General features: G+C 55.7%; 1 protein-coding gene across 2 annotated transcripts; it reads left to right on the forward strand.

Annotated features, from left to right (window-relative positions):
• Nucleotides 1–19,990: 19,990 nt before the first annotated feature.
• On the forward strand, nucleotides 19,991–99,231 carry UNC5B (unc-5 netrin receptor B). 2 transcript variants are annotated; one of them, XM_043596557.1, is made up of 17 exons: nucleotides 19,991–20,478; nucleotides 81,673–81,897; nucleotides 85,755–85,898; nucleotides 86,358–86,461; nucleotides 87,221–87,401; nucleotides 88,050–88,217; nucleotides 89,004–89,168; nucleotides 89,421–89,453; nucleotides 91,214–91,408; nucleotides 91,618–92,007; nucleotides 92,665–92,752; nucleotides 93,625–93,793; nucleotides 93,968–94,201; nucleotides 95,587–95,736; nucleotides 96,428–96,592; nucleotides 97,354–97,535; nucleotides 98,370–99,231. In XM_043596557.1, exons 1-17 carry the CDS (start codon nucleotides 20,400–20,402, stop codon nucleotides 98,533–98,535), a joined length of 2,838 nt encoding a protein of 945 aa, XP_043452492.1. In that variant the 5' UTR covers nucleotides 19,991–20,399; the 3' UTR covers nucleotides 98,536–99,231. The 2 variants fall into 2 exon arrangements, with proteins under 2 accessions (XP_043452492.1, XP_043452493.1); XM_043596558.1 differs by lacking the exon at nucleotides 89,421–89,453.
• Nucleotides 99,232–111,089: the final 11,858 nt, after the last annotated feature.

The following is a 111,089-nucleotide window of genomic DNA, read 5'->3' on the forward strand; positions in this document are numbered from 1 at the left end:
ACTGGGTGGCATTGCTGGAGTTCTTCAGCCTCTCTGAGCCTCAGCGCCCACGTCTGCTAGTGGGGCTCCCACACCCCTTGTAGCCATTTGTGCACATCCATCCACACCCTGTGAGCACGGGTGAGGTGACCGGTGCCCAGAGCCCAGAGCAGAGCAGTGCCCAGTAGACGGGACCGTCCGCATCAGGGTGACCTGCCCAAGTTCACACAGGGAGTGAGGACACACGCCAGAACTGGACCCCCGACCTCCCAGTGCCCTGTGCACCCCAGTGAGATCCAGTCAGCTATCAGTGAAGTTTCCAGGGCACATGATGGAGGATGGAAAAAAATTAATAGGATGTTATGCAATTGACTAACATCAGAATAAGCGATTTTTAAAAAGAGGGCGGGGAGGAAAGAACCTCGGAGGACGCTCTGTCTTCACACGCTGCTGCTCTCTGCTTCCCAGCGTGTTTTTCCCTGGGGTAAGTAAGCTCAGTGCGAAACACAGTAAATTAGTGTTCAACAGGAAAAGACCATCCCAGCCCGGGGCGGGGGGCTCCTGCCTGAGCAGAACCACGAGGAAGGGAGCTTGCTTCTCTAGCAAGAATGCCTGAAGACAGTGGGAGAGTCCAGCCGGCCCTGCAGGCCTGCCGGGATGGCCTCAGGGAGGACAGCAGCCCAGGAGAGGGGTCGGCTTGCGGCACTGGCACCGGCCTGGGGCACCGCACGGAGGAAGGTGATGAGTGACCCGAGCCTGGTTCTTGACGCTCCCTTCATGAGCCGGCCGTCTTCAGGCAGGTTACCCAACTGCCATGAGCCTCAGTGTCTCCGTGCGTAAGCACTGGGCCGGCAGCACCCTCCTGTGCAAGGGGGCTGTGGGATCCCACAGGACCAGCTACTGCAGAGCCCAGGAGGGCTCCCGGAGGGTCGGGGTCTCCCCCTTTGGACAGTGAGGAGAGAGGGGGTTCCTCGCAGGTGAGAGCAGGCTGGGACCAGAGAGTGGGGGCGGAAGGAGCCGGATGCAGGGGAACCGGTAGCTGCTTGTCTGGGTGGGGCTGGGCAGAGCCAGCTTCCCAGCCCCCCCACTTAGTAGGGTGGGGGGTGGGGGCGGGGGCGGGGAAGACACTCAGATACTGAGGGAGCACAGAGCGGGGAGGGTAGGAGACTTGCACTTGGTTGTATGTAGAGGTATTAAAGCAGCACTATAAGGTGCTTGTGTTAGCTTCCTGGGTGGCTCAGTCGGTTAAGCCCCTGACTTTGGATCAGGTCATGATCTCACGGTTTGTGAGTTCAAGCCCCGCGACGGCCTCTGTGCTGACAGCTCGGAGCCTGGAGCCTGTTTCAGATTCTGTGTCTCCCTCTCTCTCTGCCCCTTCCCCCCTCACACACACACTCTCTCTCTCAAAAGTAAATAAACACTAAAAAAAAAATTTTTTTTTTAAAAAGGACATTTATTGTCCCACTGCCCTGAAGGCTGGAAGCCTGAGATCAGCGTGTCCACAAGGGCTCTCGCGGAGACTGGGGACAAACCCTCCTCGGCTCTCCCTGGCTTCTGGAGGTGGCCGGCAGACTCCCTTGGCCTGTGGCTGCCACCCTCTGTCTGTCTGTTCACAGCCTCTTCCCTCCGTGTGAGTTCGGATTTCTCCTTGCAGGACACCAGTCAGTCATGCTGGATTAGGGCCCACCCCAAACACCTCATCTTAACTTGGTTACATCTGCAAAGACCCTATTTCCAAATAGGGCACAGTGTGAGATAATGCGAGTTAGGACTTCAACATACCTGTTTTTGTTTTGTTTTGTTTTGTTTTATTTTTGAGGATGAGGGGACACAACACGACCCATAACAGTGCTTTTAGACAGACTTACCTATAAGCTGGAGAAAAAAGTGCCAATTTTCTTTACCAAGCTATATTATGTGGGGGACAGCTTGGAAGCAGAGACAGGTAGCAATTATGGGGTGGGGGGGGGGGAACTAAAGGTCCTGCAAGGTCCCTTTGCTGTTGCCAGTGCTAAGGGTTGGGACTGAGGCAGCCCCTCAGAGAGAGACAGGTACTCTGACCTCAGGTCTGGAATAATTAAGACGGAAAAGGAGTTAATGTGTGTCAAGCCCCCGACCCCTCATACCACAAAGCCCAACTCATTTCCTTCTCGCCATGACCCCACAAGGCAGGTGTTGCACCCGCTTCCTGCTTCCCGGAGAGGGAATTGAGGGTTAGCCAGACTAGAGGGCTTTTTAAGGCCACACAAGCGTCTGTCGTGACGAGCGCTGGGTGACGTTTGGAACTGTCGAATCACTATGATGTACACCTGAAACTGCTGTAACACTACATCGACTGCCCTGGACGGAAGATTAAATTAAATTAATTAAAAAAAAAAAATTGCAGGGCGCCTGGGCGGCTCAGTCGGTTAAGCGGCCGACTTCGGCTCAGGTCATGATCTCGCGGTCTGTGGATTCGAGCCCCGCGTCGGGCTCTGTGCTGACAGCTCAGAGCCTGGGGCCTGTTTCAGATTCTGTGTCTCCCTCTTTCTCTGACCCTTCCCTGTTCATGCTCTCTCTCTCTCTCTCTCTCTCTGTCTCAAAAGTAAATAAACGTTAAAAAAAATTTTTTTTAAATAAATAAATAAAAATTAAAAAATCGCATGAGTGTCAGGGAGAGGAGCTCAGATCCCAACCCAAGCAGCCTGGCTCCACCCCTCTGGGTTTCACCCCTGAGCCCACTGCCTTCCTGGAGGAGGAGCCAGGGGCCTGGTGCTTCTCCTGACACTTCCGTCTCAAGGCCTCACCAGAACTGAATCCAAAGACAAACCAGAGACCCTCTGAAACTGCAGCCAAACCCTCTCCCAGCTCAACAGCGAAATCAAAAGGCTGCTGGTTGCACTTTGGGTCGGGGATGGCGCTAATCGTAGGCAAACTCAACCTAATTAACATCAAATGAAACCCCCACCCGTCCACTCAATCTGGGAAGAGTCTGCCGCTCACCCAAGACGGAGGAGAGTATTGACACGCTCTATGAAAGATACAAGCAAAGGAAGTAACATAATATTTCAGTCCTCACATTTTGTCTGGGTAGTATTCATAAAAAATAAAAATATTTTGATACATTGAAGGGGGACCATACACAGTGGTACAGGGGAGTCAGCTGTGCTCACGAGAACCATTTGTGCACATCCATCCATAACTCTGTTCCCTGATGTTACTGTGTTACGTTGGTAACTGTAACTCAGCGGTGGTGGGACTATTGACACAACAGACATGGGCAAATGCTGCCAATCAAGGCTGCTGCTGGGACTGTTTGTTCTTTTTCTTCTTCTCCTTCTTCAGAGCGCCGGCTTTGTGCTATTGTAAATTACATTTGTAAAAATCTCGATTGGCAATTGTTCACTGCCGGTACATAGAAACACACTGATTTCGGGGCGCCTGGGTGGCTCAGTCGGTTAAGCGGCCGACTTCGGCTCAGGTCATGATCTCGCGGTCCGTGAGTTCCAGCCCCGCGTAGGGCTCTGTGCTGACAGCTCAGAGCCTGGAGCCTGCTTCAGATTCTGTGTCTCCCTCTCTCTGACCCTCCCCCGTTCATGCTCTGTCTCTCTCTGTCTCAAAAATAAATAAACGTTAAAAAAAATTAAAAAAAAAAGAAACACATTGATTTCTAAATATATTGATCTTATATCCTGCAGCCTTGCAAAATTTGCTTCTTAATTCTTGTGGCTGTCTTAGAGACTCCGTCAGATTTTTCACATAGGCCATCATGTTGCAAATAAAGACGGTGGTAGTTATTTCTCACCAATTTCCTTGCCTCTGATTTCTCTTCCTTGCCTAATTGTACCGGCTAGAACCTATATAATGTTTTCGGCTTTACTGAGATATAATTGATATATAACATTGTGCAAGTTTAAGGTGTACAACCTGTTGATTTGATACACTCATATATTGCAAAAAAACGGTATCACCTCCATCACACCACATAATGAACATTCCTTTTTTTTTATAGTGAGGACATTTAAGATCTTAGCAACTTTCGAGTCTATAATATAGTACTATGAGCTATAATCACCAGGGTGTACATTAGATCCTCAGAACTTACTCGATCTTGTAACTGGAAGTTCGTACCCTTTGACCTGAATCTCCCCATTTCCCCCTCCCGCGGCTCCTGGCCACCACCACTCTACTCTGCTTCTATAAACTTGGCCGTTTAAGATTCTCCATATAAGTGATACCATACAGTATTTGTCTTTCTCCATCTGACTTACTTCACCCAGCATAATGCCCTTAAGTTTCATCCACGGTGTTGCAAATGGCAGGATTTCCTTTCTTCTGAGCCAGTGTATATATATCTCACACGTGTATATATGTTTCAATTATATAAATGTATCTCTAAAGAGCCAATTGAGAGATGAACAAAAGACTGAAACAGGTGTTTCATCGTACCTAGTAGAATGGCTACAAGGAAAAAGATTGACCATACCAAACATTGGCAAGAATGTGGAAAGACCTCAACTCTCACCCCCTACTGGTGGGAAGGTGAACTGGTACAACCGCTTTGGAAAACAGTTTGTCAGTATCTTAGAAGTTTAAATACACACCTAGTGTACAAACCAGGGATTCCATCCCTAGATAGTTAAGAGAAATGAAAGCACGTATCCATATAAAGGCTTGCACACAGGGGCAGATGCGGCTTCAGTCAGATGAGCATCTGACTCTTGGTCTCAGGGTTTTGAGTTTGAGCCCAACTTTGGGTATAGAGAATGCTTAAAAAAAGACTTGCATGCAAATACTCGGGATAGTTTTATTTGTAATAACTGGAAACAACCCATATGTCGAGAGGCGATTGAATAATCAAATTGCGGTATATCCATATAATATGTTACTACTCAGTAATAAAGAATCGACTATGGATATGCTTAACAACATGCATGAGTCTCAAAATAAGTATGCCGAGAGAAAGAAACCAAACAAATGAAAAGTACATCTTGTGTGATTCCATGTTTAGAAAACGCAAACTAACACCCAGTGAAAGAAAGCAGACTGGTGTTTGCTTGGGAGGGTGGAGAAGATAAAGGGACAGGAGGGTGGGATTACAAAGGAGCATGAGGAAGCTTGCAGGAGCAATAGATAGGGTCACAATCTTGGGGTGGTCATGGTTCCATGGGTGGTGTCTAAACTTACAAGTTATACACGTCAAATATGTGCAGTTTATTATACGTTAACATACATTTAGGTTCCAGTAAAACTGTCCACATTGTTTAGAGTATATGTTCTGGTCCATATGTATAACAAATACACAAAGTTTATAGCAATCAATTTGATAGACTTGTTTGCCTTTTCTCTTATTGCTCAAGGCAGCTATATTTTCTGTTTAAAATATTGTACTCTAACATATAAAACACGTTTTTCTTATTACGTAGGAAAAGGTTGTTGCTATGGTAATACCAGACAAACCAGCCTTCAAAAGAAAGTGTTACTAGCAATAAAGAGACATTACACCATGATAAATGGTCAATTTATCGAGGAGACTTGACCTTCCCAAATGTCTATGTTCTAAAGTACTTCAAAGTGCTTCAAAGTACATGAAGCGAGTATTCAGACAACTAAAAGCAATAGAACACTCTAACATTATTCTTTGAGTATTTGAATAAGATTAAAAAGGAAATATGATTTGAACAAAGGAAGTAGATTTGACGAAAACTATCAGTTTGTTAGTTGTTTTCAACAAATCACCTGACATTTATAGAACATTACATTTAACAATTACAGAATATACATTATTTATATATGTACACAGAATACTTATTGTGATATTATATAGATTATGGTTATAGATATTCATCAAAAACACATTATAGTAAATTTTAAACCTTTTTAAAGTTTATTTTATTTATTTTGAGAGATAGAACACAAGCAGGGGAGGGGCAGAGAGAGGGAGGGAGAGGGAGCAAGGGAGAGAGAAAGACTCCCAAGGGGGCTCTGCACTGTCAGTGTGAACCCCAATGTGGAGCTCAAACTCACACACCACGAGATCATGACCTGAGCCGAAACCAAGAGCTGAACACTTAACCGACTGAACCACCCAGGCGCTCCACATTATAATAAATTTTAAAGGACTGAAGTCATGAAAAGTTTGTTCTGTGACCACACTTGGATAAATTAAATATCAATAACAAAAAGGTGTCTAGAAAACATCACATCTTTGCCAATTAAATAGCACACTTCTAAATAACTCATTGGTCAAAGAATAATGCTCTGGGAAGTTAGATAATATTTTGAACTAAGGGAAATTATTTTGAGATCTTTTCCTCTTTTCTGACATAAGTATTCAGGGCTATGAATTTCCCTCTCAGCACTGTTTTTGCTGCATCTCACAATTATGCTGTACATCATTATAATTCAGTTCTAAGTATTTTTTTTTAAGTGTTAGGAGATTTTCCTGTTATCATTCTATTATTAATTTCCAGTTTGATTCCCCTTGTGGTCAGACTACATGATTTCAATTCTTTTAATTTGTTGGAATCTGCTTTAAAGTCCAGGATATGGTACACTTTTGTGAATTTTGCATGAGCACCTGAAAGAATATGTATTCTACTGTTTGGGGACAGTGTTTTATAAACACCTATTAGATCTGTTTTCTGACACTATTTCTCACTTTTTCTATATCCTTATTTATTTTTTTTGTCTGGTAGAGAGAAAGGGATGTTAAGGTCTCCAACTGTAACTGCAGATAGATCTATTTCTATTTCTCTTTCCAGTTTTGTCAGTGTTTGCTTCATAGATTTTGAAGCTCTGTCGTCTGGTGCATACACTTTTAGGATTTCTATGTCTTCTTGGTGTGTTTTCTCTTTTATCAATATTTAATGTCCTTCTTTGTCCCAGGTAATTTCCTTTGTTATGAGGTCCACTTGATCTTATTAATACAGCCACTCTGCTTTTTAAAAAACTAGTGTTTGCACAGTATATTTTTTTCTCTTTTTACCTATATTGCTATATGTGAAGTGGGTGTCTTGTAGATACTATATGACTAGGTAATTTTCTATCCACTGTGCCAATCTCCATCTTTTAATTGACGTATTTAGATGATTTACGTTTAAAGTAATTATTAGATGGGTGCCTGGTTGGCTCAGTCAGTAGAGCATGTGACTCTTGATCTTGGGGTTGTAAGTCTGAGCCCCACGTTGGGTATAGAGATTACTTACAAACAAAATCTTTAAAAAAAAAATAAAGTAGGGGCACATGGGTGGCTCAGTTGGTTAAGCATCTGACTCTTGATTTCTGTTCAGGTCATGGTTCTGTTCTCATGGTTCATGCGTTCAAGCCCCACATCAGGCTCAGCACTTACAACCTGCAGCCTGCTTGGGATTCTCGCTCTCCCTCTCTCTCTTTCTGCCCCTTCCCCACTCACACTTGCAGCACACTCTCAATAAACAAACAAACAAACAAACAAACTTTTTAAAAAGATAAGGTAATAATTGATATGTTATGGCTTACATTGGCCACTTTATTATTTGTTTTGTTCGTTCATTCTGTTCCTTATTCCTTTGTCACCCCATGCCTTTTCTTCCTCCTTGTAAGTATTTGAAGAAACTAAACGAGATGGAAAAGAAAACATATCAAGATGAATGGAATGTGAATAAAGTGCTGCTAAAAAGAAAGCGTAGCTCTAACTGCTTGTACTAGACAGGAATAAAGCGAAAGATCAACGAGCCAAGAGTGCATGTTAAGAAGAAGAGCAAGTTCCATAGTAAGTAGAAAGAAATAATTAATAGAGCGGAAAACAGGGGCGCCTGGGTGGCTCAGGCGGTGAAGCGTCCAACTCTTGGTTTCAGGTCAGGTCATGATCTCACGGTTTGTGGGTTTGAGCCCCGCATCGGGCTCTGAGCTGACAGTGTGAAGCTTGCTTGGGATCCTCTCTCTCTCTCTCCCTCTCTCTCTGCCTCTCCCAAGCTCGCTCTCCCTCTCCCTCTCCCTCTCTCTCTCTCTCTCAAAATAAATAAATAAACTTAAAAAAAAATAGAGCAAAAAACAATAATATAAAAAATAGAGAGATAAAAGAAAAAGTCCTCAAAGACAAATCTGATCATTTGAAAGACTGAAAAGAGATCTTATCAAAAGACTGATAACCCCTTAACTGGACTGAAAAAGAAAGAAAGAGAACAAGAAGACACTCAAATTGCCAATACCAAAAACAAAACAGGGGATATAATTAGTTCTGTACTAAAACCGTACACAAATAAGTATGACAATTGAGATAAACTGGAGAAATTCCATCAACGTAAAGATGACCAAAACTGGCCCAAGAAGAAATAGAAAATATTGACGGGCCTGAATCCATTATAGAATTGGGTTAACAACTAAAACCTTCAACAAAGAAAACACTAGTTTCAAGTGGCTTCACTGAAAATTCTTTCAAATACGTAAGGAAGAAATAATGCCAGGGCGCCTGGGGGGCTCAGTCGGTTGAGCGACCGACTTCATCTCAGGTCATGATCTCGCGGTTTGTGAGTTCGAGCCCCACACGGGGCTCTGTGCTGACAGCTCAGAGCCTGGAACCTGCTTTGGATTCTGTGTCTCCCTCTCTCTCTGCCCCTCCCCCGCTCATGCTCTGTCTCTCTCTGTCTCTTAATAATAAATAAACGTTTAAAAAAACTTAAAAAAAAAAAGAAAGAATACCAATGCCAATCTCATACCAACTTTTTCTGAAACTAGAAAGGAGGAAATGCTCCCCTACTCACTTTATGATACCAGCCTGACTCACCACTGAAACCTCACAACACTATTACAAAAAATAAAAGTATAGACCAACATCCCTCATGAACATCAATGTAAACATGCCTTACCAAAATATGGGCAAGTTGAATTCAGAAAGATACCAAAAGGATAATATAGGATGACAAAATGTGGTTTATCCCAGTAACGAAAGGCTAGCTTCTCACCCGGAAATAAATCACTGTAATTCACCACAGGAACCAAAGAAAGAAGAAAAAAGTTATGATCATCTCAATCAATGCAGAAAAAGCATCGGACAAAATCCAATCCCCATTCATGATCTAAAAAAATTAAAATAAATAAATAAATAAATAAATAAATAAATAAATACTAAGCAAAGTGGGAATAAAATAGAAGGAAAACAGCTGTGGAAAGCTGACGGACGGCTGACGTCATACTTGATGATGAAATATGAACACTTTCCCCCTATGATCCAGACCATGTGTATAATGTCTGCCCTCATCACTTCTGTTCAACACTGCGCTGGAGATTTTAGCCAGTACAATAAGGCATGAGAAACAAATACAATTCATAACACTTAGTATGGAATGAGGAAAATGCTTTTTATTCACAGACGATATGTTTGCGCATGAACAGAACCCAGATAAAACAGCTAGTATTAATTAGTAAATTTAGTAACGCACAATATACAAGGTCATTATACAGAATCAATTGTATGCTTACACAGTCAATTAGAAAATGCCAGAAAAACCATTTTAATAGCATAAAAACCTGTAAGATACATAGGAATACGTTTAATAAAAATATACACAGTCTCTACATTGAAAATGACAGAATAAGGCCCAGAGAAGTTAAGAAAATGAAGAGATGCCTGTTTGCAGATTGGAAAACTCAATGTTAAGAAGGTCAGTTCTCCCCAAACGGATGTATACATTCGATGACATCTTATCAAAATCTTAACTTTTTTCAGGAAAATTAACAAGTTGCTTCTAAAGGTAATAAAAATGTGTGTGATCTAGAATCCAAAATAATATTGACAAAAAAAAAGAAGAAGATAAGAGAGTTAACAGGTTAACTGTAAATCTACGGTAGTGAAGATGGTGTGGTATTGGGGTAAGGATAGACAAATGGATTAATGAAACAGAACAGAGGATCAAGAAATAGATTCACACTTTCACAGTTCATTGATTTCTGATAAAGGGGGCCAAAGCGATTCAATGCGGAAGGGAAAGTCTTTTCGAAAAAATGACGCTGGAGGCAGTGAATAAAAATATGGGGGGAAAATGATCCTCGACCTCCATCTCACACTACACACTAAACATAATTAGCGACGGATAATAGACTTAAACAAAAACGCTAATGACAATAAATGTTCTGGAAGGCAACAGAAGAATAGCTCTATCACACAAAATGCAGTAATCATAAAAGAAGAAATATAAAGCATTCGATCTTTATCAACGTCGAAAACGTCGGCTCTTTAAAACACACTTGTAACAAAATGCAAAAGCAAACTATAGGTGAAAGGACTCATCTGACAAGGGATGTGTACGTGGAATGTTCAAAGAACTCCTACAAACCAATAGTAAAAGGAGAAACATCCCAAGAAAGATTGGGCAACAGGTTTGAACAGATCCATCATAAAAGAAGACACCGAGTGGCTAATAAGCATATGAAAAGGTGGCCAGCATCACAGTTAAAACCAGAATGAGATATTACTTCACACCCGCTGGTTTCGTCAAAAACACCGACAATATCAAATGCTGGTGGAGCTCTCCAGCATTGAAGGTGGGAGCACAAAGTGAAACAATCACTTTTGAAAAACTGCTGTGGCCATTTTCTCTAAAATTAAATATATTTTTCCCTGAGGAGCCAGCAATTTCACTCTTGCTTACTGCAGAAAAATGGACACCTATGTTTCCAAAAGAAAAAAACAGAAAAGAATTTGTTCCAGAATATTCATAGAGGCTTTACTCATACCAGACTAATCTGGTAAACAATCCAAATGTCCATTACAAGAGAGTGAATAAACAAATCGGGATATGTCCGAATAATTAATACTATTTAGTAATAACAAGGAACGAACTTCGTTACCACAGCAAGCTGGAGTGGATGTCAGTCATTACGGTAAACAAAAGGAGCCAGTCACAGAAGCGTCCACATTATCTGATTCCATGCATGCGGCATTCAGGAATAAGCAAAATTCATCTACGCTGTTAAAAAAACGGAACAGTGGTTGCCTCTGCAGGGTGAGGACTGACTGGGAAGGAGACCAGGGAATTTTCCCAGATGATGGAAATGTTCATATCTTGATTGGGAGCGTGGTTACTGGGTGTGTTTGCTTGTCAAAGTCATAGAACTTGACACTCAAGATCTGTGCATTTCCTTGTATGTAACTTACACCTCAGCCGAATTTTTTAAAAGACAGAAGAGGAAGCAGTGGGCAGGAACGTGGGTGTATCAGTTCTTGAACTTTCCTTTCCTTGACCTTGACCTCCTCCACCATTTGGGATCTCCTGGTTTCAGTAGGTCACCCCAACCAGAAAGCACCAGTTTAAGTACCGATTTCTGCACAGGTCCTTTTTTTTTTTTTTTTTTAATTTTGAGAGAGAGAGAGCGCACAGGCAAGAAGGGAAGAGGGGCAGAGGGGGAGAGAGAGATAGAGAGATTAAGAATCCCAAGCAGGCTCCACACTCAGTGCAGAGCCCAACACGAGGCTCGATCCCACCACCCTGGGATCACGAGCAGAGTCGAAATCAAGAGTCAGAAGCTCAACCAACTACGCCATCCAGGCACTCCCCTGCCCTGGTCCTTGAGTGATAGAATTCTGGACAGCAATCATTAGAATTTTTTACAGCTCTCTTAACTTGGAGCAGAAGTTCTCACTGGTTTAGAAATCTCTCTTCATACAACTTACCTAACTACTCGAAAGAAAAGGTAAAGCCCTTGAAAAGCTTAGCCATTTTAAGAAAGAATATGCATACCCATGCACACCCGCAGACTCGGCATCTGCTTAAAAGATACCAGCGGTGATAAAGAGTCATCAGCAACCGCAGAGTGAGAAGCAACCAATGAAAGGCTTAATAGGTCTAAATTCATAGTTCACAGTGGAATCGATTTTATGGCAAAAGAGTGGAACAAAGAGAAATCTAAATATCCAGAACCAGATGAGCTGACTGCTGATATTACAAGATGGAGCAGAGGAAGTGACAAGGGGTGCTCCCTATATGGCCCTTCGCTGTAGAGTCAGTGTGCAACAGAAAGGAAAGGTTTATACTATCCCTCTCCTCAAATACACACACACACACACACACACACACACACACACACACACACAGTCTATTCCACCACGGGGATTTTTTCCTTTCCCTCTTCTTCCAATTAAGATGTTCATTGCCCGTGCAGCCAATTCACAACTTGGGAGGCCCACCTCAAGAATACTCTCCCCAGAATAATTTCTTTGGCATTTACCCTGACAATAGTAGTGAGTTACTTTCAAAAGAACCAGCTACGGAAAACCCAGAGCCCCGCAATCCCAGAAACATGGGAATTTGGTCTCTTACAGATTAATTTTGAATTACCTCTCAGTTTCAGTTCGAGGAACTGCTAGAACTCAGTAATTATACTTTTGCCCAGATGAAAGTTTTACAGAACTGTAATGATCAAGATAGTGATTTGTAAATAAAGTCGATTTACATATTAATCTCGGCAAGTGAATTATCTTATACTCTCTGGATAGTATGAATACTGTGTTTAATTTGATTAGCAGCCCATTATTCCATGAACAATACTAGAAGCATCACATGAGCAGTTCTGAAATCAAAGGGCAAAAGGCATTTCTATACATGCCAAGTGCTGTATTATTACAGTTTTCAGACAAACATGAAGTGTCTTGATGTTTTCATTAGACAAACTAACTTGATGTTACCTGAATACATTTAAACCAGAATGTTCAGTCTTTTTAAAAAAAAAATTTAGTGTTTTTATTTATTTTTGAGATGGAGAGAGACAGAGCATGAGCAGAGGAGGGGCAGAGAGAGAGGGAGGCACAGAATCCGAAGCAGGCTCCAGGCTCTAAGCCATCAGCACGGAGCCCGACACAGGGCTTGAACTCACAGACTGTGAGATCGTGACCTGAGCTGAAGTCAGATGCCCAACCGACTGAGCCACCCAGGCACCCCAAGTCTTTTTTTTTTTTAGAGAGAGAGAGAAAGCACAGGAGTGGGGGAGGGGGGCAGAGAGAGAGGGGGAGAGAGAATCTTAAGCAGGCTTCACGCTCAGCACAGAGCCTGACGCAAGGCTTGATCCCATGACCCTGGGATCATGATCTGAGCTGAATCAACAGTCGGATGCTCAACCGCCTGAGCCACCCAGGCACCCCATAAACTACAATGTTTGAAACAGAGAATACCAAAGTTTAAAAGGTCTATCTTGCTATTTTAATAATAGCAAGTCCTTGTTAGACCATACTCTCTCCTCTTCCTCCTCCCTCTACAGAGATAATTCCCCATTCACAACTTCAGACTTCATCAGAAGAGGCTGGCAGTGTGGACCAGTCCTAAGAATGTGAGTTTAAAGTTCAGAGTCAGTACTGACTCTGACTGTCCCTTTCCTTCTCCCAGCCTCAGTTTCCATTTCAATAAGTCCAGGATCAACACTCACCTCCAAGAACAATGGAGAGGAAGAACGGGAAATCATGTGGTTACAAGAACACACGGGGAACTTACACAGGCGGTTCTGTGTGTTAGTTAGGTAGTGGTTTGGGCTCTGGAACCAGACTGCTGGGGTTTCAGTCTGGCCTCTGTCTCCCACTAACTGGGGAAAACTGAGTCACGGTTTTCTCATTTAAAATTTCCTTTATTGTTTATTTATTCTTGAGAGAGAGAGAGAGAGAGAGAGAGAGCGAGCACAAGTGGGGGGGGGGGGCAGAGAGAGGGAGACACAGAATCTGAAGCAGGCTCCAGGCTCTGAGCTGTCAGCACAGAGCCTGACACGGGGCTCGAACTCAAGAACCGCGAGATCATGACCTGAGCCGAAGTCGGACGCTCAACCAACTGAGCCCCCGAGGCACCCATCGGTTTTCTCATTTTTAAAATGGGGATAAGCATAGCATCCACTTCGCAGGTCATCGTGGAGATCGAAAGAACTAATTCATGTAGAGCTCTTGGCTTGGCATCTGGCTCGCTGTTAAGTGCTTAGTACACGTTAGCTGGCTTTTTTAGGACAGTGGCCACTCCCCTAAGCACTGGTCAGTCCTGCGTTCACACAGGTACGTTGGGGGGTCCACAGGCACCTCGAATTTACCACGCCCAGACCCCAATTCTCCACCTTCTCCCCAACCCACTCCTCCTACACCTTTCACTACTCTTGCCATTGCAATCCTGCCTTCCCTGCCCGGCTCCCCCGGCCCCCATTCTGTCCCCTAGCCCCAAGTTCCCACGCTCAGTGAGGCCCCAAAGTCCAGAGTCCCCAGGTCCCACCCCCGCTGCCCCAGGCCAGTCACACTGCCTGGGCAACAAACCCCTGGCTTCCCTGCCCTGGGCTGTCCTCCTCAGTCTGCCCCCGACACCCCAGCCTCAAATATGCTCCCACAGCTCAGTTCCCATCAGGCCTTTCTCCAGCTCAGTCAGAACCCATGACTCTCCATTTCCTACAGAATCTCTAGCACAGCAACCCTTGCCTTTGCCGGGAGCTTTCCCCTCCTGCCTTCGCTGCCCTTTTGTCCCCTGGTGGAGCCACAAGGGCCTCGCCACACCCTGACCACACCATCCACCTTCCTGACCCTGCAATCTTTCTCACACTGTCCCCTCAGCCTGGAATGCAATCTTCTTCCAGGTTTATGGCTTCCTTCCCACCCTGGGTCTTTCATCCAGCACTCCCTGTACAGAGCTCAAAGGCCCCTCAGGGCAGGACGGAGACCTGCCAGCCACAGCCTGGGGGCGCATCCCAGGCCCTGCTTTGGGGCCTTGTCTCTGTCCTGTAAGCAGGACCTTCATTTGTAGAACCCAATGCAAAATTATTTCGAAGAGGCCTCTTTGTTCCAAAGTTATTAAGAATGTTAAGATGGACAAATCCCAACTGAGGAACATTCTACAAAATACCTGACCAATAATAATCCTCAAAACTGTCAAGATCACATACACAAAGAAAAGGCTGAGAAAATTTCAAAGCCAAAAGTAGCCTCTGAGGTCAGGATCGCTATGTGTAACGTAGCATGCTGGATGGGATCCCGGAGCAGAAAAAGAATATTAAGTAAAAACTAAGAAACTATGAAGTTTAGTTCATAATAATATATCAATATCGGTTCATTAATTGTAGCAAAGATACTACATACTAACGTAAGATGTTCAAAGTAGGGGAAACTGGAGAAGAACTTTCTATACCATTTTGACAATTTTTCTGTTTATCTAAAAGTGTTTTAAAATTCAAAGTTGTTTTTTTTTAAATTAATTAACAGAAGCAAAACAAAGAATTCTGAGAAGGCAACAGCAGAGACAATGAGTAAATTGTCCAAGACAGAGCCAGGATTTAAACCGGGATCTGCCTGACCCCAAGGCTTTTGTGACTAACTGCTTCTGTTGCTTGAACCCCAGGGAGAAGGCCCTCGCCCGGGGACAAGAGAAAAGATGTGTGTCTGGGTGGGGGTGGGGGGGAGGGGGCTGTCACAGTATTTAGCGGAGGTTAAGAACCCAAGCCTGATGGTCACATAGTGTTATGCATCTGTTCATATGAAATTCCCAGAATAGGTAAGTGCACAGAAACAAGAAAGTGGATTCACGGTTGCCAGGGGCTGGGAGAGGGAAGAATGTGAAAGGGACACAGCGGAGGTAACTGCTTAATGGTGTGGGATTTCTTTTTTGGAGGGACAGGATTGCTGTTGAATTAGATAATGATGATGGCCGTACAGCATCATGAGTATACTAGGAAACACGGAATCATATTTATTTATTTATTTATTTATTTATCTATTAAGCTCAATGCCCAACATGGAGCTTGAACTCACGACCCCAAGATCACTGGGGTCTGAATTGTACACTCTTAAATGATAAGTTTCATGTGATACAAAATGGAAAAAGAAGAGTATAAGCTTGAGATCCATTCCGTCTGGATTTGAATCTCCACTGGCCCATCTGCCAGCTGTATGTGACCGTGGGCCAGTTGCCTCTCTGTGCCTCAGTTCCTTTATCTGGCAAATAAATAGGGGTAACAGTGCCTGTCTCATAAGGTTGTTGTCAGCATATAAAGGACTCAGGATAGTACCTGGCACATAGAAAGCAATCAACATTAGCTACAATAATATTACAAAGAGACGGTAGAGCTTCAAAGGCCTCAACGTTAGGTGCCTCCCCACCAGGGTCCAGGTGTTTGGGGTCCATAATGGACTGGATGGGCCGGGGGGGGGAATTACGAATTCATCCTTAAACCTCCCGCCCCATCCCAAACCCCACTCCCCAACCTCCCCACCCCCTCCTCCCTCCCTCACGCAACAAGATCCTCGAAACCGAGCAGTCTGAGAGCTCCCTTCCCCAGACCACCCCCCAGGGGCCCAAGAACCACTCCTGGGTGGCTCCCGGGTGGAAGCAAGGCTCTCTTCCTGACCCATGGCCTTCTCTCCCTTCCTTACCCGCGGCCTTAGAACGGACGTTGCAGCGGCAGGCCGCGGGAAATGAGCTGCAGCGCGCCGCCTAGTGGCAGCTGCGAGCACACGGGTCCTGGTCACAGAAGGAGGGGCCAACCCGGAGCCGCCAGCCCCGCCGGCCGAGACAACCCCGACAGCGGCTCTTAAATCAGCATTGTTACTAAATAAATAGCTTGTGTTCAGCCAGATAAGGGGCTTTGTGTGTATTCTTTTTAATTCTAGGAGATAGTGTTTCCATTTTACAATCGAGGAAACTGATGCTAGGAAAGGCTCAGCAGACAGCCCCCCCCCCTTCTCCCAGCAGGTAAGAGCTGTCCCTGGACCATCAAATCAGCTCAACTCCAGATTCCACAACTCTGGCTCCCACAGGCTCTTCTGGTTCGGGAGAAATGAGGGTAGCCCGTGGAAGCATCTGCAGCCCCCAATGAGGGTCAGAGCTGGTTCTGGAACTGATTTCAAAGCAGCTGTGTTGCAGAAAGGTGCCCCCCCCCCCACCTTCCTCCAGCCCTAGGTCCCAGGCCCCCAGGAAATGGAGGGGGAGGTGCAAGGTTCCTTCTAGGGCCCATTTGACAAGTCTGGGGACCCTTTGCTCAGTAGCCCCTCTTTTTCCAGCCTCATTGATGTTTCCACTCAACCAATATTGATTGTAGGCCTACCATGTGCAGGATGCTGTCTTACAAGCGAGATACATGATAGTGAACAGGAAAGGAGGGGCCCTGCCTCTAAGCAGCTCATCACCTCCTCCTCCTCCTCCTTAACTCACAGCAGGAACACCTTTACTGCGAGTGTGATGGCTCTGGGTTTGGGAACACCTTGGTAATTCTTAATCCAGTTACACTAATGAGTCATCCCAGGGCCTGGGCCTTGCCCATTCTTCACCCATCCCAGGGAAAGGTGTGGGCTCAGGGCCTCTGAAGGCCTTTCCCTGACCCCAGCTGAGGGCCAGCACTCACACTGTTACAGCATGGCAGGGGGGCAGGGAATTACAGAGGGATCCCCAGTGTGGTAAGTTCCCCACCCTGATGCTGGAGTCCTGGAGGGAAAACCGGGCCCAGGACCCCCACCCCCCCCCCCCCTCCATGGGGATATTTTAAGAGTTGACAGAGTTTTTAGGCTGGGGAGGAAAGTGGGACAGCCGGGAGGAGAGGGGCAAATAAATGACCACATTTATTTTGCTTGCCCTCCCATCGCCCCCTGCCCTGCAGCCAGGAATTAAACAAAGTCATGAAACCAGGCTAGAAGGGCCTACCTGGTGCAGCTACTGCCTGAACAGCAAAGTCCAGAGGACTGAAAGTTTTTGGAAAAATCTCCAATTCCCACCGGCTTTCTGATTAAGAAAGAGAGAGCACGTGTGTGCCCATCAGCCCTGTGCTCCCCGCCTGCCATGTTTCTGCTGAGGTCCCTCCCTGCCGAGTTGTCCAGCATAGTGTCCTTGACCATGTGTCTGCACCCAGACGGTGATGGTCAGTTGTGGGTCTCGGTACCTGTGTTCCTGTATGGGTTTCCTCGTGGTAGTCAGGCATCTAAGTATCTACTGCTTCCGTGTCATCTTAGGAGTATGTTTGTTCTTTTGGGGGTGTATGTCTGTGTATATGTCTGTGGCTGTGACAAGGGGTGTGCGTGTGCCTTTTTTGGTCCTGTGTCTTAGGTATGTGGTTGTCTCTGCAGCTGGGTGCCCATTCGTAGGTGTTTCTGGGAGGGTCAGTTTGCATTTGCACCTGTGGGTCTTTGGTGTGTGTTTACCTGTGTGTGCTTTTGTAGGTGTGTATCAGTGAGGTATGCCTGTAACTGTGTCCAGAGGTATGTGTACGTATGTGTGCTTATAGTTATATGGACGGGTGGAGCTGGCTTGGTGTGATCAGCTATTGACTCTCTCATCCACTACCCTTGCCTGGGCTGCCCTGGGCCAAGCTAAAAATAACCCGCCTACCTTTGCCCACAGGGACCTTTCTCGGTTGGCCAAAGTTCTTCCCAGGGAGTCCGGCACTACCTGCATCCACCCTCCTGATCCTGAGTACCCAGCCACAGAGGGCGGAAGGGGCAGACTGACTATAGGACCCTGCCCCAGAGGCTCCGGACCCCAGCCTGTGGGGCAGGGTGTGTGGAGGAGGGTATGGGCAATACTTGTTGTTCCTCTGTCCCCACCAGGTCCCCTCTGGTCCCCAAATCCTTTCTTCTTCAGCCTAGAAAGTATCCCTGGGCATACTTGGCTCTATTTCAGCCCATCCCCTACAGGCTCCTCGGCCCAGCTGGACCAATCTCAGGCTTCCTTCACCCCTTCCTGAAGCTGCCCACGGCACCTGTATTTGAGGAGCTATTCTAGATCCCAGCTCCAGAAAAATCCCAAGTAGAGAACAGATCAGAGCTAGGGAGAAGAGGCATTCCTGCTGGCTGGCAATATCCTTCTCTGCCAGGCCAGCCCCTGAGAGGTGGGGAGGCTCCCCAGCTCAGGGTTTCTTTCTAATCCCATCTTTCCTGCCCCCTTCATTCGCTCATTCTCTCCAAGCTGTGTGATCTTGAGCAAATGACTTTACATCTCTGTGCCTCTATTCCTTCATCTATAAAATGGGGATAGAGTTGTCGTGAGGACTGAGGTAATGCGTATCAAGTGCTTAACCCCATTGCTGGGGCACAAGTCTTTGCCAGTGTTAGCTGGTCCACCCCTTCTGACGTCTCTGTGTTTCAATCTTAAAACACCACCATCCCTCAAACTCCACCTAAATGGCCTTTGGCCTACCCTTGGGAGGCCAGGACTTACCCCCCAGGAATCAGCCTGGCAGGGAGGGGAGATCTTGGAAAGAGAGATTACTGACATTTCATGCAGTTTCCATACATAATTTTTTTTCATTCAATCCTATGCCCCCTTATGAAATAATTATAATTTTTTCTCTATTTTAGATGATGATGAAGGGAGCATCAGAATGGTTAAGTAACTTGCTCAGTTCAAGGTCACACAGAAGGTAAGCAACAGAGCCCAAGTTTCTCTGAGCCAAAAATGTTTGTACCCGTGCCCTCTACCCCACTGTTCCTTCGAGGACAAGTTTTTAACGCCCTAGTCCCCTAAAGTGCTACAAGAGGTTTAGAGGCAGTTCTGCCTGAGGTTATTCAGACAAGTAGACCCATCCTGGATGATCTACATCCCAGGTTCATACCCAAGTTCACATAGCTGTAAGCCCCAGCTTGATCACGGCTTCAGCGTTCAAGATTTTCTCATTTAGAGAGTCAGTTTTGGAAACATCCCAACATGTAGAAGGCATGGGACGTAATACAGACGAAGGGAGCCAAAAGTGAGACTCCTCAGTTTGATCAGATGAGAAAGCTGACACAGCCAAGCCAAAGGAGAGCTTAGATACACTTCCTTAGTTTTTGGAAAAGAAAATTGGCCAGACTCCACTTCCAGCTGATTTCCAGCGGCCGTGTTTTCCAAGTCGCCAGGCCCACCGGCTCGCGAGGACCCCCCTGAAAGGCCCCCAGCTCGGCAGAGGCCGCGCCCGGGTGGCCCTCGGTTCCCCCCCTCCGGGGCCCCCTGCCGGCCCCGCCCCTGCCCGCCCAGGCCCCGCCCCGGCCGCGCGCCGTCCCCCTCCGCTCGCGGACTCACTAGGGCGAGCGAGCGGCGGCGCTCGGCATTGTGGCAGGCGGCGGAGGCCGGCGAGGGCGCCGGAGCCGCGGGTAGCGGCGGGGCGCAGAGAGGCGCGCGCGGGGGTTCAGACGGCGCGGCGCGGGCTGCTGCGAGTGTCGCTGAGTGCACTCACCTTCTGTCTCGCAACTTCGAAGCCAGGGCGTGGGAGCGCGGGGAGCGCTCGGAGCCCCAGAGCCTGAGGAGCGCAGAGAGGGGCGCGCCGGAGCCTGGCGGGAGAGCGGGCGCCGGGCACCCACTGCGCTCCGAGCGCCCGGCAGCCCTCTGCGCAGCGTGGCTGCCGCTGCCCCCACGGAGGGCACGGGCTGGCGCGGCCGGGCGCCGGGGAGGACGGCGAGGAGGAGGCGGCGGCGGCGGAGACGGCGGCGGCGAGGCTGGGGCCAGGGAGAGAGCCCCGGGGGAGAGGCGCCCGAGCCTGGCCGCGGGAGCATGTGGGCCCGGAGCGGAGCGCGGGGCGCGCTGCTGCTGGCGCTGCTGCTCTGCTGGGACCCGAGGCTGAGCCAAGCAGGTAGGGAGCGATCGGGCGTGGGGGCGGACGTATAGGGGACATTTGCGCCCCAGTCTCCCGAAGTTGAAGTGGTCCATCACCGCGTCGGTGTGCACAGGGAAAGCGCCACGGCACCCAAGTTAGAAGGTAGATTTCTCCACCCACCAAAGTGGGCGATGGCGCAGCCACCCCTCGGGCGGCGCAGGCCAGGTGGTTCAGAGTAAGCTTCCTGCCCCCGCCTAGAAGGGATCACTTCTTTTCCTTGGAACGGGTGCCCGAGTCGAGGTCTGCTCCTTCCGGAGGACTGGCCTCCAGGGGACCCCAGGTTCCCCGCGCACGGAGACCCGGGGTGGGGGGGTGGGGGGGTGGGGAAGACTCGCCGCTTCGGTCAGGTGTGCGTTTATGTGCGGTTCGCCGGAAACTTCCTAGTCGGGGTCCGGGCTCGTCCAGGCTCCTACGCGCTGCACCCTCCGGAATCAGCAAACGGGAAGGAGGGATAGAGAGACCTGCGGAGCACTGGAAGTGCGGGTCTGCTCGGCCTGCCGGAGGAGGCAGGCTTGAAAGGCTTTGGCTATCGAAGGGGGAAGGGCCGAATACTGCTCGCACAGCTTTCCCTGCGACCGCAGGATCCGCTGGTCTGGAGGGATATTTTCTGGGGTTTGGTATGTATGTGTGTTGGGGTGGAGGGGAGTACATAGTGATCCTGCCAAGTTTCCGTCTAAATGGGTCACTGACATTCTCCCGGTCCGGGGAGCGGACGAGGTGCGCGTATCTACATTGGGCCTGTAGGATGCCTTAAGGGGGTTGGTGGGCTCCTGAAATAAAGTGCCTACCGCCACCGCCTCCAGCACCTCGCTGTGGTCGTGTACACGTCTCCCTCGTCTGTGGCTGGGCCCCGCGTCGCTGTCTGGGCTGTGTCTTCCCGGCGAGCCGGTGGACGCAGAGGAGCCAACCTTTCTTTGGTGCCGGAACCCAAGTAGGTGAGCTGGCAGCGGCGGCCGGACACCTCCGCTCCCTGGGCGGGGCGGGGCGAGGCGAGGCGAGGCGTGGCGAGGCGAGGCGAGGCGAGGCGTGGCGGGGCGGGGTGGAGTGGGATGGGTAGGGGGCGTCCCGCGCGGAGCCCTCTGAGTTGAGGCTGAGAATGGGGCTGGAAACCTGGCGCAGAAAGTAGACGAGGTGACGCAGCCCTCCCCCTCCACCTCCGCGGTGCTGTTGGCATCCGCCCCCCACGTACACCCCAATAGCCAAAGATTCCTCACTCTGGAATTAATGATTCCCACGGCCTTGGAGCGAGGGCTTGGTTTTAGCACATCCTCCACTTTTTTTTTTTTCCCCCAGCCCTGTGTTGTAAAGTTACGACACAATCATTTGATCCAGGTTAATTACGATTTGGGCAGACTCTGGTATTTAAAGCAGTGTTTTGAAGTTGGAAGGTACTGGTGGGGGAGGGGGCAGGCTGCTGAATGACCAACCTTGTTTTAAAGAGCGCAGTTTAATGCAGGAGGTGCTGGGCTGGGGTGTTGGTTTCTGGTTTGAGGGTGTTTGAGGGGAGGTGATTGAAGGGTAGGGTGAAGTCTTTGTGAACTTGGGCAGGATTGGCGCTTGGGAAACTGTTTTAGAACCAACCGGGCAATGGGATGGGAAATAAATACTGAGGTTACTGAGGGTGGGGGGAGGGTCTCCGCTGGGCAGGAAAAAGACAAGACTGGTTGGCCGAGAGTTCTCTGGAGCCAGGTTCCGCTGGGGAGGCTGGGGGTGGCCTGTCTTTCCTGCTTAACAAAGCATCCAGCCCCCACCTTTCCCAGAGGAAACCCCAGGCCCAGGGCTTTGATGGATTTGGGCACAAACGGAGCCCAGCCAGAAATGGCCTCTAATACCAGGCTTTGATTTCTCACTCGTGAGCAGAACCGGTGTTGGAATTGTGCTCATTACTTAGCACGGCAGGGGCTGCCTGCCCACCAGCCTAGAGAGGGGCCAACTGGTGGGGTTGGCCTGCAGCCTTCCCTCGGCCCAGAGTGTAAAGCCCTTAGAAATCTGCCTTCAGGAGGGAGAACCGGCGCCTTCCTCCTACACAGCTCATCTCTCTGATGCCACAGGCACAGAACTTCTTTCAGAATGTTCTTTGGGTCTGCCCATTGGATCCTTCATGAGTCCCATTTCACTGATGGGGAAAACCAAGGCCAGCGTGTTGGCTTTCCTCAAATCTTGCCTTCACTTGACCACAGGTTGCAGACGTGCGCACAGGGCTGCTCCTCTCCAATGGTCAGGCTGGTTCAGGTCACATTGGATTCCTCCTCGGAGCCCTCCTCGGGGCCCCATCCACCTCTGCCTCGAGGTTTATATCAAGCTGAGGGAGATAAGGCTGTCTCCATAGAAGGTGGGGGGGTCTTTCTGGGAGATGTGCAAGCTCCCCTCAGGTAGCAGGCGCCGCTCTTTCCTCTCACCGCCCCCCTCCCCAGGAAATATGGAGATGAGCTCCCTTTACAGCACTGACGATTTTTAAGCCATAAAGTTTGATGGTGGAGAAATCAAACCCAGAACCATAAAACCCCAGACCCTTAGAAGCGGATGTCAGCAAGTGACTGGCCAGCAGAGGCCACTTCAAAAGCCTGGGTTAGCCCTGAGGATCTCCTGTCACCCCACCCACCTGTTAGCCTTTCCTGGAGCTTTTAATGAGTCTTGCCATGGCCTCTGGCTGGGATGGTTAAGAAGGGACCACGGTGTCATGATAACATTTCCTTTTAAGATGCAATTAAAAATCTGAGTTTTCCGAGTGTCTCTGCTCTGTGTGCATGTGTGTGTGTGTGTGGGGGGGGGTGGTAGTGTAGTGTGGTGTGGTGGCCCATCCGTGTCTCTCTCTACACGATAGCAAACACCCATCTCAAAAAAATGGAAAATCTAGAGGGTCTTAATGAGATTTCTCATATAGAGAAAGTATCACAGCAGGGGAGGAATTTCGGAGGTAATTTCTCTCCTCCCCCCTCCTCCACCCCCACCCCTCCGGAATTCCGGAGGACAAAACAATTCCTCTCTTTTCCAACCCCCTTATTTATGCTGAAGCTTTGGAACAGGCCCGGACGTGCCCCCCGGGGTTACTCGGGGACTCAGGGATAGATCTGGAATCTGAACTCAGGCCTCAAACCTCAGGCTAGTTGTGGCTCCTTCATTCCACTAGCCTGCAGACTGGCCAGCGTGGATCTGGGACCGAGATGCCAAATTGAGGCCCCGCAGAAGGCCAGCGGCTAAAGATAAGGTTTGTTGGGTAGTTAGGTCAGATGGGACTTGTATAGCAGGATGGGGGAGTGGGTGAAGAGATAGAGTCAGAAACTCAGACCCCAGACGGGTGGAACAGGGCTGGACCAGACATCACAAGTAAGGTCCTGAGACTAGCGAAGTGCCCAAAGGTTGCTCCACTCCTGGTGCCTAATCTGCCCTGGGTGAGACGAATCACAGGCCAAGCTCCCGTGGGCTCTGAGACTACCTGGCTCTACATTTTAAAGCTTTGCCTTCATATAAATGGGGCAGAATATATTTTTACTTTCTATTTTCAAGCTTTGGGGGGCTCCATCTCCTCCCTACCCTGTGGCTGTTGGCTGTCGGGCCTAAGATGAGATCTGCTTCCCATCTCTCCTTCCCTCCTCATCAGTGTCTTCTAAGGAGGGCGTGGGCTGCCTAGGAATTTGGGGATGAGGCTAGAGGAAGACCCCTTCTGTTCCCAAGTGCTTAGAGTAACTTTAGGGATTCTGAATGGCCCGACCTGGAGCGCCCCCCTCCTCCCCTGCCGGCGGCTAAGCGCGTTCTTTAGACTCTCAGCTCTGGAGTTGGGCTGGAGACACCCTGTAGGAAAGGGGGTGAGGCAGGGGCCAGGGTTGGGACTGGGGCTGGGGAGTGGGGTCATCTCAACCAGGTGCCTCGGCTGGGGTAGCCTCCGGGGGGAGAAAGGAGGAAGCGGGCATCCCAGGCCACAGGCGGCGCCTCTCCTGGCCCCCTCTTCACCAGTTTCCTAAACAGCTTCCACAAATGGAGTCATTAAAGCTGTGAAGGCAGAATGAAACCAAACAAGTGCCTTCTGTGCTTTTTCTGTTTCGTTTCTTTATTTTTTTTTAAAGGGAAATTTAAAATACCGTAATGAAGATAATACGAGGAAGGGCACTTTCGGGCAGGTGGGGGGAATTCATGCACTGCCCCCTTCGATTTGCTTCGGGAGTTGCGGCTGGGGCGCCCCCCTCCCCCCCCCCCCCGTGGGCCTGCGCTCGGCGGGGGAGCCCCGGCCGCCCGGGGAATGCCTCCCGACCCTCACTTTGCGGAGCCACTTTGCGGAGCCGGGCCCCGGGCGGGCGAGTCAGATTCGCACTCGGCCCCGCTCCGTCGCGGCCAATGCGCCCCCATGGGGTGGGCAAACCGCGGGTCCCACGGCGCTCCTTTCTCTCCCAGTCTAGGCTTTTCTCTCGCTAATGGCAGCGAAAACACATGCTGAAGTGCAGGCATAAATCAACCACCTCCCTGCTCCCATACCCCTTTTGTTCCCTCTTGCTTCTTTCCGAAAGCGCCGAGGTGCTGGAAGCCCCCGAATCGACCCTTGCGGACAGCGCGGCCTGAGCCCGACCCTGACCGTGATTAGCCCCCTCCGCGGGGGTGGACTCCGTGGCGCCCGGCTGGCCTCGCGCTTACCTGGGGGCCCTGCACCTGGGCGTCCCCGCTCCCTCTTCTCTCCCGCACCCCACCGAGCTCCTCCCGCTCCTCCTCGGCAACGCCCCCCCCCCCCAACCAGCCTTCCCTTCTTCTCTCCCCTCCCCTGAGCTGTATCCGTCCACACTGCACCGCCTCTCGACCTCCCAACAGCGCGAGTGCGCCCAGCCACCCTCCTCATCTCCCTGAACGGGCTGCCCCCAGTGCCTCACAACTTTTCCTGAGCCCTGTGGCTCGGTTCTCGGAGAAGGCAAGCTGTGGGTGTGAAAATGTGTATTAGGGACGTGGGCCGAGGTGGGAGTGTGCGGTGGGAGGTGAGGATGGGTGTGGGGTGTTAGGCTGTGGAGGTGAAGGTGCAGGAGGAGGGGATGTGTAGGGGAGAGGCATGCCTTTTGTATATGGGGGTGTGATGTACGTGGCTATGTGTGTTTGGGTGTGTGCAATGTGCATATGGGCACAGCTGTGGTGTGTTTGTGTATAAATAGGTATGTGTAGTGTGGGGACAGTGAGTCACCACCAGGCATGGGAAGCTCCATCCATTGTATGCTGTTGGGAATGTCTCTTCCTGGTGGGACCCAGGCCATTTGCCCTTCAGCACTAAGGAGGCCTGATTTTGCCCTGTGCTGGTGGGGGTTGTGAGCAGGATTTGGTTCAAGTGCCAGGTTCCGGAGTTGGAAGGGCAGAGGCCAGCATCCCCCATTGAGGACAGATAGAACAGGCCTGATTGAGGGTAGGTCCTGCTGCCCCAGAAAGAGGAAGGTCAGCCATAGATAGGTCCTAAAGCCAGCCCAGGAGCTTGACTGACAGCCCCCAGGACAAGCGTCTGAGTCCTTGGGTCGCCTCCAGTTGACTTCCAGCTTACCAAGAACAGTGGCGGCACCTAGGGTTCGGAGATCTGCTCTCTGACCTGGGTCAGGCTCATGCTGCAGCCCTCTAGGGGCAGTGGGGTCTCCTCTGGAATTTGCTAGAGAAGAGGCAGACAGAGCTGGAGTGAGTGGCACCCCTGATGGAAAGCAACATAAGCAGGCATGGCTGGGGCCGGGGCTCTCAGTGGAGGCGACTGAAGGAAGACACATGTGCACCCAGACACACACAGGAGTCCTACTCCACTGTCTTACCACCTCCTTGGTCACCAAGGGTTCCCCCTGCCTTCGCGCTTTGGCCTATATTGACTGCCACCCTTAGCTGTCAGATAAGAGATGAGCCAATGTGGAGCAGGGAGACCTATAGGAAAGTCACAGCGCCACTGCTGGTGCGTATGGCTTTAGTGTTATCAACCCTCTTAGAGGTGGGACCTCACTTGGTCCTTGTGAGAACCCCACCGGACAGGAGGACGCTCACTAGGAAACTGACCTGGGACCCAGATCAGAGCCAGAGCCGCCCTGGCCCCAGCCCTCAAGGTGGTGACTATGCTGGATGCTGATGTCCACTTCAGAACCGTGAAATGCCATTCAGGGAGCCTCAGATGCCAAATGGGGGCAGTGACCGTATAGGTAGGGAGAGCACAGCAAAGTGTAAACTTTGTAAGCCCTGGGGCTTCCTGGAGGAGGTGATGGGAGCCAGACCTTGACTCTCTCTTTTTCAGGTCTTTCTAACAGCATGTCCTGAAAAGATGGGATGGGGGCTAAGCCAGCTAGCTGGGGCACCTGGGCAGGGGTGGCCGGCCCCAGGCCTCTCCCACTCTCAGAGAATTGGCTGTATCGGCATCTGCTCGGCCACCGTCTTGGGCAAGCCCTGTCCTTGGTGAGGCACCCCCTGGCCATATTTCCACTCCTGGGCCTCTCAGCCTCATCCGAAGGGGTGCACCTTGGGGACCTGACCCTCAGCTACCTCTGACTGCAGGCTGGGACCTGGGGTGGAGGCTTGAGAGGAAAAGATATCTCATTTTTCGATTCGTTCCCTGTGGCTCTCAAAGATGGAGTGAGCTCAGAAAATACTTCTTAAGCACTAGAAGGCGTGGTGTCAGGGGTGGGAGCATGGGGTGGTATGCTTCTGTGCCTTCTGCTGTGCCCCCAGGGCGGACAAGAAGGGAAGGACAGGACCCTGTGCCCAGGAACTTCTATGAGCCGGCCAGAGGGGAAGGTTCACTTGTCATTACCGCGGGCCTCAGTTTCCTCATCTGTAAAATGCGGGTAATAATACCATCCTCATGGAGCTGTTTCAAGGATCCTGCGCCCTGGTTATGATAAAGTACTTCGCACAGTGCATGGCACACAGTGGTTACTCGGGTGCCTCCTCCTCAGGAGACAGCCCTGTGACGCCAGAGACGGCTTCCTCTAGAGGCCTGGGGGGAGGAGAAAGGATGGAGGCTTATGGCCTGGAGGCCCAGCAACTCCTGGCCTGGGAATTAGGAGGTTCTGGTGTTTGCTGTTCCGCCGCTGTGGGACAAGTGCCTTTTCCTCTCTGGGTCCTGGTTGGTCTCCCCTTCTGTAAGTTTAAGGTTGGGGAAGGTGGAAGGATGACCTTTAAGGGCCTCAGGTTTTGTTTTGTTTTGTTTTTGTTTTTGTTTTTTTTTGCTTGGTTCCAGCTGAAGAGGCCCCAGCAGCCAGCAAGAGACAGAGGTAGCTGAGGCCCAGAACCACTTGTGTTTACAGAGGCCCCTCTAGAACATCAATATATCGACTGGAATGCCCTTGTGAGCATTATGTGGCCCTGGGTCTCTCTCTGAAGCCATAAATTACCCTTCAGGACCTCAGTCCCTTTTTCCTGTTCCATAAGCATCTCCTGTCTCAGAGGCAGAGAGCCCCAGATGCCAAGCAGGGCCCAGGGGGACAGAGAAGGACCCTGTGGCAGACAGCCTGAGCATTTGAGAGAAGAGGCCCTTGTTCTCCCCGACCCTTCCAGGCTCAGGGGGGCCCCGTGGAGGATGTGGGAGGAACACACTCTCAGACCTAGCCAGACCATTCATTGTTTCATTTCTCAGGGATGGAGGGTGACTGATCTCGGGGTGGGGAACGAGGGATCTGTCTCCACCTCCCCCCCTGGAATATTGGCCCAGCCCTAAAACTTGGTGCACCCTCACATTCGTTCAGAGTGAGCAGGCACTGGGCTCTGCGGTGAAAGTTGGGCAAAGCCTGGGCCTGACCCTTGAATTGGTTTGTGTCCCTTCTTGAGGCACGAGCCGTGCATCAGGTGTGCGCTGCCGGGTGCAAGAGTGAGTGAGACGGCGGAGAGGAGCTCACTCAAAGACGAGCCAGGCCACGTGTGGCCTGGGAGGGATCCAGTGCCACGCTCAGGGGGCAGGCTGTGCAGTCAGACCGCTTGGGTTCAAATCCTGGCCGGGGCACCCTCCGGCTGTGTGCCCTAGAGCAAGTTGCCCTCCCTTCCTGAGCTTTGGTTTCTTCATTGGTAAAGCGGGACTGCTAACAATGCCAGTCCTCATCAGATTGCTGTGGGGAAGAACGAGGTCACACACACAAGAACTTTGCACGTTCTCAAGTGCTCAGTAGCCTCGCTGTCCTCCTCAGCGTCATTATTACTGGTGCCACGTATCGAGTGGTACAACAGGGAGTGTTGCTCCTGTTAAGAGAAGGCTCCTGGGGGCGCCTGGGTGGCTCAGTCGGTTAAGCGGCCGACTTCGGCTCAGGTCATGATCTCGCGGTCCGTGAGTTCGAGCCCCGCGTCGGGCTCTGGGCTGATAGCTCAGAGCCTGGAGCCTGTTTCAGATTCTGTGTCTCCCTCTCTCTGACCCTCCCCCATGCATGCTCTGTCTCTCTCTGTCTCAAAAATAAATAAATGTTAAAAAAAAAAAATTAAAAAAAAAAAAAAAAGAGAGAAGGCTCCTGTGCGCCTGTGTGGCTGGTCAGGGAAGGCTTCCTGGAGGAGGAAGGGTGTCGTTTGGCCTTTGAAAGAAGAGCGGAGTTTGGGTAAGCAGAGAGGGCATTCCTACGAGGGGGTGTATTTGCGACCGGCTGGGGGTGGGGACATCTGGCATGTCCATCCAGGAAACAGATTCCAAATTCAGCCACTGATTAGTATCTGATCATCTGGTACAGTAAGAATTCTGGGGCCAGGGGTCCCTTAGTGCTGTGGAAAGAGCCACGGCTTTGGAATTGAAAGCATTCATTCACTGAGTGCCTGGGCCAGGTGGCTCAGTGTCTCTGGACCTGCACATCCCCACCTGTGAGGTGGCCCGCCCCCTTAACTGGGCCCTGGTGTGCTGTGAGATGGCATATGCCTCTCCCCTACCCTGATCTGGCTGACCCCTGCTTTTCTCCCTGTACATCTCTGGGCAGGAGAGCAAGCGGGCAGAGAGTGACAGCTTTTAGGTTGACCAGAGAGCATGGGAGAGGTGGCAGGATGAGAGAGGCTGCCTGCCTTTTCTGGTCCCCTAGGCCTGGTGGCATCACCAGGTCTGGGAGGAAGGCATCACCAAGGTCTGGGAGGAACATCTTCTACTGAGATCACCCAGGAGCCAGCAACCCCCTGAGGCCCCGAGTGGCGTCTAGAGGCATTACCGGAGTCAGGAGACAGCCGAAGGAAAGCAGCTCTGTAATGTGATCAGAGGCGCCCGCCTGCCCAGCCTGGGGCCAGAGCACCCATGGAAGATGCAGAACTTACCAGAAATTCAGTCAGAAATTCCAGGAAAGTCGTGCCTGGCTCCTTCCCCCATCCCACCTTGGAGCATTCTGTGACACACAGCAGGGCAGAGCGAGGCTCACAGAGTGGGCAGTGGCTCAGGACCAGGTGGCAAGGGTTCCATGGGACAGCCTGGCACCCTTCCCTTTCCTTGTCACTGAGCCAGGGCCCCGGGGACCTGGGTGGAGGCAGGATGGGGTTGAACAACCAGCTAATGAAAGAGCAGCTGTGACACTAGGTGACTAGGAGACTGGGTCTGAGTTCACTCCCTTGTGTGTCCCTGGCACCCAGCACAGACCCCAGCACCTAGAAGGTGCTCGATGAACACTCGTAGAACAGATGGATGCGAACTCGCGGTCAGGCCTTACTCACCCAGCTGCCGCTACGATTCAGTCCCTACCGTGTTTGGACTTGACAGTTGTCGACGTAACCAAAGAGCCAGAAGATTCTTGCTGCTTTGCTTGCAGCCTCCCCACCCCCACCCCACCCCCGCCTTTGCCTGCCTCTCTCCCTTCATCCTCTTCTGCTTCTGCCTCTGAGCACTTACTACGTACCAGTGACAAAAGTCAGAGCCCCCGGGTGTGAGAGAGTTGACTCACTAAGTCCAGTGGAGCCACAAGGAATTAACCAAGTAGTGCAGTCAAGTGCCTTTGACCGCTTTGTGTGGAGAGAGGGGACTCTAGCAGGCATTTGCCGGGCTGGTAAACGTTGTACTTCTCTGCAAGGTGGCCTTCACCAGGCGCAGCTGGCCCAGGCCCTCGCGCAATGTTTGCTTCCTGCTTGCATTCCCAGGCCCATCGATCATTCCCCTCCAGCTTGCCTTCTAGGGCTCAAGAGAACGCCTGTCGCATGCACCTGGGCTCTGGGGCCCGGGAGTAGGTGTGGGCCGAGAGGGTGTTTCTAAAGGCCCATGGGTAGGGTCTGACCGCAGCCCTCCGCCTTCCATGGCGGCTACTGCCAGCTCCTTGGCTGAAGCTGGGTTTGGTGCAGGGGAGCAGTTTTGGCTGCTGGGCGTGGCCGAGCCAGGTCGTCCCTGGCTCTGTGTTCAGTGCTAACATTCAGGGAGCCTCCCTGGGAGATTAAACACCCTGAGGCCCTTGGCTGAGGCCGAGGTAGCCCTGGCCAGTATCACGCTCCCAGCTGGGCACCCCCTGGTCCTTGCCAGGAGCCCCTGTCCCAGGCTAATCTGGAATTCCTGCCTGGCAGCCGGACAGCCAGGGCTGCTGGGCACAGTGACCCCTGCTGTACATTTGACCTGGCCCCGTGTTCTCCTGCTGGTGCGCAGCAGAAAGAGCCCGGAGCTAAGGGTTGGGAAGCCTGGATTCTAATCCTGTCTACCAGTTAATGTGCTGTGTGGCATTGAAGTGGTCCCTTTCCCTCTCTGGGCCTTCAATGCCCTCCTCTGTCCAAAGGATCTGCCCTAGAATTACAAAACGGGGTTCAAGTCCTGTCTCCGTCCTTAACTGTAATTTTCTGAGCCTACCTCTCCTCGCTATAAAAAAAGAAGCCCTGATTGGTTGTTGGGGAGATCGAATGAGATGGGGCACGGTCAGTAAAAGTTGGTTTCCTTTTCTTTCTGCCGAGGAAGAAATCAATCTCAAGTTGCTGGTTACACCCCTTGTTTCTTTCTAATAGTCCCCTCTTGACCTGGGGCACATTAGACATAAGGTACAGGGTGGCCCACAGCACGACTTGGTTGATCCACCTGGGGTTACAGCGAGGGGGAGAAGCCTGCGGGTCATTATGCATTTAGAAGGGCCCTGGACTAGACATCTGCAAGCTTCAGCTCTAAGGCCAACTCTGTGTGACAGAGAAGTCACTCACCCTCTTTGAGCCTCAGTTTACCCATCAGCAAAAGGAATAAAAGAAGCTGAATGGGGGCGCCTGGGTGGCGCAGTCGGTTAAGCGTCCGACTTCAGCCAGGTCACGATCTCGCGGTCCGTGAGTTCGAGCCCCGCGTCAGGCTCTGGGCTGATGGCTCAGAGCCTGGAGCCTGTTTCAGATTCTGTGTCTCCCTCTCTCTCTGCCCCTCCCCTGTTCATGCTCTGTCTCTCTCTGTCTCAAAAATAAATAAAACGTTGAAAAAAAAATTAAAAAAAAAAAAAGAAGCTGAATGTCAGATAGGGCCAAAGGAGAACCGCCCTCCCCCCCCCCCCCCCCCCCCCCGGAGTTAGACAAACCGTTCTCCAAACCTCCAGAGCCGATCTGCGATGGAAGGAGGCGGGCAGAGCAGGGTCTGTTGCCCCAGACACCGTGCGGTTCATCCGAGAGTTGCTTGCTATGGGGCTGGAAGGGCCCACGATTTCACTTCCCTGGCTGGAACCTCCTGCTGGTAGGTAGGCCCTGGCCTTTCCCCTAACCCGGCTGGCCATGGCTATTGAGCTAGATGACAGCGTTTGGGTCACTTCCCATCCTTCTGCGTGCTCCACACCCCAGAGCAGAGGAGGCCGGGGTGCCACGTCAGGGAAGGTTAGCGTCAGGGCCGGCTTTGATGTGTCTGAGCCAGCACACCATCTGCCATGCCCACCAGAAGTTACATAATCCCTCGGCCGGCTGCCCGTTCTTAGAAAACGGGGCAGGCAGGACCAGCGGGGAGTAGAGGACTAGGGTTTTCTTCTCTGCACTGTATTCCCTGGCAGCCCTCACCTCCCCAGCCCGGTGTTCGTTCTCTGAGTTGCTCCCACACCATCCGGTGCCCGAGACATGAATGCAGGGTCAGAGCAAGACCGAGGTTGGGTGGGGACGTGGCGGGCCTCGAGGGCTGCTTGCTGCCTGGCCTCGCAGACCTCGGGGGCCTCCGGCAGGCTGTTTGCTGACGGCACCTGGCCCGCAGCTCACCAGCCCCTTGCTCGTTCCTCTGCTGAGCTCTGATGGGGTGGGGCCAGGGGGGCAGCTCACTCTTCCAGGAAGCAAGGGCAGACCCTCCCGTAGTTGCTACAGAGACGTTCCCCTTCCCACATTTTGTCATGTAGTGAGGATTTTTAATATATCTAAGTAACAGCCACATAATGCTATCCGCTTATTTCCAAGACCCAAGATCCAGTCCTGTCTTTCTTATTTGCTAGCTGTGTGATCTCGGCCAGGTTTCTTCGACATTGTTGGTCTTTGTTTCCTCATCTGTGAAATGAGAATGATAAAGCCTGCTTCACATAGCTCTCTTGAGGACTGAATCAGATAATAAGGCATGCAGAGGACAGAGAAAGCATCCAATAAATGGTAGTTGTCATCCTTGGTTTCCATTTCCATTCTCTCTCTCTCTTTTTTTTTCCTAAGAAAATGATACAGAATGACCAACTCTGGTCCATTCTAGGAATGCAAGGTTGGTTCAAAATCCATTAATATTAATAACATATGCCAAATTAATACCATATACCATCTTTATGAATCTAAGGAAACAAAATCATATGATTAGCTCTATAAATGCTGAAAAGCGTTGGTCAGAATTCACCACCCATTCATCATATAAACACTCAAGAAACCAGCAACTTAAGGGATTCTTTTTTGCATGATAAAATATATACATACCCTAGTCCTAAAGCCAGTATCTTCTCTAATGGGAAAACACTAAAGGCATTTCCATTGAGATCACTAGTGAAGCACGGGCACCCATCATCTCTTCTATTCAACACTATGCTAGAAACATTAGCCAATGTGATTAAATGAGAAATCACCTAGAGGCATAAAAGTGGGTAAAGATGAAGTAAAACTATCCCTACTAGATGTTAAAACCATACTGGAGCACCTGCATAATTAAAGCTGTGGCACAAATGTGTGAAGTGTCAGGCCAGTCAAACATAATAGAAAAGTCCAGAATGAGACCCAGTGCGTAGAGAAATCCAGCATACGACAAAGATGGTGTGACGGCCTACTGGGACAAGACCAGACTTTGAAATAACTAGTGATGGGACAACTGGGTAGTCATTTGGAAAAAGGTAAACTTTGATCCACATTTCGTACCATAGAGAAAAACAAAACAAAACAAAACTCCAAATGGATTAGAGATCCAGATGTAAAGAGTGACACTATACAAAACAGAGGGTGAATTCCTCTTTAACACTGGGGTAGGAAAGGCATTCTCACTAGGATTCAGGATCTAGAGGCAACAAAATAAAAGAACGATCGCGTTTATCATATAAATATTAAAGAAAAAAATTTTTTGACAATAAAGCACCCAAAACTAGTCGAAAGACAAAATACGTGACCAACCAGGAGGAAATGTTTGTAACGGATACCTCAGACAAAAAAACCCTAATATCCCAGTACAGAAAGCACTCTAAAATATTGAGGAACAAAGGCCCAAAAACCTGATGAAAAGATAAAGGCGGGGGGGGGAAAAAAAAGACACGAATAGATAATCCACAAGATAAGATAATAAAACAATGACCCTTAAACACATGAAAACATTAAAACTTAGAAAAACGCAGACTAGGGGCGCCTGGGTGGCTCGGTCGGTTAAGCATCCGACTTCAGCTCAGGTCATGATCTCACAGTCTGTGAGTTCGAGCCCCGCGTCGGGCTCTGTGCTGACAGCTCGGAGCCTGGAGCCTGTTTCAGATTCTGTGTCTCCCTCTCTCTCTGCCCCTCCCCTGCTCACGCTCTGTCTCTCTCTGTCTCAAAAATAAATAAACGTTAAAAAAATTTTAAAAAAAAGAAAAGAAAAACGCAGACTGTTTTAAAACGCAACCCTGAGATCCCACTTTCCGCTTTGTAAGACTGGAAAACATTAAAAGTTATGACCACACCTTGTGTTGGAATCACATTGGCGCATGTTCCTGCCTGGAACTGCTCATTGGTGCAAGCCTTCGGGTACGTAATCTGACGATATTTAACAACCGCACATGCATCCTATATGCACCCAACCACCTTCTAGAAATCTTCCCCTTCAGGGTACCTGGACGGCTCAGTCGGTTGAGCATCTGACTCTTGATTTCGGCTCAGGTCATGATCTTGCGGTTGTGAGTTCAGACTCCACATCGGGCTCTGCACTGACTGTGGATCCTGCGTGGGATTCTCTTCCCCTCCCTCCCTTCTCTCTCTCTCTCTCTCTCTCTCTCTCTCTCTCTCAAAATAAATAAACTTAAAAAAAAAATAGAAATCTTCCCTTCAGGTACACCTTTATCAATACAAAAATACATACGCACGTTGTTTGTAATTGCAAAATATTGGAAATCACCAGAGTGCCCCGGTGGAGGCCTTGAGTCAGCTACGGGACAAGCACATGCTGGGCACCGAGGCAGCTATGAAAAATGATAGCATTCTGCGGGGACTGATAGGGTGTGACTTCCCGGACGTATGGAGAAGCAAAGGAAGCACAAGATAGTATCTATAGGATGCTACCTTTCACGTAAGAAAGAAGTGGGTGCGAGACCAGGCCAGATCCGCACCTGCCTTCTCATTGTGTTTTCACGGCCATTTGAATACTTTCCGCTTCCTCATGCGTGCTCGTAGGTCCAAGCAGTGAGCGCCGCGTCGGGGGACAGCTTCCTGTGCTGCTCCCAGGGAAGATGGAGAGGGCAGGACCCACAGGTGCTGTCCCTGCCCTGGCTTCCTGTGGTCCTGAGCGCATCCCGTCGGCCCCCTCCCTCGGACTCGATTTCCCCTTCTGTAAAATGGGGGCTAATGAATCCCACACCGCTTGCCTCGCAGAGAGGAGGTGGGGTCATCACAGTTCATGTGTGTGCAAAGGGTTCTGCACGTTATTTATTATTTACCCCCGGGGTCCGCAGGTTGATCTTTGGGCCTCAGATAAGCCTTGGATCCTCCCTTTCCAGTCCCTTGCCACACACACGCACACACACACACACACCCCTCCATTCTATGCAGAGCCGCAGAACATGCTGAGGTGGCTGCTTAGTTGGCTTTCACCTTGATTAGTGAGGGTCCCACCCGCACGCACTCCATCTGTGTGCCAGGTGTAGTGTAGGCCCTCTGCGGCCCCGGCCTCCCTCCCGCTCTGGGTCTGTTCTCTTGCCCCCATCAGCCAGTTTGCACATGCTGTCTCATTTCGTCCTTTTAATGACTCTGCGAAGAAGGCCTTAGAGGACCAAACCGGGGCTCAGGGAAGTGACATGCATGACCCACCCCAGTCTTCCAGCAATTATGTCAGAGCCTAGTCTGGGTGTTCCCCTAGTCTGGACTCCACATTCCGTGTTCCTTCCGGGAACCCACTCTGCATCCACTGCCCGGGCTGGGAGCAGGTCTTCCCCCTGTGAACGTCCCTGGATGTCCCCGTGACAGCTGGCTGTGCAGTGATGGTGTCTGGAGTGATTGCGTGGTGATGCTCGGGAGCACTGAAGCCGCTTTGCCAAAGGCAGAAGCCCCACCGGGGTGACAATGGTCTCAGTAAAGAGCTGATGTGCAGAACTGGGCTCTTCCCACCGGCCTGTCCCGGCCAGCACGCCAGCCTTGTCTCTCCAGCCTGTGCCATTTTAAGCGTTGGTCCAAGAGGGTGCATGCTCATGTGGGTACATGAGGAGGAACATTGGCAGCCCCAGGGGCACCTTGTCTGCATGCCTCGGGCCCCTGCAGGTCGGGCATAGTCTGAGGGGAAGGCGCCGAGGCAGGCCTAAGCCTCCACAGAGAGGGAGGGGGCCTCGGGCAGGCAGTGGAGGGCATAATTGCCGGAAGGTCATGCTCCGAGCCCTGAGAACTCTGCTTACCAGTCAATAAGTCGTTTATTACACCCTTGACAGCGTCCTCCTCTGCCTCCGCCCTGAGCCCTGTGCAGTTTGCAGAGGGAAGGGCCTGGCCAGCTCAGGGTCTGGCCTCTCCAGGGAGAGGGGCCGCTGAAAGCCTGAAGTAACTCCCCCACCTCTCCAGCACGGCCCACTGGACCAGAGTGCTTGCCCAAGCCCCTGGCGGTGGGGGGGAGGGGGTTGAGGAACTCTGCTGAAAAGAGCTGGCTGAACAAGTTCCCAGGAGCTTGAGCCTGTCCACCTCACTGCCCTGGACTTCATTTCCAAGGCTTCTCCTAGGGAACCCTAGTGCTTGTGGGGGAGGGCCAGCCTTCAGAGCTTCGCAGAAACCACAGCCCGGCAGACCTCGCGAAGGGGCCCGTGAGGGCCTGTTTCTGGCTCTCCCGCCCACCACATGCCAAGGTGGTGCCCATTATTGCTCACAGGCGTGGAGCACTTCGAGCAAAGAGCACCTTCGGTGGAAATCTGAGCTTCTTCACAGCCCAGGAGGTCCTCAGGGTGAGTGTTTTCACTTCCCTCTTACAGGTGGGGGAACTGAGGCAGAGAGAGAGAGAGAGGGATGGCTTGCCCGAGTTATTGGGTGTTGCTTTGTGGCTGGCTGATTTTTCACCCTTACCAGGCCCTCTCTGCCCTTGCACAGCTGAGAAAGGTTAAGAAAAGAATCATTTGAGACTATTCTAGATTGCCTTTCCAGGACACCCTGTTGTACCTGCAGGTATTACCTCCAGGGAGCTCAGCAGGAGTTGAGAGGGGCTGTTGGGGCTTTAGGTCTGACTGGTCCGAGAGGCTAAGGGTGTTTACCTGTTCAGGGCCTGGGGAAGCTGGTGGTCCCAGAATAGGCAGCGCCCCCCCACCTCCACCAGCCTCTACCCCTCCTGGCTACACCACATCCAAAGAAGGAAATCAAGCTCGAGGAAGATTGAGCCAGTGGCCGCTTTCAGCGGTCTGTGCAGAGTGACCTGGTGAGCTAGCTTGCTTCTGGGAAGAAATGTTGCAGAGACAGCCAGCCACCTTCTCTCTGCCCATTTTGCCCTCCCTGCCACATCAGGCCTCTGACTCTGGGTACCTGGGCCACCTGTCCCCTCCCCGGAATATGTCACACCCTTCCCATGGATGGTCACCACGGGTGAACAGCTGGAAACAGCTTGCGAAGGGAAATTCCGGATCCCACTAGACTCCGAATTCCATGGCCTTCTCTGGCACCATTCTGTCTGGCCTTCGATGGGCTTCCTGGTGTGGGAAGAAGCTCCCCGGGTGTGTCACGGGTCTCGGCCATGGCTGGGACACACGGGTTGCTTCTGTGAAGAGCAGCAAACAGCACCTGGGGGGAGGGGAGGACAGTAGGCTTGACCGAAGCAGGCAGGCGCGCTCCACAGTGGAGTCATTGTCCCACGTCACCCTCTTGGGAGCTGAGATGCCACATCAGAGCACGCCACTGCCTCTTGCTAAGCCTCGGTTTCCCCGTTTGTTAAGTGAGGGGTTTGAACCTGTGAACTCTGAGGCCCTTGAAAGCTTTCAGCTGCACATTTTCTAACCCCCCCCCCACCCCCACCCTTAGCCCAGCAGCCTGTAGAATTTCCTGAGGTCCCAAGAGGGCAGTTGCGACACTGACCGGCTCTTTCCCAGCACATCCTGTCTAGCCAGGACCCTGTCAACAGAGGGGCTGATGAGAGATTTGGCCCTGTAGCTGCAGGGGTGCGTGGTCCCCATGTCTGTAGGCATGCCTCCACACAGAGTGCCCCCCTCAACCCACTGAACTCGGCACGGCTGGCTCCTCCCTGTCATCCTGGTCTTAGCCCCGCTGTCCCTTCCTCAGAGAGCCCTTCCCTGATCCCCTGCCCCTTCTACTTTTCTTCTAGCACCTACTACCACCTGGGATGATCAAACGAGCACGGACTCCCACGCTAGCTGGTTTATTATCTGTACCCTCCAGCATGTAAAGTCCACGCAGGCAGGCCACATATGTCACCCTCCCCCGGTAATATACCTGTAGGCCTGGAACAGTGCCTGGCACAGAGTGGGCCCTTGGTGAACAGGGGCTCGGTGAATGAATACGCAGGGTCGTGTGTGTGAATCTCCTAGAGTTTTTTTCAAAATTCACCTGTCTGGCCTTCACCCCTGGCAGTTCGTACTCAGGGAGTCTGGGCATACGAATTTTGACGTTTCAGACGCACACCCCTTGTTGAGAAGAGACCTGCTCGGTGGTATGATGGGATCACCTCTGCCTGGGTCCCCCCCCCTCTGAGATTCAGACTTAATTGGTCTTAGGGTCTGCCCTGGGCACTGGGAATCTTAAAAGCACCCCAGGTGATCCTGTTTTGCTGCTAAGGTAGAGGACCCGGGATCCAATCCTCTCCAAGGCCTTTCTGGTCCAAAGTTCTGTCATTCTTGGAAAGCCCTGCAAGTTTAAACCACTCTGTGTCCCGCATGGCAAACCCAAACCTCCGGTGGGGGGGGAACCTCCTTGCCCTACCCTCCTGCACAGATAAAGAAAGCGATGCCCTGTTCGACCCTCACAGGCAGGCAGGCAGGGGTGTGCCCAGGGCCCCGTGGCCCTTCTCCTCCAGCGACTCCCCAGGAGCACTGGTGGCTCTGTGCACAGCCCCAGCACCTCCTTTTCCTGGCAAGAGGGCTGAGCTGTGTTGGAACCTGTCTCTTCCCCTCCCTTGGTAGCACACAGCTTTAAATAAGATCTTCATTTACCAGAAGTTCACACCACAGCTTATGTGTTATATGAGAAGCAGCAATCTTGTGCTCGTGGGGAAGTGCACTGAGACGTAGTGGGGGCGGGGGGGGGGGCGGGGAAGAGGGGGCGCTGGAGGAGAAGCGGCTGCAGGGGGCGTGCGGGAGGAAGGAGGGACCCTTGGAATCCGAGCTGGCGTCCTGCCCCGGCCCTGGTAGTGCCATGCTCCTCTGGGCTCAGCGCGTGGCGGGTGGGGGAGGTGCCCCTGCTCTGACGGCTGACCTCATGGCTGCTGGAAGGCTCGGAGCTGGGTGGGAGTGTGAGGTCACCAGCAGCTCTGCCAGCGGGGGGTGGGGGGGGGGTGGGCCCTCCACTGTGCTGCTCCGGGTCATTTACATGTTGTCAGTTGCTGTTGCTGTTGACCTGTTAGTCGCCTCCTGCCCCGCCTTGGAGGCTGTGATAAGGGAGGGATTCGGTGGCCATGGCCATGGACAGATGCGGCTTCTCCCCCACGGTGTCCTGCCTCTGTTCTTTCTTTTTGATGGCATCAACATCAATAAACCAGTTCCAGTTGTCCAGGACTCTACAGGTTCCAAGGTGTCGTCCTGCACTCCCCCCAGCAGCTCTGTGAGGTGGGTGTGATTACGTCGCTTGTGCCGAGGAAGAAACTGAGGCTCGGGAGCGCTGAGTACCTCGTGAAGGCTCCCGTGGCAGAGCGGCGACCTTGCACCGAGATTTCTCTTGGCTCCGCCTACACCTGGTGGGGGACTGGAGGGCAGGTCACCGTCACGTCTCTGTGTGCCCTGCAGTATTTTTACTCCAGCGGTATTTGTGCTGGTGACCTGAAAGCAGAGAGATCAGAGACGGAGTATCCGAGTGCCTGTGACCTTGAGCAAGGCTGCTTCCCTCTTGGGGCCTCAGTTTCCCCAAAGATAAACCAAAAGGGTTGGATTAGGTGGTCTTTCGGGAAGGTGCTACCTCTTAGCTGCCCCTTGTAGGTTTCTGAGTGCGCCCTAGCATTGAGAAGCTGGGGAGGAGGGTCTTACGGTGGCCCCGTCACGGGATCCGTGGTACAAGGCTGAAGTGCATGTAATAAATATTGAGCCGACAAATGCTAAGCCGCATCCCCAGCCTCTGAATAAATAAAAAGTTGCCCAGAATAACAGCCCGGAAAATGCTGGGGCTCCAGCCAGCGCTCACCTTCACCCCTCCCGCTGGCCATGGCTTTGTGCCTCCTCCTCGCACTGTCTCCCCTCCCCCTCCCGTCCACTGTCCATCACTCACTCCAGCCCCAGAGGCAGGCACTGTCCCAGACTGGCCTTAGTTCATGGCTCTGCGGATGACAGCTGGAGCTCACACCAGCCAGACCCTCATGCAGCTAGGGGTGGGGCTGGGGGGTGTGTGCTTTTAATCCCCAGTGCGAGCCAGAAGTCTTTCCTTCTTTGTGGGATCCTCCCTAGCATTGCCAGCCCCCTCCCTGGGAGATGAACTAGCCAACTCCAGCAAGAAGTCTTCTACTGTGATTGCTCCTGGCTGAGGCTAGCAGGAAATTAGGGCCCGGGATGCATAGGTGGCCCCAGGATGCTCCGGGATCCATTGGTCACACTTAGTGATAGTGCTTTGATGTGTATATGAGGGTGTATTTCCTGTCTCTTTGCGTTACAGCTCAGCATTTATAGGAGCAGAGACCCAACTGTCGGGTCAAACATAAAATCACAGACTGTCAGAGCTCTCTCTCTTTTCATAGACAAGGAAATTGAGGCCCCAGGTGAGCATGTGGGGGGTGAGGAACACTTTCCCAGGGTCACACAGCTACAAAGTGGCAGCGCCACTAGATTTGAATGAACATCTAGGGCCTGTGCCCTTGACCCCCACTGACAGTGCTCTCCTCCCAAGGCCTTTGTTGGAGCCCCACAGATGACCCGTCATCCTTGGGATTCAGTCTAGCCCCAGAGGAGAAGTCCAAGCCTGGGGGAACGAGGCTCCTTGGTGCTATTCTTGGTTTATGGACCACCCTGGGAAGACAATGCCCCATCAGAAAACTTTTCCGCTTCATGAAAGGGACCACTGTCACGTCATGGGGTTTCACTGAGAGTGTAGGAGCCAGTCCCAAGAAGCAGAGCCCCTCTGTGGCCTTGCAGGCCCCCAAGCTGTGTGAGAGGCGAGCGGCAGCCTCCTGGCATAGAAGGCTCTCAGCACCAGGCAGAACACAGCCCCCCTTTCCGTGGCCCTTTTTAGTCTTCACGGACCATGTCTCCATGGAGGGTTCCAGTAGTTCAGTGGTGGTTTTAGCCCCATCCTACAGGTGAGAGCACCAAAGCACAGCTAGTCAGGGAACTCGGCCCGGGTCTGAGGGCTAAGGCCACGGCCCAGCCAGCTCAGGTCTGGCTGGGAACCTGAGGGGGGAGTTCAGCTCAGCCCTCCTCTCCTGTTGTCTCCTGAAGGTCCCAGGGCCAGCCTGAACTGGCCTGGAGCCTTGGTATCTAGACACCCTCCGGGGCAGGGCCAGATTCCGTTGGTCCTCAGGCTCTGCAGGCCCAGAACAGACCACCCTATCCCCCTCCTCCCCAGCACCCAGGGCAGGTCCCCTCCTCCCCTCTGGCTGCCGCAAAGCAAATGCAGGACTCCTGCCCTGTTGCTGCTGCCTCTGACATCCCGCCCCAGAAGATAAGGATCCTGTCTGGCGCCTGAGTGCTTTTTTTCCTCCTTCTTTCCGAATCTGTTCCCTGATTATCTGCAGACAGCCCCTCACTGGGGGGCCACCAGGGAGAGGGCCCAGCTCACAGAGAAAGACAGGAGGGGGTGGTGCCCAGGAGGCCTGTAGCCACCAATAGGCCCTGCTGGCCAGACCGCCCCCCTCACCGCCTGCACGCATCTGGGGGCCTGACGGCCATTTATAAGCCCTCACTCTAGCCTGAGCCCTCAGCTTAGCAGAGAGCTGAAGGCTAATATCTCTGGGTGGACTGACCCACTTTAGTGGGAAGAGGGGTATGTGGACGGAGTGGGCCAGAGGGTGGGGTCGCTTCCGTGGTCAGCGTTCCTCAGCATTAGGCCTGGATGGTGCCCAGAGGGGATGTGGTAGTGGCTACAGCCAGCCAGACAGCCACATCCTGTGGGAGACGCTGGCCCTTCCCAGGCCAGACAGGGGCTGAGGACACTTAGGGACAGAAGAGGGAGGGTGCTCAAGGGCTCCTAGAGCCTCTCCCCCAGCTCTGGAGACTGGTCTCAGAGATGGCCAGGGCTGGCAGGGCCTCCTGGCTTCAACCAGGAAATGAGGGGTGACTCCCCATCACCTGGGCCTAGGACCTGGCTCCATGGTAGAACCCCAGCCTTAGACTGCCAGGGCCACCCCTAGAGAGTAGCGAGTCACATTCAGGCAATGTACACAGATAGGGAGACCTGTTCAGAGCAAGAAGGGATCATGCCCCTGTCGCCCGCTGGCAAGTTGGATGCTCTTCCGTTTCCCAGGGGTCAGGAGTCTGCATCACGGGTCCACTGCACTGGGAGTTGGGAGCCCTAGATTCAGGTCAGTGTGTTAACGCTAACATGCTGTGTGACCTTGGGCAAGTTCCTTTTCCTCTCTGGGCCTTACACTCTTCAGCTGTAAACTGGGGAGGCAGCCCACGTGGGATGAGGACATACGGCCTCGTGTTGGAGGTAATATTCTGGCTTGGAGTAGGTGCCCCATAAAAACGATCGTGTCCGGCCATGAGCAGGGACCTCAGGACTGGCAAAGCCCGCTGCAGGAGCCTGGGTGGCGGTCTGTCAGGAGGCTGGGGATCAGCCATTTCCCTCCATGAGTCTTTTTGCCCGTGCAGGCTTTGGAAAAGGCCCTACATCTTCCCTGCTCCCAAGCTCCGCTCGCCATCCCCTCCCCCAGCCCCCTAAAACCATTTGGGGGGAGGGAAGCCATGCAAGATCATTTTTTATGGCTTCCTGGCCCCGGAGCCAGAGGGCTGAGGATTGGGTGGTGTGGGCTGAATTCCTGAGCCTCCCCGTCCGGAGCCTTCAGCTCGTAAATATGAAGCCCGGGGCTGAGAGGATCTGGCCGTTAAGCTGTCAGCAGAGCGCCCACTTAGAAAGTCATAATGTGGTTCTCGGAGCTCCTCGGAGCTGGGCCCAGGGCTCTCCCACCCCACCCTGACGGCTGTGGGGCTCCCTCTGCCTGGGCCCCCCGCTTGAGCCACCAGTCACCCGTGCTTCCTCCTGCTGCCACCCTTAGCTGTGCCATGGTTTCTTCTATGTGCAAGGACCCTTCTCTCTTGGTCACCAAGACTGGCGCTTATGTGGACAAGCTCTGGCAGCAGAAGGGGTCAGTTGTCACCTTTCCCACTCCTTAGCCGTGTGTCCCTAGGCACGTCAGCCCACCTGACACCCCCCTTCGACCTCAGAATGGAATTAGTAGCAATCTACTCCCATAGCACCTGTTGCCGTGGAGTTGAAATGACGTTATGTTGAGAGGGGAGGTATCACTCGGTGGTTAGGGGGCTCTGGAGTTTGGGAGCCTGGATTCAAAACTCAGTTGCACCCCTCTCTGACCATAGGGGCTTGGGTGATCATTTTACCTCTGGTGGCCCCCGTTCTCCCGTCTGTAAAGCGGCGCACATACAGCATATGTCTCGGGGTCAGTGTCTCCGTCCTCAGCTTGTGGCCTCTATGGGGTCGGGAAGGGACGGCTTTATTGGGAGCAGGAATGGTCTTTATTAGGGCTCCTCTTTAAGTGTCCCTCCCCCCCCCCACCCGTCTTGAGAAATGTTTAATGCTTACCTTAAGGCAAGTAAAAACAAATGCCTGTCCATTTCCCTCATTTGTGGTGAGCTGGGTGGGTCGGGGGAGGAGGGAGGGAGGAGGGACGGTCACCTGAGCTGGGGGAGAGGGAGTGAGGTGGGAGCAGCCCCACTGGGCAGGTAATTGGGGATGGAGGGGCCTCCTCTGTCTTCCCACAGTGGGTGGGAGAGAAGGCGGCTTCTGTGTCACTTCATTAAACTCCACCACAAATAGCCCGACTGCCTAAAACTCCCTGAGGCAGAAATCGGGGGGCCATTCAGCAATGAAAGAAATAAATAAGGAGTGTGATCATTAAAAATAAGACAGACCCGGTCGCCCTGCTCCAGGTGGAAACACCGGTCTCCCAGCGATCTGGAGCCCCAGGAAGGCATTGCTGACTGCACGCAGGGGTCGACCATTCTGGAAAGTGCCTGCTGCTCCCGTAGGGGACGTGACAGCCAGGACACTGGCACACAGGCTTGGTTATGGCCCGGGGGAGGGGGGGGGAGGCCCTGTTCCTGGGCGGCTTCCCGAGAGATGTTCTTGTCTTCCCGAAGCTTCCACTGACTACAGGCTTTTCTGCTCACACTCACTCTTGTCCTCTCTCCTCCGCACTTGCCTTGACCTTGCTCCACAAGTTCTGTCCCCCTCCCATTCCATCTACAGTCTCCTGCGGGGCCTACTGGGCCCAGACTTGGAAACTGAGGCCCGATAACTCCTGGCTAACTTCCCCACCACTGAGCCGCCCTGGATGGTGGATGGTAGGGGAGAGGGTGGGTTCAGGTTTGAGTGGCCGGTCCTCCTCCGGCCACCATAAACCTGCCCTCTGTCCCCCGGGGTGGGGAGGGGCCTCTGACCCAGGAGAAGCTGGCTTCTCACCGTCTCTCACCTCACAGACACCTCATAGTCTGGGGTTTATAAGGCAGCAGATAACTTTGCGGGGAGCGGGGTGAGTTTTGGCAGCGGCCCTGGGAAGAGGCAACCTCTTCCAAACCTGAGGTCAACAGAGACCTCTCCCCATGGGGAAAGGGCTCCTGAAGCAGCAGGACAGCTCAGGCCCAAGGGGTGAGTGAGGCTGACAGTAGCCATCTCATTTGCAGGGGGGGTGGGAAAAGGGACGGCTGGGGAGCGGGCTGTGGTTCCTCGTCGTGCTGAGCAGTCGGGAGCTCCCCACGTGTGTCACTGGGCAGATCGCTTCACCTTGTGCCCCGTTTCCCCCTTCCCAGCAGCGCCTACCTCAAAGGAGGTTGGAGGAGCCCCGAGAAGTTCAGCCCAGGGCCGGGAGGCTGGAAGTACTCAGAAGTGCACCCCATGTCCCTCCCAGTGCCTGCGGGCTAGTAGTATTTGGGGCTACGCTAGACAGGGCCCAGCCAAGACAACCAACTCTGTCACCCCTCCTGCCACCCTGCCCCGTTCTCTGTTCAGCAGCACAAGAGCAGAGAGTTTCCCCAGGTGGGCAGTGGGCAGCAGGCTTCTCCTGGGCCCTGAGTGACAGCCAGTGCCGGAGGGTTCCTGGTGAGTCTGAAGCCCCGACTTCTCAGGGCAGCTACATAGGCCTCTCTCCCGCTTCTCCACATGCACCCTGTACATGTAAACCTCCGGGCCTGCCCTCGGGGAGCTCTCTGCTCCGCGGGGGAGATTGGCCTTGGCCTTGAGGGAAAATAAGCAGGTATCCTATGTGGGGTGCTGGGAGGCGGGAACAGCTGGGCTGTAGGAGCTTCAGGCTGGTGCAGGAGGGCGGCACATTGGATGTCGAGCCAGCCTCCCCTCCTCTCCCCACCCCTGTGCTGTGGTTTCTCCCCTCCACCAAAAAGCTCTGCCTCCGAAACAGCCCCAGAGATCGTAAGCCACGCTTCTCACGTGCCAACCTGCTCCACACCCCCGAGTGGCACTATTGCTCTCCTGCCATGTGGCCTGCTCCGTTTTGGGACAACTTGGGCAGCTGTCGGTCAAGCCTAAATCTGCCTCCTCTGGCTTCCACCCGGCTGGTCCTGGGCCAGCCGTTTGCCACTATGGTTCCTCTGCTGACATAACCTGCTGAGCCTTAAATTCCCCTTTCCCCGGGACCCAAATAGCCCCAGTGAGGAAGGAAGCTCCCAAGGCATGGCCAGTGGTCCCAGACATGGAGGCACTGCGTGTGGCCTGCCTCTGGTAGGCTCCAGTGTAGGCACAGGGCCAGCATGGAGGGTGTGGGTGGTGAGGCTTGGAAGGGCCAGCTTTATCCCTTGCCCTGCTTTCTGCTGCCTCTGACTCCAGCCTCCCAAGGGGCCCATGCATTGCTTCCCATTAGGCTCACGGCAAGCAGAGGCCAGCAGCAATGATTTCCTCCCTGCCCAGCAGATGCCTGCCTTCTCTCTGACCCGAGCAGATAGATACCCACCCCATTCCTGCCCTCCCATCTGCCCCCCCATTCCTCCTCCTACTACGTGGTCTCATTTCTAGGAGATCGGGGCGGAGGGGGGGCGGGTGATGGGGGCAAAGGCAAGCGGAAGGCATATTTGATATTTCTGGCCATCCTTGTCTAGCCTGAGAATGCTTGTGACTGAGAAATCAGAAGAAAGTTCCTTTGATGGCCCTTAGAAGTAAGAGGAGGCAGGTTCTTTTGGTACCAGTCAGTCCCCAAGAGCCAAAGACAACTTTGGTAGGGATTCCTGCCTGGAGGGGGATTCAGGCAGGCCTGCTAAGCTTCTTTTCATTTAACAGCCTGGGAGTCCACGATTCCCTGATTTTCTTGCTTTGGGGCTTGATATTTCTAAGTTTTTTGTTTTTTGTTTTTTTTTTAACGTGTATTTATTCTTTGAGAGAGAGAGACAGAGAGAGACAGAGAGAGAGAGAGAGAGCACAAGCAGGGGAGGGGCAGAGAGAGGGAGACACAGAATCGGAAGTAGGTCCCAGACTCCGAGCTGTCATCACAGAGCCCGACGCGGAGCTCAAACTGATGAACCGCGAGATCGTGACCCGAGCCAAAGTCAGACACTTAACTGACTGAGCCACCCGGGCGCCGGGGGAGGGGGGTTGATATTTCTGAGTTAGTCGTCACAGGAGCGAGCCTCCACGTCTGCGAGTTCCATGCGCTCTCCGTGTATCGACCCCATTCATCCCGAAAGCCTCCTTAGGCAGGAATTCTGTCCCCATCTTCCAGAGAAGCCGGGTGCCCAGCTGGGGTTTTACACTCTGCCAGCACACCTCCAGACCCCACACCATAATCCCTGCATTGCTGCCGTGCTTGCATTATGCCTGGCTGCCTTCTGTGGTGCCCAGAGCCTGTGTCTTGAGATTCGGTTCCCTGTCACGGGCTTCAGCCAGAGGAGAGGTTGCCCGAGCATCCTTGAGAAACCCCTGGTGGGCCACACGTGCCCAAAGGACCCCCTAGAGAGACCACAACTGCAGCAGGGGCCCCCTGCAGACATCCTAGACATTGCCTCGGCTTGTTGCAAAGGCCCCCTCCACCACCCCAGGTTGGTACTGCAGCTCGGCCTTCTGGAATCAGAGGCTCGCGTCAGGGAGCCTGGTGGCTGGCCATGTCCCAAGGTCAGTGCTGGCTCCAGCGGCCCTCGGTCTGTTCGAGGAATGGGCCAGAGGCCACAGCAAGCACGCGAACCCGAGGGCCAAGGGCCGCCCTTAGGAATGACCTTGCTGTCCTCCCCCACGCTGAGCGCTGTCCAGGTAGCCCTGGATTAGCTGAGTAGGGGGAAGGCGCGCAGGGGAAGGTGCTATCAGGCATACTAGCTTTTTGTCCCTGGGAGCACGGCCTGGACTTGAACAGCAACAGTAGTAACGGGCACCAAGACACGAGGCTCGCCTTCTTCTCGGCCTGGCAGTGCACCGGGAGATCCGTGTCTTTAAATCACAGGCTGTCAGAGCCGGAAGGAGCCTTCTATCCCCGTGGCCCAAGTCGAGGCCCCAAGCCTGTAAGTGCCGCCCAAGGACACGGGATCATAATGGTGCTCCTGGGCCATTCGAGTGGGTTAAGGCCAGGTTCACCTTAATAATAAACCTCCAACAATGGGGATAATAACAGCCCAGGCCCCTGCCCCGTTATCTCGCACAGCACCTCAGATGAGATTACAGCCCAGAGAGGATGCAGGGCTGGCCTGGAGCCACGGAACGAGGAGGTGAGACTTCCCCGGGAGTCCCCGGCTCCTAGTGACATGCTCACCCTTGGCCTGGTGCTCCAGGAGGCCACGCCGAGGAGCTCCCTGAAGTGACAGGCGTGTTCCCTACCCGCACTGTTCAGCCCTGGCAGCATTGGCTGCATGTGGCTGTTGAGCACTGGAAAGATGGCTATGCAACTAAGGACCTGAATTTTTCATTCTAATTAATTAAAGATTAAACAGCTAGTGGCGGCCGTGTCGGATGGCACGGCTCTGGAGGTTCTGGGAAGATGCCATCCGTTGTGCGTCTGGTACGGCATCAGCATCCGCCGGGGAGTTAGTCCCCTCTCTCCTCCCCACAGGGGCTCCTCAGACACCACTCCCCACCCCACCCGGGCAGGGCAGGGGGACCCGAGAGGCCAGGGCAGGCCAGAAGTCTGTCTGCTTGACTCAGGAAGGCCCTCTACAACACAGAGGAAAACCGCAGCTGCGGCGCTGGGGGTCGGGGACGGTGGCGGCCGCTCGCTCTTAAAATCTTAAAATCTCCCCCCTGCCTCATCCTAGTGGCAACGTATCGAGTGCTAACTGAGCAGCAGACGCCGTGCGAAGGGCCTGACGTTTCACGCTACTTCAGCTGAGCGTGGTTCTCTCCATTTTGTAGTGGAGGGTGCCGGGGCCCAGAGAGGTGGAGCAGCCAGCCAGAGGTCACACAGCTAGCGTGCAACAGCACCAGCATCCGTACCCAGGTTTGTCTGTCTCCAGAGTCCATGCCTTTTCCCAACCCCCCATGGCCCCATTTTTTTTTTTTTTTTTTTTTTACCCTCCACTATTCTTCTGTGGCCAGCCCTGGGCCGGGCATCTCTGGGGACACGGACTTGTACGGTGCCGGGTCCCTGCCCTTCAAGTCTCCTTCACGCATCACTCCCTGTACAGAAGTGGTAAGGGATGTCCCGAGCTGTGTGAGCTCCAGCCTCCACAGGGTGTGCAGGGGCTGTTGCCATCCTGGGCGGCCAAAGCCCCCAGGGAGACGGTGGCTTTCCACCCTGGGGCCACTCAGCCATTATGACTGTGCCCTAAACCTGGATGCCGAGGTTTGTATCGTAGTCTCTTAACAGGACACCCAGCACCCAGCAGTTTTCTGGCATTGCAGAAGGCTTGCAGCAAATATCTGTTGCATGAACATTCTCTAGCGTTCTGTCTTCTGTGAGCCAGGCCGTAGGATCACGTCTCATTTTTCAGGGGAGTGGACGGAGACTTAGAGGAGCCTCAGGACTCGGCCTCGGTCATGCCCTTGCTCAGGGCAAAGCAGGAGGGCTCCCTGGCTCTCCCGACGCCTCCTCCAGGTCTCTCGCGCGCACTCCCGTGGCTGCTTTTCTAGGATAACCAGGGAGCAGGTGGAAGGAAAGCTCTCTCAGCTTGCGTAGAGAGGCGAGTCATAAATATAATAACATCCAGGAGGGGGAGACGAGGGAGGAGGGGAGGCGGATGCTGAGAGCAAGGATGTCCGCTTCCGAGAACCCATGTTCTCTGGACCCACTGTGAGCAAGGATCCTGCAGGTCACTGAAACTGCTCCGAGAGGGAGAGAGACGGGGAGAGCGTATGCATGTGCGTGCACGCGTGCCCCACGTCCTGCTGGCGTGGCAGCGCGCATCTGTGGGTGATCACGGCACATAGACCGTCTCCAGCTCTCTCTGCGCCCCCCCCAACCCACTTCCCAGTTCTCCGGCAGCCAGATGTCTCCCAGATGTTTCTCACTTCCTGCCTGGCTCCGTGCAGTGCGTGTGTGTGTTTATTTTGGACAGCCCACTAAATAATAACCATTTTAAGAAAAGCTTTTCATAACCCCGTTCCCACGGCGAGTCAGAGTTCAGGAAATAATCCCAACTCTATTCACTATTGTCCCCAGGCTCTCTTCTGTCTGACCTCTGCTCCCCCCACCCTCGGGGACCACTTTTGAAAAGATTTCTTTTTATTCTACATGACGTGTCCTCTCTTTGTGACGCTGGCTCTCTGGGAAGCTGAGGTTGGGCATCTCTGAAGACTGTAGGGAAGCTGGGGCTCAGAGCACGGAGCCCCTTAGAGCTCTGCTACTCAAAGTGTGGTCCCCAGACCAGCATCACCTGAGAGCTTGTTAAGCATGTGAAGTCTCAGCCCTGCCCCAGACCTCCTGAATCACAATCTACATGGCAACAAGCTCCAAGGTGATGACCCAGGCTTGGGCTCAACTTCAGGTTAACTGGTGGCTTAAGTGGGGACAACAAGATTCCCGCCTTCGGAAGGTTGAGGAAAAATTCAGCCCCAGGCCAGGAGACCACCAGCTGTCAAAGGCTGCCCGTAGAGCAAGGACATGAATGCCTTCCTGGCCAAGATGGGGTTGCAGGGAGGGGGGCTACAGGCTTCGAGAGGTGAGATTCTCAGGGAGTGAGGATGAGGAGAGGCCCAAGCAAGGGGGAGACCCCAGGGCCAGAGGCCCCCAGAGGTTCCTTAGGGATGGGTCCGAGGGCACGAGGTGAGTCCCTCATGGGATGGGGCTCAGGATGATATTGGGGCCCTCCCTGAGGAGGTGGGACCCGGGTGAGGACCGCCCTTGCGGGCACTCTGGCTCCTTTGCCGTGGAAGGTGACCAAATCGTGTGTCAGAGTTGGTGCACATTATACATTAGCTATCAGTGGATGAGTGTCCAGGTGAGTGAGTGGATGGAGAAGGGGGGGGGCAAGTGCATGGGTGGATGGATGGATGGACGGACGGACGGACAGACAGACGGACGGATGGATGGGTGGAAGGATCGTCCTAACATTCTATACTGGTCGAAACCTCTCACACCCACCATGCCTTTGCTCCCACGCTTGCCGTCTGCGGGAGAAAAGCCATGAGTATTTCTCCACGAGACTAAGACCCAGACCCAGAGAGTTGCAGCCGACCTGCCAGCGGTCTCCCACGAAGAGCGCTTCTTTAGCACCCCTGCCTCCTAGTGCCCCGCTGCGGAGGGGGGCTGGGCACCAAGTCATCCACCCTCCCCGGCCCTTCAGGCAGTCCACAGCCTGCCTCATCATGCCCCTGCGGCTCACAGGACGTGGGCGCCAGCACGGCCAGCCCCATCCGTCCCCAGACTCCAGCACGAATCAAATGAGAAAGTCAGTGGCCCTGATTGTCCACCAGAGGCATGTCCGGGCCCAGCAGCGCTGTCCAGGAAGCTCGTCACTGAGCATGTATTGAGCACCAGCTGTTTGTCAGTGGCTCCTCAAGACAATAAAGGATAGTGAACGGTTTCTGCTGCAAAGGTGCCCACGGTGTCTGAGAACAAAGTGGTCGCGCAGAGGTAGCAAGCAGCGGCTCGGGCTGTGGTGCAGACGTCCCCAGAACATCAGGGTAGGCTTCTTGGAGCAGGTGCCGCTGGAGCTGGGCCTGAAGGGAGGGTCGGGGCCCGTGGAGAAGGCACCGTTCGATCTGGCCAGCCACTCGAGCAGGCCCCCACCACCCCGGCCCGGTAACATGCTGGAGAGGAGAGGTGAATGGGCAGGCCTGGCTTATTTCTTTTCTCTGCCACTGAACGCTCTACTCTTGGATGAGCTCCCAGACGGGGCACTGTCAGCCAGGGGCCTCCCCCTCTGAACTCCCCAGACCTGTCCCTGTGCACTGTTGATCTGAGACCGGGTCTTCCTCGCCTCTGCGCCCCCAGCCCCCCGGGCCCTGGCGAGGATAGAAGCAATGACCATACTCCTCACACTGGAACCTGCGCTTGGTTGGGAATTCTGTGCCGTATGGGTCTATGAGAAACCGGCAGTAAGTTCCAGACATCAGACAGAGTGCCTTAGGAAACACGTGCTTTCTTCGGTTTGCCCTGGTGTCTGTTGCCAGGGGGGTAAAGCTCCCCAGTGATTTGGGGTGTTACTTGTGTTCCAGGAGACCCTCTCAAGGCCTTGGAATAGGAGAGAGGACAGGGATGTCACTTCTGCCTTTGGCGAGCTGCCGAGTCCCTCCTCCTGTGTGCTTTTATCTTTCTCCTCTGTGTAACAAGGGGGGGGGGACTCGTGACCCCCACCCAGAGTCCCTCTTTTAGTGCTGCTCTGCCAGGTGTGTGATACCTCGGGGAAGGAGATGCTGGCTTCACCCTGGGGACCTGTCCGAGGGCCCCAGCCCCTGGACCAGCTCTCATCTCCTGGTGGCACAGCCTCTGAGCAGGGGACAGTCAGGGCCCCCCCCCCCCACCCTCCCGGGCAGGCAGCCTTACCTCTGGCCTCAGCAGCGCTTACCCAAGCAGGAATGCCCTGGGAGGCTGCAGCCGGAGAGGAGGGAGGAAGACAAGGAGGGAGGCAGTACAGACAGTGTGGAGAGAACAGTCCCGGAGCGGGAGAAGGCCCTCCACTGTCCGGGTTCCTCTTGGGACCTGCACATCCTCACTCTCATCCAGGAGGGGTGGGCCGCTGGGAGGCCCGCCCTCCGCTTCTTCCCCTGAGTTGGCACTTTTTTTTTTCCTCTGGGTGTTAAACTCAGCTCTTCCTTTTTCTCCCATTCCCTACTGCCTGTTAAATAATTTAAATATTTGGGCCTAAAGGGCTTCAATTATCCTTTAATTTACATTAGTAATTTATGTATTAGGCAGAATGGACACGCGGTTAGTGTAACAGCCCCCAGAAGACCAGCTAGTATCTGCTGCACTTGATGTTCTTAAGAATCTCATCATTTTCCTTTGCAGCCCAAGGTCTGTTTTAAAAGCAGTTCCTGTGCATGTACATTGACACAGCCCCATGCACGGGGTCATGTGTCCCCAGGGGAGGATGCCTGAACTCACGGTGAACACTGACGTGCACCCACTTACATGCACGTACACCGAGGCAGAGGACACGGGCGACACACACACACACACACACACACACACACACACACACTCACACAGCAAGATGTAAAGCCCACACCTCATCGGCCTACAATCTCCAACCCCACTGTCCACCCTTCCTTATTCCTACGGGCAATGGTTTGTATTTGCATATGTTTGTATTTGCATCGGCTGGCCAGGTGGTCCCAAATATAGCTCCTTCTGGCAAAGAGGTGGGTGGGCTCCAGCTGGCGTTCAGGTGGACCGTTCTGTGCCCTAGTTTTCCATCCCTCGTGCGCAGCCCCACGTGGGTGCCTGACCGAGCCCGGGGTTGAACACACACATGAGAGCAAGATCGTGGCCACGTCTCCACCCCACTCACACACCATGGGCTGGCACCAGCACCAGACTCCTACGAGTCTCTGGTAGAGACTGGGCTGCCCACCCAGTCTTGGCAACAGAGCCTTACAGCCTGGGCACGACAGACTGAAGCTAGGCTGTCCCGAAGCTAGGCTGCCAAGGGGAACCCATTAGGGATTGCCAGCTCCCTGCTGCCCCTCCAGTCCTGGCCCAGCTGCCCCAATGCCAGCTTGTAAGGGCGGGGGCTTTCCGGGGGCGAGGCGGGGGGACAGTAATGACCAAAAACAGTGTTCCTTCGGGTGAGTGTTGTATTTCCGAGCTCGTCAGCTGAGATGGGGCCCTAGCCCTGTGGGAACGTACCTTGCGGCTCTGTGCTGAGACCGTGCTTTCCAGGCAAGCCGCTTTGGATCCAGAACTGTCCTGGAGGTTGTGGCTTCCAAGCTGTCGTCCCTAGCTCTAGGAGAGCCCCCAGCATGGCCCCTCCCTCCCATCACTTCCCACTTGTCCCCTACAGCCCCCAAAGCACAAGTTGGCTAGGGGACAGGTGGCCCTCTGTGCAGTGCAGCCTCCAGTTGGTGGGAGCAAGCCCATTATACAGAGGGAAAACCAAGACTGCCTCTTAGGTCACGGGATAGCACTCAGAGAACCCCCCCAGAAAAGTGCCTCATAGGGTACTGGCCATGCATCCCAGTGCCCGTGGGGCCTTTTGGAGCCCCGATTTCTCTCTTCCTGCCCTGCTGTTGCCCTGCTACCTGGGCTGGGGTGGGGATATGGTTCTCTTCCCTGAGCACATGTCCGGGCTCAGGAGAACAGCCCATGGGAGCCAGGTGGAAAACGTGTGGGCCACAGGTGCCCATCTCCTGCCCCCTCAGGAGGCTCCCGTAGCACAAGCACTGCCCCACTCCTGAGCAGGGCAGGGGCACTGGGAGCCCGGGATACACTGGGCCTGGGTCCCCCGGCCACTGAAGTCCTCCTACTTGTGGGGGCCCCGGCTCCCAGCTCCTGTTCCCAGAATGCCTTTAATGTGGGGGCAGTGCCAGTGGGTCAGACGCCAGAGCCCCTTCGACTTGGCCCTCAGGACAATCCTGACCTTCCAGCTGCTCTATCCAAACAGGATGCTCCCCGCCTTAGGTGGTATGTTTCCCGGTCCTCCTGGGGATTCCCACCATTGCCTTTCTCCCCACCTTGGCCTCTCTCTCCCTCATCTGTCTGGTCTGGCTTGGGTGCTTGGGTACTTCCCAAGTCCCAGCTTAATTCCTGCCTCTCCAGGAAGCCTTCCCTGATAACCCCGGCCTCCCTAGTCCTGTAGCCTGTAGCTCAAAATGCAGGGCAGCAATGGCAAAAACGATTCATCTCCGGCGGCTGTTTCGAAAGCCGGAGGGTGACCGCCTGATATGTGACATTCAGAAGACTTCTAGGGCCGCATCTGGCCTCGTCTGTAAAAGTGGCCTCAGTTAGGAATGTCTGCTCTGGGCACGAGTTTGGAGTTGGTGGCGCTGAGGCCAGGAATTTGCCATCCATTCTAGGCCTCCGTCACGGTCTTGTTAACCACTGTCTCGTGGTTTCATGAAGGCTTATCCCCCTCCTGACCCCCAGCACAACAACATAGGGTGGAACTTACTTCTGCCCCTCACAGATTCTAACATAGGCCTAGATGTAGCAGAAACTGAGGAGGGGAATACTTAAGAGTATGCTAGGGGTGGAAGAAACCCCAGAGACCATCAAGTTCAAGGATGACAGATAGGCTACCTCTTGCCAGCCAACCCTGACCAAGCAGTAGTGACTTCCAAGAGTTGTGCTCAGCTGGAAAGGGGAGAGAGTGCCGTAAGCAGCTAGTGATGTCTGTTACCGGCTCCACCGTGGCAACGATACCAGGGTATTGCCGTCTGGGCTCGATTTCAGTCTTCTAAATATACTGATCTGGAGCTAGGACCCCGAGAGGGGCGCTCCGTCAGACCCCGCTGCATCGCTTGGTTGAATGATTCTAGAATCCTAGCTCCTGCTAAGATAGTCAAAGTATAGACGGCAGATTTCCCAGTCCATTCGGTTTTCACTTGTGCTTAACGGTATTCACGGTCCCACACACACGTGCTCCCAAATACATACAAACGCACACGCACACACACTCTGCCTTCTCCCCCGGTAAACCTCGTCCTTGCTCAGCTGGTCAGTGGGACATGGACAGACACCCTGGCGATATGTCTGTCTGAGTCTGCTCCCCGTAGCTGCGGTCTTCATTAGTCTCCGTGCAGCTTTTAAACTTTTACCTCTCACCCTTTTATACCGTAGGTGGTCGGTGTGACAGAAACACTCTGTAAATGGCATTTAAAGGCAAATTGGGGGCGCCTGGGTGGCTCAGTCGGTTAAGCGTCCGACTTCAGCTCAGGTCACGATCTCGCGGTCCGTGAGTTCGAGCCCCGCGTCGGGCTCTGGGCTGACGGCTCGGAGCCTGGAGCCTGCTTCCGATTCTGTGTCTCCCTCTCTCTCTGCCCCTCCCCCGTTCATGCTCTGTCTCTCTCTGTCTCAAAAATAAATAAACGTTAAAATAAATAAATAAATAAATAAAGGCAAATTGGATTTTCTTCTGGCAACTGCCCTGGACTTGGGACTCGCGGGCCACAGAACACAGCCCCCCATCTGCCAGAGCAATTTTCCATTTGCCCAACGATGGGAGATGAGACTGACTTGGGCCAGTGTGTCACGAAAGTGCCCGGCACTTTAATAAGTTTGCTTTGAAATGCCGTCTTTCGGGGCGCCTGGGTGGCGCAGTCGGTTAAGCGTCCGACTTCAGCCAGGTCACGATCTCGCGGTGCGTGAGTTCGAGCCCCGAGTCGGGCTCTGGGCTGATGGCTCAGAGCCTGGAGCCTGTTTCCGATTCTGTGTCTCCCTCTCTCTCTGCCCCTACCCCGTTCATGCTCTGTCTCTCTCTGTCCCAAAAATAAATAAACGTTGGGAAAAAAAAAATTAAAAAAAAAAAGAAATGCCGTCTCTCAAATGCTTCGCGCGTGCCTGCGGACAAGGTGATCTAAGTTGCAGAGTTGTATACGGCCCCTAAGGAGACCTTAAGCTCTGTCTCCATTGGAACCCTCTGCCACCCAGTCCTGAGCAGACGGAGGGATGAATGAACGAAGCAGGAACTCCTGTGCTGGGGGGGGCGGGGGGGTTCTTCTGTCTGCACACCCTGGGGCTCAGGCGGGGAAAAGTGAAAATGATCTTTGTTTTCCTGGAAGCGTTGTGGGTTTTTTTTTTTTTTTTCCCTCTGAAAAAAAATCCACAGGCTGGGGATGTATATTTCAAGCCTGTCATTTCATTCGCTGTCAGATTGACTGTACTTTTCTGGGACTCTGAAAGCAGCAGAGTGCCGTTTTTGTAAGTAAATGAAGGGAGATGCAGTGAGTTTTGTAAGCACGTGAAGTGAGCGCTTTCTTTCCCTCCTCGACAAAAAAAAGTGACTTGCGATCTGGGTTAAAGTAAATATCGTATGTATTACAATATTCTGCCCCGTGTCTGCCCTTTAAAAACGGGAAAAGGGGAAGCAGTGCTCTCCTCAGTGGGACCTGAATCTTGAGTTTTATCTTTCCGGGTCTGGTTCCTTCACACTTGCTCACTCGCTGTGTGCCGTGACTGTGGGCTGGTCTGTCGCCCTCTCTGGGCCTCTGTTTTTTCACCCATCAAACGGGACGACTTTGGGCTTGGGGCAGCAGAAATCGTGACGGAGCACCTGGCCACAGTATGCGGCTCCCTTTTGTGGCTCTGTGCTAGGGTGGGGCAGGCTTGACCTGTGCCTCCCAGGGGCCGGGCATCAGTCCCAGAGCACATGGCCTCATGCCCTCTGCACGTTTGCAGCATGCATTCGTATCGTATCTCCCATCTGTTTTATTTGTTTGTTTGTTTGTTTATTTAGAGCATGCAAATGGGGAAGGGACAGAGAGGGAGAATCTCAAGCAGAAACCAGTGCAGAGCCCGACGCGGGGCCCGAACTCACGAACCACGAGATCATGACCTGAACCGAAGTCAGACACTTCACCGACTGAGCCACCCGGACTCTGCTCCCCCCTCCCCACCCCGCCCCAATCTCTTTCTACTCTCAATCGCCCTGTGAAGGCAGGACTTGTATTGCATTGTACAAAAGAGGAAACCGAGGCTCTAAGAGGTTGCTAATAACAGCCACGGGCTGTTACTATTTTATCGTGTGCCAGGCTCTGTGCTGAGCTTATTTAAATCACACCCCCCCCCCCCCATTTAACTTGTTTAAATCACGCAAGAGGTTGACATCCTCTCTCCTATTTGGAGTGGAGGAAACAGGCTCAGAGAGGTGAAGTGACCTGTCCCAGTCCAGAGTCTTTCATGGGGACTTGCCTCACTAGACAGCACTTGTGAACTCTGGGGGAGAGTGAAGGCGGTAGAGGCATTAAAGTACATTCCAGAGACAACCAGAACCTAAGTCAGACCCTGGCAGTCTGTTCTCCCCAGAGGAGTAGAGGGCAAGCAGGGAAGAAGGGTAGGGGTTGGGGAGAAGAGCGGCTTTTCCTGGAGGACTTAGGGGGCGAGAAGAGATAGGGCAGAGCACGGGCTCCAGGGTGCTGAGGTCTAAGGGCTTTTCTACCCTCTCCCTCTTAGCTCTTTGCCTCTGCAGCTCAGACCCCGACTCCTCCCCTACACCCTACCCCGCATTGGCTGTGGGCTCAGGGGATCCCCAGAGGCTCAGCCCTTCCCAGCACTGAGGATCGGAGGTGCTCCACCCCCCAGCAAGGCCATACTCACCACCCCACTCGCAAGGCCAAGGCCCAGGCGCCGGAGTAGACCGTTCCCTGAGCTTTGGCCCTTCCCCTGGCACCATGCCCCAGAGATCCTGATGCAAGGAGCAGCAATGGCGCTTTCCAGAGATGAGGCTTGCTTTCCAGCAGCCCCTTTTCCATTGCCCAGGCGATACCTCGCAGGCAAGGCTTGGGGGCTACACGTCAGGAGTGGCGCTGTTTTGGTCCAGGCTAGAGTGTGTGTTGGGGGGAGTGGTACCTGTGTCTGTGAGTGTGTGTATGTACGTGTGCTGAGTCCACTCACTCCCTGGACAGCCTGGGCTTTGCCTCCCTTTCCCTCAGGCCCTGCCAGGCTCCCTGGCACCTGGTTCACAACATTTCCAGGGTGTCAGAAGCTGGGCTTCCCCAAGGGCTGCCGAGGGGAGCAGGAGCAGGAGAGCTGGTTGGGGCTGTGAACCCTCACCCGTCTGCCCTCCCTCCCAAGGGATCCCCACAGCCTGAGGGCGGGAGGGCGCCCAGAGGTTGGAGCAGCTGTCTCAGGAATGTCTCCCAAGAGGTGTTCAGGGAGCACCTGTCACAGGTGGGGTCACAGCTTGGGAGGGGCGTCCAGGGCCCCCCCTCCCTGCTCCACGTGTGTCCTTGCTCACTGTATCATTTCAGCTCACAGACCAGCAGCGCAGTCCCCGGAAATCTGTTCAAGGTCACATCGAGTTGGTGGTATTGTTAGGAGTGGACTCCAAGGTTTCTGACTTTTGGTTCAGTGCTCTTGCCACTATAGCGGGTGGTTATCAAATTAATGTAAATTGTATGCAAATGTCCATGGCTCTCTACCCCTAGCATGGTGGGGGAGGGGGGGGTGTCGCAGGGGAGCTGATGGCGATTCTTCCCTTCACAGACGATCAGATCCAATAAGGCCCATGGAGATCATCCTGCCCACCCCAAGGCTCGAGTCCCAGCGGGCTGTGGTGAAAGAGGAGGGGTGTGTGTTGACTCTGGGACTGTGGGCGCCTGGCGTCCTGCTGCGGGGATGACAACGCCAGGAAGTAGCCAGAGGAAGCCTCCAGGATGGGCCCCCAGAGTCTATAAGACGCCATGGGCCCAGCACAGGGAGGTTTTCTCACGCATCCTGGGAAGGTGACTAGCTCTCCCCAGGCCCCCTGGGTCCCCATCAATAAGCCGGCCTGAATGGAGAGGCTGGGTTGTGGAGATTTATTTCCTGGCTTTGGAACAAGCCATTCTCCCTGCCCCCCCCTCCCCCCCCCCCCCCCCGCCACCTTCCTTCTGGCCAGAGAACAATGGGACATCCCCAGAGAGGCCTTCCTGGGGCAACAGGTGCACAGAGCAGGGGGGATGGCCTCTGGCCCCCACAAGCTCCAGCCCCAAGTCTGTTATACACTCCACGAGCCTGGCTCATGTTTGCTAGGCTCTCAGAACAGCAGCCTGAGGGTTCCTTGTTACAATCTGTAAGGCTCTTTGAAAGGCCAGGCTCCAGCCCTCTCCCCACTGGGTCCAAGATGTATTTGTTTGTTTGCTTGTTTGCTTGCTTATACAGTCCAGATAATGTTGCCATCTTGCCCCAGATAATGGGGAACGAGGGTCTGAAAAAGAAGCATTCCTAATCCTCCCCACTCCCCCCCCCCCCCCCCGCCGCCCCCCAGACCTAGCCACTGATTGCATATCCGTGTATAAACTTCCAGGCTCAGGCCTCGGTTTGTTTTATGGTGAAATCAAAGCGAGCACTTCATCTCACCCCCCCGGCCTCCTCACTTAACCCGATCGCGCCAGCCTTTCCCGTGTGGTTCTCCACGCTGGGGGTATATGCTTTCATTTACTCAACCATTTCCCCCATCGTTGGGTATTTTGCCCTGGTAAATAGCACCGCAGTGCTCTACGGGAGAGCTTCCCAGAAGTGGAATTCTGAGGACGTGCCGTCCGTGACACATGCGGCCACAGAGTTCTGCGGATTTGTAGCAAGAGTTTATCCGCAGGCTGTCCTTCTTCGATGAATGCAAAACAGTATTTTGCAGACTTCACCCGCTGCCGGACCCCACCAGGTGCCCCTCCTTATGGGGCAGGGGGATGTGACTCGCCAGGGCCCTGCCTCAGAAACACTGGGGAGCCCTAGGGACCTGCTTTACCGAGCGGGTCCCTCCTCGTTGGTAATTAGCGCCATCCGTCTGCAGTGAGATCTGGAATGAGCGGAAGCCCTTTAAAGCAATTTGCTCTTTTAATCTCACCCCTGTGATCTCATTTAATTTTCGCAGCCAAACTTGGTTCGCTGAGGGTGCCAGAGGCTTCCGTGCTCCACCAGCCGGGCTGAGTCCTCACCCTTTCCAGGCAGGGTCTGACTCCCAAAACACTGCTGGCATTTGTTTCACCCCAAGCAGAAGACCTATCCCTGTCCAGCTACAAGAGGGAAGGGTATAGCGTAAGAGACGTGGCTTCATGCGTAGGCACACAGGCCACCCTCCCCTGCTACAGGGAAGGCGGGACTGTCTACTGAGGTCTACTCTTTGGCGTTCTCCGTGTGTGTGCGGGCCGCCGTGGGCCGGGGGGGACCTCGGGCGCCCTCCCATGCAGTTGGTGTATGATCACCCCATTTTAAAGACCAGGAAACTGAGGCTTTGAGTCCCAATGACTTGCCAAGGTCCCTACCACGTCCCCTTCCCTGAATGATTACCAGGTGGCACCCCACAGGGAGCCGAGGTGCTGCCACAATGTCTTACCCCGAGGTGATGGGGTAAGTGGCCGTGTGCCCACCACACCCTGCACCAGTGCCCCTCACACAGCCACTCCAGCCCTGGCCCCGGCTCCTCCGGGACAGGAGACTCAGCTGAGCCAGCAGAGCTCCTCGGCGGTCAGCAGTCAGGCTAGGAGAGAGAGCCATGGTGATTTACGGCCGCCTTGTCCCCTAGCGCCCTGCCCGGGCCCGGTGTACTTACTGACTAATGGAAGGCCCAGCGCAGAGGGAAATAATTCTGCCAGGAGTTGGCTCCGGTGACAGGGGCAACCACCCTTGCCTGGGGGTGAGGACGGGATAGGGAACAGAGGGAAGTAGAGCAGAGGCCAGAGACAGAGGCACACGGAAGGCTCTGAGAAAACAGATGGAACCCAGGCAGGGACTAAGAGGTGTAGAGGATAGCCCCGCCTGGCGGTCCAGTCCCTGGACCAGCTTCTTCAGGGCCCCGGTGGGGAGCCAAGAGGTGAGCCAGGAGCCCAAGGTCCCAGATGTCCACCGGCGCACCAGCTTGAACATTTGGTGGGGATTTTGATATTCACAGAACATCGGAACTTCTCACCGAACCCCTCGATGACAGACGAGCAAGCAGAGGCCCAGAGAGGGTCAGGGACTTGTTCAAGGTCACACAGCAGTCGACTACCGAACTGAGACAAGAGCCCAGGTCCCCTGCCTCCCTGGGCTGTCACAAGAACCCACGAGCTAGTGTGGAGCCCAGGGGGATGGCAAGGAAGGCCGTAGAAAAGGCACAGAGTAAGAGACAAAGCGGAGAGTGTGGAATGTGGGGGTGGGCCGTCCTGTCCAGGGAGAGGGAGGGACGCAGGATGAAGGAAGTATACTAAGGAGGAGCATTGGGACAGCCCCGGTAGCAGGAGGGGAAGGGGTCCAGCAGCCAGTATAGACCATCCTGGCAAGGACAGGTTAAGGGGGAGACCCTGGAAAGCTACACCTCGATGGATCCCTTCTGTTAGTTAGCAGGTGCTCCCTGAGGTCCTTTGCCAAGCACTAAGGGACAAGCCGAGCACCCCTAGATCCCGCCTTGCTCCTCTCCACTAGCAACCCCCCCCCCCCGCCCCCCGCCAGCGTGTCTGGCCTTGTGGTGAGACGAGGAGAGCCCGGGGTCAAATCTCAGCTTTGCCACCAGCCCAGCTTCTGAGCCAGGCATACCATTCAACCTCTGTGTGCCTCCATTTCCTTATCTGTTAAGTGGGACCATTCTGCCCACCCTACCAAACAGATGGTGAACTAGGAAGTTTGAGTTGAGAGGAAGCCTGAGTGAGGAGTTGCCGCCGGCCTCAAATCGGGTGTCTAAGGACCCCCGTGTCTCTCTGGGACCCCCTTTCCCCTTCAGGTCACCCAGACCAGTCACGTAGGTGGCTAGCCACCTCGGTGATGCGTCCCGTCTGTGGAATGGGCAGAATCGAGGCCGCCGCGCCGGGCTCCCGGGCTGGAAGGCATCCCGGACCGGGCAGTGAGCTCCCGCCTCCGCACGCCAGGTGCCGTGCGGAGGTGCTGTGTGGGTGTGGAAGGTGTTGCCCCTGGCTGGGGACCCAGCAGCCATCTGGGCCTGACAGCCGGAAGGAGGGAGCCAACCCGTGGCTGTTGCAGGGCAGAGGCGAGGCTCCGTTCCCTCCCTGGAGCTGGGGCAGGCTGCGGCCAGGTGTGTGGGGAGCTCTGCCAGGCCACCCAGCCTCAGCGGCTCCCGCAGACGCCCAGTGTGCCTGCCGTGCACCAGACCGGTGCCTGCCGTACGTGTGGTGTGTTCGAGGAGGGCGACGCCCTGATGCCCACTTCACAGATGCAGCACAGGGGCCCAGAGTCTTGGAGCGACATGGCCCAGGATGGCACTGCAGTGACCGGGCATGGTTGGTGAATGTCTCAGTCCAGGCACTGGCCCTTCCTCCCAGCTATCTTCCAGGCCGGGGCTCCTCACAGCTCCATTTTCCAGGTCTGGAAATCGAGGCCCGAAGAGGGAAAATCAGTTGCCTAAAATCCCACAACTGTAGCTGCCAAGATTCTCCCCCGGGGTGCTGGGGCTCTTTCCGTTGAGAGCAAGGGCCCCCACCCTCCTGGCGAGACGTGGGTGCCCTCAGCTCCAAGCGGAGCTCCCACCTCCTGGTCCGGGCTGGAGGAATCCGTGCATTGCCTCGTGCTTGTGTCTGGCCGCCTGCTGGCCAAGTGCAGGATGGGAGGTGAGGGCTTGCAGATCAGGGGGTCCCGGAGGGATGCCCTGGTGCTTCAACCACTCTTGCTTCTTGAGTGTCCAGAGGCCACCCTACGTCCCTTCAGACCCAGCCCTGGGGTCCCCAGGACACCTGGCTTGTCACTGAGCTGTGTGGAGGGGATAGCTTCCTTTGTGTCTTTCCCAGAGCCCTCTACGCCGAGCATCCGAGAGCAGCAGGACAAACCATGTCCTTGGAGAGTGTCCTTATAGAAGAAGAAGGTCCAGAGAGAGGAAGGGACTTGACCCAAGGTCACACTGCTTGGGGCCTCCCAAGGAACCTCTAGAGTTCCCTCAGAGAAAGGGCAGGAAGAACCAAGGATGGGCTTTGCCCATCTGGCTCCCACCCACCCACCTGCTCCCATGGTCACTCAGGTCACCACCCTTGTCCCCACCCTACCCCAACATTGTCTTTTCTCTTGGGGTTGATGCCCAGATGAGCAGAGGATTCACCAGTGGGCACAGACTTCCCCAGAGAACTAAACATCCTGAGCCCCTCTTCCCCCTCGCTGTCCAAGGACCCGCAGTCACCAACCTGTCCAAGAGCCAGCTGGAAAATGACAAGAGATAGGCTGAGCCTGAGAGTGGGAAGCTGGGAAATGTCCCAGCCTCCCCTCATGGGCAGGGTGAAGGGAGGGCAGGTGTAGCTGTTCATTAGAAAAAGAATCATGGCTAATCTCAGCCGTGGACAGCCCTTTACCGGTTCTAAAGCACTTTCACAGGTCTAAGGAGAACCTACCGTTCACCCCATCTGAAGATTAAGAAACTCAGGCTCAGAGAGGTGAGGTGGTTTGCCTAGGGCCACACAGCCAGTTCATGTATGAGCAGGACTGAGTTTCCTAAGCTCTCCAGCCAGACTCCGTTGTGATCACTTTTACATACGTGACTGTTTAGCTGAACAACAGGCCTGGGAGATTCACGTACACCTCCCCATTTTATAGAAAGGAACTTAGCGCACAGAGAAGACCTGTGGGCACAGTGCCTCTCAGCCACAGCCAAGTGCACCAGGTCGGTGGGCCTACGCCCCCCACCCCACTCCTGCATTTAGAGGCAGACAACCCTAGGCAGCTCCAAATCTGCCGTCGTGGACGTGGGAACACTGCTGATGCCTGGAACAGCACGGTCTGGGTCTGAGCCAGAGCCTCTAGGAGACAGACCTTCGTCATTGGCCCTTGAGGTGGAGAGAGGTGGGGGGCACACAGGGCCAGGGGTGGGAGCTCTAGGGCCCACTCCGTTTCATGGCCCAGCACAGGGGTGGCCCAGAACTGCTCCCGCCTCCTGCCCAGAGGGTGGCTTCTCTGCTTTTGCCAACTGTCTCCAGCCCTTGTGTTTCCACGCCTGAGATCTAAAACTTCAGCTCAAGAAAGCATACCTGAGACATCCAGTCTTTCTTTCCGGGGGCCCCACCCTGGGGGCAGCAAGCAGGGGTGCTCAGGGCCCCCACCTCCCTTCCTCACAATCCCAGGGAGGAGATGGCAGTAGGTGGAGGCAAAAAGAGGCAGGCTGGGCCTGGGAGTTTAGAGGCCTCTGATGGCACCGGGTGTGGCCTATAATCCCGCTGGCTGGCCGCCCTGTTCCCTAATTAAAGTGTCCTTTTGAAAATGCCCTCCGGTCCAGGCCTGGCAGGGCTGGGAGAGGCAGGCCCCTCCCAGAAACCTCAGCAGTGTTCTCACCTCCTCTGGAGGGCCTCTAGGCTCAGGGCCTTTGGTCATCTTGGTGAGGCTGGGGGAGTCCCGTGAAAGTGAGGACCTCAGGGTCGTGCCTGGCTTTTCAGGGTACTGGTGCCCCAGACCCACCTCTCCCACACCCCTTGCTGAAGGCACCAGGCTGTCCTTGTCCGGAGAGCCTGGATCAAAGGCACTATTGAAGAGGCTTGTTAGAGCGGGGGATGCCAGGGGCAGAACGGCGCTTGGGGGGAGGGGGGGAGTTGGTAACCAGAAGACTGAGTCACCACGGGCCAATTGTGGTGAGTGGGCAGCGGGTGGCTGGAGCCAGCTTTTTGGGCTGGGAAGAGAGCCCAGCCAAGAGGCCCAGGAAAGGGGTGTGCTGGCAGCCCTGTGGAGAGGTTGCCCCTGGCTCACCGGGACACCTCCACGGGTGAGCAAGCCTGGTCCTCTGCAGTCCCTTACGCAAGCCGCCTTAGGTCAGGGCAGCAGACCAGACGGCCAGGTCAGTACTGCGGGGGCGGGGGCGGGGGTGGGCTTGAGTCTCTTGAGTCTCCCCCACACTGGAAGCCCAGAGTTGGGACTGGGCTGAGGGTGCAGTGAGAGTGGCCAGTGTGCACCCATGGAGGCTGGTCACTGAGTAAGAGCCACTCCATTACTGGGACGAGTCACCCCCAACTCTCTGGGCCCTGTTTTCCCCTTGGGTTAAGTTGGGGTGAGTGGGGACAGTTCAAGCCAGAGATAGTGGAATCTGTTTTTCATCACTTGATTGGTGTGACTGGGTGTAGCCCTGTGTTGAGAAGGAGTCTGAGGCCCTGTCCAGGCAGGTGGAGATTGATGATTGATTAGTAATGTCTGCCACAGCCTCTGGATGGGCCCTGCTGCTGTGTCTTTGCACATGAACTAGGTTTTCTCTACAACCCTCGTATTCTCTACCATCCTGAGATTCCGAGGCTTGTCTGACAAGGCCTCCCACATCCTGGTGCTGCCTCTGGATCCTGAGATGCCAGTGGAAATGGGTCTCGATTTTTCTATCTCCAAAAGGGAGAGAAGGCCTTCACTGAGCCGTTCAGGCCTTGACTCTAAAACTCATCGTTCTCAGGGTCACCGAGCCCTTTCTTGTGCCCTGCTGTGTGCAAGATGGAGCGTGCCCGTGTTCCACAACCTTCTCCCTGTGTGAACCTGGCTGAGCCCTGGGAGTTTCCCTTTTACTGGCTGTGTGATTCGGGACAAGTCAGTTAAGCACTGACCCGTGTGGTTGGTAAAGTGGGGGTGATGGTGTCCGTGCCCGTGGAACACAACTGCGTGTGTAGCATGCTCAGCCCCAAGATGGGGGTGCTCGTGAAAGGCTCAGAAGAGCCAGTTTCTTTGCCCATTCTTGACCTGGGCTTTGGATGGGAATTTTGATGAGGGTGGGCGGGGGAAGTTCAAGGGCAGTTTCAAAGCATCACAGGCCCAGACTTTCGGCTCTCCGCCGCGCTCTGCGGTGCCGAAACCATAGCCCCAGCCTGAGCTGGCTTCTCCGTAAACTCCCCGGTCCCTCCCTCTAACCAGCCCCATAAAAAGGGAGCAGGGCAGGAGGGAGTCCGGCTGCAGACTTTGTAATTTGGCTTGGAGGCGGCTCCTGTTCGTTTTAACCAGGCTGTAATTAGGGCTGGCACCCGACACCCCTCATTACCGGAGCCTGGAAGGAGGACTCTAATTATAGCATGCTGGGTCCCGGCTGGAGTGGTGGGGGGCCAGGCAGAGCAGGGGGGGGGGGAGCTGCAAGGCCAGCAAACGGCTCTCCGGGGTGGGGCCGCAGTGCGTTCCCCAAGGCTCCTCATTTCTCTAGCTTCCAGAGCCATTCATGGGCAGGGTGGGGCATAGGTTGAATGGAGGCCTCTTCCCCAGGGAGAAGAGGACCCAGAGGAGCCCAGGAGGCTCATCCATTCATGCAAAAAGCATTTATTAAGCATCTACTGTGTGCCATGCTGGCGCTGGGAGTCAGCAGGAGGCACACGTGTCCCACCCAGCCAGGGATGGTGTTCAGGCAGAAAGTGCCACTAAGGACATCTTGCTGCTGAAAACATCTGAGTATGTCCACCCCGGGTGGCAAACAGCCCCTGTCTCGAGGCTTGAGGGTCCCCAGTTGCCCCATTCACTCTCCAGGGACCCTTCCCCAGCCTCACTTGGCACAGCAGGAGCTCGAGGACCCTGGCCCAGAGCCCACACAGGTGGTTAAATGCCACCGTGCATCTGGCCCCTGGGACGAGGATTGGTGGAGACCCGGGCATTGAACAAGGAAATGCACGGATGAGTATGTAACTCGAAAAGGTGATGAGGGCAATAAGGAAAAGAAATACTAGAGGAGGAGCCAGGGCCCCGGTGTAGCTGGGAAGGGCAGGCAGGGCCGGGCTCTCTGGAGAAGTGACCTTCCAGGCGAGACCTGAAGGCAGAAGGACTCAGCCAGGCGAAGACGGTGGGGTGATGATGCAGCATTCCAGGTGTCTCCACTGGAGGCCAAAAGAATGGAGGCCTGCAGGCTGGGAGCTTCTGCTCTGAGGTGTCCCCACGCCAGGGGGAAGCAGATGCGGTGGGATTTCTCCTGCGCGTGGCGCAAAGAGGGCTCGACCGTGATTGTGGATGTACAGTGCCGGCCCGGCTCTGCCAGAGTGCTGTGTGACCTGAGGCCAGTCACACCCTCTCTGGGCCTTGGCATCCTCATCTGTCCCCTGGGAAGCCCCTGCAGACTGCAAGCCCTCCTTCCCTGCCACCACCCCTGGCTATTTGAGGAGGCTGTGAGTAGCAAATCCCATTGAAATACCACATTTTGGGACGTCCTGACTGAAGCGAGGGCCCTGCAGCCGGGGTGGGGGTAGGGAGGCCCGGGAGCTCTGGCTGAGAGGCTGAGAGCTTGGGGCTGAGAACTCCAGGCTGTCCCATTCTCTTTGCTGAGTTAAGAGCCACCCGGAAGCAGACACAAAGGCAATTGTCCTGAGCTGGAGTCTGCCCCTAGCCCCCCAGCCGAGAACAATCGGGGAGGAAAAGCAAGGCCATTTGTCCAGCACGGAGTGCGGCAGTGACGGCGGCTGGGAAAATGCCGAGTATTTCTCAGCTAAAATTAGACACCTACTAAACCTTTACATCAAGGGCAACCTGAAGCCTCTATTGTTTTGAACTTGAGATCCCAGAGGACCTGGGAACAAGAGGGTCTCAGGACAAGCACGTGACCTTCTCTCTCCCAGGGGCTGGACCAGCCAATCCCAAGCCATCCCTCACACCTCGAGGGTGCCCAGTAAGGAGGAGCAGGCTAGGGGACAGAGGGACAGACGGGGAGGGAAGGGGTCTGGCTGGCCAAGGGCACCAAGTGTGGTGGCTGTCACAGCTCTGGTTCTCTACTGGAGACCTTCTGCCTTCAGTAGTGACACCGTTGTGCCCTGGGCCGAGTGGCTGGAGCGGGAGGGTTGGTGGGGGGGGGGGGGGTTGTTGAAGGAAGCAAGAAACATAAATAAGAAAACAACTCTCCATCCTTTGTGGAGGAAGTGGCCAGAGTAGGCATCTCTCTGCCTGTCGGGGACAGGTCCTACCACTGGGCTCCCAAACCTGGCTTAGAATCTCTCCTCTGCTGCCTGGGGACTTGGGCAAGTGCCTTACCCTCCCGAGTGGCTTCGGGTAAACGGTGGAGGCGGATAGGTGAAGAGTCACAGTGTTGGAAAGATGGTGACAATGGTGACAGTAAAAACAACAACGCAGCTTATACTCAATACGTCTTTGTGCTGCGTGCCAGGCGCTGCTCTGAGCGGTGTCATCACTCCCGTTTTGCCAATAACGACACTGAGGTCCGGAAGGGCTAAGTACTAAGGTCCGAGGACGCAGGTGCAGGTGACGGCTGTCATTATCCTTACTGCCACTCGCCAGAACCCGAGTCAAAGCTGAGGTAGCGGGCACCATGCTGCCATGTGATTCCTTCGGTTCCTTTCGAAAAGCGTCCAGAGGAATCATAGAAGCTCAGGGAAAGGGAGCTGACTCCATCAAGCACTGTTAGGTGGGCTAAGCGTTTGATACTTCTGTTGGGAGACACGAGAGCATAGAGGACCGGCAGCAGCCCCTGGAAACCTGTTAGAAATACACGTTTCGCTTGTTAGAAATGCCCCGCCGGCAACCCGCTGAGGGGGGGACCTGGTGGGAGAGGAGGAGGAAGGCCACGGTGCGCTGGGATTTACAAGCCCCCAGGTGACCCTGGTGCATGCGGCGGTTTGAGAACGCCTGGCATAGAGGTTAACGAGCAGGGGCTTAGAGTCGGCGAGATCCAGATTTAAGTGCCGACGACCCTGCTCTGTGACCTTGGGCAAGTGACGTAGCCTCTCTGTGCCTCAGTTTCCTGGGTACCGGGGATCGTGCTGCCTCAAAGGTTGTTGGGAGTATTCAGTTGGATGATGTATGCCAAGCGCCCTGGGCAGTGTCTGGGAACGGGCTGGCCTGTACACAGCAGGGGACCCGCTATGACTCAAGGCCATTGCAAAGGGAAAGGTGGACCTGTGTGGCCAGGGAAGCCCACGCGTCCCAGCTGGAGTGCAGCTCTCCCTCCGAAGCAGCCTAGCAGAGCTGAAGGTAACCCCACTGGCCCGGGGCTGAGGGGTCGAGGGTGGCTGACCTCCTCCCCACCGGGCTGGCTCCCTGGCTTTCAGGAGCCTTCAGTGTTCATCAAAGAGACACATGAACCGCATGAGGCCCTTTTCTCCTCCCCTTTCTCAGGGAAAGAGCAGAGGCGTCTCCAGGGAAACCAGGTTTGAGAATTAGTCTGGAGTCGGGAGATCTCCAGACCTTGGGCTCATGGGGTCAGGGCCCTCGGCTGCACGCGGGTGGCCTTGCGGTTTCCAGGAGAGTGTCCTGGTTCTTGTCCTCACCACCTGCGTGTTTTTGACGGCTCCTTGGAGGTCTCTGGGGAGCCCTGTTCCCTTTCATGCCCTTCCTCCCCAAGAGGAGGCTCCTGGGGCCGGGCCCGGCAGGGAGCACAGCCCTACCTCCAGGATCCTGGTGGGAACCCTCCCACAACTGTCCCCAGGTCCCCCGAGCCACCTACACGCTTCAGTGGCCGCAGCTCTCGCTGCGAAGTGAGCACACGCGTTCATGAGATTGTGTCCATTTTCCAGATAAGCCAAGGCCCCAGAGGGTGAGGCAGCCGGCCTAGCCGCAGGGTGAGCGGGAGGCCAGCCCGGGACTATTCTGGTTTTTCCTTCCACGGAGCCACGCTTCTCCCCTTTCTCCTTTCCCCTCTCAGACTCCCTTACCCCCTGGGAGAAATCCACCAAAGAGTGGCACATTGAGGGCCGTGGTGGAACAGGCTCAGAGCCATGGGACGTCTGCCCTGAAGTGACACGGTGGCAAAGCTGGGGTTGACCGGGTCCTACTCTTCTTCAAACTGTGTTTCAGGCCCTTTCCTCCCCTCTGCCCTCACTGGGGCCCAGCTGCCCTTCTCTGGAGGAGAGCTCCGTCACTCAGTACACCGGCCAGACACCTGCCCTCTCACCCTTCCTCTGGCTCTGGCTCAGAGGTCAAGGTGAGCAGGCCGAGCCCTGAGCCAAGGAGGCCCAGGGATTACATCAGCAGGTACAAACAAGCAGGCAGGAGCAGGGCTGGGAGTCCCGCGGGGCCGGGGGTGGAGCTCCACCCGCCCCACGCGAGTCTGTTTCATTCCCTTCTTCCAGCTTGCATCAGCCTTTTGCAGCTCCTGTCATCACCGCGTGGGCTGGGGCAGGGTGGGCAGCGAGTGGGGCGGCTGGCGGGCACCTCGAGCCCAGAGGAACAACCTAGATCTACTGGTCAAGATGTCAGCCAGTGATCCCGGCAGGCCCCGGCAAGACACGCCCACCGTTTCTTACTGCAAAACTCAACGATAAAGAATTAGCCGGAGCACTGGGCCGCCCACCTGGCAAAATAGTTTCACACTTGGGACCTTGATAGTGCCAACAACCCTGGGCGGGGGGGTGGGTGGGGGGGAAGCAAGTAAAAGTGGCCCCATTTCCCAGAAGGCAAGATTGAGGCCCAGAGGGAAGCGGCTTGCCCAGGGTTGCTTCAGAAGCCAATGACAGCGCCATGTGTTTCGGCTTGAGAAAAATATGAGGGATTATGGGTGCCTGGAGAATGAGGAATCCCTATGGCAGTCGAGGTGGGAGTAGTCAAAGCATGCTTCCTGGAGGAGGTGGGCCGGCTCCCTGACTGAGAAGGAGGGAGCTTCAGACACAGCTGTAGCTTTGTTTCTGCACTGATGGTGGGTCAGCAGGCAGAAGGGCTGTCACAGGACTGTGAGGCTAGGCTAGAGGCAGACGGAGCGGGAGCCTGAGTCAAGATTTGGGATCCTTAACCTTGAACTTTTGCTGTGAGCTTCTCCTGGGTGGGACTGAAGCTTGGCCATTGCTCTCCAAGGCCCTCCCATAGGCGTGATCAAGGGGAGGCGAGGATGTTTGATGAATGAATGAAAGAGTAGGGGTGAGTCCCTGCCCACCACCCTGTCCCCCTCGAGGTATACCCGAGCGGCCATCTGGGTCTTCCCCTTGGCTTGAGACACCTGTCTCCCCGCGTCCTAACTGCTGTTAACAACTCAGCTGTTCACCGGGCCCAGGGCCAGGGTCTTCTCCACCAGTGGAACCAGAGGGAGGCAAGGGCAAGAGCACTGGGCCGAGTGCCAGGATGCCCACGTTCCTGTCCAGCTTTGCTTCCAACCTGCTGTGTGACCTGAACCCAGTTGCTCCCACCTCTGGGAGGCTGAGTCCGCAAGGTCCGCCTTCCTTGGGGTCACGGAACCTCAGCCCAGTCCTGGCCGCGTGGTAGAGGCAGAGCAGGAGTGTAGGAGTGTGGACGAAGGCCCGTGATGGATGGCCACCTTCTTCCCCTGCTCTCAGGGCCCGAGAGCAAACCCAGGTGGATTGATTCCAGGCTCGGAAACGTACGAGAAGCCCCCGCACTGCTCGGCTCACCCTTGGCCGCGGGCGCCTTCCTCTGTTCCTCTCCCCGTGACTCAGCCTCCACCTCTATTCATCTCTCCTCCTTTGTCCCATGCCCCATTTCACAGATGGGCAAAGGCCAGAGTCTGCACCCCCTTTCTCTCTGTCCCTGCCGTGGTTCTCTTTGTGCGAACGTGATGCCAAGATACCAGGGTTGCTGTAGCCACTGACTGGCTGTTTGCCCCTGGACAAGTCACTGCTCCTCTCTGGACGTGAAGGCCTTAGACTCAGGTCTAAGGGCCCGCAGCCCAGGGTCTGAGCTGCCTCCCCGGTGCCTGCCAGGTGGCCCACAGCCAGCACCGGGGCAGGGTCTGGCCGGGCGTGGTGATGGTGCCAATGGCAGCGGGCAAGGATCGTAGCAGATTTTCCACTTTGCAAAGTGTTGGCAGTTGTCTCCCCCCTGCGAGGAGGGCTTGTGCAGCCCTAGAGCATGATGTGATGCCGAGAAGGCAGGGGAAATTTGTGCCTCGGAGCGCCCTAAGAACAGGCCTGACTCCAGACTTCCCGGGAGAACATGCAGGCACCTTGCCTGCAAGGGGAGTCTGTCAGGCAGCCCCCGAGCCAGAGGCTGCACGCACGGGCTTTTTGACTTTTCCAGAACACAGGGACAGGATGCTGGCATCCTTCTGCCCAGCGCCCAAACGTGCAAAGCCAACCTCATGTCACCGCCCAGTGGCTCCCACACCAGCTCTGCGTCCGCATCCTGTGGCTTCTCCGGCAGCCCGGAAAGCTGTGCCAGGGGCAGCCGGGCCAGCTGGCCTGCGCCCGTGACGTGATGTGTGGGACTGTGCCGAACGCCAGAGAGATGCCTTGTGCATTTCGCTGTGGGTTTAAAGCGGCTTAAAAGTCTCCGGTTAACAGCCTTGCAAGGGAAACAGAACATGCCGCTGTATATGGTGACACCTCATTAAGTAACAAAATATGTGTTGTGTCTAGAAAAGTCCAAGAGGACCGACGTCCCGTGTTCATTCTGGGACACGGGGGGGTGGGAATGGGTTGGTTTTATTTTCATTCCTGTTTCTTCCCAAATTGTAATCAGAAAAGGCCAAGGGAAAAAAAGCATTTTTATTAGAAGGACAAGGAGGATTTTTTTTTAATGTTAATTTATTTATTTTGAGAGAGAGAGTGCACAAGAGAGGGGGGAGGGGTGGGGGGGCAGAGAGAGAGAGAAAGGGAGAGAGCGAGAATCCCAGGCTGACAACCTGGAGTCAGATGAGGGGGCCCAGCCTCACCAACCGTAAGATCATGACCTGAGCTGAAATCAAGAGTTGGACGCTTAGCCGACCGAGCCACCCAGGTGCCCCTAAGGAGGTTTTTTAAAATACAGTCCCTTCTCCTCCCCTGGGAGTCTAGAGTCCAGTTTTTTCTACTGGCTCTGCTGCTCAGGTGCTGTGTGGTTTTCAGGCCAGGCCACACCCTCTCTGATCTCCATTCTAGAGGACAGGAATTAGATGGTCCCTGAGGTTAGTGGCATCCTTCAGCATAGGGTTTCCAAAGGGGCTGCCCCTGCCATGGCTCAGGTCAGCCCAACCGGTGGGCATCCCCTCTGGCCACTCCCTCCCACCTCCACCTGCCACCCCAGGTGTTAGAGAAAGTCCTGCGTCCCCAGGAGGCCCAGCTAAACAAGCAAACAGGATTTCCAGGTTCTCCAGGAGCTTGCCTTCCAGAGAGCAGACCTGTCCAGACACAGACAGCAAACAATCAAATACAGGAAGAAGGTATTTCAGAGGGAGATGAACTCTGTCCAGAAAAACAGACAAACAAACAAAACAACCGTAAACCCCAGGACAGTGCAGACCTAGCACCGGGGAGAGCAGAGGATGACCAGAGTACATTGGCGGGTCAGGGCAGGCCTCACCTGGGAAGGAGCAGGTGGCACTGAGGTCTCCGTGACAGAGAGTCACCACAGGAGCACAGGGAGATTGGCCGGCGGGGCGCGTGCATTCCAGAAGGAGACAACTGCAAAGGCCCTGCGGTGGGAATAAAGGAGGCACGTTCAAGGGGCAGGAAACACGCATGGGTGGCTTAGAGCACAGCGGTGACAGGTGAGCATCTGAAGTCAGACTGTTCAGTGAGGGGTAGGACTTCATTCCAGGTGCAAATGGAAGCCATGGGGGGGGGGGGTAGGCAGGGGAGGAATTTATTTCTGTCTCATGAGATGGTACCGGCTGCTGTGAGGGGAGTGGAGCAAAGAAGGGAGCACAGTGAGGAGGTCTGAGCGGGAGCACATGGGCTTGGAGACTGAAGCCGGGGTGGGGGGGGGGTGGGGGGCAGCCATGTGGTTGAGGCACATCTAGAAGGTTTATCTAGCAGCCTCCAGGTCCATCAGCAATGTGGGCGGGATGCCAGGGAGAGAAAGGAGGCCTCCCGACATAGGACTCCCAGCAGCTGGGTGTTTGGTAGAGGCTGAAAGTGCAGCTCAGACCCCCCGCTCCATCCTAACTCTGAACGGAGGAGAGATGACCAAACACAGGGGTCCCCACAGGCCTGAGCCACTGCCGTTGTCTTAGAGCATGGACGTAAACGGCCCAGAGACAGGAGTCACTGTCCCAGCCCAGTTGGGGCTCCCTGGGCATCCAGGGGAGAGAGGTTGTGGACTGGAACCGTGCATGGGGGTCTGCGTGTGTCTGTTGGTATGAGAATGCGTGTCTGACTGTGATGTCTTGGGGGCTGTACCGGGCGAGGTTGGATCCCTGTTTGGCCCAGGCACCCAGAACAAGTCTAGGACTTGTCAGGCCCGTGGAGGTAGGGAGGCCAGGTGCTGGGGTCAGGAAGCCAAGACCCTGTTCCCTTCCAGCCAAGCTAGTAAACTCTGGAGAGACTCCGTTTGCTCATCTGCAAAATGGGCCGGAAAATAGCTGCCCCCCTGCTAATCCCTCGGGGGCATGGTGGGCCAAAGGAGGCCTGTGGTTTAACAAGAAGAGCTTTGGGTTTCTTGGCAGCTATGAGTCTGAGCATGTCTTTTTTATTCATTTCCTTGAGCTTCAGGGTCCTCATCTGTGAAATGGACCGCCTACGTCCCAGGATTGTCGCGCTGCTCATGTGTGTTATCCCATCGTGTGCTGGCAACTGGCCATTATCTGGAATGTGATGGATGAGAGGGCTTTGAGCCCATTGTCAGAGAGAAGAGGGGGAAGCAGAATGCCCCCTCCTGAGGGCCCAAGCCTCCAGGTGTAGTGACACGCTGGGACCCGGGGCTCGGAAGGGAGCCTAAAATTAGCCCTAGAGACGCCCAGGCCGAGGGAGTCCAGTGACCGAAGGAAAGGTGGGGAGGGAGGGCCTGGACCCTTGAGTGTGGAATACAGCCTCCCCAGGTACCCCTGGGAGCCTGAGCCCAGTAACTGTAGTGTCCCTCCCAACTTTGTAAGCAGTGGGACCCCCAATAAAATGGGCCTGGGCTCCATTCCAGGATTCTGAGCCCACCCTGGGGCCTCGTCTCCAGCCTCCCGTCAGTTCCTTCGCTTGCCCCTGAGCCCTTCCAGGGGAGACATTGAGGATCAGCCAGACACCCCCCTTCAGGATGCAGGCTCCTGCCACAGCTGGCCGTCTCCGTGAGGCCACTTCCTGTGGCCAGCACAGGAAGTGATGTCATGGGCACAGGCAGGTCTACAGAGGGTATGGGAAAAGGGCTGCGCAAGGGGCCTCCTTTGTTAGAAGTAGCTCCGCGTCCCCCAAGCCCGCCAGCCCCCATTTGTCATCAGTAACGGCCATTGTAACCACCTCTGAGGGGGGCCCCAGCCTGAACCCCACAGCCGCCAGAAGCCAGGGCCAGATGGAAGAAGGGCTTTGTGTCCAGGGAGGGGTCCTTCCATGGGGGGTTTATGTGTTTTTAAAACATAATAATAAGTGGCCTCCGTCCCCCCCACCCTCCCCACTCCCCACTGAGCACATCAGCCTCACGGTGAATGGAAGAGATTTTCCATGCAGTGGGAGGTCAAGTCTGGCGGGAATTAGCCCGTGTCCAGGGGCTAGAGAAAGACTGATTGCTGATGATAAATGTGCCCAGCGTGGGGTGTTTCTCGCTCCCTCACCTCCTGCCTGCTCCCCTTCTCTCCTCCCAGTCCTGCCCCACCGGTGTGGGCACCGCCTCCCGCCAGCCAGCCCTGGAGACACAGCCCTGGAGATGCCCGCCTCTTGGTGCTGAGCCTAGGGGGCTCAGGGCTGGCCTTGTCACCCACCTGGGGACAAAAAGAGTGGGCGGGGATGTCAAGCCTCATGCTGAGGTCTCTGCCCTGGGCCAGACGAGAGCGCCCCGGCTGAGATGGATGGTAGTGAGTTTCCATCCCAGGCAGGGGACATACGGAGACCGCGCGTTTCCCCGAAGTTTCCTCCTCAGTCCCGAATCAGAAGCCGCGCTCTGGCCCGGCTTGGCTACTGATTTGCTGTGTGATGTTGATCAGTCGCTTTCCTTCTCTGAGCTGATAGAATGCGAGACTCCAGGCCCCTCTCTGATTGTGACTTCCGGTGCTTCTGCCTGTTCTCCCCTTTCTTACAGGTGGGGAAACTGAGGCCCCAAGGGGTGAAACAACCTCCCCAAGGTCTCAGTGGCAGAGTGGGGGTTTGAACCCATTCCTCTTGGGGTCCCGGGAAGGGAAGCAGAAGCCCTCGGTGAGGGTTTCTCATTCAGGAATATCTGAGCACACAGCTCTAGCCTCTCGCTCCTCTCAGCGGCAGCTCTGGAACATACGGTTTCTTCCCTTTGGTCCTGAAGCCACGTCCTTCGCCTCCAAGGCCCTGGCTCCTGCTTATTCCAGTGGCTTAGGTGCTGGTACCTCTTAAGCCTGTGGCCTTGACTTCTTCCCTGTCAGGTGGGAGCCTGTGTCTCCACACTGAGTCCTGCCCGGGTCCAGCACCTGGCCGGGTCCTCCTGTCAGGCTCACAGCTCTGTTCTGCCAGCTCCGCTCCTCTCCTAGGGCCTGGTTACCCCGTCCTGAACATTTCGGGGACGGCGGGGGGGGGGGGGACACCGACGCTGCCAGACCCACCCTGGTTATCTCTCCTCCCGCATTTTAAGTGGGTTGTGAGCAAAACAGAACTCGTCCGTGAGGAAGCCAGCTTGGTGGTGAGGGGGTGTCAAGCCGTGTCTCGTGAATATTTGAAAGCAAGGCGACAAGGCCAGGGCAGGCAGCTGCACGCCCCAGAGGCTGGAAGCTGTCATGCGGGAGAGGAAGCACGCTGTTTTGCGTGACCTCAGAGGTTAAACTTGTAGCAGTGGTGGGAACCTCAGACAGCAGATTTCAGCCGAAAGTAAGGAGGACTTTTCCGTTAGGTCTGTTCAAAGGAGAACCTGGCTGAGAAAAGCAGTGGTGAGTTCCCCGTCCCTGGAGGTATGTGAGTCAAGGTTGGATAGAGTGGATGGGGGATGTTGTTCAAGATGGCCCTTGAAGTAACCTCTATTCCTGTGAGGCTGCATCCGAGTGAGACAGGCTGACAGGAGCCCTCATGCAGGCAGCTGTGGGGAAATTGGAAGTGAGGGTTTGAATGGCACCCACAAGAGGTCCCCCCTGGAGGTGCTGGCGGTCCTCGATCTGAGACCTGGGGCGGGAGAACCTGGGCACGGCCGGGAGAGTCCAGCAGCAAATAGTTCCTCCTCCTCCCTCCCTCCTGCCCCCAGGCTCCCCTCACCTTCTGCTTTAGGACCACAGTCTGTGCTGGGTCTTTGAGCTAGGAATAACAGTGGCCAAAAAGGTGACCCCGCTTTAGGGAAATTGGCTTCAGGAAGAAAAAATCTACCCAGTAGGACACCGTCACACGCTGACAGATTCCATCTCAAAGTGATCGAACCAGAGTAGGCCTGGAGGGGTTGGCTCGACCAGCTTCCTGGCCAAATGGGGGCCAAGAGCAATGCCAGTCCCCAGCTGGGGTGCAAGCCCCGAGCCCCTGGCCCCAGGGGTTGCTCTTCTCCAGCGTGTGTGGTTACATCTGTGCGTCTTCCATACCTTCATCTTGGGACGGCTGGGCCCCTCGCGTATGTGGCTGCGAAGGCAGGTTGCATTTTAAATGAGTTCTATTAGAAAAACGCACTTCACGTGGGACATCTTCCCGCCAGCAGGAAATCCAGATCCGGATCTGGCCTGGCAGGTGCAAGCTCTCTTCGGCGGGGGACTCTCCTGAGGTGTCTGTCTCTTCTGTAAAGATGGAGCTAAGGGGAGGACCGTAGTGGAAACCAGGGAGGCAGGTGAGGGAGGGACCTGGCGCTTCCTCCCACTGACGAGGCGACCTCGGGCAAGTCCCGTGATGCCCCGTGGCTTCGTCTGGAAAATGGGAAGATAATCCTCACCTTGGGATTTGTGGGGAGTAAATGGGGTGAAGGGTGGCAAGTACCTGGCACGTAGTTCCACACTTTTGTCGTAGAAATAAATGCCAGTTACGGTTCAGAAGTCGGATTCCGGTATCCGGCTGCCCGGATTTGCTCCCTAGCTCTCTGCCACTGACTAGCTGTGTCGCTCTGTGCCATTTACTTCACCTCGCTTGGTGTCCGTTTCTCATCTGTAGCATGGGCATAATGATCGTGCCTAATAGGGCATAGGGGCTGTGGTTCCCAAACCATGCGCCGAAGCACCCCAGGGTGCCGCGACACATTCCCAGGGGGCGCAGCGGGGTATTATTAACCTTCGAGGAAACACAGACCCACTAAACAGCTGCAAGACACAGCGGCAACTGTTGATTCGAGGTAGCTTATGATTTCGACATCGCATCACGCTTTTTCCCTTTACGTGGCCTCACGTCTTTGCAAAGGTGGGATTTGGGCGTTTGGAGGTACTCTGAGACAGACCAGGAGGGTGGAGGCCCCAGTCTGATTCCAAGATTTGAGAACTTGTGCAGCGCCCAAGTGGTGCACACACGCCCGTTGGTAAGTCATTGGGGCGGTTTAGGAATGGAGTACAAATGTTATTTGTTTCTTTCGGTTTAGGTGTATAATTTTTTCAAACGGCTACCAACTTGTTAGGACACACACACACACACACACACACACGCAAGTTGTTCAGAGCTAACTGCTTAATAAACCATTAGGAATTCCTTTTGAATCTTGGGGTAAAAATTACCAAGACGCTAAAAACCAAAGAAGTTGAGGGGCCTCTGTCAGCCTTGTTGCAGGGACTCCGTGAGTTCGTATGAAGTGCCCTGTGACAGCATCGGGCAGGGTAAGCATCCGGGAACCCTGAGACGCCATTACTCTTCTCCCTCCAGGCTGGCCCCCACACGGCAGGCTCAGGTGGCCCTCAGCCGCGAGGACCCAAGCCAGGGCCAAGGTGGAGGAAAAGTGTCCACTGATGAGGGCGGGGGCCCAGCTCAGCTGTTCCCCAGGCTCTGGCAGCACTCCCCCACCCCCACTTTTATTTAATCTGCTTTCACTGAGCACCTACTACGTGCCTGGCAAGACTGTAGGCTGCCGGTGGTCCACCTGGGGAGGAACTCTCAGGTCAGACCTGGTTCTTGTCTCCTGGTGGCATCTGAATCCAGGATGCCTGGGGGGCGGGGGCATCGCAAAGGGGGAAGCAGCTACATCTAGAGCCACCCTGCACTGCCATGCCAGAGACGCATTGATGAGGATGCCCTGCCAAGGCCAGAGATGAAGCTTCGTGCAGGGGTGGAGAAGAGGGCTGGGGCAGGAGGGCGGGGCCGGGGGCCGCCAGACTCGGGCCTGCTGCACTAATGGATGTCTGATGTTTACTTTGCTCAGCCGCGTCTGCGCCTGCTTTATAAATGAGCCGCATTAGGGTGATAAAACAAAGTCGTAAATACAGCCCGCAGTGCCGCAGAGAGCCACGGCAGCCATCACCTGGGGGCTGGGGGCCGCGTGGCTGGAAGGCAGAGCTGGCATGCACCTGCACCACGGGCTCCCACGCACCTTCTCTGATGGCCGCCACCCCCCAGAGGGAGGCCCGGTACCCCATGTCACGGACGGGGTGCCTGAGGTCAGTAGGGCGACTTCAGACCCAGGGGTGTCTCAGTCTCAAGCCTGCACCTGCCTCTCACCCCTCGGGCCTGAGACAGAAGCAGGGTGCCGGCAGTGGGAGGTGGGCATGGAGCTCTGCCGCCCACATGACCTCTTGGCTGCACCCTGCGCTCTGGCCACTGGGAGGCCAGTGTCCAGCTTCCTGGGCATTGTTTCATCTTGCCATCAACCGCTCAAGCTCCCAGAACCTAGGGGCTGCCGGTTTACCTACCAAGAAGAAGGTGCCTCCCTGCCTGGCAGAGGGAAGTTTGTTTTATGACCCGGAATGCTCCGGTGCTCTTCCCAGGGCAGCTGCTCACTAAGCGGGGGCCTCGCATCCGTCATCACCCCGTTTGGATGGTCTTCAGTTTCTTCAGCTTTGAAACAAGGGCAGTTCCGGCCTTGCTGACCCTTTAATGAGAGAGCTCTTGGAATTGTAGGGTCTTGGCCAGTGTCAGGATCTGTTAAGATCCTCAGATGTGGGGACACCCACCATGTCCCAGAGCTACTCCAGTGAAGGCGGTGTGGAGCCCTGGGCGGCTCCCCAAACGCCAGGGTCTGTTTATTGGGTCTGCTTCTTGCTGGCTCTGTGCCCTCGAGCAAGTTGCTTAACTTCTCTGAGCCTCAGCTTCCCCATCTACAAACTGAAGACTAATATTAAATACCTTACAGAATTGTTAACTAAAAATACAGCACCGAGTGGGAGGTGAGCATTCGTTGCCATTTTCACGCTGCGACTCGTACCTACTGTGCGCCAGGCCGCTCCTGGGCACTCAGGCTTGTCGTGTGGCCCCCAAAACAGTCCAGAGGAGGGTGTTTACCTCCTGCCATCTTCAGAGATGAGGTAATGACATCAGAGTTCTGTCCTAGGGGCACACAGAACATGCTGGATGGAGCTGGATTCACACCTTCTTGCCAGCTTCACCTTTGTTCCCATAGATCACACACACACACACACACACACACACACACACACACACACAGCTGCCCCACTCCCTGGGACCCAGAGCCAGCAGCCAGTGACAACCTGGTCCACTGAGGGATGGCCTAGCTTGGGCATTTTAGCCCCCTTGGCCCATAGGGGGATGCCTTGGCACTGAGCATGTCCCATCGTGGCCTCCTGGGTTGAAAGACAAGTGCCTGATCCCAGGGACCACTTGCGCCTCTGGGGAACCCCCCCCCCCAATCAAGCTAGGACAGTGACAGGGCCACCGTTGGCTCTAAGGGGCTGGGCAGATGCACACCCCTGCAGCTTAATTCATGGTTTCCTCTGGAGCTTAGCAGAGGAGGACAGCCCCCCACCGCTTGTCCCAGCCACCTGATTATTTGGCACTTGGTGTTGGAAAGTCGTTTTTCCTAAGTGGATTGCAAACCAATAGCCTGGCCTGGCCTGGTTTCCCTCCCTCCCACTACTGGTGGTGGCCAGCCCCTCTCCCTTCCTGTTTGTCTCACCTCCTGAGGCGCTGTTCTTTCCAGGGATGCAGGCGGGCCAGGGTTTCCATCTGGCCCCTTTTGGGGGAGGACATTGCTGCGGGCACAGCCTATCTGCATTCCCAGGCTCTGAAGTTTCCTTGTCTGTTGTTAGGGTGGAGGGTGTGGATTTTGCTGTGGCAGAGACAACAGTCCAGAGGAGGGGAGGCTCTGGGTAAAGGCTGCTGGGAAGAGGGGCTCCATTTCTATGTGGCTGTCTGCCTTGGGCTTCCTGGAGGAGGGGGCGGGCCAAGCACCAAGGAGCCCAGGCCCGGCGTGACCGCCCCACGTCACCCCTCGCCACGCCTCTGTGGACCCCGGCTTGTCTCCCCACTTCCATCAGCCTGGCTGGCTGCAAAGGGCAGCTGTGCCTTCAGGGCAGAGCTGGCCTGGTTTGTGCTCCAGGCACAGTCACCCGCTCCCACCCTTCACCTGCTGCGACATCACCGCGGGACCCTGGAGGGAGGCTCCGGAGGTCCAGTGCAGGGGACGTTGGAGAGGGCTAGCGGGGTGGTATCCTCGCCCGGACGGATCGCTTCAGCATCCCGGGCCACCCTGACTGCTCCTCCTGGAAACAAGTCAAATCACACAGTATCAGAGAGCTAGGACTGGTGTGTCCAAAGCACAGGCTCTTAAAAGCTGGGTGGGATGGGGAAACTGAGGCCCCCGGGAGGTCACGGAGGGCATCCCAGCTGGTCTCCAGCTGCCCACCCCTCCTCCGAGCCTACAGCCTCACGAAGCCCGCCTTCCCTCCACAGGCACTGATCCCGGCAGCGAGGTGCTCCCCGACTCCTTCCCCTCGGCGCCGGCTGAGCCCCTGCCCCACTTCCTGCAGGAGCCACAAGATGCCTACATCGTGAAGAACAAGCCCGTGGAGTTGCGCTGCCGCGCCTTCCCCGCCACGCAGATCTACTTCAAGTGTAACGGCGAGTGGGTCAGCCAGAATGACCACGTCATGAAGGAGGGCCTGGATGAGGCCACGGGTGAGCCTGCCCCCCCCCGTCCGGTCACCCCCAGCACACCTGGGCCCAGGGGTTCCACCCTGGGCTCCCTGTGAGACTTCACATGGCCGTGGCTTCCCCCCCGCCCCCATCCGCCGCCTCAGTTTCCCCTCTGGGATTCACCCGTGATCAGTATTTCCCCAAGGGTTGTCCCCAGTCTGACTTTGGGTTGCCAAATGAAAGTGCACCGAATCCTTGCTGAGTGCTCACTCTTTTTCTGGTTTCTCCCTGTCTCTGGCTTACATCACGGAGCAGTCTGGGGGCGGGGGTGGGGGTGGGGGGCTAGAGCTCTTACACACACGCACGCACACCCCAGCACCTGCTGGGCTCCCCGTTTAACAAAGAGCTCCCCTCCAGCCCCCCACCGGCACGCAACTAGAATCCTAGACCATCGTGAGTGCGGGAGGGCCTCAGTGTCTGTGGGAAGTGATTCTGTTTCTTTTCATAAGAATGCTGCGTTTCCTTCATAGACATCAGTTGTTTTCAGTTTAAACAAGAGGTTGGTGATGTCACGTAAATAACCACGGAGGGTGCGCTATAGGATGTAGCCCAGATCCCGAGGGTGAGGTGAACTTGGGGTCTCCGGGGCACCCCCAGTGGGGCCCCCGAGGCCAGGTGGTTGCTTATCTGTCCCCAGGCCCCCGTTTACAGTACAGGACCCTCTGGGGTGGAGAGCCTATCCGGGGTTCGGGCCAGGGAGGGGGCGTCCGCTGCTGGTTACCTGCAGGTGGCCGGTGTCGGGCAGACCCAGCCAAGCCCGGGCTCCGGGGGTCCTTCGCCCCACAGCCCGCCTCAGCTTTGGTTTTGAGGCTTTCACCCCTTCCCTCGTCCTTTCTTAGCCGTCTCTCCTCTCCTTCTGTCTCTCCTGCCTCTCCCCCTTCTCACCCCTGTCTCTCTGTGTCCATCTTTTTTCCCTTATGTCTGTCTGTCTGCCACCACCCCCCCCGCCACCACATACTCTCTCTCCTTTCTGCCTCCTTCCGACTTCTTTTTTCCTGGAAAAAGCTCGCAGATTTCAGAACCACCCAGGCTTAAAACCATACCCCAGAATGTACTTAATGCCACCCCAAACCGTATATGTTAAAACGGTAAGTTTTGGGTTATGTATATTTTACCAAAATTCTGAAAGCATTTTAAAAAATAGATTTAGAGTGTCAGGCTCACCCAAAATCTAAAAATAAAAAAAAGGAATGTTGAAAAGAGAAAAAAAAGGAACATACCCAGCTGCCCCTGTTCCCTGTTCTGTGTGGCTCTGGGAAAGTCACCCACCCTCTCTGAGCCCCAGGTCCTCTCGTTGTAAACTGGGATGTTAACGGAAGGTCGTGTGGAACAAGGTGGCGTAAAGTGCCAGGCGCTCAGTAAACCCCCATTTCCTCTGTCCTCTTTCTGGCTTTTTCTTGGCCTCTTTCCTCTTGAAGCCTGTCCTTCTTTCTCTGTCCCCCTGAGCCCCTCCGGCCTGTATCAGAGGTCACTTGTGGGGGTCCAGGCAGAGCAGAGGGATGGTGTACCCTCCCCGGGGCCTCTCAAAAACCCTGCAATTAGTAGTAATAGTAACAGCATGGCATCTACTCCCCTGGTACCGGGCTCACGAGCCATGCCAGCCCGAGAAATTGGGGCACTCTTGTCCCCATTAGCTACAAAGAATAGACTGTGGTCCTGTGGGCACTCCCTTGGCAGCAGTATGGCTGGTTTCATCCTCCTGCTCCCCACCCTGGCCCTCTCGGTGGCTCTGGAAAGACAGGGGATGATAGCCGTGGGCCAGAAGAGGCAGGACGAGCCCACCCTACCAGCTCGTGCCAGGTCAGGACAAGAGCCCAGTCCTGGGTGTCCTGGCCCAGGTCCCACCTGCCCCTTAACCACCATGCTGGAGGAGGTGGGCATGGGGGGGGGGGCACCTGGTGCTGGGGACCAAGTCAGAGAGACTGCAGGTCCCTGTCCTCCTTCTGGGTGATGATTTCTCTGTCCAGCGGTTGGGCTGGATGGCTGACCCCCTTGAGAGGGACCCCCCCTGTCAGTTTCACAGCCTAGTGAATAAGGGGCGGGGGCCCCCTCTGTGCCGCCCTGGGCTGTGCAGCATTGGTCAAAGGCCAGGACTCCAGGCAGCCCCTGTGAGCAGCCAGCGTCATCCCTCTGAAGCAGCCTCTGCCCTCCTGGTGCTCCCCAGGGGCAGAACCCCAGCCCCCTCGCATTTAGATCCCTGGCCGTCGGGAGGGGGTTTCCCTCACTGTCTGGGCTCCTCGGGCAAAGGGCATCCTACCCCATGGTGTGGGAGAGTTAAGGCAATGAGTTCACTGGAAAGGTCCAAAGAGGTCATGTATCTGGAGACAGAGCTTTAACCAGGGCAAGATACCAGATAGCTGGCCTCAGCTCTGCCGATACCTCGAGGTGGGACTTTGGACCTGCCACTGACCCTCTCTGAGCCTCAGTTTCTTCATATGTGGAAGGAAGGGGCTAGATGAGACCCAAATGACCTTCCCGAGTAGATTTGTGTTCAGCCTTGGCTGGGTGCTATGGCAGAGTGATTGCCATGATCGCTCTAGAGTTTACCCCGAGTGTTTTACTATGATGAGGGAACAGAAGCTCAGAGAGGCTGAGTAACTTAGTGAAGGTCACACAGCTGGGGAGTGAGGGTGGGGCCAGGACTCAAACCTGCCCAGCCACCCAACCCTACACTTGACCATCATGCCACAGTACCACAGAGTATACAGCTGACAATCCCGCCTTCGAGAGGCTCATCAGAGCCCACGTGCGGGCATGAGAGGGTGAGCTGGGACACGTGGCAGGGAGGAACAGCTTTAGGAATTCTGAGACGGGGACAGTCAGGAAGGGCTTCCTGGAGGAGGGGGCCTCACGGCCCTCCCACAAGCTTTGGGGAAGAGCTTTGGATGGGCATCGTCATCCAGAGGGTTCACTCGTTCCCTGAGCACAAGGGGCTTTTATTAAGGGTTGGCAGGAGAGTGTGTGATCCCTCTCTGGGTAGGCTGGTGGATGCTGTTATGCAGGGAAGCCCCCAGGCCTTGGTTGGGAGCTGTTGAGAGGTCCTAGGAAGAGGGGCCTCCCCCCAGCTCCAGCTCCTAACCAGAGACAGGCCACCTGCTTTCTTCATGTATTTCTGGAGCACCTTTCCTGGGCCAGGTCCTGGGCCACAGCAGTGAGCAGGGCAAAGCCCTGCTTTATTCTCCCGCGGGAAATATTTAACAAACAAATTATCAGTAGGTAATACAGTTCCGGATAGCAGTCAGGGTCGTGGGGAAGTCAGGCTGGGCGGGGGTTGATAACTACGCAGCCCAGTGTCCAGTATGGTGCTTTGAGAGTGGGTGGAGATGGGCCAGGGTCAGAGAGGCGTTCCCTCAGGAAGTGAGGCCCAGCCCAGAGCCGATGGCGACCGGGAGTCCACTGGGCACAGAGGTGACGGAAGAGGGTTCCGGGCAGGAGACTGGGTGTGCAAAGGCCCTGTGGCAGGGGAGACCATGAGGAACTGGAAGATGCCCGGTGAGGCTGTAGTGGATAGACTGTGCAGGGCCAGAAGGCCACGTGGGGGATCTGGGTCTTCACGTCGTGAGGACTGGAGGCACAGCCAGGGGACGCGTGGCATTGTGCGCTGGGAGGAGCGCACACCAGCTGCGGGGCAGGAAGCGGACTAGACGGGGCAGAGGGCTTGTGTTAGCCCTTGCAGTCTCCAGGGGAGTGGCAGTGGTGGCTGGGGCCAGGGTGGAGTCGGAAGAGACGAACAAATAGATGGAAATGGAAGCGCTTGGCAGGGACAGAGGTCCTGGTGCCACGTCCTGTGCTTCCTATCCTCAGACCCGCCCCCGATGCCATCTGTCTCCTCCTCTCAGGCCTGCGGGTACGAGAGGTACAGATCGAGGTGTCGCGGCAGCAGGTGGAGGAGCTGTTCGGGCTGGAGGATTACTGGTGCCAGTGCGTGGCCTGGAGCTCCGCGGGCACCACCAAGAGTCGCCGGGCCTACGTCCGCATCGCATGTAAGCCGTCCTGACCCCCCCACCCCGCTCCTCTGGGCCCCTTCCCCCTGCCCACGCCCCCTGGAGAGGAAACTCCACAGCTGTGGGGGCATCCCTTGCCCGCTGCAGAGACGTGAGGGCACACGGATGCCAGCTCAGAAAAGGCCTCCTGGACCCAGAACTTAAGCCACCTCTGGCCTCAGGATTTCTAACAGCCTTTTGTAGCTACGTCTGTATAAGGGAGCTGCCAGCTTCCTCACCAGCCTGGGTTGTTGTGTGCTTAGGATCCCAGCGTCAGGGAGGGAGACCTGTTCCCCCAACCCCACCTGGTGAGGCCCCCACTTTGGAGGAGATGCCCAAGCAGAGCCCAGTTTCCTTGGCGTGCACTGCCCCCTAGTGGCTAGAGTGGGACGCGTGAGGCTTCTGTTCCGCCCAATTGTGCCTGGTGACCCCACTTCCTTCTTCCACTCCTTCTTCCAGACCTGCGCAAGAACTTCGATCAGGAGCCTCTGGGCAAGGAGGTGCCCCTGGACCAGGAGGTTCTCCTACAGTGCCGCCCACCAGAGGGCGTGCCTGTGGCTGAGGTGAGCGGGGACGAGGAGAATACTCAGCATGGCAGAGACCATGATGCCTCAGCCTCCCAGAGCTCTCCCCGTTTCATAGATGGGAATATTGAGGCTTGAGACAGAGAAGAGAACTACGGCCTCTGCAGAGCTCGGCGTGTGCTAGACCCCAGCTCGGCCCTCCACAGGCATAACCCCTCAGGATGGGGAAGAGCTGGGGCCAGATCCCCACGGGCTACTTGAGCAGGCCCCAGGCTGAGTCTCTTGCAACGGAGGTGCCTGTGGCTGTATCTTCCCCCCCCCCCCCCAGAAGCCGAAGTCCCAGCTTTGTGGATGCCAAAGGGCCTCACCGTGCATGTGTCCGAGCACGTGGCCTTTGCCCTAACGGCGAAGGGCTAACACTTGTGTTGCACGTCCAGGGGGTCAAGTACCGTCCTCCACACTTTGCACACTAACTTGTTTAATCCTTGCATCAGCCCTATGCGGTGAGTGCTGATAAATTCTGCCTTACGAATGATGAAATCGAGGCCGGCGTTAAGCCCCTCCCCAGGGCCGTCTAGCTGGTGGGGTGCTCGTCGCAACCACTGTGTTCTGCAGTATTCGCCACGGGGCCCGGCCCGTGGAGGCCCAGCCTCACTCTGTCACCACCGCGGGTAGACACGGATAGAACTGCGGTCCTGTTTATGGCCGGGCCTCCCTTCCCCTCCAGAGAGGGCCCACTCCCTGAGATGCAGGTAAGCAGGTAGCGGGCCCTCATGCCCCCCACCCCCATCCCTGTAGGTAGAATGGCTCAAGAATGAGGACATCATCGACCCCACCCAGGACACCAACTTCCTGCTCACCATCGACCACAACCTCATCATCCGCCAGGCCCGCCTGGCAGATACGGCCAACTACACCTGTGTGGCCAAGAACATCGTGGCCAAGCGTCGCAGCACCACTGCCACGGTCATTGTCTTCGGTACGGGTCCTGAGTGGGGGGGGGGGGGGGGGGGGGGGCAGCTTGGGCCATATGCCCACCTCATCCCACCCTACACAGGAGGTTGGCAGGACCCTGGTGGACAGGAGAGGGGAGGTGCCTTCCCCAAGATCACACAGCAGCTAGTGGTCGAGTCAGGCACTCGTGGGCTTGGGGCTAGAACAGGGCCTCGTCAGCATCCTCACTCCCAAGCCTGGTGACCCAGCAGAGTGCGGAACCGCTGCCCAGGCCTGTAGGATGTTCCTTGCTGTTCCCTCCACTGGGAGGGGCAGAGCTATAGCTGAGATGCCCCGAGTATGGTAGAAAGAACCCTGCGTCGGGTTTCAGGCACAGGTCACCCGTTACCAGGTGACCCTGGGTAAGCGTCAGCCCTCCCTGGACCTTTGCTTGCCATCGCACAATGGGGCTGGGAACAGACAGTGACCCCCCCCCCCCGCCCCCCGGTCCCCTCCAGTGTTGACGGTCGCAGCCAGATTTGTCTGCTGGAAACTGAGCCCCCAGTGCCGCAGCCAGTGGGGTCCGGTTAGGAAAGGCCTCAGCAGAAGGGCCTTGTCAGGACTGGAGATGGGGTCTAGGGGACCCACGGGCCGCAGAGCCAGGCTGACCAGGTGACACGTGCTGCCCTTGCAGTGAACGGTGGCTGGTCCAGCTGGGCGGAGTGGTCGCCCTGCTCCAACCGCTGCGGCCGTGGCTGGCAGAAACGTACACGGACCTGCACCAACCCGGCCCCGCTCAACGGAGGCGCCTTCTGCGAGGGCCAGGCCTTCCAAAAGACCGCCTGCACCACCGTGTGCCCAGGTGAGGCCCCGGGCCGGCGGGCGTCCTGCCCACACCCAGCCCGCCCCGGTCCCCAGCCCTGCCTTGTGTGCCGTGGCGTCTGCTGCCGTCAGGACAGCCGCTCTCTCCCCATGGTGGTGCTTGTTCTGGGGCCCACAGCTGGCCGAGCAGGCTGGACACTGTGGCCTGTGCCCTCTCGTTCCGCGCCCGGCTGCTAGAGGGACGGAGAGAGAGGCTCTGAGCTGCAGTCTGCCGGCGGGGGGGGGGAGCCCCGGCGCTGGGGGGGGTGGAGCCCCGGCGCTGCCCGGGGTCAGAGAGCCTGTCCTCCTGCCCGAGACTTTGGCTGCCACCCCTAATCCTGCAAAAGTCCTCTCTCCCCTCACCTTTGTCTCAGTCTGCGCGTCTGCATCTGTGGATCTGTGCGCGCCTGGTTTTGTCCCGCCCCTTCCACGTTTGCGTGAACCATGTGGTATATTTCCGTTGGGTTTGTGTCTTCGCGGGTGCACCGGGCTGTGCCTGTGTGAGTGGCCTCCTGTGTCTGTTTGTGTCCTCTCTGCCCGCACGTTGCCCCTGACTGCGCTGGCAAGGGGCCATGTGGCCATGGGTGGATGGATCTCTTCGTGTGGCTTCTGTGTCCTGGGCTCCCGTCCTGCTGGAGTGTGTGTGTGTGTGTGCACGCACCGCTGTGTGCCCTGGGCTCCCGTCCTGCCGTAGTGTGTGTGTGCGCGCGTGCGCGTGCACCGCTGTGCTCTGCGCGCATACCTGTGCACGCATGTGCCCCACGTGCCGTGTGCTGTGCTCCTGCAGTGGACGGAGCGTGGACGGAGTGGAGCAAGTGGTCAGCCTGCAGCACTGAGTGTGCCCACTGGCGCAGCCGCGAGTGCATGGCGCCCCCGCCCCAGAACGGAGGCCGAGACTGCAGCGGGACCCTGCTCGACTCCAAGAACTGCACCGATGGGCTGTGCATACAGAGTGAGTCCCTGCGCCGCCGCAGGCGGGGCCCGGGGGCGGGAGCCCGAGCCGGATGAGGCCCCTCCCACCCCGCCCCGCCCCGCCCCGCCCCACCGGCCAGCCCCAGGCCTCCAGCGCTGGCCTCGGTGGAGCAGCCCCTGGAGCCTCTGCCCACTCGCCACGTGCATCACCTCATCTGCGCGTTTCCTGTCACATTCACCATCCTTTCTTTGCCACCTGTGTCATTGTCTTTCCCTTTATTTCCCTCGACAGATAAGAAAACTCTAAGTGACCCCAAAAGCCACCGTAAGTCCCATTTCATGGCTGTCCTTTTTTTCTCTGGGGGACCCTTGCTCTCCTTGGCTGGCTTTTCCAGGGTGTGGGGTGCAGGGCAGGGCAGGGCACAGGGAGACTTGAAGGTGCCTCCCCCCACCAACCGTCCATGGGCCCCCCCCTTGGCCCCCAATGCTGCACGTGCCACGCCCTCCGTCATGTGCAGACAGACAGACCCTCAGCCCACAGAAAGGACACCATCCCGACCCTCCCATTACGGGAGAAGATGAGCCTCAGAGAGAAGGGACTTATCCAAGGACTCAGCCAGGATTTGAACATCAGTACTTATGTGACCCACGCCAGTACTCTTAGCCTTGTCCCCTCAGCCTTCCTCTCCGCAACAGAGCCGGTGCAGAGGCCCATACTGTCCCTTCCAGTGCCCCTACTGTATCCCCCAGCGAGGTTCTCCTAGCGTCAGCCCCGAGGGGGTCTGGTCCACTTACCCCCCAGGCCGTCCTGCGGCCACACCAGAGCAGTAAAGCTGCTCGGGCAGATCGGCCTGTGGTAATTAAACCATAATTTCCAAATAATTCTGGGTTCATAAAATCAGCAGTGGGCCCCTGGGCCCAGCTCACAGGGGGACCAGGCTCGTGACTGGTGAGCGATTATCAGGTGACCCTCGATGGTTAGGGAGAGCATCAGGAGGCAGAGCCAAGCCCCGAGGGCCTCCTGGCAGCTCTCCCGGGCGCCGGGGCCCTCCGGGGAGCCCAAGAGTGAGGGCCACCGAGGAGAGATGGGGCCAGAAGGTGGCAGAAGTGGGCGGACACCAGGACTGAGCCGTGCCCTGCCTCCCAAAGGCTCAGTCGGCACCAGGAAAGTGGGGCTTGGAAGGGTCCAGGCAGGGAAAGCAGGCCTCCCTGTCTGCGGGCCCTCCCAGGAGGGGAGACCGGACGTTGGCTTCCTGGAGGTCCCCAAACAAAAAAGAGGGAAGAGCAGGCATCTTGGCTCGGCCTGTGTGCTGTCCAGTGTCCTAGCCACTCACCATGAGTGGCTCTTCCCACTTCCATTTAACTTAGTTAAAACTAAATACATTTTTAAAGACCGAGTGCCTCAGTCAGAGCGGCCACGTTTTAGTTGTTCGTTAGCCACACGTGGCTAGTGGCTGTCACGTGGGACAACGCAGACACAGAATGCCTGTCATCGTGTCAATGCCACCTCCCTGCCTGGGCCGTGTGGGGTTACTTGCAGCTGTGTGGCAGCCTGCCTGGGGGAGGAAAGTGTAGCCGGTGGGTGACCCCCCCTGGGCCCCTTCCTTCCCCTCCCCCTGCTCACCTCTTCTCCACCCCATCGCCTTGCATCTCATTCCCTCCTCCTGCTCCCCCTCTGCCGCCATCCCCTCCCCTCAGCCCAGGATGCAAGTTGAGCTCAGGGTGGCTGCTTACAGAGATTACCAGGAGCCGGGACCTCCGGCCCTGGGATGTGCTGCAGGCCGCAGCGAGGGCCTCCGTTTGCATCCTGGCTGGGACGGGACATTGTCTCTTTCTCAGCAGTGAGCAAGGAGTTACCTGTTGGGACTGCCCATGAGTCCTCTTGCGTTTTTCTGCACCGGGAGGGAAGCAAGATAGGGGATCTGAGGCCGTTTTACTCGTCGAGACTGATGCGCAGAGAGGTTGAGGCTTGCCTGCGGTCCCGGCCAGTCACGAGGGCTCAGACTAGGACCTAGCATGGCGCCGGTCTGTCCCAGGACCTGGGTTTCTGCCCCTGCCCCTCACCCCGCTCTCCTGTCCCCGCAGTGCTGGAGACCTCGGGGGACGTGGCGCTGTACGCGGGCCTCGTGGTGTCCATCTTCGTCGTCGTGGGCGTCATCATGGTGGTGGGGGTGGTGGTTTACCGCCGCAACTGCCGGGACTTTGACACGGACATCACCGACTCGTCGGCCGCCCTCACTGGCGGCTTCCACCCCGTCAACTTCAAGACTGCGAGGCCCAGTAAGGACCTGGGAGTACCCGGGGTGGCAGATGCAGGCAGGGTACCCAGAGGGGCACGGCAGCCAGCCACACCAGCCAGACTGGAGTGGGGCCTCCCCCACTGGACTTTTGGGTGGGATTTTGCAACAGCAGGGCCCCCGGCGGGAGGAGAGGATGGGACCGGGCCAGCGAGGCACAGCTGGGTCTGACTGTAGCCCCAACCCCTGCAGACAATCCACAGCTCCTGCACCCATCCGTGCCTCCGGACCTCACGGCCAGTGCCGGAGTCTACCGCGGGCCCGTGTATGCCCTGCAGGACTCCGCCGACAAGATCCCCATGACCAACTCGCCCCTGCTGGACCCCCTGCCCAGTCTCAAGATCAAGGTCTACAACTCCAGCACCACCGGCTCGGGGCCAGGCCTGCCAGATGGGGCTGACCTGCTGGGGGTCCTGCCGCCCGGCACGTATTCCGGCGACTACACCCGGGATGCCCACTTACTGCACCTGCGCAGTGCCAGCCTCGGCTCCCAGCAGCTCCTGGGCCTGCCCCGCGACCCGGGGAGCAGCGTCAGCGGCACTTTTGGCTGCCTGGGTGGGAGGCTCAGCATCCCGGGCACAGGTGGGCTCCTCCTGCCCCGCTCGCCTGTCAGCCCGGCCTCCGCATGTCCCCTCTGGGCATCCCCAGCCCCTCCCCCCTCTCCCCCCAGCAGAAGATAGGGCTTCCCTGATCCCATTTCACAGATGGGGAACATGCGGTCCAGGGGAAAGAAGGGACTATAACATAGAAGACTTGGGGTCCAGGCGTTTCTCTGTCTCATGAAGGCAGGGGAACCTTGGGCCAGCCCCTCTCTAAACCTTATCTGTTAAGTGGGAGGGAATATGTCTTTGTAATTCAACAGGCCTACAGAGCACTACTGAGAAGGCAGAGCCATCAGCTGATAGTTTCCCAGTGTGACACTGATCTGGGGCTGGAGCTGGCCCTGGGGCCTTTGAACTTTGACACTTTGCCCCATCTCTATACCCCACCGCAGTGCTAGAGGCCCCTGTGTTAGCAGATGTACCCACAGCTGTCAGTGGCCTGGGATCCCCCTTGTACCTAGTCCCCGAGCTTCTGTCCCCCACCTTGCTGGTGACCACCTGGAGTTCAGGAGATGCCTTTCTCCCCCTGCCCCAAGCTAGGAGCCAACCAACCCCCTCCCCCACCCCCCCCCCATCCCCCATTCTAGGCTCTTAGATTCCCTCCAGCCCCTCCCTGCTGACCTCCTTCTGCCCCTAGGGGTCAGCCTGCTGGTACCCAATGGAGCCATCCCCCAGGGCAAGTTCTACGAGATGTACCTCCTTATCAACAAGGCAGAAAACACCCTGTGAGTGGACAGACCTCAGTCTGGCATGCGCTGCCCCCCTTCTCTTCCTCTCCCTGCTGCCTGGCCACCTTGGGTTCAAATATCACCATCTGAGCCAGATCCTAAAGTAGCCCTCCAAGCAAAGCATTGACAGATCTTATTACGTCCACATTTAAAATGTGAAGCACCGACACAGCGAATCATAAAACTGAAAGGCGATTGACAAAGTAGCTACAATACGACAAGAGGCTTATCCTTACTATGTAAAGAGGCTTTAGAGACCAATAAAAAAAGTAAATATTTCACTGCAAGAATGGGCAAAGGATACAAACAAGTGATTCACACATACTCTCTGATGCAAGCACGTATACACACACACACACACACACACAGTGGCCAGTAGGTTATGAAAAAATGGCCAGCCTACTTTGTAGTCAGAGAAATAGAAATTCAAACAGCCATGGGACACTAGGAATTCTTTGTTTCTCGAATTTGCAAAGATATTTTTCAAACGGCCTGACCTCCCTATTGACAAGAGTGTGGGACCTCGGCCCTCCCATGACACGCAGGCGGGAGCACGGGCTGGTACCAGCTTCCCAGAGGGCAGTTTAGCAACGCTTAACCAAAAGCATCCCAAGCGTGCAGAACCTTTGAAAATACGAGCAAAGACATAGCTGAGAACGCTAGAGTGGAATAGCAGAAATCTGAGCACACTCTCAAGGCCTAGGCCGTCTTTCTTCCTCTCCTTAACCCCTCACCTCCGGGGGCCCAGGGGTGGAGACCTGCCTCTGTCACCCAAGAGCCGGGGTAGAGGTGGCAGGCCCACACCGGTCCCTTGCTGAGCTTCAAGCCTGCCCTCACTGCCTCCCCCCTGCCCTCTGCCCTGTCCCCAGCCCGCTTTCAGAAGGGACCCAGACGGTATTGAGCCCCTCGGTGACCTGTGGGCCCACGGGCCTCCTGCTGTGCCGCCCCGTCATCCTCACAGTACCCCACTGTGCTGAAGTCCGTGCCGGCGACTGGATCTTCCAGCTCAAGACCCAGGCCCACCAGGGCCACTGGGAGGTGAGGAGCCAAGGCTGGAAGGGGCGGGGAGGGGGCAGGGAAAGCGGGGCAGATCTACTATCTGAACCTGCCCTGGAAGGCCTCAAAAGCTGAAAGAAAGCTCCTCTTCTCCCGGCCCAACCCGGGTGGATTTCTCCATGGCCTTGACTGTGACCTCTTTGCCTCCCCGTGTAGGAGGTGGTGACCCTGGACGAGGAAACCCTGAACACGCCCTGCTACTGCCAGCTGGAGGCCAGGTCCTGCCACATCCTGTTGGACCAGCTGGGCACCTACGTGTTCACGGGTGAGTCCTATTCCCGCTCGGCAGTCAAGCGTCTCCAGCTGGCCATCTTCGCCCCTGCCCTCTGCACCTCCCTGGAGTACAGCCTCAGGGTCTACTGCCTAGAGGACACGCCCGTAGCGCTGAAGGTAAGGCCAGGCCGTCGGTAGCACACAGCCCTGGCACACGGTGGCTGTATCACCCCCTCCCCCAGCTGACCGGCTGTGCGGTACCTTCCAGTGCCCCCGCTCCCCGGAATCGTGGTACTTTCCAGGCACCCCTCTACCGCCATCAACCTCATTAATCACTCATTGCTCAAACATTGAAACGGCATCAGACCCGCGAGATACAGTTTTGCCCTCACCAAACTGCAGGCTAGAGGCGGGGGAAATGACAGGGGGCCTCGCTGATGGAGGGCTAGGCGAGCACCAGCCTGGGAGGGAGAGGATCTGAGAAGGCTTCACGGCACATTAACCTTAGACCTGTGCTCCGAAAGCCAAGGAAGGGTGCCCGGAAGAGAAAGGTGAAGGCCATCCCAGTGGGCGCGGCCGCTGACGCAAAGGCAGGTGTGTGGTCCCATGTGACCGAAGCACGCAGGGGCTGTTTCTAGGACCTCGAGCTCATCCTGACACCGGAAGAGCATAGCCCCTTGGCCTTGTGTTGACCTTCTCCTGCCGCCCACCTCTCTGCGAAGCCTCCGGGGCCTTTCCTGTAGCTCCAGACCTCCCTTGACCCAGGTCTAGGGTCCCCTCTAGCTCCTGTCTCCCAGTCTCGCGTGACTTGTCCCCAGCTCCAAGTCGAGGACCGATGCAACATGGGTGAAAAGGCCTCATGGGAGAGTGAGTGTCTTCTGCTGGGCCAGGCTGGCCTGAAACTGCAGAAGGCCCACAAGGGATCGGGGGTTCCGAGGAGAGGCTCTCGCGGCCTGGATCTCTGAGTACTGGGGCGCTGGCCAGTGTCCAGCTTTGATCAGAGAATGGAGAGGACAGCAGGAGGAAAGCCACCACATTTGAGCTTGATGGCATCACTTATTTATTCAGTCCCCATCTGTCCGTCCGTCCGTCCATCCATCCATCCATCCAGCTTGCTGCCCATCTATCTGTATACTCATTCACTCAGCAGTCCATCTGTCTGTGCAGCCATCGCCAACCATCCCTTCGTCTTTCCTTCCGTCTGTCCTTCTGTTTGTATATCCATCTGTTTGCATATCCATCTACACATCCATCGTCTGTCTGTATCTATCTACCCAACTATTTATCCATCCATTCATCCATCTACCTGTCCAGTCCTCTATAAATCCAGTTATCTATCCATCTGTCCCATTATCTGTCCATTCCCCCGTCTATTCACACAGTGTGTCTTCTCCGATCACTTACTAAATGCCCAGCCCTGTGCTCAGATGGTGGCCTGCCCTCAGTCTTACAGCCTGGCTCCTACTGCCCGCCTGTGTCCCCACACCCCGAGCTTGCAGCAGGAAAGACCCCAACTGGCCAAGTATGACGGGCTCCCCCTACCCGTTGCCTCCTGCCCACAGGAGGTGCTGGAACTGGAGCGGACCCTGGGTGGCTACCTAGTGGAAGAGCCAAAACCCCTGCTGTTTAAAGACAGTTACCACAATCTGCGCCTGTCTCTGCACGACATCCCCCATGCCCACTGGAGAAGCAAGCTGCTGGCCAAGTACCAGGTGAAGGCTGGGCCACAGGAGGTGGCAAATGACGCCGGGGAAGGGGAACGAATATTCGGTCTGCCCGCGGAAGATCGGTTCCCCCTCCCGGGCCTTGGCCTTCCTGTCTCCTTCCTCTAGCCTTGCCCCCGCCTCCCCGAGTCTCTGTCTCCCTCCCACCCCACTCTCCATGCCCCTAGTCGTCCCTAGGCACGTCGTCACGTCCGGTGCCACCGACAGCCATGTTCCCCCCACCCCCCACCCCGTTACACTCCCACACACAGATGTCTACAGACGTCATCTTCAAAGAGGCCTTGCCATCTCTAAGAGTGCTCATGCCTGGCCGACCATCCAGAGTCGTCTCGGATGGTCACTCCCCTGTGCCTACACCTACCTGAGCAACCCCATGGACTCTGCAGGGCCTCCAGCCCCAGACGTACATGCGCGTGTGTGCGTGCACATACACACATGCGCGCACGCATCCAGACTTGTGCCGCCTTCCCCAGACACTCGTTTCTCGGCTGAAGGGCCCCTGACCAGCTCTTCCTCTTCCTCTCTGGACGGAGAGGCCTGCCCTGCCCCCTGGGGGGGGGGGAGGGGGTCCCATCGCTCCCTGAGGTTGGCCCCCTGACCGGCCTCTGCCTCCATTCCCTGAGGGTAGGGCAGGGCAGGGCAGGCTGGCCTCACCTTGACCCTGACGCCCCTCCCTCAGGAGATCCCCTTCTACCACATTTGGAGTGGCAACCAGAAGGCCCTGCACTGCACCTTCACCCTGGAGAGGCACAGCCTGGCCTCCACAGAGCTCTCCTGCAAGATCTGTGTACGGCAGGTGGAAGGAGAGGGCCAGATCTGCCAGCTGCACGCCACGCTGGCAGAGGTGAGGCGGGAGGACAGACACTCGGCGGGGCCGGGGGAGGCAGCGTTCAGACCCGCGTGCCTGGGGATGCTGCCTTCCGTAGATATGTCCCCGTCAGCTCCCAGGTCTGAGCTGGGACTCCGTCACTTTCTGCACACTTACTGAGTGGCTGGTCCTGTGCTTGGCCGGTACCAGGCAACAGATGAAATGACCAAGTCAGAAGGTAGGTCTTAGGGAGGAAGAGACCATCGACCTTGTGTCAGGTCAGTGCTTAGCCCAAGCCTATGGCTCTCCTCCACTATACGTCCACATTGAGGTTTACAAAACGCAGGCCACCCAGGCCAGCAGCGCGAGAAGTTCCTTGGGCAATGTAAAAAGCGCCGATCAGAGGCCTAGACCCAGCTCTCTACCGAACTTGGCACGTGACCATGGGCAAGTCACTTCCCCGTTCTGGACTTCATTCCCACATGTGTCAACGTGCATCCGTGTGGAGTAGACTGTGGCTGAGGCTCCTTATGGCTTTGGAATCACGAGCCTGCACCCGCATCAGCCTGGGACAGTGCATTCGCCTGGTCCACCGCAAGGACCGTTGGGCACGCAGCCCTGGCCCTTGGAAGCCGGCCTTCTGGGGGAGGAGGTTTTTGAGCAGCTGACCTGCCCAGAGCGTGGGGAGGAACCTCCACGAGCTCACAGTCCCCGTGCAGGAAGGTCGGAGGGGCGGATGCTAGTGCTGTGCATGGGGGAGACCCCTGCCCCTCTCACCTTGCCCCCTGCCCTTCTAGACACCTGCTGGCTCCCTGGACGCCTTCTGCTCTGCCCCTGGCAGCACGGTCACCACCCAGCTGGGACCCTACGCCTTCAAGATTCCACTGTCCATCCGCCAGAAGATATGCAACAGCCTGGATGCCCCCAACTCGCGGGGCAATGACTGGCGGCTATTGGCGCAGAAGCTCTCCATGGACCGGTGGGTGTTGGGCCAGGCCGGCCCCACCCCAACCTCCCTTTGTCCCCCAGGGGGCAGGTGGGGCAGGCAGCCCGACAGTCCAGGATCAGATCCTTCCATTTGCGGTAGATCAGGAGCTGAGGCTTGGGTGTGCTCAGTCTGAGAAGCCCATTTTTGGGGAGTGCCATACTCAGCGTGCTGGCCCGTGAGGATCAGGTGAGGCCAGGACACCAGGGGTCATCACCATCTGCACCCCCGGGCCCAGGACGGAACAGGTATTCTGGAAATGTTTGCTGAGTGACGGTGTATTTTGGTGTCGAAGCCCTTCTGGAGAATCTAAAATGCTGCATAAATATAATGGCAATAGTAATTATTAGAATTACATTATACTTACTGAGAAACCATTTAATAAACCTGCATTGAGCAGATGCCACGTAGAAGACACCTGACTAGAAATGGATGGGCTTTACAAAGAGTCTAAGGCTCTGTTCCTGCTCTCGGGGTAGTGTGTGGGGCAAAACCAAGCAGGGAACAGATGCGGGAGGAGGAAAGATCGGAATGCCAGGTTTGGACAGTCTCTCCTGGGGCCAGTGTCTTTCAACGGGTAATAATAACAATGATGATGGATGATGACGAGCAAGACAGTTTCCATCTTAGGGATGAGGAAACCGAGGCTCAGAAAGGAGCAGTGGCTTTCCCAGGGCCACACAGCCCCCAAGCAGAAGAGCTAGGGTTCCGACCCAGGGTCGGGGGACCTCAGAGCCTTCCCACTTCCTGGTGCTCTGTCCACTTCCAAGCTCCTGGGAGGTGCTGAGTGTTGGGGGAGCCCAGTGACCCTCTCCTTCCCTCCGCCAGGTACCTGAACTACTTTGCCACCAAAGCGAGCCCCACGGGTGTAATCCTGGACCTCTGGGAAGCTCTGCAGCAGGATGACGGGGACCTCAACAGCCTGGCGAGTGCCTTGGAGGAGATGGGCAAGAGTGAGATGCTGGTGGCCATGGCCACTGACGGGGACTGCTGAGCCGCCCCGGACCGTGGACTGGGAGGGCTGGCAGGAGGCGGGCACAGAGGAGGCAGCCTCGTGTGAGGCAGTGCGGCCCCCGCTGCCCCCCAGCTCACAGCCAGAGGCGCCCCCTCCTCCTCCTCCCCTTGCCCCATTCCCAGACCACAACCAGCCTTAGAAAATCCATGTACTCTGTTGTCAGGAAGACCCAGTGTTCCTTTTCCACCCCTTGCTGTCCCCCCTGCCCTTGGATCTCCGTGGAGGAACCGAGACGAGGCCTCTGGAGGCAGCGAGGGGGCCCTCCCTCCCTCCTCCCACCCCCACCAGCCACCTCCGCCCCAGGAGCTCTGGGTGACGTTTGTCTTAGATGCGTTCTTCGGTTTCTTCCTCAGTTACTGGTTTCTCCCTCCCGCCTAAGTCCTCTTCCCCTTTCACACCGTTTTCCTCTTTGAAGAGTCAAGTACAATTCAGACGAACTGCTTTCTGTCGTCCAAAGCGAAAAGGAAAAGGAAAGGAAGAAAGAAAGCTTCAGACCCCTAGTCAGGCTCAAAGAAGAAAAAAGAGAAACACCAAAACCACAAGGGAAAAGAAAAACCCAGTTTCTTAGGAAACGCAAATGATTTATTATCCAGATATTTGGATAAGTCCTTTTTAAGAAAAAAAAAAAAAAAGAAAATGAAAAACAACACAAAAAAATAGAAAACTCTTTTCTTGAGTGTGGATGAGTGCGGGCTTGCTCATGGTTCTGGCCAGGAGTGAGCGTGTGTGCGTGTGTGTGTGTGTGTGTGAGAGAGAGAGAGAGAGAGATTATCAGGGAGAGAGAGACAGAACAGGGAACACCTTGCTGCTAATGATTCTGTCTTAGGCTAAATTCCTACAAGGCCTCAGTTTCCCCAGGTGTACAGGGTCGAACGGGGTTTTAGCCACGGTACCATGTTTCCCTCTAAAATTCTGAGCAGATGCTGAATCTTTAAAGGCAAGGAGCCCTGAGATCCGGAGTGGGCTGGGGTCCTCCCTCCCGCATCCCCAAGCAGATGCCCCACAGGCTCCCTGGGCTCCTGGAGAATCCAGATTAAGAGGCCCAGGGATGGAAACTGGGCAGGCCAGGCCAGCTGTGAGCCAGGGACAATGTTTCCAGTGCCCCGGTCTGGTGGCTCCTGGAAAAGGGGGTGGGGCCCAGAAGTGGGGCTCTAGCAGAGAAAGAAGTGGGCGGGGAGAGTCTCCCATGGGCACTTCTCTCCTTCACCCCAGGGTGGGAGCAGCCAGGTCACCCCTCTACCTAGCAGCCCCCAGACCAGGTGGGCTGGCGCAAATTGACATTCCGCTAATGCCCAGGAATCCGGGAACCGGTCTCCCCCAGCCTCAGTTTCTCCGTCTATAAAGCAGGAGGGCTGGATAAGCGGGCCTCTGACTGCAGAAGCCTGAGCTTCTGGGCCTCAGCGTGGCTTTACGGAATGTGTGAGCAGTCAGCCCTGCGGGCCGGGAGGCTGGGAGGTGGGCGGGCTGGCTGTGCTCTACGTGCACGCCCCAGTGAAGGAGGACCTGGGGAGGGCTGTTTTCCCAGCTCTGACCTCCACCGGCAGCTCCCTTAGCCCTGTTCTCACCCTCCCACTGCAGTCTGGGAGGTCTGAACAGGCGGGACTGCCAGAGTGGAGGGGGCTGGTACCGCCTCACCAGCCTGCTCCGGGATGCTCCAAGGGCCCAGCAGGATCCCTTTTGGGCTGGCTGATCATGGCCGGGACCAGGCTCTTACGGCTGGCACAGAGACCTCCTCGCAGGCCTCTCCCTGGCACCCGGGGCAAAGCAAGAAGTTCTGGGCACTGACCCCAGGGCTTGCCCCAGCTGGTCCATGACCAGCCTGGGCGCATCCTGGCCCTTGAAAGTCTGGTCTCCAGGGAGGAGAACAGGTTTGGGGGCTCCAGTCCTAGCCAGCAACCTCAGCCTACCCTTCCCTGCCATGGACTCGGGCTCATGGGGGTTCTTGCCCCCTGCCGGCGACCCTGGGCGGGGGGGTAGGTTGGCCACGGACAGACAGAGGCCTGCTCAGTTTGAGAGAGGGTCTCTCCTATCAGCGCTGCTGAAGGAGCCGGGCCTGCACTCAGGGCTGGGCAGCAACGGCTCTCTGCCCCAGGGCCTGTATGGTGTTGCCTCGCAGGCCTCGAGGCTTCCCTGCCAAAGGTGCCCATCCGCTGTGGGCTCAGCATCCCTGATGAGTCCTGGCCTGAGCTGTGCAGGCAGGGGTGACAACATGGCCCGGAGACAGCAGCCTGACCAGTGCCACGAGAGGCTTTACCCGGACCCTTCCCATCAGTCTCTGCTCACAGGCAGCCTGGAGTCCAAAGACCAGCACCCCAGCTCCAGCTGTGCCAGTAGACTGCTCTGTGACCTTGGGCATAGGACTGCCTTCTCTGGGCCTCACTTCCTTTTTACATCTGCAGCTGCTGTCCGACCGCCCTTGGGTTCTGACACACACGGGCGGTCATTCTGGGTTTCTCGTGGGAGGGAACCCTGCCGTGTTCTGCCGGGCCCCTCCTCCCTGCCCCACTCGCTCAGCAGCCACGATGGGAGCTCTTGGTGGATGAGGCCAAGCCAGCCGCACACGTGCCATTTCTCATCTGATTTCCAGAAATTGTGCACCAGGGCCTGGAGCACAGAGCCGATTGGCTGGGGCCTCCTGGGAGGGTTCAAATTGTCCAGCTTTATAAGAAACGCCGAGAAAGGGTTTGCTGCCTCCATCATTCAAACCTCTGCTGAGGCTGCTGTGGCTGCGTCCCTACGCTGCCCGCCTTAGGGTAGGATCAAGATTTCTCCTCTGATTCAGGCCTGAGAGGCAGCCCCACGTGGCCTGTGTACCCCCAAGAGTGGCAGATCAGGGGCCACCGCAGGCTTGCAGGGCCCTCCCGTGGGCGTTTACGTCTCTCATCTCCGGGGTGTGTGCTTGCGTGTGTGCGTGCCCCGCGCGCGTGTGCTTTTATCTGCAGGCACATCAGGGTACCCCTCCGGGAACGTGTCCCCACCCGGGTGCGAGCGTGTGCCCTCTCCGAGTCCACAGGGTCAGTTGGTGTATCTTCTACGTGCCTCTCCCTCTGCTTTCTCTCGCAGTGACCCGGGCTCCAGAGCTCCGGGCCAGGGGTCCTCCTGAGGGTGTGGGGGACCCCATCTCCTGGACGATCCAGGACCCTCTGGTCCTTTCCCCAGCAACCAGGCAGCTGAGCTAGGTCCCTTAGTAGGCCCTCTGAGGGAAGGTGACCAGGAGTTCGGCTGCAGGGAGCAGATCTCCTGGGGGCAAAGGGCTGGACCCCCTGCCTGGGCCGTGGACATGCGTTATGTGTCCCAGGGATGTAGGGCTGCAGGGATGGCCTAATCCCACCACTGTTGAGTCTGTAAACTTCGATCTGTAAATAACGTTTAGCATTCCTATTGTAACAAAATTAATTTTTACAAAATAAATTATATTTCCTAGTCTAATTAAAAAAAAAAACCAAAAAACCCTGGTTGTCTTCTGTTGTCTTCTTGACTGTCTTTCTATCAGCAGTTGGAACGACCTTCCTGCTTTCCTCAAAATTCCACGGGTTTGGGATCGGGCGGTCGCTGTCAGAGCTCTCTGAGCTCCTGGAAACGATCAACGTCAACTGCTTCATTTTGCAGAAGGGAAAACTGGCCCAGAGAGAGGTTAAGGATTTCTCCGGGGTCGCGCAGCAAGTTAGAGCCCGTGCTGGATGCCAATCCCTGCTCCCCAGTCAGCACTCTCCATGCATAAGCACCCAAGGAGTGTGTTCAGGGGTCAGTCCGTTGAGCCTGCTGTGGGCTAGGTGATCGGTGGAGATACCCGTAAGAAATTCAAAAGGGCCGAGGCAGAGAGGTCAGTTTAGAGTACTCACCTGGAACATAATCATGCACGTAGAAAGGGATCGATGGGTGGGCTGCGATCGCGTGACTTTGGACCCAGGGCTGCTATGCGTGGCTGGGCAGGTTACACACTGAACAAGAGTACCGTGCCTAAAGGGGAGGATGGGGCCATTCCCACAGAGGGTAGATTTGCGTGTTTATTGCGGGATGTTTCCAGCAGGTGGCAGTAGAGGGTCTTGTTCTAATAAAATCAACCTCTTGGCGTTGTTGATTTTCCCATAGGTGGAAGTATTTCGAAGGGGCGTTTTTTCCCCCCCTACTTTACAGGAAGGTGCCGAATGACCGGCAGGGGCCCTGTGGGTTGGTCCTCAGGCCTCCCTGTGTGCGTTGCGTCTAGTCCCAGCATTTTCCAGCTTGCAGTGCCTGCTTCGTGGGGGATTCTGTGATCTCTGAAGTGTGGGGGTGAGAGTACCCTCTGGTCTCAGAGTAGAGACATAGTGTTCATCAGCGCAAGAGGGACTCTGAGAAGTCTTATGAGAACAAGCCGGTCCCTTCAAGTTCATGTAGTGTGTCCCCGGTGTATCTGGCCTTTTTAACCTTTCCACGCCCTGAAGTATATGTATATGGTATGCACAGGCCCTGCCAGCTCTGACTCTCAGGAACCTGTGGCAGCTGTCATTTTGTCCTCCCCCCAGGGGTAGGGAGCACCTGTGGGCAAGTCCCCTCGGAGCTCATGGCCTAGTGGGGCCGGCAGGACAGTCAAGGCACACACCCCCACCACTCAGATCGTCGTCATTCCCTGGGGACGCAGGAACATCCGCATCGTCTGGGGCGGGTGTGTAGGAAGGGGGGTATCGCCTGAGGTGAGGCAGCGGCGCAGGGAGGAGGTGGGCAGAGTCAGGTGAGGGACAGTTATTTCATCCAAGTAGCCCCCACCAGCAGGCAGATTGTCTAGGGTCCCCTAGGAGCCAGGGGTACCCATTTAAACCACTCCCCCTCTGCCCACTACCTAAGCGGGAGGGCCTCTCCTTGCCACCTGCCTCTTGTCGGGTGACAAGAGTTCTGGCCTGGGGAGCAGGGACCTGGGTTCTAGTTCTGATGCTGTGTGGGTCCCCGTCCCTCCCGAGGCCTCAGTTTCCTTACCCATGAAATGTGGGCCTTAGACCCGCTGGTCTGTGAGTTCCTTCTGGCTGGTGTAGTTCCGTAATTTGGGTGTCCTGGTTCCAGGCGGGCTGGGACAACCCCACCCGGTGGTCCCTCCTCTGTCACCGTCCCGGGGGTGCGTGAGGAAAAACCAGAAGCCGGCAGAAGATGGGCTGGTTCTGACCCTGTAACCGACTGGCTGCCCCATGAGGTGTCCTAGAGCAGGGCTGTGAGGTGACAAAGCTGGCCACCAGCTGCCCCCCTCCTCCACCAGGGGCCATGAGAAAACCCAGTCCAACCCCAGCCTAGGGCTTGAGATCATGCATAGGGAGACCTCAACCAGTTCCATTTAGCAAACTGGCCAAAACTCCTGCCCGTTTCAAGAGGTGACACATGTTTATGGCTAAAAACATTTTTTAAGGAACAAGACTAGGTAAGAAGCAGATGCCTCTCACTCAGGTATCACCTCCTCCCCCTGCTCCCTCCCTGTCCCCAGTACCCACCCCCCCCCACCCCCCCCACCCCCCCGCCACCGCCAACCCCAAGAGATAATTGGTTCATTTTTTATATATCCTCTCAGGAAGATCTATGCAAATACAAACACACACGTCTGCACGTAAATATTTAAATATAATGGATCTGAGCCAAGAGTCTCAACCCCTTGAGGTATAAACATGAAATAGTTTTATTTTTCCAATAACTGCTCGGAAATTCGTTTTGCCGACACTGTGTTTCCCACAGGATAACAGGCCCCCTTAATGACGTCCCCATGGAGGTCCCTAACTTTTCCCTCCCTGGCTGTCATCAAGACGGTCTCGGTCTCATTCTGGTTGCTAAGGCCCAACCCATCCATCTCGGATCTCCAGCCTCCTGTTTAACTAAAGCCTTTGGCGCGCCTGCGTAGGCCTCTGGGGGCTGCGGCTGCCTGTTCTCCATGCTGTTCCCTTCGCAACCTCAGCCCAGGGGCACCTGCCTCCCTCCAGACCACTCCACGGGAGAAGCTGCCGTGAAACCCGGCACTCTGAGCTGGGCACAGGCATCTCACACCAAGAGCCCAGGCTTCTTAGCACTTGGCCCTGGAGAACTGAGTGACTGTCTTCAACAGAAGTCTGTTTCTCTCACAATCGCTGTCCTGGATTCAGCATTCCAGGGACAGGAGGCACTGGAGATTTGGAGCTTCCCCGGTCCTAACTTTTCCAAACACAAACTGTCGGGGCAGGGACTGGGGTTCCACGGTCATCCAGCACACCGTGTCTGTCGGTCAGTCCTGGGCACGAGGGCCAGGCCTCACACACTGCCCTCAGAGCCTGTGGCCTAATGGAGAGACAGAGAAACCGGTGGACAAGGGGGCCACGGAAGCCCAGAGAGGCTGCTGACTCAGCCTGGGAGTCAAGAAAGGCTTTCTGGAACAGTGATATTTTAGAACACAGGGGTTGGTTTCCCTGAGCCATAGTTTCTCAGTTATGTATTTTAGGGGAGATGCTTTTAGGCAAAAGTCTGCAGCAACTTTCTTTTATGAAATGTCTTGCTAAGAGAAGATACGGATGCCCCTTCAGCAGGTAATGGGCCAGATGTCAAGGCCGCTGTCAGCCGCAGGTGCTGAAATAGTCTCAGGGCCCGATCTGGGTGTGTGGGGGGTGGGGGGAGTGTGAGGTGGTGACCTCTCAGAGACCCCGACCCAGGAGATGGGGGTAATCCCCGGGAGGGGGCACCCGTGAGTCTGTGCTCCTCCAGCAGCCATGAGGGCCCGACCCAGCCCCGGCCTCACTGCAGGTAGCTTGAATCTACCCACCACAGTTCCTCAGCCTGGGGAGCTTCCCCAAGAGAGGGTCTGGGATTCCTGGAAATTCAGTCAATGTTTATGGACCTAATCCATAGATGAGCACAGCACAGGGGATACCGGGCGTTAAGTCATGCCTGGACTTGGCCCTCTAGCAGCTCACCGCAGAATAAAAAGTGAGTTTCCATAGTACACAAGGACCGGGAAGCAGCCAGCTGGGAGTGGCTCCAACACGGTACGAACACGAAGCAGGGATAGGGTCATTCCGGCTGCCTGCCTTGTGGTGGTGTCTAGGCTGGTGGGGGGATAGGGGTGGAGGGCTGGGTGCAAGGAACCACCAGGTAGCAGGGACCGTGTGATCAGAGGTATGGAGGTGAGAAAGCTCGTAGCGGACAGACTGAAGGATCAGGTTGGGATCTGGGAAGGTCAGAGCGGCCATCCTGACCCAGCTGCCAGGGGCCACCCACTCCAGGTTCACGCAGATCTGTTCCTCGACATTGGAGTCGAGGGCTTGGTCTAGAAGCCTGGCTCAAAAACAAATGCCTCCAGGATCCAGGCTGCGCATGACATGAATAGAGAAGCAGCCATATTAATACTTTTGCCCCCTTGGCCGGTTCTTGAGACACAAGGCCGTCTTAGCTCGCTTGTTTCCTCCTTTTGTTGGGAGCATGGATCTCCATCAAGCGGCCTCTCACATGTGGCCTCAGCGTGCTAGGGAGCGATAGGGAGACGTGGAGACTGTAGCTAAGTGGAGACCATACAGCCCAGTGGAGAGGAAGGCCCTCACCACTGGCTCTAAGTTGTGGTTCCAAATAAGACCCCCCAGTCTAGGATCTGCTGGGCACCAGTGGGCTGTAGAAAGGTGCTGAAGCAGGGGAGGGTCAGGCTCAGAGCTCCTCTGGTTCAGGGCTTTGCTGGCTGGGACGGTCCGGAGCCCCCGGCCCTCTGTGCAGACTGCCGAGAGGCCCCTGCCTGCGTGCCACTTGGCGGGGATTGCGTCGGGGGACAGTGGCGCCTGCCTCGGTGCCCCTCCGCATCCCTTCAAGGGATGGTGGCCGTGGCTGGTCCTCTTCCCAAGGGCTTCCCCACCGCCTGATGAAACCCGAGACAGGGCTTAGCTGCCAGGCCCCGGGGCCCCAGCAATTCCCCTACCACCAGGTCCCCAGGGACAGATAGATGCCCAGTACTCAGATCAGTAAATACTGTGATTACCCAAGGGGGTTACAGTGGGCAGAGGCTGTCGCTATGAACTGCAAAGGTTCACTGGGATCAGTTTCACTGACTTTTAGAAGAGCGGAGGTCGGGGGCGGTGGAGGGGGGCTGTCCTTGGCCACCGTCTACTTCCATTTCACCTGCTGCCAGAATTCCCTCCACAATAGCCCAGATACAGGCTTGTCCAGACTCCACTTGACGACTTCCAGAGATGCTGAACACACTACTTACTAAAAGAATAGTGATAAATGTTATTGATTGGGTGCTTACTTATTTTCACTGTAAGGGCTAATTAACAAAAAAATTTTTTAATGTTAATTTTTGAGAGAGAGAGAGAGAGAAAGTGGGAGAGGTGCAGAGAGAGGGAGACACAGAATCAGAAGCAGGCTCCAGGCTCCGAGCTGTCAGCACAGAGCCCGACGCGGGGCTCGAACTCACGGACCGTGAGATCATGACCTGAGCCGAAGTCGGACGCTCAACCGACTGAGCCACCCAGGCGCCCCTGTAAGGGCTAATTTTACCCTCAGCTAGTTTTACCATCACTGGGAGGATGTCTAAGTGTTACACTCCCTGCCAGCTTCTCAAAGATTTGGACACAGCTCTCACGCTCCACCCCGAAGCCATTCTCCCTCCATCCAAACACTGCCAGGTCCTCACGTGACGTGGGTCGGCCTCCACATGCTCTTTTGCTCTCCCTCCGGCTCCTGGTGGCCTGTCCCCCTTCCTTCGACTCCCGCGGGGGCGTTATGATGGGCCAACCTCACAGGGTCAGGGAGGCATAGAGCCGCTGGCAACTGGGAGGTGCTGAGCGCAGGGCTTGGTCTGACGCTCTCCTGGCTCCGGATCCCATCCCCTCCCTAGGACGGAGGACAGCATGGTCCTGTTGTAACTGGAGAGAGGAAAACAGAAGCCGATGGGGCACATTTGGTGTGGAGAAATGAGGATGTGCCTCCCTGGTGACTTCTGTGTTCTTCATCGAGGGGGAGGCGGGAGGCAAGGCCATCTCGGGGCGGGGTGCGTTCGGGGGTCTGAAGCCAGCGAAGGAGGAAGGTGGCAACAGTCCTGACGGAGAGCAGGAGCTGAGATGTGCCACGGGACCGCTGGCATCCCGGAGGCCCATCGCAGGTTAGTAAGCACGACCTCGGAGTGGAACCCTTGCCTGCTGCGCACTTTCTCCAGCAAGGCTCATCCCCTCGGATGTAGGTGGCTGCATCCCGGGTTGGCCAGCGGTACCACCAGGAGAGGATGGGCACGGGAGTGTCGGGCATTGCTGAGACTCCATTGCAATTATGGACCATGGGCTCCAAGCCGACTCGGGGGGGGAGGGAAAGATGCCTGAAGCATGGAGGGGAGACGGAGGGGTCAAGGGCTGGCATCTCCAGGAATCTCCAGCAATCGCCCCCAAAGGGAGCCGTTGGACGCAGAAGGGGAGGTAGAGTGGGGGGGTTGAACTGGTGACGCGAGAGCAGAGAATTAAGGCTCGGCAGTTATGGAGGAGTCCCTGTCTCCCAGGATCCACGTGCCCCGCTGGCGGGCCCAGTAAAAACCCCCGAAAGGCAGGACGTGCAGCCTCACTGAGCCAGCCCGCACGCACTGCAGTGACGGGGCGTGATCACAAGATGGCCTGCCAACCCCATGCCTGGAAGCCTTAGCACACACCCGGCTGACCTCCTAAGCGCTGGCTGTGTGAATCTGCAGGAAGAACCTGCAGACAGGTCAGCTGGCTTTGGGTAAGAGCTTGTGTGACCCACCCCTCTGACGATGCCCCTGACTTGGCTTTCAGTAAGGTGCCAATCTGAATCTGGGCTCTGCCACTTAGCTGTGCGACTCTGAGCGAGATACTAACCTCTCCGTACCCCAGGGTCCTCATATGCAAAATGAGGCTAATCAGAGTACCTCCCCCATGGAGCTGTACATTGGACTCGAGCCGGTGGTCCCCGCGGGACCGGGCGGGGGCAGCCGGAGCAGAGCTCTGTGAAGTCTCGCCTTCCTTGCCAGGCATCGGTACTGCTTACTGAACACCTCCCCTGTGGCGTTGCTCTGAGTCAAGTTCTGGGTCTCTCGAAAAAACATCCGCCCAGCCCTGGGAGGCCAAGTACAACAAGAGGGACCTCCCGACTGTGCCCCCTCCCCATCAGGGACAGCCTCCAGGAACAGTCTTCAGCCTTTAGGTTCTTGTCATTTCCCTGTGGACAGTGGCCATTGTCTCAGCTGTGCAGGATGGTGTATAGGTAGGAGCCTCTTGGGGAAATCTGGCTGCTCTCCCCGATCTGGACATCGCATCAGCTCCACGGGACAGCCAGCTTGCTTGAGCAAATGTAGATTCAAGACAGGTCTTCTGCCTTCCCCCCAGCGACCACACAGGGGCCCCCCAATCCTCCAAAAGAGTGTCCTGGAGCCCCCTGCACCTTCCTCCTCCTGCCCACCCCATCTCCAGATTGCAGGTAGGGTCCAGGTATAGACTTGGGTGGGGGGGGCGGGGCTAGGAGCCAGGACGGTTCAAGGCCTAGAAGGGATAAGATGCTAAATTAAAACTTCCCAAATGTGGATCTGATTTCTTAGGCTGGACAAATCTGTCGGATATTGAAGCCAAGTGGCCCCAGCCTCCAGTCCGTTGCCCTGACTTTGATCACCATGGTCACCTCTCTAACCCCCCCCCGGGACCCGTTCTCCTCGTCTGCAAACCCTTACAGAAGGCTGTGGCCTGCAGGGCGATGGGCAAATGTCCATTCTGGCTTTTGTGACCCTCCCAGCCCGGGCCCAGCCTCTCTCACAGCCTCACAGCCGTCCCTCCATGGACATGTTGCTGCTCTGCCCTCTGCCTTTGTTCAGCCTTCTGCTCCTTCTGGAAGGTCCTCCCTGCTCTTCTCAATGGGCCACAAGCATCCCATAGATTCAGTTCCAAGGTCACCTCTTCTGAGAAACCCTTTGTAGAGGCTACTTTTAGGCAACCGGCTTGGGCAAGGTAAAAGGGCCCACGGTGACCATCCAAACAGGCTCCTTAGAGAACCCTAGGGGGCTTGTCCCCAAAAAAGAAAATTCCATACATTCCCACACCTCCTCACTCCCTCCCCTTAACTACAGCTCCTCCCCCACCGCTGCCTCCAGACCGACAGGCTCGCCTTTGTTCCCTTGCAGTGTATTCTGTAAACTTCTATCTCCTTTGTTCTGCCTTGGGCCAATCCTTTCACTGCCCCCGACACCAGCCCGCCCGATCCACCCTTCTCCCTCCATCCCACCTCCCACCCCACCCGCCTCCAGACCCTTGGGAAAGGCACACGATGGACCCGCAAACAGGTGCCAACTTTAGAGTCAGACACACCTGGGGGGCAAACACAGGCCCCACCGCCCTGCGACCTCGGGCCAGCTACTTAACCTTACAACCTTGGACTTGCACCCTGTGAGATTGGGCTCACAAGGATGCGAGGCTTCAGCGAACGTGGACGGGTGCCCAGTCCTTGCTGACTCCGGTCACCGGCCCACCGCTGACCCCGCTGCACCAGGCACGTCCCTGCAGGGCTCCCAGTGTCCTCTGCGCTCACTGGCCTGTCTCCCCTGCGGAGGGTGGGAGCTCCTCCAGCAGGAGAACCGAGCCCTTTGTACCTTTGGGCCTCTGCACGATTCTCGCCCTCGATACTTCTGACACCAAATGTGGGGGGCGGGGGCGGGGGGGGCGGTTCCCCACCAACAAACCGATTCTCCAACTCTCCAGACACCGTGGGGTGTCCTGCAATTCAGTTCAGTTCTGACACTAACTACCTGGAGCTGGCATCAGTCCCGGAAGACTGTCCCCACTTGAGACACGAGTCGCAAGCATGGGGTGCCCAGGGCACCCAAACTTCTGTCTGACTTGGCTGTTGGCTACAAAGTCAGGGGTTCCTATGACACCCATCCCTTCAGTTTCCGGAATTTGCTAGAATGGCTTACAGAACTCAAGAAAACACTATCACTGGCTTATCGTAAAGGATGCAGATGAACAGGGTCCAAGGTCCCAAACAAAGGAGCTTCTGTCCCCATGGAGTTAGGGTGCACAACCCTTCCAGCAAGTAGATGTGTTTGCCAACCCAGAAGCTCTCCGAACTCTGTCACTTGGGGGTTTCTATGGAGGCATACCGGCATGATTAATTAACTCATCGGCCATTGTGGTTAAGTCAATCTCCAGCCCCCCTTCTCTGCAGAGGTGGGGCGTGGCGTTCAAAGTCCCAACCTCTTGATTTCACACTTGCTTCCTTCGGCACAACCAGCCCCCATCCCGAAGCTATCTTGGGGCCCAGTAGGAGTCACTCGATTAGCATAAACCCTGGTGTGACTGAAAGGGGCTTGTTATAAACAAAAACCGCTCCTCTCACCCGTATTACCCAGGAAATTCCAAGAATTTCGGAAGCTCTCACGTCGGGAACTGGGACAGACCTATGTTAAATAAAAAATTCAGCCAAGTAAATTTGAGAATCTAATTGGTTTTATTAAATGATCCATGGGGCCGGGAAGCAATCCATCTAGCAAGGAGAGAGGCACTCAGGAAAGTTGTACATAATGGAAGGTTTTTATAGACGGAGGGTGGGGGTTATTAGCAAAACAAAGTAAATAA

Source organism: Prionailurus bengalensis, chromosome D2, assembly GCF_016509475.1.
Source record: "Prionailurus bengalensis isolate Pbe53 chromosome D2, Fcat_Pben_1.1_paternal_pri, whole genome shotgun sequence".
NCBI lineage: Eukaryota > Metazoa > Chordata > Mammalia > Carnivora > Felidae > Prionailurus > Prionailurus bengalensis.

Coding starts and splice junctions, on each gene's coding strand:
- UNC5B (XM_043596557.1), top strand. CDS start 20,400: ATGTGGGCCCGGAGCGGAGCGCGGGGCGCGCTGCTGCTGGCGCTGCTG. Junction 87,402..88,049: donor TGCCACGGTCATTGTCTTCG/GTACGGGTCCTG, acceptor CTGCCCTTGCAG/TGAACGGTGGCTGGTCCAGC. Junction 94,202..95,586: donor ACACGCCCGTAGCGCTGAAG/GTAAGGCCAGGC, acceptor TCCTGCCCACAG/GAGGTGCTGGAACTGGAGCG.